General features: G+C 50.4%; 1 protein-coding gene and 1 pseudogene across 1 annotated transcript; one reads left to right on the top strand and one right to left on the bottom strand.

Moving 5' to 3' along the window:
* Positions 1-16,071: 16,071 nt before the first annotated feature.
* On the top strand, positions 16,072-77,259 carry UMODL1 (uromodulin like 1). The gene is made up of 22 exons (XM_065876180.1): positions 16,072-16,147; positions 19,574-19,816; positions 27,014-27,175; positions 27,943-28,064; positions 30,675-30,861; positions 32,529-32,669; positions 38,589-38,843; positions 41,638-41,750; positions 43,170-43,389; positions 48,712-48,849; positions 49,946-50,186; positions 50,328-50,542; positions 51,621-51,878; positions 53,436-53,548; positions 56,125-56,338; positions 58,940-59,077; positions 60,607-60,926; positions 68,575-68,720; positions 69,304-69,540; positions 69,797-69,956; positions 71,753-71,837; positions 77,078-77,259. Exons 1-22 carry the CDS (start codon positions 16,072-16,074, stop codon positions 77,257-77,259), a joined length of 3,966 nt encoding a protein of 1,321 aa, XP_065732252.1.
* Positions 66,957-68,564, bottom strand: LOC136122584 (ubiquitin carboxyl-terminal hydrolase 1 pseudogene; annotated as a pseudogene).
* Positions 77,260-140,151: the final 62,892 nt, after the last annotated feature.

Raw genomic sequence — 140,151 nt, forward strand, 5'->3', positions numbered from 1 at the left:
CCACGTAGGGCAGTCTCCAGGCTTCCCTGGGCCCTCTGAGGTCTTGGCCGTGCCTGTTTCATGGCTTGTGGGTGCACAGGCCCCCCTGGGGGCTGGGTGGGCAGGGGCAGTGGGAGGGGGCTGTGGACGGAGGGAAGGTAATGCCCCGGGGGCAGAAATTCAGCCTTGACCCCTCAGTCCTCTAGGCCCTGGGACTGGCCAATCAGTCACATGCCAACTGCACTTAGACCCTGTAGCTAAATCTCATGAGGGAGATTAACACCTAAATGATGTGTGTCTGCGTGTGTGTGTGAGTGTGTGGCATTGCTATGAGTTTTCCCACCTTAAGACTTTCAAGACCCACAGATCCCAAGTGACCTTGTTTTCACCACCCTTCCCCTCCCCAAACCTCGCCCGGCCCCTACTCCTACCTTGGTAAAGTTCCCGTGGTCCCCGGAGTCCACTGACGAGTGCCGGTGTCTGTCAGGGTGCAGGATGAACCTTGGGCACCTCGTAGGAGCACAGACCCGAACAGGTGGAAGGACGGAAAATTCAAATCTGCTTTGTCGGTGCTGAAGATGGGATTCAAATACACACAATTCCTTCTATTACTGGAATCCCTGGCAGAAATGGTAGCACAAGTACCATAACGATTTGTTTGAACGCAGACTTTCCCCCTGTGGTTCTGCATTTCTGCATGTGATCTGGGCTAAGATAGCCCTATCTCTCCTGGAACACCGCCAAAGGGAGGCACGCATGGGGGAGGTTGTCTGCTCAACGTGTGGCCATGGACACTCAGGGCGGAGTAAGCAGGTGGGCGAGAGTCACCTCTAGCAGCTGTGACTGAATGATTACAGGAGCCACTGGTTTCCATGAGGATCAGAAGTGGCCCTTTCCACAAGTGGCGGAGGGAAGGTAATGGATAAATAAGCCGAAAGACAGCAAGTAGAATTGGAAGTGTTTGCTTTCTATGTAGAACTTGATTGTATTTAGGGAATGCTGCCCATCCCTGCCCTAGCTTCCCAGAGGGTTCAGAGGTGGCTTTGTTATCGCGGTCGCCAGACCTGTCAGGTAACTTCAGTCGGTGAGCGGACTGTTTTATTCCTACACGACCACGACGGTCTCCACGTCCACCTTTGCCTAAACGGCGCAGAGACCGGCCACGCAGCAGGTCTGGGAGCCTTGGGAGTTTCCTGCTGGCTCCGCTGAACCAAGGCTGGCTTCTGCTCAGCATCCGCCCTATCTGCCCTCCAGAGACGGGACGTGTGACTCAGGGAGAAACCTCTGCTTCCTCGATTCAGCCTCATTTTAGGACAAGGGTCATCATCTGTGACTCGTCCTCTCTCTGTGCCCCAAAGTGCAGAAGAAAAAGCCGGGCCATTTCAGCAGACCCTGGTGCAGGACAGGGCCAGGGCATCACGGCTTTTGAAATTTGTGTTTAAAACAATAAGGCAGGATTTAGAAATTGGAAACTGACTATTTCATGTTTCGTTGAAGCAGGATGGAATCTTTGATGGCAGTATTTACTCAAAAACTGTCTCAGTGGAAACAAAGAGTCTGGTTTAACAGAGGCTGTGCTGGGGGGAAGTGGGGGGAGGAATTTTGGGAAACCAAAATTGAGTTTCAGCGTCTCTAGTCCAAACATCTGGGGAGCCGTTGGTTTCCACGTCTCTTGGGGAACCTGATGACCTCACTGTGCTGAATCCAGTGTGACCTTGCAGCAGGATGGGCTGTGCACTGGGGGAGAAATGCTCGCCATTCCTTATGTATAAGGGAAGGTACCCACTGTGCGTGTCAGAAGTTAGGAGGCGTTAAATAAAGCATATAGCGAGCTGTAACTTCTAGACCTTCAGGATTTTATTGTGGCCAAAAGGAATTTAAGATTCTGATGTCATCACCTCGGCACTTTATTTTCTGAGTAGCGTGCCCTGTGTCTTGGAGACGAAGTCGCCTTGCTCCAGAGTTAGGTCATCACCACCATGCCCAGAGGGAAGCCAGGTGTGAGCTCACTGGCTTTAGCTGCTGCAGGTTTAGAACCCAGCTGCGGACCACCGAGTGGAGGACCCTCCATCCCCGATGCTTTACTGCTCTTACTGGTTCCAGCCGATACTTTCTGGCTCATGAGGCGCTGGGCTGGGAGGAGGTGAGGGCCAGGGGACGGAGCTGTACAAGCACACAGGGTGGTGGTGGCTGCTCCCATCCTGCGGGAGCTCAGGAAAACCACCCGATCGTTTTCTTCGCTCCACGGTAACAAGGGGGCTGGGGGCAGGCTGCTCTGGCAACTTGCTTGAGGGCATCCAACTGACCTCGTCTGTAACTGCCCGTTAGCTGCTTGTCCGATGCCAGGGACAGGCCAGTGGGAAGCCGCGGGAGTCTGTGCCCGAACCTCGGTGTTCACGCCTGCAGCTGCGTTCATTGCTCCTGGGCAGACGCCCTTGATTAAAACTCCATCACCTCTTTTTCTTTCCTTTCTTCCCCACAGCAAAGCATCCTCTAAGCCAGTTGCTTCTCAAATATACATGCACACGTGAGTGGCCTGGAGGGCTCCTAAAACTGCAGATTCTGTTCTGGGTCGGCCTGGGTCAGCGTGACTAACAAGCTCCCTGCGATGCCACCGCCACTGGTCGGGGGACCACGCTTTGAGTAGCCCAGCCCGAAATCTCCTGGGACCTCAGGAGACTTCTAGATCTGCTCCTGATACGGTTTCCTCTATAGCATATCGGGTGCTGGGAACCCACGGGTACTTCTCCACGATCCTGACAGGTCTGACAGGTCAGCATATAGACACAACCCCCCTGGCCCGGCTCAAGACGTGAACATGAGTGGACAGAGACTTTCTATTGGCGAGAAGTGAGGGAAAGATGGACTTATCTGTCAGCCAGGAGGGCATGGATGGGAGACCCTGAGGTCGGGAGAAGAGAAAGCCGTGGGGGGCCTGAGACTCGGAAGGCAGAGGAGCCCTTGCACGGAGGGCGGAGGACAGCAGGGTCCATCTCGAAAAGGAAGAGGATGGACTGCGTAGGGGAGCCGAGTGGGGCCTGGACGCCTGCAAAGAGACCTGGGGGGCCCTGTGAGTGTGCGGCCAGGGACTCATCTGTTGGAACACCAAGCGCAGCCTGGTGATGGATTCAGGCCAGACTCAAGGCTGGGCCTCGAGAACCAGGCAGAGACGACCCTGCTTCCTCAGAGCCCTGAGGAGCCTCAGTTCGGACTGTCACCATGGGACTTCAGGGCCTGGGACAGGCTGGTGGCACACGGCAGGTTCTCAGTCAGTGCATCTTGAACGAATGGAGTGGAAATGGGGCAGGACTGTGAAAAGTGCGGGTCCCAGCAGCTCGGGAAGCTGGTTCAGACCACCTGGGGGGCGAGTGTATGGCTCATGACTGCTTCTCCTCCTGCTTTTCCTCCCGCTCTGTCCCCAAGCAGGGTCGCTGTACGACTGGCAGGGAGAAGATGCACACTCAGGGTCTGCATCTCCGGAGGAGAAATCAGGGGCTTGATGCAGCCCTTGGGGGTTATCAGCTGTGGGATCCAGGGGACCTACCACGGCTTTGGGGACTTGGACTGTACTGGGCTCTGACCCAGGCAGTGACCCAGCTGGGCATGCCTCTCCGCATGCTTGGGTCAGAGCTGCCACTTGGATGGTCTAGGACACTGCCCCTTCCGGAGCCTTTGTTGACTTGGGGGCTGGGTGTCCCCATCACAGAGCGGGGGTGGTCTGCTCTGGTGGAAGTGCATGGGGCTGGGAGCAAGGCCAGGCCTGAGGGCCCCAAGAGGGCCCTGGAGGAGGAACTCGCGTTGGGCCCCCGTCCCTTCGACCCTCCCTCCACTCCCTAGGTGCATGGCCTGCACATCTCCGCTCATCACGGTCACCAAGGTCCCTGCAAAGCCCAGCTGACAGCAGTCCATGAAGCCTTATTCTAGGCTTTTGACTCGGTAAGTGCCCTTTGAACCCCCTCACGCCTGCGAAGGCCAGGCAGCTTCCTTGGCTTGGAGGAGTCCTCAGGACAGATGGCCCAGAGAGGTCCCGCCTGACGAGAGACCGCCCTTCTGCTTTCCCAGGTCAACCCTAAGGGATCAAGGCGGTGCGTTGCCATCGTAATGATTTATAAACTTCTCATTTTGATATATAATTTCAGCCTTAAAAAAAAGCTGCAAGAATAGGGCAAGACGTTCCTGTACTTTCAACTGATTCACCAGTTGGTAGAATTCTGCTCCATTCTCTCTAGTTTAATCTCTATGTATAGATCTGTTCTTATATATATAGTATAATCTCTCTATATCTTTTCATATGTATTGTATAATGTCCGTCTATGCCTAGATATCTTTTCTTAGATATTTATAGTATAATCTGTCTCTCTATATTTCCTTTTATATATATTGATACGTACAGAGTAGTCTGTTTATGTATATACTTTTCATATATATATATATACAGTATAACCTGTCAATCTTTTAATATATATATGCATATATGTGTATTGATATATATGTTATAACCTCTGTGCTATAGTCTGAATGCTTTTTGTCCTCCCAAAATTCATCTGTTGAAATTTAATCACTAATGTGATAGTATTAGGAGGTGGGGCCTTTGGGAGGTGATGAAGTCATGAGGATGGAGCCCTCATGGATGGGATCAGTGCCCATTCTTCTAAAAAAGGGTATTTCCAAGAGGATAAATCGGATGATCAAAAGGCCATTTTATTTCTAGTTTATAAAAATTGAGAAAAGGAGAATTCGAAATTATTGGGCATTGCTGGGTTTCAGCTCTGCAGGGCCCAGGGGGGTGTGGCAAGGCCCCTCAGTAGACAGATGGATGTGAGGTCCTGCATGGTTTTCGGTCTGGTTTCAACCCCTTTGCCTGTGCACGGCCAGACCTATCCTGGGGGGTCCTGCACTCCCTACCTGGCCACTCTGCCTTTCTCGGGTACTTAGTGACACAATGCCGTTCTTCTCTTGGCTCGTAGGCCAGGGGAGAGGAGATACCTCAGCCTGGAAGCAGAGTCAGAGCTTGATTTCCAAATCCTTCCCTCGATCCTCTCCTCCCACCACTGCCTGACCAACGGTTTCTTTGTCTAATTTTCTCAGAATAGTTTGTGAAAACTTGAGGGCAAACCACTTAAAAATTCTGCACCAGATCTGTGTCCAGAGGCATCATCTATTGTGAGCAAAGGTATCTCAGCAGGAAAGTCATTCCCTTCCTCGTGGTTTGCCTCTGAGCAAGCATTAAAACAGGCATCTACATGGACATATATACGCTACCAAATGTAAAACCAATAGCTAGTGGGAAGCAGCCGCACAGCACAGGGAGATCAGCTAGGGGCTTTGTGACCACCTAGAGGGGTGGGATAGGGAGGGTGGGAGAGAGACGCAAGAGGGAGGAGATATGGGGCTATATGTATATGTATAGCTGATTCACTTTGTTATACAGCAGAAACTAACACACCAGTAAGCAAAGACGCAGGGTGGGACCTGCCTAAGTCCTGTGGGAGCCTTTAATCCCTTTCATTTGTAATAGTGTCCTGGGCTGCTGCAACAAATTAGCACAAAGTTTGTGGCTTAAAACAACAGAAATATATTGTCTTGCAGCGTGGAGGCCAAAAGTCTGAAATCAAGGTGTCAGCAGGGCTGCACTCCCTCTGCAGGCTCGTGGGGAGAATCCACCTGCCTCTTCCAGTCCCTGCGTTGCTACCGTCCTTGGTGTTCCTGGGCCTGGAGTTGTATCACTCCAATCTCTGTCTCCTTTGGGTGTCCTCTTCTGTCTCTTAGAAGGACAGGCTTGGGCTTCCCTGGTGGCGCAGTGGTTGAGAGTCCGCCTGCCGATGCAGGGGACACGGGTTCGTGTCCCGGTCCAGGAAGATCCCATATGCTGTGGAGCGGCTGGGCCCGTGAGCCATGGCCGCGGAGCCTGCGCGTCCGGAGCCTGTGCTCCGCAATGGGAGAGGCCGCAACGGTGAGAGGCCCGCGTACCGTAAAAAAAAAGGACAGGCTCATTGGATTCAGGGCCCACCCTGATCCAGCATGACCTCGTTCTCTGTCTTTACCTTAATTCCATCTGCAAAGACCCTATTTCCAAAAGAGTCACATTCTGAGGTTCTGAGTGGACACGAAATTTTTGGGGAGGGATACTGTTCTACCCACTACATCTACCACCCTTGGTTGTTATCTTTGCCTTCTCAAGTGCCCCCCACTTGTTCTTTTCCCTTCCAGCACTGTTGAGATCCAAGAGACGGTTGCCCCCAAGACATTGCACGTATCATTTCTCCCTAATTTGTTCAGCAGATTCCCCGGGTGTCGTGCTGGAAACGCTGCGTTGTCTGTTTCCTTCTGGGATGGAAAACTGCTCTCCACGGCCCCACCAGTCAGCGAGACATTCCAGGCCGGTCTTTCCGTTTGGGCTTTCTCATCTGTCTGTCTCTTATTTATACAGGCCCCAAACCACCGAACGCTGTGGGGCAAACACTCATTCATTTACTCTGCAAATGCTGGGCTCGGAATTCCAGGCCCTCCCTCCCCCAGAAAAGCCTCAGCAAAGCACTGGGACACTGGTGGACTTTCTTCACATACTTTGAGGTTTTCAGAAAGGGTATATTTTTCTTAACATCACTTCCAGTGTATCTCTTAAGAACAACAAGAAGCAAACCTCCTAACTTTCGGAAAATAGAAAAGAAGTTACTCATCTGGAAGGAAGTTCCAGAACTTCCATTCCAGTTCCAGTTTTGTAATGGGTTCCAGTTTAAGAACCCATTACCAGACCCTCAGGGTGATCGTGCTGGCCTGGCTGTCCAGTCCTTAGGAGGGCATCATCCAGCCTCAGGGCTGAGCGTCCAGCAGAGATTTCTGCGTTATGCTGTGCGTCTTCCAGGTTCAAATACCGGCCAAGATTTTCCAGAGGGTCTTCTTTGTCCTATGGTGCGATACTCAGAGTCTTTTCTTGGTCAGTGATTTGTGAAGTGGTCTGATTTAAAGGGAGCCTCCCCCCTATGAGAATTTTAAACACGTAATAATATTAAATTTAGATATATTTCTAAGACCACACGCACGATTGGGCATCAGTTTCTTATCTGGGAAGGTCCTCCTCTCACTCTTGGGCTCCTTCTCCAGGAAATGAGTGAAGAAAGCTGCCACAAATGATCGTTCCCCATTTGTAATCTCCGTGGAAAGGGGACCCAACCAGCCGAGCCCGATCGCCAGAATGCAGCATTTTCCTGAAGGTCTGAACACCAGGGTGGTCTGGATTACGCTGGGGGGCAAGGCTGTGGTTCTGTTAGAGTCTGTTGACCCGAAAATAAGGTGCCCTCAAGGCAGAGGGTGGGGGAAGCTGGCCATGGGGACCTCTGTTCCGTGTGCTTGTCTTGGTGATCCGCTAACGTGCATGTGGGCTAACCCAAGGCCATTCACTTAATAAGAACTTATTGAGCACCTACTGCATGCCAGGCACTGGGCTGGGTACCAGGAGGAGGTGGTCTTAGCCATGATCCCTCCCGTTGGTTTGCCCCCCGTCCATCAGGAGAGGAGACCTTTATTCACATGGATATAAGGGACAAAGGAGCCAAAAACTTCAGAAGGAAGAGAGGTGGGAGGGGGGAGGGCAGGAGGTTACAAGGAGGAATTAGTATTTGAGCTGGTGTTGATTGGACCAATATTTGTTTCCTTGTTGGTCCAACCCTGACCTGATGGCCCTGGTGTCCTTCCCGAGCCCCAGGCCGGGCCCCAGTTGTGATGCCTGCCTTGACCTCCAGCCCCAGGCTGGCTTGAACCCTGGACCCAGTTCCTGCTGGCTCAGCCTCTGTTTGTGCCTTGGTCCTGTGGTCTCTTCAGGGTCCCTCCCCATCCCAAGGTGGCCCTGGGCATTGTCCTTTGGGGATCAGGAGTTTGTGGCCCAGGGCCAGCCCTGCCACCACTGGTGGACCTTCCCGAGGCCGGCCAGCTGACCCCTGCCCTGGCTCCCTGTCTGTGACACCCGTGTGCCCATGATCCATGCTGTCCTGGCTGCCACAGTGTCACCTGCCTGCCCTAACCCTGACCGGCTACTGACGTCGCCAGGCTGAGTACCCACACCTGCACCACTAGTGGGGGCAGCTTCCCCAGCACAGCCAGCTCCCATCGGGTCCACCTCCAGGCCAGCCTTTCACTGCCTGCCTGTCTGTCCCCAGACCACCAGTGGCAAGGAGCCTACGTGTCCAGCGGGTCTCACGCGTGGACGTGACTACAGGTGACATTGCACTGCCCTTTCCTGCCCAAGGTCATCTCAAGGTCACCCCTGTTCTCCACCTTCACGAGGGGCTAGCAGGGACAAGAGCCTTGATGAAACCTTGGTCACATACTAGGGTCTCTAGCTCATAGGGCCATCTGTGGGGAGGTGCATTGTCTCTGTGCCTTCCAAGGCTGCTCAGAAAGTAGTGGTGACGGAGAGATGGAGCCAGACCCGTGGGACCCGAAAGCCCAGGGCAAGCTCTTCCTCCCTGGCGGCCGGTGGGTCCCTCTCGCTCTGTATCACGCTCCTCAGAGCTGAGTGCCTGTTCACCCCCAGCTGAAGCCACCCCCTCGTGAAGGGAGCCTTGCCCTGCGGCTGTAATCTCAGACGCAGAGGCTGGAGGCGTGCAGGTGGTGCTCCTGGGTGTGACCCTGGTGGGGTGCACGGGGTGTGGTGCTGGAGCCCCAGCTGCCTCTGCAGGTTCACCAGCACGAGCGTTTCCTTGTCACAGTGCTCTAGATTCGGCATTCCAGGGCTTAACAGCCCTCATTATCTGACCCACATACCTCCTGCTGAAACTGACATCGACCTCCTGTGACTTGGCCCTGAGTGACACGGAGGCCCTGTCACATACTCCGTGGAGGTCAGCACCTTGCTCCCAGGTGGAGGTGACACCGGGATGCTTTCCCTGGCACTCTGCCTCACTACCCACTTCAAGAGAGGCACGGCCCTCGGAGGCCACGCTGTCCTGGGCTGTGGCCTGAAAGATGGCATGATGTGACCGGCTGGGGCCACATCTGGCCTCTCTGAGCCCCGGGGCCCTCCCCTCCACCAGTTCCTTGGAGGAAACTAGCTCCCGGCCCCAGAGCCTCCGCAGGCAGTGCCTCAACCTCCCGGTCTCAGCTTCCTCCACGGGCCCCGCTGTCAGGACATAATTAGTTGTGAAGTCATATTTAATGTCAGACTTCTCCATTGTATTTTGTGTGATATCTAGGGCCACCGTAACAAAGCACCACAAACTGGGGGGCTCAAAGCAACAGAAATTTGTTCTCTCACAGCCCAGGAGCCAGAAGTCCAGAATCGAGGAGTCGGCAGGGCTGTGTCCCCTTCTGCAGTGGCCGGCGGTCCCCAGTGTCCCTTGACCTGCAGCTGCCCCCAACCTCGGTCTCCGTCATCACACGGCCTCTGTGAGTCTGTATCCAAATTTCCCTCCTCGGAAGACAGCGAGCAGATTGGATTTAGGGTCCACCCTAAGCCAGGATAACCTCATCATAACTAAATTACAACTGCAAAGACCTCTTTTCCCACGTACTGGGGGTAGGTCTTGAACATATCTTTTTTGGGGACGCGATTTAACCCACAGCGGACTTGAGGGCTTTCTGGGTCCGGGTCAGCCCTGTCCACTGCTGAGTCCCCAGGTGGCCCTGGAAGGCACCACAGGGACGTATGTGGAATGAATGGACGGACAGGCAGAGAGCTGATTGTAAACAGCTTGCGGATGAAAAGGACAGACATCCCAGAGGAGCCTGATTTGTGCAGGCAAGCTCTCTCTCTTCCTCTCCTTTCTTGTATGTTTGATTCGTCTCAAATGTGAACTCTCAGTATCAAAGCCTCCCCTCCTCCTTTCTCACTTCCTGTTTCCTACCCCTCCTTGGAGCTGTTTCAGAATCAAACCGTCAGGGCTGGACGTGCCCACGGGAGCAAGACCTGCAACGGCGCTTTCTCCTGGGCTCTGGCCCCGCACTTGTCCCCAGCAGCTTCCTGTGTCACCTTGGAAATGGCTGGCTCTTGGTTGTGATGTGGACCCATCTTGCTCCCTCGGACGCCAGGCAACCCCTTCTCTTGTCCTCTTGTTTCCATTTGTCTGCAGGCAAAATCCCACCCAGGGTGCCTCGTGAGGCCCCCCAGACTGTGATCTTGGGGGCTTTCTCTTCCCCCAAGAGGCTCTGAGCTCATCTCTGACCTCATCTCAGAAAACCAGCAAGACCCGTAGTGCTGGGTGGCTACCGTCAACAACACTGTTGCTAGCTTCTCGACGCACTTAGTCAGCTAGGACCACAGACTCCATGACTTAAACAACAGACATTTACTTTCTCATAGTCCTGGAGGCCAGCAGTCCACCAGCAGGGTCCAGCAGGGTAGGTGTCTGGTGAGGGATCTTCTTAGCTTGGAGACTGCTCCCTTCTCGCTGTGTCCTCACGTGGCAGAAAGAGAGAGAGGAAGAGGGCTCTGGGGTCTTCTCTGATAACGGTGCTAACCCTATCAGATCAGGGCCCCATCCTTTCGACCTCATTTAACCTTAATTATATACTTCCTTCCTTCAGATAGACCCACAGTGGGCTTCAACCTGTGAATTTTGAGGAGACAAACATTTAGTCCACAACATGCACGCCAGTTTCTTCAGGACGAATCTCCCTTTTCCTTGTGAAGCACAAAGAGAAATGCTGTCGTGTACTACTGGCTGAGGCCATGACAGGCAGACAGGCAGAGAGGGCTAGGTCTGGGCTGGGGCCCTGGATGCCCTGACGCTGGGTGCTGGGTGTTCTGACGCAGCTCTGCTAAGGCCCCAGTGCTGAATCCTAGGACCATCCAGCAGGATAAAGGCCTCAGGACGAAAACAGCACTCTCTGAAAACCACTCACTGTAGGCAGTACGAGAAACAGGCAATGTGAGAGAATTTCCAAGTGACAGTGAGGGAAGGTTTGCAAAGGAACCAGGCAGGGCCAGTGCCGAGTGTGGACAACAAAGTGTGGGCCGCTAGTCCCTGCAGGGGAATCACCAGATGTGGCTGAAACAATACAGCCCAAGCCCGCGCACAGCTCCCTTGCACCAGAGGATGGAAAAGGTGCTTTCCTAGTGGGATGAAGGCGTTATAGACCCGTTTGATCACGGCTGGCAGAGCGCGACAGCGGGCTGGGCTGTCAGCGGGAAATGCCCAGGGATGAGACTTAACAGTCACCTCTGGAGACATTTCCGGAAGCTGCAGAAAGCCCCCATGCCTGGAAGGCACAGAACCCGGCTGTGTTATTTCAGGTTGATGCCTACGCTTCCTGAAAGAATGAATGTACCTGTCGCTCACAGACCCCACGTGTATCAAATGTCTCTCATTGTTCACCCCAAATAAACTCTGCTGGAAGAGGGGTGGGGCTCGTGGGGGTGAATAAGAGGGGACGTGGGCAGAGGGCAGGGGGCGGAGGGAAGAGTGCCAGCTGGGGGTTCACAGGAAAGGTGGGTGAGGCTACGCCTCTCGTGTGTGAGTGTCCTGGGGGGACTGGGGCGCCCTACAGCAACTGAACATTATTTTCTCACAGTCCTGGAGGCCAGTTGTCTGAAACCAAGGTGTCAGCGGCGTGATTCCTTCTGAAGTCTCAGACGGACACTCCTTCCCCGTCTCTTCCAGTTTCTGGTGTAGCCGCCAACGCTTGGCGTCCCTCAGCTTGTGGACGCATCACTCCGGTCTCTGTCTTGGTTACATCTGCAAAGACTCTATTTCCAAATAAATTCAGATTCACAGGGACCGGGGTTTAGGACTTGGACATGTCTTTTGACATACCATTCAGCCCGTTACATGTGGTCACCTTGTCCAAGGGCATCTCACTTCCGTTTCCTCGTTGGCAAACCATGCTGGATCTGGACCGGACAAGAGGTTGTCCGCCTTGCTGCCCCTTGAACGCCCCCCACCCCACACCAGGTGCCTTAAAGAAAGAGGGTCCTACCCCTCCCCCAGAGGTCCTAAGCTCTTTCCTCAGCTAGGGTGGGGACTGGTATTTCTTAATGAGAGTCCCAGTAGTTGACAAACTTATCATGGTTTTCATGGGACTTTCCTGGAGTTCGCAGTGAAAGTCCCACATCCTGAGAAGTACCTCAACCCCAGCAAACCAGGACGGTGGGTTACTCCATCCCTAGGGCAGGCAGGGGTGAAAGCCACCGGAATTGACCCCTCTGAGGAGGGGCAGTGAGGCAGCCACCGGGGACGTCACCCCACCTGCCACTTGTTTACTCCTTCCCTCCGCCTCAGTGATGGCTTTGCCCAAAGCAGAGGGTGTAGCACACCTGCCTCCAGGTGCTGCAGTTAAAACTGGATGTCCATTTAGAGGCAGCTGGCGGGAGCAGAACGTGCTCAAGCTTTTGTGTGCCCCTGAGGGACCTGAGCCCCTGGAGACCCACCCCGAACAGCCTGAGAAGTTTGGGGCGAGGCTAGCAGGCGCCTGCCCTTCCATTAAGCCCGTCCGCAGTATTCGGATGTGGGTGGTCCTCACCGCGCCCCGGGAAACATGGCTTTAGGTAATCGGTGTGACAGAGGGCAGCCTGGACTGGGTCAGAAGCTGGGCCTGATTGCCTAGGGTGTCTTCCAAATACAATATTTTTACAACTTCATCGTGGCCATCCATCATGGCTAGTGTCCCTGGAAATAACCCCTTAGAGACGGGGGCACCTCCCCACCTCCAGCATGGCCTCACCAGCTGGCAACCATCAGAGCAGTCTCCAGACTCCACGCTGTCCCCGTCCAGAGCCCCCCAGTTCCCCTGTGCCCCACGGCAGTTCTCACCTCCATCCCCACACCTCTGCCACCCAAGCCTCTTCTGTGCATCCTCCCCTGCCCCCCACCCCGGGCCAGGTAAGGCAGGCCCCACACGGCCCCTCCCGCCCGCCCCTCTTGGATGGTGGTCGCCAGGGCTGCGCAGGGAACAGGACTCCAGGCAGCAGGCTGTGAGCAAGGCTGCCCACGCCGTCCCTGGCCAGACAACATCTGGAGCCCCTCAGTGGCCCTGCACGTCTGTCCCTTGGGACACAATGCCACATCCCAGGATGGCGCTGTGTACGTGTACATCTTGGCCTGCAGGGTAACGGCAGATGTGATTTTGTAGTGGCGTCTGTTGAACCACTGTCCATAGGACCACAGAACTCAGAACCAGAGATGAGAACGGCCCTTTGGAGGTCACCTAGTTCAATCTCGTCCTCTTCCAGAGGAGGAAGTGGGCAGAGATTGGCCCAGACTCTGTCACCAACGGCAGGGAGCATAGGTCGGGTCCGCGGAGACACCGGTTCCAGGGTCGGGGAGCTCAACCTCATCCTGCGTGTTTGTGCGTGTGTGTGAGCGTGCAAAGGTGTGTGTCTGTACGTACACATGCACATGTGAGCATCTGATTGTGCAAGCCTGCAAGTGTGAGTCTGTCTACACACACGTGTGAGTTCACGGATACATTCACGTGTGCGTGCGTGATTGTGCATAGGTGAGTGTGTGAGTGCGTGTATGCCTATAAGTGTGAGTGTGAGTGTGTCTGCACACATCCGTGTGAGTGTGAGTGTCAATGAGTGTGTGTGTATCTTTAGGTTTAGCCCGGCACACTGCTGGCTTCCCCCAGTTCCCCAGTTCTTGGACACGGTGTAGGCAAGACGCTGGATTTTCTGCCCCAAAAGAGGGACCTGGGGGCTCTTTGCTGGATGGACCCGTGACCAGACACACCCAGACATGACGTCCTGAAGGGACATCCTTCTCCCCGCTGGTTAGAGTGGACGGTTATTTCTCCTCAAAGCATTTGCATGGAAAAGCCAAATGTGGAAAATCCCTGTGGCCGTCATGCAGAAAAAATACGCTGGAGGGAAACACCTCTCTGTGGATGAACTAGAAACAACCCGCACACTTACCGTTTCTATGCCCGTAGGATATGAACGGGAGGGTGAGAGAGGACAGAGCTAGGAACAGGCTGCCAATTTTGAGGGTTTATTTTTTTAATTCATATGAGTTTCGATATAAAGAGAAAGCGTGATGTGACATTTTATGGACACTTTCCAAACAGCAGGAAGCGCCCAGCTGGTAAAACGTCTGGACTTTGCTCCCCTCTCTTGGAGCTGTGGCCTGACAGGGAGTGGAGTGGACTGTGAAGGATGTGCGCTTCGGGGCTGAACCCCACTCATTGGCTGTGTGGCCCCTCAGACCCTCTGCTTCTTTATCTGTACAAAGGGGATAAGGGACCTACTTCGCAGGGTGTTTCTGAAGATGAGAAAAAATGGTGCATGCACAGGGCCAATTTTGAGCTTTAAAATATAACATTATCTTTGATTCCACCTTCATATTTTATAGAAGTGCTCATATGCTACAGTAGCAAAAGCTCTAAGAGATGACAGCATACTGTAATACAGATTCATTTCACATTTTAAATGTTCATATTTCCCTTAATTATAATACTTCTCTGATTTATTCTGTTAGAGCTAGTTAAATCTTATTTTTTTGAATATTATATTATAGCTTTAACATGTTTTCTTTTCTTATTGACACTTTTTTTTTGAACCTCCTTTACAGCAGCAGAGTTTATGAGTCAATCCTGTAGTACTGGTTTTCTATAAAGGGTACTGTCTCCCAGGAGACTTGCATTAAGCCCCTTAGCTGCGTGATTATTTCCAGCTCCTTTTTTTGTCTTCTTGTCCTGGCATCTGTGATCTAGTCATTAACCAGGCAAATGCAGCAGTTAATCATCTCAGAAATTAATCTCCCGAGAATAAAAGACGTACTGATGTCCTTTGGGAGTTAGGCTAGAAGGGCCCTTCTGGCAGAACTGTTTTGTATTTTGAACACAAGAGAATTATCCTTCTGAAACATGTAGCCAAGATGGATCTTTGTTACCCCACTTGAAAGTTTTCTCAGTAGAACTAATGAGACCTTCATCTAATGTTAATAATTGTGCCTAGTCTAATGTTAAAAATTGTACCAAACAATGAAAGACAGCCCAACGGAGGAATAAGGACGTGTCATCAACTAGGAAGGTTTTTTTGTGTGTTTTTTTTTTTTTTTTTTTTGTGGTATGCGGGCCTCTCACTGTTGTGGCCTCTCCCATTGCAGAGCACAGGCTCCGGACGCGCAGGCTCAGCGGCCATGGCTCACGGGCCCAGCCGCTCCGCGGCATGTGGGATCTTCCCGGACTGGGGCACGAACCCGTGTTCCCTGCACCGGCAGGCGGACTCTCAACCACTGCGCCACCAGGGAAGCCCAACTAGGAAGTATTTGATACGAAATTTTAAAATCCAGTTCACACAACACACGATGGTTATGGAAATAAAACATAAATCAGCTGTAATTCTGTCATCCCTCACCGTGTTGTAGTCCTCTGGTCCTTTCTGGGTTGGGCCCAATTTTACAGAATCATAGAGTTGTTGTCTTTTGGGGACAGAACCGTATGAGGTGCTGTTCTGATTTCACATGATGAGGTGCCGTTTCCACGCCGCTAAACGTCTTCATGGGGAGCACATCTGGGTGATGCTACATCCAGATGCTCTATAACAACTTACTCTCCCCTCCCCCACCAAAGGCTCACTTCCACGCTTTGCCGGTTTAAATTCTAGCAAGTAATAAACATCTGAGACTGCAGCTTCATGGCCCTCAGACCAAGCCTCGGGAAGGGATCACTGGGTCATAGGAACGTTTTTACGGCTTTTGATCTGTTTTGTCCAATTGTGTGAAGGATGCTTTTCTGAATCTGATGCACCACTTTGATTTGCTGGTGTTTTCTGCTGCCAGTTTGGGACGATAAGGTAAGAGAATACTTTGGGCTTGATGGAGGGAGTCAGATTCGGGTCTGAAATGTGTTTTCTGCGTAACAACGAGATGGGACCCAGAGATGCAGCCTGGCAGTTGGGTACTCACCTTTCCTGAAAGATGCCATCTGCCTGGAGGGAGAATGGGCTGTGACATGCAGGTGCCCCGAGGGACACTGCTGCGGCAGTGGTGGGTGTTTACGAGCAGGCATAAGGGAACGCTCCCGGCGAGCACATCCTCTGAAGCCACTGCCACTGTCGGCGGCGCAGGGAAGGGAAGGGCCCTTTCTCTGGGTCCAGGTGGCCCAGGCCCCTTTGTGCTGCCGCTCGGGAGAGGCCAGAGCCACTGCCACTGCCCGACCATGCTCAGGACCCTTGTGCTGGCGCTGCTGGCTCTGGTCACCGCCGTGGGCCCGAGCCAGGCCAGTGGCTTCACAGGTGAGGTGTCCGGGCTCTGTACGGGGATGGCGGAGGGGTGATGGGCTCCCTGGGAGTGGGCCCCTTGAAGACGGCAGCCCTGCCGAGAGCTGGGCAGGCAAAGATGCACCTGCTTTGAGAGGCAGGGTCATACTTTTTCATAACCACAAAAGAGGTGGTGGGAATGCTTCCGAATCAACTGGGGCTTGGTGGGATTCAAGTGTGGATTCTGAGTCAGTGGGTCTGGGAAGGGCCCGGAACTCTGCATTTCTGCCTGGGGTACAGATGTTACAGGCCCGCTGGCCACGCTGAGAGTAACACATTCCTGGAGAGTCAGAATCGAACCCTCTGGAACCACAGCCCGTTAGTCTTCAACTTACAGATAAGGAGAGGGAGACCCAGAGTGGCCAGGGCCACAAAGCCGGCCGAGGGCAAGGTTTCCACCAGGGCTACCCCTGCCTTTGACCCTGGCTCAGACCTCCTTTGCCCGCCAGAGAGCAGGGATCATGAAGTGGGGCTTCCCGCTCACCTTGGGCTCTGCCAGCCCCGTTTCCTCAGCAAGTGGGGATGCAAGTGGCCCACGGGGATGTGAGGGACCAAGCACATGTCCAAAGCCCTCGAGAGACACGTGTCAGCTGCTAAAAACACGTTGGATTTCTGAAGCCCCAGATTTCAGAGAATTGAGATTGCAAACCTTTCACATCATTTTCCTATAGAAATCCATCTCATTCCGTCGGGAATTCAAACAGAGCCATTCTGTTTCTACCATCGACTTCAGTTCTGTACTAATTTAAACATTTTTCACCCATGGGCAGGATTCTGTGACTGTTATTTTTCTAATGAATTGTGATTAAAAAAAAACCAACTTGATATTTCCTTTGGAATGACTGTCATGCAGACCATACAGCTCAGTGGCAGAACGAATGGGAATGTCTGGAAGCCAGAGGAGGCCTTAGGAGGCCTTTCGTGTGCGGGAGGACCCCGGCAGGAGTGCTAGGCGGTCCGTCAGGGCTGCACGTCTGTTTGCTCCGGTACAGGCATGATTTCATTTAATTCTCCTACAGCCTCAGGCACAGCTATGATTCTACAAATGACAAGGCTGGGGCCCCGAGAGGGCATGAAACGTGCTTAGAAGCACACGGCTGGTATTAGTGAAGCTGGTGTGACTGCAGCTCTGACCCCAGAACCCACCAGAGCATTAAGATTTTCTACGTCTGGGATTAGAACCCAGGGCCCCTGCCTCCTGTGCTCCTGAAAGGATTTGTTGAGCAGCAGGATCTGCTAAGTGGTTTCTACTGCGAGCTCTGCCAAGAAGCCAGGCCTGGGGACGCCTCGGTGGCCTCTCACAGAATGTGAAAAACAAAACATGGAGATCCAAGTGCAGTTTCACTTGCAAGGAGGAGTGTGTGCGCGTACACGTGCGTGTTCTCGCGGATACATGCAAGGCGCCATCGCTCAACTAGTGACCACGTTTCACTGTGGCGTCTTCTCCAGCCCCTCATCCCGGTCACCTCTAAGCTCTGGCTTCGGAAGCTGCCTTCTGCTGCCCTACCCCACCCAGCCAAGGGCCTCTTACTCCCTCCCAAAGCTTCCTGGGACCCGCCCTTTGGTGAATACAGGTCGGGTCTACCCCCAGAGGCCCTGCCGCCCCAGGGGAGGCCACCACGTGGCTTGGGAGTGGGCTTGCTCTGGGGCAGCGGGCTTCAGCACCTGATTCTGCCCAGAGTAAGGCTGCAGGCTCTCCCAGCAGCCTGGGCGTGAGGGCTGGCTTGGCCCCATTTCTTCCTGGGGGTCGCCGGCCCCCAAGTCTCGCTTTCTGCATGCTTGTGGGTGACCCTGAGGCCAAAGGTGGAACTCTTCAGGGGTGCTGTCCTGGGGGTGGGGATGAAGATGATTTCTCCTGCCCCCTCTGAGTTTTGCCCCAGAAATCCACCTTCTCACTGAAGGGTTTACACTGCAACATGGAGCCCCTACCCAGCGGTTGTACAGTCTCCTAAAGCTTAGAGCTCAGAGCTTGAGTATCTGAAAACGTGAATTACATTCAAAGCATTCATTCACCCTTTACTGACAACCCAGGAACGCGGCAAGTCCCACGCTGGCCGCAGGCGCGGGAGGCACCCCACGGCCCTCCTGTCAGTTCCCTGGGGCTGTCTCAGCAAAGCCCCACAGACTGGGGGGCTTAGTGGTAGAGATTTATTTCTTCACAGTCTGGAGGCCAGAGGTTCCAGGTCAAGGTGTTGGCAGGGTTGGCTCGTCCTGAGGCTGGGAGGGAGAATCTGTCCCCGACACGCCTCTCCGCAGCTTCTGATGGTTCCTACCAATTTTAGTGACCCCTGGCTTGTAGATGCATCACCCTGATCTATGCCTTCGTCTCCTATTGCATCTCCCTGTGTGCATTCCTGTCTCTGTGTCCAAATTTTCCCTCTCATAAGGATGCCAGTCGTACTGGATCAGGGGCCACCTGACACCAATATCACCTCATCTTAACTAATTATGTCTGCAAAAACCCTTTTTCCGAGTACAGTCACATTCTGTGGTACTGGGGTTTAGAACTTCAACTTATGAATTTGGGATGGGACATATTTCAGCCCTCACACGGTCCCTGCTCTATGAGGCAACAGAGGCTCCCCGGGCAGATGGGACACCCCAGGACCTCAGTGGCAGGTGGTCCACGACACAGGGGTCTGAGGCTGATGAAGGTAGTAGGTGATATGGGGTCTCGAGAACCAAGTGACAATTCTGATAAAGGCCATGGACATCTGTGCCCAGGAACCAGGCTCCAGGTGAGAGACACCTAGGGCCTGAAAAGGCCAGCTGGATGTCCCACCTCGGGCACTGTGTCCTCACGCCCGCTGACCACAGCAACCGTCGGACTGAACTTTACCAGCTATGAACTTCTCACGTGTATTTGACTTGTGTGTTTATCTTTCATCTCATTCCAAAAAAATGGTGTCACTGTCATTGTGCCCAGCACTTAGTGGGCCTTTACTATGTATTCCCTGAGGGAACCGCTGTGTATTCACGTCGCACGTGACAGCCCTTATTGCGGAGATACGAGGTGTGCGCAGGGCTCTCCAGCCCGCAGAGTCAGAGAACACGCAGCAGAGCCCAGGACAAGGGCCCCAGAAGCTTGGTTTCTCTGTGTCCCCTTATGTGTACCGTCAGACCCCTGGGTGCGGGGAGCCGGGGTCGGGCTGGGGTAGCATCTCCTGCTCTGTGGGGGAGGACTGCTCAGCCAGCAGGTGTCATGCTGCATCCCTTGAGTCTATGCTACTGCATCGCCTTCTCGGATACGGGCCGGTGGGCGGATCCCAAGGGGTCCGCTGTGTGCGGGCGTCTTGTTTCACCTGCTCTTGCAGAAGCAGAGGACTTGCAGAGAACCCCTCAGATTGGTTTGATTCTGGAATTTTCTCCTCTTGTTTCTCCACCCTCCTCCCTCCCTCGTAGAAAAAGGCCTCTCCCTGCTGAGCTACCAGCTGTGCAACTACAGTGTGAGCCAGCATGTCCAGAGCGTGGAGGCAGTGCACACATCCCGCCTGACCTACGTTCCCTGCGGCTGGTGGGTCCCCTGGCGGCGCTGCCCCAAGACCATCTACCGGACCCAGTACCTGGTGGTGGAGGTTCCTAAGTGGAGGAACGTGACCGACTGCTGCGAAGGCTATGAGCAGCTGGGCCTCTACTGCGTCCTGCGTGAGTCCTGCCCCGTCTTGGTATAGTCACTGTGCACGCCCCCTGGCCCTGAACTGACTAGAACACTGGTCCTCAGCCTCAGGTGTGCATCGGGGCCATCCACAGGGCCAGTCTAAGTACCGGTCACTGGTCTCACCCCGGATTTCAGGCCCAGGGGGGCAGGGGTGAAGCACAAGTTCCCAGGTGATGGTGATGCTACCGGCCCGAGACCCACTCTGGGAGCCTCTGTTTTGGGTGGTGGCTCCCAGACCTGGCTGCACACCGAAGTCCCCGGGGCAGCTTTAATAACGATGACGACTGGGTCCCCCTTCAGACACTCTGACGGATTCAGTCTGGGGCGTAGCTTGGGGGCCCTGGGATATTTCTTAAAGCTCTCCCAGCCATTCTAACAGGCAGCTGAGTTTGAGAACCAGCATTGCGATCTCTTCTGTAATGGCAACCAGCCTTGTCATTCTAAAGGCTGTGAGACCCTAGTCTGAGCCCCAATCTGTGAAAGAGATGGAAAGGGTCCCCTTACTGTCCAGAGGCTCCCAAGGCCTCTTACTCCCTCTGCGTGGTTCAAAAGACGCTTGGGGCGGCGACCAGCCATGCTGAGGCTGTCCCAGGCTCGTCTGAGGCCGGGCGGACGGGGCTGTGTGGCGTTCAGGGCTCAGCCTCTCGGCACGGAGGGAACTTTCCAGAAGGCCTCTTCCGGGGGCAAGGGTGCAGGCGTGTGCTTGTGTGAATACGTGGGGTGTGTGTGTGTGTGTGTGTGTGTGTGGTGATCGTTTGAATCAGTTTCAGAGCTGAGATGAGTTTCTGAACAGGCAGGAGGCCTGCCTACACCCACCCCCGTGGTGGAGGGGAAGTGGGAAGGGTGGCAATAGGGCACCCTGAGACGTGAGGCTGCCTCCTCCGAAATGCGGAAAGCACCAGCTCGCAGGGTGTGGGAGCGGCTCCCGTGACACGTGACCCGTCCATCCCCGGGGTCCCGGGCAGCAGGACAGCCGCAGGCTAGGGCGTGGACATGGCACACCAGGGGTGCCAGCCCTCCAGCCCTAGGGGCTATCAGATGTAGAGTCTTGGGTCCCTCAGACCCTGCAGACGGGCTGGACCTGCAGTTATCCTGAGTGCATCTCCCTCAGCCTCCAAAGCCCGCAGAGGACGGGGTGGCTGGCATGTGCACTCATGCAGTTCAGAGGGCCAGGCCCCGAGATGACCGGACCGCTCAGGGTTGAGCAGGTCTCAGGAACACACCTCTTCGGCCAGGCCCCGAGATGACCGGACCGCTCAGGGTTGAGCAGGTCACAGGAACACACCTCTTCTGGGAGTGTTAAAACGACACCATGGCCACCAGTGCTGCCACCACCAATAAAAACCAGGAAGGGCCAGCTGGCCTCAGGTCTGCGGCTGGGTGCCTGTTGTGTATCCCGCTGGTTCCCTGAAGGGACACTTGCAGGGGCGGTGCTGGGTCTGAGGAGTCCCTTCCCATGGTGACCACGGCTCTCTGTCTGCCGTCCCTGCCTCCAAGGGCCCCATGCACAGCGGGAGCTGCCCCTGCCCTGGGAGCACGCTCTTCTGGGGTTGGGGGTCCCGGGTCGGGGAGGCCTCAGCCGGGGCACACGGCACTTGGTTTGGAGCATCAGATCCTGGTAGAAGGAGGGGGCCACCCTAGCCCACCCGCCTTCCCCCGCAGAGGCCACACTCTCCCCACCTGCTGTTGGTCTGTCGTGGGGCTGGTGAGGTCACAGGTTCAGAGGGCCAGAGGGGCCCCCAGGAGAGGCTGAGCCCCCCAGCCCCGCCCAGCCTGAGCAGTCACCTTTCTGTGCGGCCTGCTGCCCTCCCCCCAGGAGAGAAGGCGGGAGGCACCAGCTTTCTGGGAAGCAGGGACACAAGCTCATCTTGCTTCCCAGCGAACCAGCCTCCCATGGGACTCAGCCCCACTTTTAAAGTGTTAGCGCCTTTAAATAGGGGCTCGCCAGGCAGGAGAGGCCCAGAACATGCTAGCTAGAGTCCCGTGGGCAGATCTGCTCTGGGGAAGTGCAGGTCATGGGGCGGCCAGTGTTTGGTGGGGGGCCGGGGTGGGAGGCGCTGGGGGCAAGGGGAGGACTCAGCCTGAAGGCCCCCAGGCCTGGCAGAGGGGGCTGAATTGGGGTGGGGTGGGGTCCACAGTCCCCCCCGTGCCTTGGAAGGGTCACTCTGGAAGCAGCGTGGAGAGGACGCAGGCAGGATCCCAGAAGGAAGGAGAAGAGAGAGGAAAAGGGGCCTGTAAAAGCCAGTGGGAGAGTCCTGGTTGCTACGGGACGGGAGCAGATGGGGACTCAGACCTGGGGAGGCGGGTGACTCGAACCCCTGTCGGATTTAGCTGGTGACGTTTGAGGAAGGGGCTGTGGCGCGCATGGGAGGGGCACAGTGAGGAGGAACGTCCAGGCACATGGCCCACCGGACACCTGCTCGGGCAGGTCCCGGCTTGCTGCCTGGGCCCCGCTTGACACTGCAGCTGCTGCAGGGCTGCCCTGTGACCACCGGGGAGGGCATGGGGGGCTGCAGCACTTGTTCCTGCAGCTTGGGAGGCCCCCAGTGAGCCTCGGTCTCCCCCCACCTCCGAGCTCAGGGACACCACGTGGGCAGCTAGAAAGTGCCTGGTGGGAAGTATTTACACCACGGGCACCAGCAGCTCAGCTTTCTCCACACCTGCCTGGCTCCTCGGATCAAAGCTGGTGCAGAGGTGCCTCACGATGGCTTGGCGCTCTGGAACCAGAAGTGAGAGGTCCCCGTAAGTGATGCGCTGAGACCCACTGGTTGATTGGCACAGAGGAGCCTGGGGCCACAGCCCGGATGTGGCAGCCTGGGCACCTGGGGCGGAGAGGCAGGCAGAAGGCACTCGCCTTCGGGCCACCCGGGGCTGGGGTTTCTTATGTCTCAGCAACCTCAGCTCAGCGGTCTCATCCCCGGCAGCAGTGAAACCTCAGCTTTCCTTTCTTCTCTCTCTTCCCACTCAACAGTCAAGAACCCAAAAAAGGGAAGAGCGTTACGTGAGAAGAGAACACGTGGTTTTTTTTTTTTCAGTCTCAATGCCTTTTTCAACTTTTTTAAGTCCCACATTTGGAAGGCCATGATATAAGTCATATACGATCTTAGTTGTGGGAAGGCCATGATATAAGTCATATACGATCTTAGTTAAGTGTATTTTTACAGTACAAAAACGAATACACAAGCAACGTAGAAAATTTGGAAACAAAGAAAAGGGAAATTGCCCGTAAGTCTGCCCTCCGCCTGCCCCCCGAAACAACCCCCCTCCCGCAACAACGACCACTGTTAACATTTTCTTCTAGTTTCCTTCAGGGAAGACCTTTCACAGAAGGGTGGTCACCCTGCTGGAGATGTTTTGCAGCACACTTGTACCCCTTGGCAATTTATCTGGAACCTCTTCCGAGTCCATAAATCGTGTTCTCCAGCGTGATTTAATGCCCACAAGGCACCACTTCACACGGATGGGTCAGCACTAAGCAATCTGCTACCACTTAGCGTCTAGTGGTTTCCAATTTCTGGTTCTTATAAACAACGCTGCGATGAGTGTCATCTGGTGCAAACACTGCTGCACAAAAGTTGGAATATTTAGTCAGGATGGATTCCTCGGAGCAGAAATGAGCATCTCAGTGGGCACTCACCACTTGCAGCGACACCCCAGTTCCCGCACGGCCCGTCTCCTCCGCACGCCCTTCTGCACGGCAAGCCCAGGACCCCGCTGGACCCGGAGCCTACCCCAAACTTCCCTTCTCCCAGGCTGATGGCCAGGGCCCCTTTGAGGAAAGAGAATTCCGAGGAAAGATTATTATCTGATTATTCCAGAGCGGATCCGATTCCCCAGCCCTAGAGAGTCCTGGGCTGTGGCTCAGACAGAAGTCTCCGCCTTATCTCATGAACCGTGACTCACCTGGGGTTGCCAGGCGCTGGGCAGTCCTGGGTCATTGTTTGTGTCGAGTTAGGGAAGGAGAGGAGGATTTTTGACTTTCTACCAAGTTGGAGCCATTTACTGTTCTCTCTGGCTCTCCGTAAGCCGGCCAGCCCTGAGGGATGGCGGGGGTTTCCCAGCAGCCTCCATATTAAGACGAACTTTAACTGGAAAGCACTTCTGTTGTGATCAGGTCACTGTTTTTGGAAGCCCGTTTCTCCTGGTGGCTATTTTCCTTTCATTTAGATAAACCTCTTGGTTTAGAATAGTTTTGAATTTCCAGACAAAGATTTGCAAAGACAGTAGAGAGAGTCCCCCTTCACCCCTCTCCCAGGGTCCCTAATGTTAGCTCTTACATTACCAGGGAGCATTTTCCCCAATAAGGACCGACGTGGGTGCATTACTGCTCAATTCTACTCCACACTTTACTTGGATTTCCCCTTTTTCCCCCCTAATGTCATTTTTCAGTCCCAGGAGCCCATGATACATTTAATCTCATGTTTCTTAACCGCCAGGCAGGAGAGGCCCAGAACATTCTAGCTAGAGTCCCGTGGGCAGAAGGACTGCCAACCGAGGCGGCTCGTTTTCACAATGGGAGAGAAAGCAACGTGCTCCCGATCCTTGGTGGGTGGCCCTCCAGGGGTCTCAACATTTCCATCCCAGCAGAGCCTCTCTCGGACTGCACCAAAGCTGTCCCTGCATGGCCGCTTCTCCAGGACGTCGGACATCGGAATAGCCACCGGGGCAACTAGGAAGTGAGGAGGCGGCCGAGGACAGCGTGGAGAGGAGAACGCTCTTGACAGTGACCGCCAAGCCCAGGCTCAGCTTCCGCGAGGAGAGAGCTGACGGGGACCCTGCGTGCATTTCAGCACCTCTGTCTTCTCTTCTCCTCCTTGGCCAGTGCAGCTGCCTTGGTGATGTGTTCCCAGCAGGAGGGGCCGCCACCTCTTTCTGGCTGTGGAGCATCCCGCAGAGACTCTGGAGAGGACCACCCTTAGGACCCTGGCCCCTCGGCTCTTCCTTTCCACCTGGCGACCCCACGCATCCTCCCGGGGGGCTGGCCCTCCCCAGCTCTGAGGGCGTGTTTCCAGAGCACGGCTGTCACGCCTTCGCTGACTGTCCTGGAGTTTGGGGAGCCCAGAGTGGCACTTCTAAATGTCACATAGGGCACAGAGCTTTACGTGGATCTGGGCAGGAGGCAGATGGGTTTGAGTGACACCCAGTCGGGCCTGGAGCCTTAATCCCTGGGTGGGTGGGCGGAGCTCACACAGGCCCTTCCTCGGACGCCGGTGTTGGGGTCTTGCCTTCCTTGTGCTCCCTCCCTGCTGCCCTCAGCCCCCGGACGCTCACGGCTGCCCAGCTTCCTGCATCCCATGCTTCCCTGAGCTCCATCCACTGCTGGGCCCGCACAGACCCGGCAGGGGGGTCAGCCCTGCCGCCCCTGACGCCCAGCCACCGAGTGAGCATCTGGCAGCATCAGCTGGCGCCCTGGCCACCTCCCTGCAGAGAGCAGCACGCCCGCTTCCCCCGGGTTCCCGTTCTTCTCTCGCTCTCCTGTGCTTTCCTGTCCCCTGAGTGTCAGCACCCTGGCTCCCGGCCAGTCCCCTAGGAGCCCCCGGATTCTCAGAAAGTTCCTGCTTTTATCAGGTCTCTGAAAGCTCTTTGCTTTAGAAGCCCATGCCTCCGCCAGCCCTCACCGCACCTGGCTGCACATCCCCCGTCGTCTTTGCCTCCTGCAGGCTCCCGTCTGCACGTCTGCACGTCTGCCCCGAGCTGCGTCCCTCCGAGCACGTTGTGAGTGCTGGCCCTGGAGGTGTGAAGCCCACAGCCCCACTGATTGACCTCAGCGGACCTCCCGGGCATTGACCAGGGGAGGAGACAGGGCCTCGCTGCCCCCCAGCTCCATGTGTGCCTCCAGAAAGCGCGCCACACTACACATCCGTACGGCCAAATCCTGGCTCCACCCAAGGCCACTCTTCCTGCAGCTTCTCCCGGAAATGGTGCCAAGTGGCTGCCCAGGCCCGAAGGCTTGGATCCATCTTGAAGCTTCTCTTTCTTTTACACCCTGTCCTGTCTGTCAGCACGTCCTGCAGGCACTTCCAGCTGCAGACACTCAGGATCTGAGGCTTCCCGCTTGTTTCCACCCATCACCCTGGTCCAGCCTCCACCAGCTCTCGCCTGGACCATCACAATAGGCTCTCGACAGGCGCGGCTGCCAGAGCACAGCAGGGATTAGCAAGTCAGGCCGCCCTCAGGGAAGCTGTGGACAGGGAAGGGAAGGGGCAGAGGCAGGGGACGATTTCACGGCATTGGCCACGGGGTCGGAAGGTGGTTTGTAAAACCCCAGGTACCTGGGGCTTTGCATACGGGGTGCGGCAGCTCCAGCCCCCGAGGGCCACCTGAGGGTCCTAGGAGGTGGGGACGCAGAGCTTGGCAGAGCGGTGTGACAGTCTGGGCAGGGCACCACAGTGTCCCCTTCACCACGGACCTGCCCCAAACCCCCAGGGCACCCACCTCAACACCGCGGGGGTCTTTCCGTGGCCCAGCCCACCTGCTCACCCACCGCGCCCTCACCAGCCCTGGGGACCTCCTTCTCACCTTTGGGGGGCCCAGCGCATTCCCACTTCCTGGGCCTCAAGCTACAGGCTGTCCCCCCAGTGCCCCGGCCCCTGCAGAGACCCCTGTTCAGGGTGGCCTTCCCTGCCTACCTGCCCCTGGGCCCTGCTTCTTCCCCGCAGCTCTCATTCACCTGAGCTTTTGCAGGCCTATTGGCATATTGGTCTCTGTCCAACATCTAAGTGTCCTGAGGCAGGGACTTTGCCTCGGGCCCACTGCTGGGTCCCGGGTACCTTGCTTTGTGTCTGGCACATAGTAGGTGCTCAATAAATATTCAATGAGTGAGCTGTCAGGACACAGAGCAGCAAGGGGGCCTCTACGGGCGTGGTAGAGAGCCCTGTACACGGACTCCTGAGGCCTAGAGGAACAGGTCACCCGGGCCCCCAGCTTCCTGGGACAAGCTGCCCTCCTCCCAGGAAAGATGGTCAGGCTACGTTAGAGTCAGAGCAAGCGGCCTCGATGGCTGCTCTGCAGGACAGGGCGAGGCCCTGCCCAGGCCTGGCGGTGGTGGCCCTTGAGTGGGCTGCTCTGTGCGCCTCGGAACCGCAGACAGATTCCAGTGCCAGGAGGCATCCAGCCACAGCGCCACGCAGGCCATCCGGGATTCTACAGCCAATAGCACTAATGGCTGCTCGCTTGTCCCCCAGCCCTGAATCGGTCTGAGGAGTTCGCATCCAGACCCGGCATCTGCCCGGTGGTGAGGCCAGAAGCATCTACCTCGCCATGCACCCTGGATGCGGACTGTCCTGGTCTTCAGAAGTGCTGCCCTTCGTCGGGGGGCCCCCGCTGCTCGGCCCCTGCCCCCCAAGGTAGGGCTGAGGCCTGATCTGGGAGGAGGTGGGGGGAGGAGTGAGTTTCTGGTAGCAGCAGCCCGGGTTTTATGGGGAGCCTGCAGCCTGTGCACGGGCCCATCTCACTCATAAAATCCAGCCACTGACCCCTCAGGGGGAGAAGTGTGCTCACAGCTGCCCTGAGGGGGTTAGACGTTCCCGGAAAAGCAGGGACCCCAGTTTCCCAAGATTGCCTGGGGAGGCCCTCAGAGCTCCCGGTGAGCTTGCTGGGAGCTGAGCTGTGTCAGAGCTGGGAGGTTTAGGACTGTCTGCTTGTGCAGCCCCACGGGGACCCGGAATCCTTCCCAGGCCCCCGTCTGGCAAGTCAGTGCAGGCCCCCAGGAGAAGAGGTGGTCAAGGTTCAGAGCCAGGGAAACACATATAAACTGTATATATATATAACGTACAATATACAATATATTATAAAACATGAAGTATTCGTATAATATATATCTTATTAGCATAGTATAAAGTAATCGTATACATAATGTAAATATTATGTTACATATAATATATAATGATACTATTATACTGTATACATTATAGTAGATATGTTATAAGTAATATACATCGTGTTATCTAATATACCTTGTGTACAATAGTGCATTCTACGGTATAAATAGGACCATATATAACATAAGAGAAGCGGGGGCAGGGGGTCGGAAGCGTGCCACCCCATTCCCCAGGGGCCTCCTGTGGCCCCAGCCTGTCCTGGGCCTGAGGCTCATCCCTGTGCCCTCGGGCAGCTCCAGAGAGGAAGCTGGCGAGTTTCTGGTACAACGTGACCGTCCTGGTGAAGATGGACTTCACGGAGCTTCAGCAGGCGGACCCCAGGCTGCTGGATCACATGAGGCTCCTGCACTCCATGGTAGGTGTCGGGGTGTCGGGAGGGGTTCCACAAGAGACCCCAACTGACTGACTCTGAACCAAATGTGGATTCTTACTTAAAAATAGCTTGGGGCTTCCCCGGTGGCGCAGTGGTTGAGAGTCCGCCTGCCGATGCAGGGGACGCGGGTTTGTGCCCCGGTCTGGGAAGATCCCACGTGCCGCGGAGCGGCTGGGCCCGTGAGCCATGGCCGCTGCGCCTGCGCGTCCGGAACCTGTGCTCCGCAACGGGAGAGGCCACAACAGTGAGAGGCCCGTGTACCGCAAAAAAAAAAAAAAAAAACCGCTTGAAAGACATACGATTTTTGTGCATTAACTGCCCTCTCGGAAGGGTGCAGTTTGGTGTGTCTTGAGGTACGTGGCGTGCAAGCCCTACCCTGTCACGACGTGAAGCAGGCAACTCCTCTTTTCAGGGTCTGTTGCTTAAGGCCCGGGTGCAGCCTTCCCAGGCCCCAGAGCTATGCCCTTGAGCACCTCTCTCACGCATCCCCGAGTTCTAGCTCCCGCTTTAGGGAAGTCCCAGGAGTTCTGGAAGGTGCTGAGATGGGGACCTGTAGACTGGGCTCCTCTGTCTTGGCACTGTCGATGTTTGGGGCTGCATGGCTCTGTCATGGGGCTGCCTGTCCCCACAGGGTTTCGCAGCAGGCCTGGCTCTACACAAAAGAGGCCAGAAACGTGCCCGGCTGTGACAACCAAAACTGTCTCTAGATGTGGCCACAGGCCCCCTGAGGGGCAAGGCCCGCACCCCACTCCCGGGAGGGAGCCCCAGCCTAGACACAGCTCACGCTCGCTGACGCCTCGGCAGCGCCTTGCAACCAGCAGGACGTCTTCATGTTCTGGGAGTCGCCCCCCCCACCCCCACCCAGGTCCTGGGAGCCCAGCTGGGGGCAGGCACTGCTCACCAGCACCTGATGGTGCCTGCCCAGGGTGGTGGTCTGACCTCAGGACCCACTTCCCAGGTGAATGCCCTGCAGTCACCCCACGCTGGGAAGGGCCCTGCATTTGTATAATGCTCTGCTGTTGCCTCTCGAAATGCTTAATAATTTTTGAACAAGGGGCTGCACATTTCCTTCCGCACTGGACCCCTCACACTGTATGGCTGGTCCTTCCTGACTGTCAGGTCCCGTAGATGTGGCCCCTAGGTCATGAAATCAGACCAGAGTTGGCTGGGGTGAGCCCAAAACAGATGGCACACACCCTCACCTTGCTCTGGGCTGTCCAGTAAAACCGCTTGAGAGGTACTCCCAATTGTCACCTTGACCCAGAAGCCTCTTTAACTGTCCCAGCTAGAAGAGATTTTTGTCTTTTCTTAGCCGGGGATGCCTAGTTGGCCAGTAAGAACATGGCTCTGGAGCCAGACTGCATGGATTCAAATCCCAATACTGTCACTCATCAGCTGTGTGACCTTGCTCAAGTTACTTAACCTCTCTGTGCCTTAGATACCTACTCCGTTAAACAGGCATAATCATAATCCTACATGAGACAGTGGCTGTGAGGTTTAGACGGTACATTAAAAAGCTTAAAACGATGCTGATCCATGTAGGTTCTGAGCTGCTGTGATTGTTGGTTTTTGAATGTTACTGTTCTCGTCACCCTCTGCCTCTTCATGTGTGAAGGTTTCGTTCCTCCCCTCAGGAGAGCCTGTCCACATGGGCTCCTGACTGCAGCAGGTACTGGGCGCCCTAACTAAGGGGTTTGCACGAGGCCAGTGTTGACTTCCTGATCTGCCTCCCCCTGTGAAGTGTTTCAAGTCTGCTGAGGAGGGCGCGGCTCCAGGGTCCCCAAAACACCTTTCTGGTTTCCAGGGGAGACTTGTGGGTTTGTTGGCAAAGCCTGCTTCGGTGATGCCCTTCTGCCTGGTAGTCACGCTGTTTGCCTGTCTTCCCAAGGCAAATATCAATGCTACCTTGAGATTTTGGGATATTAGACTGGAACAAAAAGAATTCATATGAAATGAGAAAAGGGATCATTCAATTTCAGAAAATATCAGATGTGGTTTGACGTCCAGTTCCCTAATTCCAGACCTGATTCTCTGTTGTCAGCTGCAAGGGCAGGGACCGGTGGGGGGACCCTGGTAGACCGGTGTCTCTTCCACACAGCAGAGGTCCGCTCCAGGCGTCTCCTTAGCTTCTCCCTGTGTCCTCACATTGTTTCCTCTGCCAGTGTCTGTCTGTGTCCAAACGTCTTCTTTGTGGAAGGACACCAGTCATCTTGGACCAAGGCCCACCCTAATGAGCTCATCTTAACTAACTACATCTGCAATGGCCCTATCTCCAAATAAGGTCACATTCTGAGGTTCTGGGGGATTAGGACTCCAACATGGGGATTTTTTTTTTGGGAGGGGGACACAATTCAACCCCAAAGTATTTATAATCTGGTTTGCGGGACTTTATTGGAATGACAACAGAAATAAAAATATTGGAGAGAGTATTTTGCTGCAGAAGAGAACGGTGTGTGTGTGGGGTGTGTGTGTGTGTGTGTTTTGTGTAGGTGTGTGTTTGCAGTTAATTTTAACGTCCCTAGGCCTCCGTCTCCCTGTCTGTCCGATGGGCGCGTCCTTCCACCGCCTGATGCTCTGACTCTGGTTTCACAGGTCACCAGTGCCCTGCAGCCACTGGACACCGCTGTCCACCACTTGCACTCGGCCGGGGGGGACACCTCGATCACGGTGTCCCGGCTGCTGCTGGGTCTGCCGCAGCCGGAGCCTGTGGCCCGCATCTCCGCGGTGCTGGACGGCGTGGTGAAACGCATCTATGAAGTGATTGACATCCGGGTGCAAGGTGCGGCTTCCCTTTGTTGTCCCCTTGGGGGCGGGGGCCGCCGGAGTGGGAGAATCCTCCAGTAGGTGAGGGGCGGTCAGACCCACCATTAGCTCATCCCAGCCCGGAGTTTAAACTCCAAGTTCCGAAGCCGAGATTTTGAGAACTCGTTCTGTGCTAGCATCCCCTTCCCCTTCCCTCCTTCCGGCCTCCTCCTAAGCCTCTCACGTCCAGTTTCTCCTTCCATCCAGGTGGAGGCTGGAGAACAAATCCTAGAACAGCACACAAATAACCCATTTGCTCAGTTCTTGGGTTCCCAAATTTCCTTGTGGGCTCTTTCCCACCCTCGCTAAGGACATCCTTACATCTCGAAGGCTCTTAAAGCAGAGTTGGCACAAATCTGAGTTTGGTGCAACAGATAGATGTGTTTCTGGAAGAAATTACCTGGCTTTTCTTTTCTTTTTTTTTTTTTTTTTCTGTCCATGTCAGGGTTTGGCAAACTTTCTGAAGAAGGCCAGATAGTAAATATTTTTGGCTGTGGGCCACATGGCCTGTTTCAACAGCTCAGCTTTGCAGAGTGGCATGAAAGTAACCTTGGACAGTTCGTGAGCAGACGGCTGGGCTCCAACAGCACTTTTCTTCCCGCTACAGAAGGCAGCTGGAGTTTGTTGCACCCTTAGAAGGAGGCAGCTCTTTCTGTGACGCTGAAGGTCACACAGAAAGATGCCAGGGTCTGGAGCCCAGGGAAAGCTCTAACGATGGCATTTAATTCCCTTCAACTCTACAAATGTTCTTGAAAACCAAACCGAGCAGCGCCCATAAGCCAAGTGCTTGTCTCGTCTGTTCTGACAGGTTTCCGTCTGGAGACCCTAGAAACTCCCCAGCAGGCGAACAAGGAGGGGTTATCTCACGAGGCAGCGAGAGAGAAGGCATGCTGCAGGGCCCGCGGGCGCGTCCGCGGGAGGGTGTCAGAGAGAATCCGTTATGGGGTGCGGCTCTGATTGGGTGGCTGAGGAGAGGGAGGGGTAAGGGAGTGGGGCTTGTTCTAGGTTGGATGCTGTCAGAAAGCAGAGGCAGTTCTGTGATGGGGTATTTCAATCAATCTCATCCAAGGGGAGGGGTAACCAGCATGAAGACGAGCTAGGATTAGTGAAGAATGAACAGCCCCTCATTGCGGCCAAGAGAGCGGTTGGTGCTTGGTGGGTGACGGTGGCCTTTTTTTCCCGTCTGGCTTAGATAAAATGGTGATATGGCCTTGCTCTGTCCTGGCGGCAGAGAAGCCTGGCTTCGTGTTCTGGGCAGGTGCACCCGCTCAACAGGAGAGGGCCAGGCCCCTTCTGCAGGTCAGGGGCTGCTCTGCCCTATTTCTCCATCCATACACTGCCGTCCACAGGATAGATGCTTGGGGAGGATGTCTGGACCTCGTGATTTCAGACTCAACACAGACCCAAAGTGATCTGCTCGGGCCACAGTGCCCACCCAAGCACGTGGAGCTGTGCCTTGAGCCGTGGGCCAGCTGCTCCGGTGAAGAGGGCTGTGACCGATGGGGCCTCTAAGGCAGGGCATCAAGAGGCCCCTGGGGACCGCGGCCCAAACCACTTCCTCAGCTCATGTGATACACATCTGGAGGTTAATGGGAAGGACCGATGGCCCTGATGAGTATTCTCACCTGTTCTCCTTTCCCACAGACGTAGACGAATGTTCCTATGACGAACTCAACGCCTGCGCTGGGAGGGGACGGTGTCTAAACATGGAGGGCTCGTACCAGTGCCTCGGTCACCCGGAGTCGCCCACCTCGTCCCCCCAGAAGCTGGATGGCAGCTGTGAAGGTGAGCGACCGGGCTCTCCAGGTGGGGAAGGAAGGCCTTAAGGAAGCCTCAGTTGAGATGCAGACACACCTTATCCCCTTTGGCCTCTAGAATTCTCTCTTCTTTCTGGAACCTGATCTATGGCTTTAACAACATTGTTACGGGAGTGCAAGGATAAGTCGCTCCCAGTCTCAGCACCGTGGCAAATTGTTTTTATTTTCTCCTGTTTCCTTCCAGTTTTTTTTTTTTTGACCTTATTTAAATCCTGCCACATATTCAATTTTGTATCTTGCTTTCTTCACTTCCCATTATGTCATGTAAAGCTTTCCAAGAAGCAACCTTGTCTTCATAATTACGATTTTCAATGCTTGAGTAACAGTGGTATGCTATAGCAGGGATACAATGCTCTTAGCTATTTCCCTCGTGGGGGACTTGTATGTCACCTCCAACGTTCCTCTCTGAAAACTACAACTTTCGCTAGCATTGTGAAGTGGTGGGGGAGAATCTTGTTATAACTGAGGTTGAATAAATTAGTGATTTAATCCTCATGTTCTTTTCCCTTTAAGGGGAGAGGGGTGATTGAGTGGTGGCTATTCCTAAGGTCTCTGGAGTTTCAAAAATGCACCTAGCAGCCCCCCCTCTGCAACCAGACTCGCCTGTCCTGTGCCTTGGGGGCTTTGTCCGCTTAGAACTACGCTTCTCCTCTATGCATGATGTACCCACAAAGCTTTGCACAGAATCCCAGCAGACCGTCCTAGATCTCCTGCGCTGTGGCCTCAGGGGGGTGCAACCTGACCCGCAATGTGAACAGAAGTTTGGAATATACAGTTATTGACAATACTCTGCTCGGTCATCTGAAAAGACATCAGACTCTGTTCACAGGCAGGAGTGTTGCCAAACTGCCACGCTGACAGCGGAACATAAACAGGGAAAGCGCACCACCCCGACCTTAGTTCCAACAGGGCAGAAAAGACAAAGCCGGTGTCTCCCGATCAGAAAATTAGAGTGAATTCCAGTCGCATATGGCGAAGGGAAACAACACATGTTTTAAATTTAGAAGCTAATATAATAAATGAGCTATCTGCTGGAACGGGTTAGAGGTACAGACGCGTGGAAAATACAGCGCAAATTTCAGATGCTTTTCTTGTGAAATTAGTCACCCAGTTAATGACACACAGGGCAGCTGGATTCCTGCACAAAAAAACCCCTAAGAAATATTGCCCGGTTTGCACTTCGTGTTCCAGGAACACGTTCTGCTTTTAGGATGGAGTGGAATTTGTATTCAAGGGTCATCCTAACTCCCTCCGACATGGTCCCCTACCCAGCTGAAGCCTGATAGCTATTCAGCTCCATAAAGAACCATCTTCTGAGGTGGCTGCTTGGTGAGGGCAGGGCCGCTGCTGGAGAGTCCACTGGGCTGCCAAGGATTACCGCTCGAGTTCACAAACCTGATCTATAATCAGGTTTTCAACGACCGAATGCTCAGCATCTTGGCTCAAATGCCCAGTGTTTCTACCTTTACGAGGTTCAGGTGTCCAGCTGACAGGTCCAGGGCTTAAGGAGGAGCAGAGACTGACACGGGAGATCACGGGAAAGGCCACTGCCCCAGCAGCACCCTTCCTGCCCCACCAGACACAGGTCAGGGCTGCCTGGAAGGAACAAAGGCCCAGACCCGTGGACACAGAGAATCTGACACGCTTCCCTCAGATCAGTGTCGACTCCTGAACTCAGGTTCACAACCGTAGCCCGGGGAGGGCCACAGGGCAGTGGCACCCTGGGATCACACACAGTCAAGAATTGGGTTTATCTTCTGGGGCCACGTCTTCAGAGGGAGGGACGTTGCAAAGCCAAACGGCAATGACAGAAAGCGTCCTGGCCAATGAACTGAAATCCAAGTCAGAGGGAAGAAGGAAGGGTCAGGAAAGAAGGATTATTTCCAGCTTAGAGTATCTCAAGTTCTGTTCTCCAGAAGAGGGCTTAGCCTTAGTATGTCAGAAGTTGGCTGATTTTACAGCAGCACAAATAACTTCCCAACAAGTTGTACCGTCTCACCATTAGCTGCCTTGAAAACTACTTAAAGAAGCGTGGGTAGGTGGATTCATTCCCTGGGCCTGTGTAACAAAACAGCACACACTTGGGGGTTTAAAACAACAGAAGTTTATTCTCTCACAGCTCTGGAGGGCAGAAGCCCACCATCGTTGTCAAGTCCAGGTGTCGGCAGGGCCAGGTTCCCTGCGGAGGCTCTAGGGGAGACCCCTTCTTTGCCTCACCCTTCTTCTGAGGGCTGCACGAATCCCCTGGCTCGTGGCCACATCGCTCCCATCTTCAAGGCCAACATCTTCAATCCTCTCTCTGTTCCCTTTTCATGTGGCCTTCTCTTCTGTGTGTGCACGTGTGTCCTCTCTCCCGACTCTCTCTTGTGATTGCGTTTAGGCCCCACCTGGATAATCCAGGACAATCTCTTCTTGAGAGCCTTAACTTCATGACACTTGCAAAGACCCTTTTTCCAAATAAGGTCACATTTCCAGGTTCCAGGGATTAGGAGCTGCCATCTTTGGAGGTCATTACCCAGTCTATTGCCGGTGGTGGGACTGCTTAGGGGTACAGCATGGGAACTTTGTCATTAGTTATTGGATGGCTTTGCCATTTACTCTCGACTTGACCTTTCTAGGCCTCAGTTTCGTCCTCTGTAAAATGGGATCATAGTACAGTAGAACCTATTACCTGGTATTGTTAGAAAGGCTGTGTGGAATGACATGCCCGCTGCCACAGCACTCAGCCGAGGGCAGCTCTAAGTGTGTCACAGATAGCCTGGCTGGCAGCGTGATGCATGTAGTGGGAGGGGGTGCCCATAGCGCCGTGGGTGTCCTCACAGCCCCGTGTCCCCACCGCCGCTACGACACTGGCCACGCTGGCTTGGACATCCCATGTGTGTGTCTGGCATCGCTGTGGACCTTAATCCATCCTTGTTTCCATCACTGTGCTGGATACATAGTAGGTGCTCAATAAATGTCAAACCGTACGAAATTGCCACTGTGGTTGGTCAAACACGGTTGAATCCGGACAATTGTAAACGTCTCAAGGTAATACATTGGAGAAAGAGCTACACAAATGCTCGGCTGTAGCATTCCCTGCAGGGAGGACTTATTTCTATGGACGAGAGGGCCACACGCCCACAGCGCCTTAGCTGCAGGAACCATGGGCAGACAGCAGCTTCCGCAGATGCTTCTGAGGGTTTCATAGGCATCGAAACGACCCCGTTGGTGGCTCCTTAGCCCAGTGCTCTAGGGACCCTCTGGCGTCTTAATTTAAACAGTGAATATGTCTCCAGCCAGCCTGATACCCTCTCAGACTTCCTAAACTCCAGTCCCGGGGTTCTTTCCAACACCTAGGGGACCCTTCCTATTTTAATTCCCCTCAGCCTGGAGGCACTCGTGCTTGTAAAGGACCACACGCAGGCCCATAATACGGATTCGTTTGCCGTTCCACATCGAGTGATGCCTGAATGGCAACCAGGACCTGGGGTTGCAACCTTGTTGCGAGCTGGATGCGGCTGCCCAGGCCTCAGGCCTCGTTCTCAGCCTCACTGTCCTATTTGCCAGGCGTCGTGTGGCCACCTGCGGGATTGAAAGAATGTTGGGTGTTGTATGGTTTGCGTGAATCAGAACAATGTGTGCTTTTAGCAGATTTTTAGAAAAGTTGTAGCTTTTCCTTACTTTCTCAGTGACACGTTCCTGGGGACACAGACCGAAAAGTTACGTGGTTATTAGACCCCCAGAAGGTGATTGTCTTGATTTCATGGTCCCAGTGGCCGGGAGGTGGGGGTGAGACCCACGGTCTCAGGGCCTGAGCTGCCGTCCAGTCCTCAGCTGAAACAAAGGACAGTGTCGTAAAGAGTGAAAACCACCTGTGAGACAAAGGCACAGAAAAATACTGGACAATTCAGTGAAAAGGACAAACGCGTCTCCTTCAAAGTACACGCTACCTCTGCATGCAAGGAGAGTTTTCAGGAAGCTGTAAGAATTTAGATGGAGGGAGGGTTGGGCTCACCTGTCTCTCCAGCATCCACCAGTTTATATCCGTGCTTTGCGGGGACCTGCAGGGGCTCACGGTAGGGGAGCACATCCACAGGGCACTGCCATTTCTAAAAGGCAGCTCAGGGAGGACCCAGCAGGGCTGAGCTGCAGGATGAGGGTGGGTCACCAGTCTTGATCCTGAGCCTCTTGGCAGCCAAGGCCAAAAGGGAAATGTGTTGAATTGTGCCAATTTTAATTTTTACTGAAAGGAAGCGTACACATTTGTCGGAAAGACAATTTTTTTATAATATTAGAAAGCATATATCCTATGAATCCTTACAGGAAGGGCTCTGGAAACTTCACATATATTTTAATTCTTCTTTCTTTACTGTGGTTTTGCAAAAGATTTAAAAAAAAATCTCCTCATCGCTTGTTTCTTATAGAAATCAAATTCTGCTGTAAAAATGGTGGTGTCTCTAGACTGAGGGCCACCCTAGACTTTGTATAATTCGTATTGGCCCGGTGCCTGCTGTGAAGCCAGAATTTTTCTCCCCAAAAAAGACATTTAATTCCATCTGAGCATTAAAATACATATTGGTTGTTATATTTGAGTATTACTCCCTAAAGCATGAATGTCGATATGAAAACACAGGACACCTCAGCCTGACTCCGGAGTCCTGCTTCCCCATGGGCCATTGTTTTGGTGATGAATTAGCCGAGCAGAAGACCTCAGGCAAATGATCAAGTACTTGTGACTCAGAAGAGCAGGCCCTTTGAATCTGTGTTGAGATAGCATTTATAAACGTAGCCCAGAAACATCACACCATGCGTTAACCTGCCATGCGTTAACCTGCTCGGGCTGCCGTAACACACACCACAGACTGGGGGGCTTAAACAACAGGAAGTTACTCTCTCGCAGTCCAGAGGCTGGAAGTCCAAGAGCAAGGTGTTGGCAGGCTGGTGCCTTCAGAGGCCTCTTGGCAGGCAGACGGCCGTCTCCTCCCCGTGTCCTCACGTGGTCCTCCCTCTACCTGGCTGTGTCCTCATCTCCTGTTCTATAAGGACACGAGTCAGGTTGGATTAGGGCCACCCTGATGACCTCACTTTAACTTAACAAGTTCTCTAATGACTTTGTCTCCAAACACGGCCCCATTTTGAGGCACTGGGGAGTTAGGACCCCACACACGAGTTTTAGGGGAACACAGTTCAGCCCATCACACACCATAATGACCACAGCTACAAAAACAGCTTGTTGTTTTCATGGCTTGGCTATTGTAAATAATGCTGTAATGAACATGGGGTGCAGGTATCTCTTTGAGTTAGTGATTTTGTTTCCTTCATATAAATAACTAGGAGAGGAATTGCTGGATTATATGGTAGTTTTATTTTTCATTTCTTGAGGAACCTCCATACCGTTCTCTATAGTGGCTGTACCAATTTACATTCCCACCAGCCGCGCACAAGGTTCCCTTTTCTCCACACCCTCTCCAGCACTTCTTATCTCCTGTCTTTCTGATAACAGCCATTCTAGCAGGTGTGAGGTGATACCTCACTGTGGTTTTGATTTGCATTTCCCAGATGGTCAGTGATGCTGAGCACATTTTCACGTGCCTCTTGGCCATCTGTGTGTCTTCTCTGGAAAACTGTCTATTCAGATCCATTGCCCATTTTAAAATGGGATTATGATTATTGTTTTTATTTTTGCTAATGAGTTGTATGATTTTCATAGATTTTGGATATTAACCCCTTATCAGATATATGATTTGCAGATTTTTCTCCCGGCATGCAGGCTGCCTTTTCATTTTGTGGATGCTTTCACGCGGGACCGAAGCTTTTCACTTTGATGTCGGCCCACTTGTTGACTTTTGTTTCTGTTGCTTCTCTCTGACGTTTTCTGCGTCTTCCTCCTTCTGCCCTTTTGCAGACTGCCCTCCCATCAGAGACCTCGTGGTCCTCAACGTCACCAGCAGCAGCTTTCAAGTGTCTTGGAGTTTAAATTCCACCCAGAACTGCACTTTCCAGGTGCAGGTTTACCAGGCTGAGGAGCTGCTCAGGAACGCCAGCACCCGGGGGACGAGCCTGGAGGTGGCTGGGCTGGAGGCCGGAGTGCTGTATGCGGTGAGGACCAGCTACCAGGGGTGCTGGGCCAACGTCACCACCACGGTCACTGTCAAGACCGGTAAGGCCACATGTCTGAAATCCACATGACCCGTGAGTCTGTCTCTCCAGCCTAGTCTGCTGGTCCTGGTGATTCCAATCACGCGCTTCCTACGAGCAGGACAGGGGCCGTCACTGACCTGGCCCCAACTCTCCTGGGGGGCAGTGAGCGCGCTCTGTGTCCCGGAGCAGTGCCACGGTGCTCGTGGCCAGCACAGGCTCCCCTCGCTCCCCTGCGTCTCATCCTGACTGGGGGCTCTTCTGACGCCTGGGGTGATGAGGGCTCTGTGAAGATCCCATCTTGCTGTGGTTTGAAGGACACATAATGCAGTCAGATAGAGTGAAGCCCAAAGTATAGTAGAGCAGAAGAGGGTAGCAGTTCGCACGCATCGAAGGAACTTTTGCCACACTTAATTCCACACAGCTGAGTCTGTAGAACTTCCCCAAACCCAAGAGCTGAGCATCTGTAAGATCTTCACGAAGTATGCCTCATTTCCCATGCCGTGCACTTGCAAAGCTAACACGATGCCCACTGCATCGGAGCCCTGAAGAAATTTTTGCCCCAAATAAACACAGCGTAGGCATGAATTGGGGATTCCAGCGTCCAGGAGGCAGCTGGCGTGACCCACGTGACTCTGCCAGGTGGCCAACACTGGCCCTGCCCCGTGATGCCACCTCCCCTCTGCCTGGTCGTGGTGCTACCCCGGTGGTGTAGACCTCTGTCAGGTTCGGCCCGGGGAGTTCCCTCCTAGGCTGGCCTCTGGCAGCGGGACATGGAAGTGTGCGTACGGACAGTGTGACCCTGAGACATCCTGGTCTGGGGACCGGAGTAGCGGGGGAGACCCAGCCTGGGGGTTCAGAGCAGGCAGAGGGCAGAAATCACCGTATGAAAGATGCTATGGCGGGGGGGAGGGTTGGAGGGAGGGATAGATTGGGAGTCTGGGACTGACATAAACACACTACTATATTTAAGATAGATAACCAACAAGGACCTGCTGTATAGCACAGGGAACTCCTCTCAGTAATCTGTAATGACCTAAATGGGAAAAGAATCTGAAAAAGAATAGATACATGTATATGTATAACTGATTCACTTTGCTGTACAGCCGAAACTAACACACATGGTTAGTCAACTATACTCCAATATAAAATAAAATATTTTTTAAAAAAAGGACCCTCTGGGGGTTCTGTCTCACGGATAGGGATAACGCCAGTGACAGTGATGGTGGCAGTGAGTGAGTGAGGGCTGGGGGGATCTGGCCTACACCCTTTATGTACTGACTGGGGGCCGACCCATGCTAAGTGGCAAACACGCAGAACAGGCCCCCAGAGTGCCCCCAGAACCCCAGCCATGCAAAAACTCGAGCCCTTGACTTTGCACAAGCCTCTAATTTCCTAACTGGTGCCATCTCACCTTCTTGTTTTATTTTCAAGTTGCTCCACGGAGCAAATGGGGGGAACACTCTTTTCCCTTTGAGGAAACTGGGACCGTGAGGGGCTCCATCCCTACAGATCACTTCCACCCTCTGTCCCCCCCTAACTCATCTCAGAAGGGATAATTGGTGGGACCAACATCCCAGCGCGAATTCCTCTCAGTTGGGACAGGCAGTAGGAATGTACAGCTCCGCCCCAACCCCATAGACTCTGTGCCCTCAGGAAAAAATACCTACATTCCAACGCAGAGGGGATAATTTGGAAGATTCCTTAAGACTCCTGATAACAAGCTGATTCCTTCCCCAGCTGGATTCTCCTTCCTAGAAATGCCTTATGTTTGCAGAGCCCTATTTATTTTTTTAAGAAGCTCGATTCACTTTAAAGGTCTTAGCTAATTAATTTGACATTATTAAATGCTTGCTATGTTGGAGGCCATAGAGATTATCATAGCAGTGGAGACCCGGGGCCTCACGGTAAGTGTGGATTCCCGAAGCACTGGTGGATACTCGCCTCCCGAGAGGCTCTGTGATGTGGGCAGGACCGGAGCCTGGGAATCCCGGACCCTAAGGGTTACTCGTTCCTCTTGCTAAGGTGGGAAAAGTTTCAGAGGGGCCCCCGTCTAGAAATGTACGCTCTACAACGTTGGTGTCATTTCTGGGGCTGTGTACGTGCAGCGGTGATAAACTCTGCCCCACCGGCCCCAAGCTCACTGGCTGGTGGGGAACCAGGGTGGGACAAACTGTGAGTGCCTTTAGATCATTAGAATTTAGATCATGGCTGCAGGGTCTGCCGTGGATGTGGGTTTCATTCTTGGTAACGAAACAGACACGCTCCCATGTCCCATCTTGAATCTTATCCAGCTTCACTTATGTCCAAAGAAAAGGACACGTCCCTTACCAACCCTATCGTTTTGTCCGGGACAGAGTAGGCTCTTGAGAGGTGGGACTTCTGGTGGGAAAATTGGAAAGTCCCAGAGAAATCGGGATGAACTTGTCACCTGAGTGTCAGGGGCCTGGCTGGGACGTGTGCCAAGGAAAGCAGCGGCCACACAGGGTGAAGAATCGAGGGAGGGCCTTCGGACCCTACATGGCTGGTTGAACCCCAGTTCCCACCGGTGTGAGCCATGTGACGTCTGTAACTTGTCCCCCTGCTTTGGCCCTAAAAGTGTGTGTCTATGTCTGAGTTCCCTTCACTCCAGCGTAGACGCATATATTCCTCACGCTGACTTCCCCCAATGTGGTTACCAAACTTAAGACTCATGCCTCGATCTGTTTTCCAAAAAGTCTCCTCCAAAGAGTAGGGGAGATTGGAAAACATCGACAGAAAAGCGTGTGCCTCGCGCTCACCGGATTTCAGCTAATTTGTGTCATCGTCTGTCTCAGATGCCCGGGTGTTCGAAGTCACAGTCGGGATCCTAAACCGCAACGTGACAGAGGGGCTGCTGGACCGTGGGAGCCCCGAGTTCCAGAACTTCTCCCAGCAGCTGATGCACGAGGTAAAGCCCGGCAGAAGAGCTTTCCGAGTCGGAGCCAGAAACCCGCCCTGTGCCCCCTTTTATGCGTGACTTAAAATAGGTTTGGGGACAAACCAACGTTGATTCAAACGGGCTGGACCACTTGATGGCTCGGCTGGGTTTTTTGTCGAACCTTCGGTTTGGGGGACCTGGGGCCTCTGCCCTCCTTCTTTGGGGCAGCTTCATTGAGTAAGCATTTACCAGATATCAAAGCATCCGTTCCTCCCTGGGGCTGAAGGCGGGCACCAGCATGAGGCCTGGGGGAACCAGGCCAGTAGCAGCTATCATCTATCCTGGGATGCTGAGCTGGAGAAAAAAGCGACTTGCCAACCTGTCAGTAACTGGGAGAGGGCTAGGATTTGGCCCTTCCTGCAAGCTAGTAAGTTAGCCTGTTGCGTGGATGCTGGCAGAGGACACGAGATGCCTGGGTCAGAGACAAAGGACTCCCTCACGCACAGCACAGCGGGCGACACGAGCATCACGTTGGTGCCACGTCCCCTGCTGGCCCCCAAGTCCCACGGGGGTGATGCACAGGGAGCCCGGTGGGTGACCCACATGCAGTGCATCTGGGTGCACACCTGCCTAAACCTTGCTCCGGAGATACACGTTATCTTTACCACATCAGACGGTGAACAGATCTGCTCTGCTCTGGACGGGGCCATCCTCTCTCTCCCAAGGCTGTTCATCATAGAAACGTCTTGGAAAGATATTCTGAAACAAGAGGGCAGTCCAGGCTTCTACTTGCAGGATGTGTGGACATGGGAGGGACGGAAGGAGGGTCGCCTCTCAAAGTTCACTTGCAGAGAGGAGTTGGTTTTTGAACTTTCCTGGAGAATTCTCCCTTGTTTCTAGCAGTAATTCGCCTGTGGGTGCAGGAGTGGTGTAGGAGGAATGTGGGCGAGGCTTGGGTCTCCTTGCTTGGGCACAGGTGGCCCTGATCACCTGGCTGTGCCTGTGTTTCCTGGGGATCCAGCCCAGTGGGAGGGGGGCAGCTCCGAAGAGCCACGGGATTGCTGCTTTCATCCATCAGTCCATCCAGCCATCTCTCTCACACACACATTATCTTCGCACCGGTTTCCAGGGCACCCAGAGTGGGCCGTGCATCTAGGGCTGCAGGATGGAGATCCGACTGTCATGGTCTCTGAGTCCTTACCAAGACGGAGCAGGCCTGGCCCGCTGTCCCAGGGCTGCAGTGAGCTGGGGGGGGGTGGGGGGTGGGGGGGGGAGGTAACTCTGCTGTTCCCAGAGGAGGGTGGCTGGGCGCCTTCTCTTGGCCAGGAGGAGGACACGTGGATTCTGTGCACCATCCACGTGTCACACCCGGGGCCCCGCTGACTGGTTTTGAAGGCTTTGATGGAAAAGTCTGCTGCCTCTCAGCATCTGTTGCCTCTTCTGGGCCAGGTTGCAACCTCCCTTCCACCGGCGCTTTCTGACTTGTACCGAAGAGGGAAGCTGAGGATGAAGGTCGTGTCTCTCTGGGCCGGAAGCGTGGTGGTGAGGCTCAGACTGACGGTGCAGGACCCCGAGTTCCCGGTGGGCGTGTCCACGCTGTCCCCCATGCTCCCGCCTCTGTGGGCGAGCACCGTGTTCCAGGTGGACCAGTCGGAGACGTTTGTGCAAGGTGGGTCCTCCTCTCCGTGCCCAGGGTGTGCCGCCCCGATGCGCTCCAAAGTCCAGGCTGCGTTAGCTCTGATCAACATTCACTTTGTTCCAAAAGATAAAGCAAGTGAACTTTGAGTCCGTATTCTGTGTTCTTCCATGGGGACTGGGGCCTAGGGCTGCCGCCCCATAACAGTGAGTCCACCTGTGTCCCACACCTCCTATTGCTGACGGGAGAAGCTCCCCTCGGAGCTCAGGGACACTTATTCCCTTCGATGGTGTTTCTCAGCTGCCACCAGAACCCAGGGTGGAACCGGGCTGGAGGGTCCACGAAGGGCACAGGGATGGGAGCTTACTGTGTCTGCGTCGGGGCCCAGCCAGGCCTGGCTGCTGTGCGCCTTGTTAACGTGGAGATCTATTTCATTAGCCCAAAGGCTTGTAATTTTACTTGGTGATACAGGAAGTCACAGATTAGGGAAGAGGGGGGGAGAGATGGAGAAACAGAGATGGAGAGAGGCGGGGGGAGGGGGTTGGGGGAAGGGGGGCAGTGAGAGAGAGAGAGAGAGAGAGATGGGGAGAGAGGGAGAGACAGAGTCAGAGATAAGACAGAGTCAGAGATAAGACAGAGACAGAGACGTCAAGAGACAGAGAGAGGGAGAGATGCAGGGGATGCAGAGGGGGCAGTGAGAGACAGAGAGAGACAGACAGAGACAGCGAGCTGTCACGTCAGGAAGCTTTTGCTGTCAAAGCAGGGATGAAGTTCCCTCGTGTGGTGAGGGCACCGCAGTCTCTACATCAAAGAGCCTGTTTGGGGCTCAATCTATGGAATGCACGTCCCAGAGCAGGTCCCAGAGTGAGCGCTGTCAACTCCTTTGAGCCCCGTCGCCTGCCAGCTTGCTGTCCCAAGCTCCCCTAACCCACGAATGCAGAGGATGGGCCGCGGGAGTGTCACACCTGAAGTCACGTCTGGGAAACACCTGTCTGCTGAGCCTGGGGTCTCTCTGTCATTCACCCCCTCGGGGATGGAGATGACAGCGGCCCTCTGCACCTGGTGGGCCTGCCTGCCTGGGTTCAGGGGATAAGTGCTGGGCAGACGCCGGGCAGCCTGTGGGTGGACCCTCGGCCTGCACCCCCAGGGCCCACCTGAGACAGATCTGAGCCATCTTCTGGAGATCCAGCCCTAACCTCGAGATGCTTCCCAGCCTCATCCCCTGGCATCAGGGCTTAGGTTATTCCAGAGCTTTGTCAAGTGATGCAGTGGGTTGAATGGTGGCCCCAAAAGGTAAGTACACACCTAACTTCAGACGTGACCGTATTTGGAAGAAGGGTCTTTGCAGATGAAACTAAGGATCAGAAATCATTCTGGATCAGGGTGGGCCCAAAGTCCAATGACAGGGCCCTTAGAAGAGACAGAAAAGGAGATGACCCAGGGACCGTGGAGGACACCCACGTGAAGATGCAGGCAGAGGCAGGAGTGATGCAGCCACAGGCCGAGGAGCCCAAAGGGCCACCAGAAGATGGAAGAGGCGAGAAGGACCCTCCCCGAAGGCCCTAGAGGGCACCCAGCCCGGCCAACACCTTGATTTTAGACTTTGGCGTCTAGAACTGTGAGAGAATGAATTCTGTTTTAAGCCAGCTTGAAAGCGTGTGACAGTCTGTGATGGCAACCTCAGCAAACTCATACAAAGGAAGAAGAGGTGCCCTGCATTGCTAATATCCCCGGGGTTCATCATTCTGAAGCGCCGCCCCCCACGAAGTTCTGGAAGTATCCTTAGAAGTTGGGAGCCCCGAGCAGGCTCTCACCTTGCAGCATCCCTGAAAAACGGTAGGCTGTTTGCTTAACATTTCGGAGCTGAGGGCCAAGGTGGGAGGGTCTCCCAGGGCCACGAGGAGGCCTCGGCTGTTTACTGGCGTACGAGATGGCTCTGCCCTGCACAGAGTCCCCTGATCCAGAGCCCGAGGGGCAGCCCCCGGGCCTCAACCCTCACCCGGGGAGGCCCAAACCGAAGTCCCCTGCCTTCCCCACGGGCCCAGAGCCCCCAGCCCCGCAGGCACAGCCGGGGAACTGGAGAAGCACATTCGTTGTTATTCCACAAAACTTCAGCAAACCGCAGTACGGAAAGCTCCTTTCCTCAGCGACGCCCACAGAAATGGTGGTGTTGGCGCTGCTGCGTTTTCCCGGGTTATCTGGGAGCTCTCGCTGCTGTGAATCCACATGTCCCAGCAGCGTGGCGGCCATGCTGTCACGACCTCATCTTCTCCCCGAGGCCCATACCAACCCCACCCGGGTCACTGGGTGGCCACGTGCCCTGGTCTCCCTCCAGGGCGGCCGTGCCCCGTGCGGGGAGGCTCAGTGCTGAGTAGCAACCTGGGCCTCCGACCCTGCTTACACTGTCCGGCGGGAGGGGGCCTCACGGGACAGGCTGGAATCCCAGCTCTGACACTCCCTCGCCGTGGGTCCCTGTACAAGGCATGTCGCCTCCTGGGCCTCCGTGTGCTCAGCTGGGAGACAGGAATGTTGACCCATCCCCCTGGAGGGTAAATAAAGGAACCCTGCCGGTGTGGGGTTAGCGGAGTGCCCGGCGCACGTCTGACAGCGCCGCCGACATTTCGGTTGAAGTCTTCTCTAGGATGCCCTTTCGCATCTCGGGTGAGTTCTCAGGCCCGGAAGGTCCTGCAGGGTCCACGAGCCCTCACCAGTCCTTCCGTCCCGCCCCCCCCTCCCTTCGCTCCCCTTGGATCTCCCACCCTCGCCCCTCCCCTTCCTTAAAATCTGCTCAGGAAGGGCCGTCCTACTCATTTGCTCCACGTGCAGACAACCCACTGGGCCTCCGCGTGCGTCTACGGGGCCCCTTCGTGCTTAATGCTCTGTGCAGACGCCAGCCAAACGAGGCCTGATGGCGGTGCCGTTCTGTGTGAGGGGTTCCCCTGGGGTCACCACAGTACTGGGGGGCAGCGCCCTCTCTGTGATCTCAGGACTGGCCTAGCCACGCTCCCCGAATCTTCCAGTCAGCCGCGCACCCCTGACAGCATCCTAGGCACAGTGGACCTTCCTGTGGCCTCTGTGGGTGGTGGGTGACGGAGGACGAGCAGGGGAGCCTGGCCCCGGGCCTGTCACTGTCTACCTGGCCTGCTGGGGTGGGCCTGCTTCCTCCAGACTCAGTGGCACTGCCTTTGGTCCAGCCTCTGTTCCTGCCGCCGTTAGAACCCAGTTCTCTGTGACCACCTTCCTCCTTGAGTGAGAATCTGACTCTGGCCCCCAGGAAGGGCTGAGGGCTCTGGCCAGGCTTCACTTCTCAAGGCCACTTGCACCCCAAAGACAATTTGGGGCCTCCCGAGGAGCCTGCCTTTTCAGGGATGGGACGGCTTTGTCCTTGGGCCTCCCCACCTCACTCCTGGGGGTTTACTTGTGCCAGGAGTCCTGGCTCTGTCACAGCTGCCCCCTCCTCCGGGAGGTGGGCTACGTCCTCATCCCAGCTTCAGGGCCGGCAGGAGCAGAGGACAGGTCCTGCACCAGGAGCTCTGGCCCACATCCTCGTCTGGCGGCCCAGGAAGCGCAAAGGCCGCCTGGCAGCTCTCCTGCCTCCCGCTCTGAACCCAAGAACTGCCAGGCCTCGGGCTTTTATACAAGACAAAACAGAGTTGTCTGCATCTTACTCAGACTTACCCCTGAGCCACGTGCTGGCGGAGCGAAGGGGGTGGGGAATCACCTCCCCAAGATAACTTCCAGGGCTCTGCGGTTTGAGCTCAGGTCTCCGCGGGGGCTTCGGCTCTCCTCGTGGCCCTGCTGCCTGGCGGGCCTGGCTCCAGCCCTGGCCTTAAGCCCCCGGCACTTTCGAGCCGCCCGGAGGCCAGGCTGCGCTCCAGGGGGATCCGGGTCAGGGTGTAAACTGTTGTATCGGCTGATGGGTCTGCTGGGCTCGGGGGAGCTGCTTCTGTAAAGATCACAAGAAGCGAAACTGAAACCCATGAAACCGGCCTCTGAGCGCTCAGTGGCGGGGTTTTCTCTGCACAAAACTGGACTCATGCCTCCTCTTGACTTGAAGCCCAGCCAAGTCCGGGCTTCGCTGGTGCCCTGAGCCTGGCTCGGGGACCCCGCCTGCAGCTCTCGAGAAGCCTGGTAGCCACCCCTCAAGGGTAACCTCACCCCGTCGGGGCACCCAGCCTCCCCAGCTAGCAGATGCAACTCTGTTAAGAGCCACCTGCTGTCCTGGGCGGGGATGGGACGGGCAGCGACCCGTAGAGCCGGACCTGGGCTGAAGGATGGATTTCTAGAGCTGTGGGGAGACTGCTTCCTGAGCCTCGGCTCCTCCCAGCCTGAGATACAGCTCGAGTACTGATTGCTTAAGGGTTTATTTTTATTTGTTTATTTTTTATTGGAGTAGAGTTGATGTACAATGTTGTGTTCGTGTCAGGTGTACAGCAAAGTGAGTCAGTTATACATATACATATACCCACTCTTTTATTAGATTCTTTTCCCATAGAGGTCATTGCAGAGACTCGAGTAGAGTTCCCTGTGCTGTACAGTAGGGCCTCATTGGTTATCTATTTTATATATAGTCGCTTGTATATGTCAATCCCAATCTCCCAACTTATCCCTCCCCTCCTTCCCCCGAGTAACCATAGATTGTTTTCTACATCTGTGACTCTATTTCTGTTTTGTAAATAAGTTCAAGTTCAGAGGCCGAGAAAGGACTGTGGCAGGGGAGGGTTTGGGGGGATTTATAGGGTTGGGGGGCTCACTGAGCCTTCCTTGCCCAGGTCAGAAGGGTCAGGGCTTCCCAGGGGCATGGGGCTTTGGGGTCTCTCACAATCATTTCCCAGACTCGGGGAGGAGGTATTTACAGCCGTCCTATCTGTGTTTTGGAAAGTTCATGTTATACTAACTGGACACCTCCTGGCTCTGTTACTTTTCTGTTTCTTTCTTGAGACACTAAATATAAGGGGAAGTTGGCTCGTCAGAGGGAAGAGAAGGCACCTTATGAACAAAGAATAAGCAAGAGGGGAATATATTCACACCTGTGGGTGCTAATACCGCCACAGGAATCCCAACGTTCCCTAACCTCTGCCCCCAGATCAGCCAGCCAGCGGTGGAGGTGGGCAAGGGCGGGCTTTTGGTTTGTCTCCTTGGCCCAGAGAGGAGCTGCAGGGAGGACTCTGTGCAGGGAACCCCACCGCCAGCCCCGGGTGCTGGATGCCGAGGGCTTCACTGACGCCCTGCTCCACCCCTTGTCGTTCGCTGCAAAGACTCTGGTCAGCAGGAAGTTGCCACCATTGCGCTCTGCTTGAGCAGCCTCTGGCCGTTTTCCCACCCGCTCATGTCCTGTCTCTTCCCCGCCCACAGACTGGGACGAGTGCGCAGACAGCCTGCAGCACGACTGCTCGCCGGCCGCCCAGTGCATCAACCTCGAGGGCTCGTACACCTGCCGGTGCCGTACGGCCAGGGATGCCCACCCCTCCAGACCGGGCCGGGCCTGTGACGGTGCGCCCCGTCCCCAAGCCCCCAGCTCTGGGCTGAGCCCCCTCCCTCAGGACCTGGGGTGGAGCAGGGTTGGCTCTCCTCAAGCAGGGTGGGCACAGTGCCCGGGGCCCACCATACTGTTAGGGGCCCATGAGAATGATTTAATTGCTTTTAAAATCAAAAGAAAAAAAGAATCTAATAACAGTAAATAGCAGTTACGAATCTAGTCTTTATACCAGTGCAGTTTTAAAGTATGATTTTAAATTATTTTTATGAATGAAAGGGTCAGAGAAAGTCATGATGAAACCCCCGGGGGCAGGGGTCCCTCCCTGGGTGGACTGGACCCCAAGATGGTGTAGGAGCCCCGGTGAGCATGGAGAAGGCCCTGATGTAGGGTCTCTGAGCCCCATTCTTGGCATGTCTCTGCCCCAACGTTTCTGGGGGCCAATTCTGATCAGTTTGTTGGGGCCACCTGGCGTGCTGAGTTCAGAAGCCCGAGGAGGTCACATACAGACTTAAAATGCTGTGATCGACTAGCAATGTCTGCTCTGGACAGAGGGTGGGCAGCATAGGTGCTCAGCTACCTGTTTGCAAAGGCTTTCTGGCTGGAAGCAGCGGCAGAGAATGGTTCCCTGGGAGAAAGCCTCTAGTCCCTAACTACTGTGTATATTGTCCCACTTCCTAAGACCCACACAGCTTCTCTTCTCCCATCCTTTTTCTTATGCCTGTGTCGCCCAGCAAGCTGATAAGAGTGACCAGAACCTAGCCCCACACTGAGCACACATTTGGGGGAAATTATCCCAATTTCCCAAAGGCCCGCAGATCCACGGTCCATCTGAGGCCAGCAAGAACCAAGCCTTGCACTTATGTCCTGGTTCTGCAGCCTCCCAGGTGGACCCCCTAATCTCGGGGTCGCAGCATCCTCACTGATCAAGTGGAGAGGCTCCAGGGCCTTCCGAGAGAGCTCTTGGGAGACCACAAACAAGGGCCGTGTCAAACATTCTTAACCATCCATGGGGATAGCCTGTGCCCCCTCTTAAGGTCACCTGGGGTGGGGGGGGGGCTCTTGACCAGAGTAGACCAGACGCCCCGTCTGAGAAAGGATGTGTCTCGGCAGGTGACGTGGTGAGCCCCACCGGTGGTGCGCCATCTCCGGTGACAGGCGAAACAGCCCCAGGTCCCAGCACAGAAACAACAGCCCTCGGCCTGAAGACCCCCGCCTTGTCCCCCAGCCCTGGATACCCACGGCGCACCACTGCAGCAGGCCAGGCCTGGACCCCAGGGCTCCCACCCAGGAGAGGGGTCAGCGGCATGCTTGGTCATGGCAGGAACAGCACTGGGCCAGCCGTGGAGGGGGAGGCCAGCGTGGCCCCAGGCCTGGGCACCAGCCAGTGGGCGGCCAGCAGGGTGGCTGGTACCACCTTCTCCTCCCGGGCTCCGGGGCCCACCCACAGCTCCCCTCTTGGGGCCATGAACAGCCTCCCAGCCTCCCCTGGATGGCTGCCCCCAAACTCCACCACGGAGTCGCTCTTCCGGCCAGCTCCTACCCAGGGCCCCACGGACCACGTTGAGTGGCACGCCAGCCTCCCCACAAGGAACACGCCGCCGGTACCTCGGGACCCCGCGTGGTCACAAAACTCAGACCCTGGACCCTCCGGCTCCCCAGACCTGCCCTCGGCCACCACGCCTGCATCTCTGAAGACCCCAGCCTGCGGTGAGTGGCAGGAAGGGTGCGTCCCAGGGGCCATGTGGATCTGCTGGTGTGTGAGCTCCCTTTGGCGAAGGCTCACGCAGTCGTCCACTCCAGGGCAGTCCGGTAGCACTGGGTGAGGCCAACCCAGTGCCGTGCAGCTCTGTCCTCTGGCGGTCGGCTTCCGGTCTAGTAAGGGTGAGAACTTGGTCTCCCCGCTTTCGCTCCAGCCCGGTCCTCCCCCTTCCTAGGCCTCCCGGTTGCCAACAGCTGGAGCGGGAAGCTGGGCATGTGTTGCATTAAGTGCACTGAGTACGGGGCGCATCCCCCCAGCAGGGTCAACCTTTCTGTACCTCCCCAGAAGCTCTGCACCCCCAAGCCTGCTGCAGCTCCCCCAGCAGCTCTGTACCCTCCCAGCCGTACTGATCCCCGGCAGTTCCACATTACCCATTACTTGTAGAGGCTTGAGCCATCACCAAGACCCCTGGGTGATACTCCAGGAGACAGGCAGCCACTCTGTGCAGGGAACGGGCCTGGCCCTGCGCCTCCCACGGAGGGAGGTGGCCTTGGCATCCCTGTGTGAGCTCACGGAGCTAGCCTGGCCCTGGATTGCATCCAACTGTTAAAAGCAGCTCCGTTGATGCATTTCCTCTGCTGCAAAGGGCTAGATCCAAAACTAAACTCTTAAGCCCACGTAAATCGCACAAGTCCCCTATAGGAATGGTCTGTAGCCAGCAAAGCCCACCATGCTGATTCCTTGGGAAGTCCGCCCAGGGGTTGAGGGGGGCAGCCGCTCTGGGGGAGCCGCCCAGAACCTGCTCAAGAAAACTTTGTTTCCAGAGGTCCCGGGACCTCAGGGGTGGGCACAGAGCAAACCTAAGGGGCAGGGCTGCCGTCCCTGGGAGCCCAGGGCTCGGGGGCTGTCCAGGGACTCCGCGTCCCATGTGCAGCTGGAAGCTGGGGGACTTGACTCCCCTGGGCTGGCCTCCCCTGAGGACTCTCATGTCCTCGTAGGGGCATGGGGGGGGGGTTCGGTTCTCCTTCCTGTCTCCTGGGAACGTCGGACTGATTTTAATCAGGGCACTTATATTCCACTTCTCAGCTCCCACGCCCATCGGAAGGGTCACCGTCTCCAATGTGACCAGCACGGGCTTTCATGTGGCATGGGTGGCGGATCTCACCCTGCGCCCCACTTTCCAGCTCACCCTGATTTCCGCGCGGACCCCCACGGTGCACCTGGAGAGCCGGAACGCAAGCCTGACACTGTCTGGCCTAGAGCCTGGTGTTTTGTACCTGGTGGAGATCGTGGCCAAAGCATGTGGAAAAGAAAGTTCCAGGGCCCACCTGAAAGTGAGGACAGGTAACAGGCTTCAGAGACGCGTTTGCCATTGGTTCTTAAAGGGAGGAGAAAAGGCATGAAAACGATTTTTGGTGGCTTAAGGTTTAAAATAGCTGCTTGAACTTGTGGGTGTTGGGATTCCATTTTCCTCTCAGTGTAGGAATGTCTGGCTCACTTCAGACTCAGCTGGTGTTCAAAGGCCACATAGGAGGGGGCTTATTTCAGGGACAGGTGGTAGACAAAGAGCCTGCTTTGCAAAGCGCTCCAGACTCTGCAGACGCTGCAGACGCTCATTCATCTGGGTCCTCGTGGGTACGTGGCAGGGAAATGGGTGCAGTGCTGGTCTATCCATTTCCTGTGACCATCCTCACTCCTAACAGACCTGGACTTGGCTTTCAGGAAGGATGATGATGGACAGATCTGTGAGTGCCCCCCTCCCCGCCCACTGAGCCTGGGGCTGCAGAGTAAAATGGAGGGGAGTAGAATTGAGCAAGTGAAAAGTAAGGTGGAGCTGATCCTTGTCGATTGTTATATATTCAGATAAAACTCCTCTTTTCTTGGGCTTCCCTGGTGGTGCAGTGGTTGGGAGTCCGCCTGCCGATGCAGGGGATGCGGGTTCGTGCCCCGGTCCGGGAGGATCCCACATGCCGCGGAGCGGCTGGGCCCGTGAGCCATGGCCCCTGAGCCTGCGCGTCTGTGCTCTGCAATGGGAGAGGCCACAGCAGTGAGACGCCCGTGTACCGCAAAAAAAAAAAAATTCTCTTTTCCCCTCATTAGCATTTGTCATCCACATATCTTCTTGAATGCCCAGCTTACCTGAACAGCCAAGGGCAGACCTGATGTTGCAGATTTGCCCTCAAATCTTGGGCAACTGTCTAAGAGTTGATAACAATGGTCTTCGAGATGGGGTGCACGTCCCTTGGGAGAGGCCTAAGATGACCCATTGGGGGATGCTTAAGTCATAAACGTTTAGAACTTCTTTTTATATGCTTGAAAATACGAATTAGCTGTGAACTGGGAAATTAGAGAGCAGATGTGGGTGAGGAAGGCGAGTGCAAGTTCACGGCAGGCTGGAGAAGTGGAGGTCGCTGCTGGCCGGACGGTCAGGCAGGGCGGCCCCGGAGGAGAGCTGGTGCTGGGCTGTCGCGTACATCTGCCATCTGGAGGTCTCACCCGTGCTTGGAGGGAGGAGTGATCCGCGTGTCTGTGTGACCCCGGCCTGAGATGGGTCCACCTCTGCTCTCACCTGTGCACCTTCGTGCTCCTGATGGCTTTTAGGTCAGGCCACACCCTCCAGGTGTCTCCATCCTCTCTGCAGGCAGGCAGGAGAGAGACGCAGGGGCTGAGCTGGCTCCGCGGCCCCCGGAAGGGTCTCCCTCTGCGCCCAGCCTCTGTCCCGTCGTCCTCTGGAGCTGGGGGCTGTGTCTGTGCGCACCAGGCGCTGTTCCTTCTCTACAGAGTGCAAATCAACCTCAGTTCGATGTTCTTCCTGGCCAACGTAAAAATACTATTATTGAGATAGAGACGATACTCTGCTACATGATACCCCTGCAAACGTGTTTATTCTCCATCCTGCAGCGGCCCAGAAGCTCAGTGGAAAAGTCAGAATAGCGAACGTCAAGTATTTAGAATCCTTCCGCAACGCAAGCAGCAAGGAGTACCAGGCCTTCCTAGAGCTGTTCTTTCGGATGGTAAGTTGGTGGAATCGGTCCTTATTTTCTCTTGGGATATGAAGGAGGGAGGTGGTAGCATCCTAGTGGCAGCCAAACAGGACCCAGACCTGCAGGTGCCATAGACTTCTCATTTCTGAAGGAAGCTGGGACTTCCAGCTCTGGTGTGGTGCCTTTGTGTCCTGGATCTGCCATTAAACAGACAGATCAGCAGGTGGGAGACACGCCTTTTCCTCTGCTGCATCCTTACTTCACATTGTTTCCTGTTCAGTGAAACCTCTTTATTGATGCGGGACCCCGCAGAGCAGAAAGCCTCCCCCGGCCTTAAAAAGAAAAAAAATTAAAAATTGAGATCTATTTCATATACCGTAAAACTCACGCTTTTAAAGTGCACGATTCAGTGGTTTAGACTGTATTTGCAGAACTGTGCAACCATCACCACCAGCTAATTCCAGAAAGTTTTCATCCTCTCAGAAAGAAACCCATTAGCTCATCATCTGCCCTTCTCTCTGCCCCTGGAACCAGATATGTGCTTCCTGTCTCTATGGATTTGCCTGTTCTGGGTATTTCATACAAGTGGCATCATACAATATGTGATTTCTGTCTCTGGCTTATTTCACTGAGTATAATGTCTTCAAGGTTCATCCATGTTCTACCAACATCAGAACTTCATTCTTTTTTATGGCTGGATAGTATTCCACTGTATGGACAGATCACATTCTCTTTATCCATGATCCATTGGTGAATATTTGGGTTACTTCCACTTTTGGGCTATTGTGAATAATGTCACTATGATCCGACCTTAAAAAAATTCCTTTTCCTACTCTTCCTTGCAGTGCCCTCCGCCAACCCACTGGCATTCTTTGGGATGGTATATTGTTACAACTTAGTTAGAGGAGCAATCTCAATATTCTTTTTGCTGGTGGTTAGATTACCCTTTGGTGAATGGAGAATGTACCTGTCATGATCTTGTTTGCATAGAGGACGTCTCATACACTTTAGCTTTTCCTTGTTCTGGGGGTTTAAGACACAGACTAGAGAGAGCTCGGCAGCGCCACCTATTGGTGGAGTCATAACACGGTGGCGCCTTAGCAATGCCGGTGGCCGCGCTGTTCGGTGATTCCGTTCAGTCCCGTCAGCGTTCCCGATAAAAGTCATGCCGCCTCCAGGAACTGTCATACTGGGACTCCTCTGGATCTGGGATCCTGCTTGATTTATTCTGGGGATCTGGGGTCCTGCTTTATTTATTCTAAGGTCCCCAGCTTCTGGCCCAGTGTGTGGATTCAAGAGCTGTGGATGGTTTGATTCATATGTACATCAAATCTTCCTTAGGTTAAATGGTAGTTACACATCACATTAAACAACAATCACTGAAATCAGTTCACATAGCTCTGGCGGTCACGTGAGGCAGCTTCACTGCTACCCCAAGTTCCTTGATTAATCTCTCCTTTTTAAAACTTTTCATCTTTTGCCTATTTAGGGGGAAGTTTTTGTCTGTCTAGAGTTTCAGGGTAGCAACTAATTATGCAACTTAACACCTACGTAGGACATTAGGACACATTTTGGGAGGCTGTGGGTTAATGTGTCACTTTGTTGTTTGTCAGTCCCTGGCAAGGGGCCTGGAACTTCTCTTTGAGACTGGCTTGAGACGCAGATAAAAGTGAGTTTAATCCAAGACTCTGGCAGATCCCTCTCTGGAAATCCCAGAGAGAGAGAGAGAGACAGAGAGAGAGAAGACCAACTCTTCCAATGATAAAGGTGGCAGCCAGGTGACTGCAGGCGGCTCTGGGGTCTCCGGGGCAGCTGCACCCTCTGATGGGTGACAACAGACTTGCTCACACTGGCTGTCCCAAGGCTGGGAATCCACGAGCCTGTTCCTTGAACCTCATGCGGTTCGGATGCAGACCAGGTTTTCTCTGTGAGGGCAAACCGCGGAGGTGGGCTCTTCCGTAGCACATTTGCCTTATACGCACAGTTTAAGGCCCATTACGAGATTGGGTACCTTTCTGGGCGTTTTGGCCATGATGGGCTAGAATGGAATAATATGGTGTGTGATGTAGGATTCTGTCCAGATTGATGGAATAATGAACAAGGCTTTTAGAGGCAGGAACTACCTGTCTCACTAGGATGCCCACGGGGAAGCAGTTTTCGGAAAGGCAGCAGGAAGAAAGGAAGGGGAAATGTTCCGCAGTATGTGGGCCATAAGCACTGTCCCGGAAAAAGTGGAGTCGGAGAGGTGGTGTCCCTCCCTAAGACCACTTGCTCAGCCCTGCCCTCCGGGGCTCTGAGCTAAGAGCAGCAGATCCTAAATGACGCTGTGAGCCCCCTACCAAGTTACAAGCCCCATAGGGGGGGGCTTTGGCACTTAGCCCCATGTTGACCGGGTGGCTCTGGCTGGGGGACAGGGCTCCGTGTCTCAGGCCCCATCGGCATTCGTGTTGGGCCTGGGGACTCGGCAGAACTCACCTGTGGCCTTGATATCTTTCCCAAGGCCAGTGCTGCTGCTGGCTGCAATCCCCAGAGGAGCCACCTTAGGACAAGGACCCCATTTCCTCTCTCAGCACGCGGTTCTTCTCACCAGACCTGTTTCTCTAAAGGTGCGGAATTCCTTGCCAGCCTCCATGCTTCAGCACCTGGACACAGGTGGGGTGCAGGTGGAAGTGACCCGCATCTCCAGCGGCAGCGTCGTGGTGGAGTTCAACTTGCTGGTCATCGCAGATGTGGATGTCCGGGAGGTGTCTGCCACGTTCCTGGCCGCCTTTCAGAATGCCTCTCTGCTGGAGGTGGTCGGAGGTGACCCCTTCATAGTGGGTAAGCAGAGGCTGGACCCCGATGGAGGCTTGCTCTGCGAGGGAGAGGCAGTGAAATCCTAGCCACTGGCTTTGTTTCTGAAAGATGCACCTCCTCTTGACGGCTTCCCTGCATTAGATGAAAATGAGAAACAGATAGGACCCTCATCACTCTTATTGCTCCTATTTTTTTTTTTTTTAAAGGTTTAAGGGTTGAAAAATCTTCGGGTGAACCTGCAAAGATTCCCGTGGATGCTGCATCCTTTCTGCAGGCTGCATCCTGCCCCTCCCTCCTTTGCTGCTCTTTCATGGGCTGAGGGCAGACAGGTCCCTCTCTGCTGGCAGATTTCCTCCCAAGCACAGTTTCCAAGGAAACTGTGGAAAATCCTAGGAAAAATAATTGAAAAGAAAAGCAGGGAGAAAAAGAAATTTAGAGTCTCTTCTCATATGGTATTAGTCAGCTGGAGTTGTAACAAAATACCACGGACGGAAACAACAGACATTTATTTTCTCACAGTTCTAGAGGCTGGGAGTCCAAAGATCAAGGTGCCGGCTAATTTTGGTGAAGGCCCGCTCCTGACGTGTAGGCGGCCACCCTCCTGCTGTGTCCTCACATGGCCTTTCCTCCGTGTGTGTAGAGGGGGAGCGCTCTGCTGTCTCTTTTTATAAGGACATCAGTCCTGTCGGATCAGGGCCCCTCCCTAACGACCTCAGTTAACCTTAATTATCTCCTAAAGGGCCCACCTCCAAATGCAGTCACACTTGGGGTCAAGGCCTCAACACACAGATGTTGAGGACACACAGTTCAGACCCTAGCACATAGCATGCCTGAGAATAAACGATAAAAGGCTTATAGTTATATGTATGGATGAAATCAAAGACAATATAAATGAATATTTTTCTGATCTTTGGAATGAGAAGGGTTAAGCCTGCAGAGGAAAAGTCTGGACTATTTGACTCTATAAAAAGTTAAAGCTCTCATGTCAAACAAAACAGTCACCATTGTAAAGCAAGCAGTGAACCAAAAAGTAATTTCAACAATCTGATGAAGAATTATATCCTAAATAAAGAACGATCACACACATTGGTAATAAAATACTAAGAACCCAATAGACACAGGCACAAAAGACCCAAACAGACCATATGTGAAAGATGACTCCCACGCGACTAACAAAGATGGAAGAATCAGAGGCATTCCCATTAAAATGAGTTACTCTTTTTGCCCATCTACAAGGAATTTTTTTTTTTAAGGTAATCCCGATAGTGAAGCAGCCCCTGCGCACAGCGCTGGGAGAATAGGATTTGCTCACACTTCCTGGTATTTGTCAAGAGCTGTAAAAATGTTTCATCCACTTTGTTTTTCTTGGGTGTTTTTTACTTTGTGTTTTTGTTTCTTTAATTTTTAGTGGAGTATAGTTGATTTACAATGTTGTGTTGGTTTCTGCTGTACAGCAAAGTGAATCAGTTCTACACATACATATATCCACTCGTTTTTAGATTATTTTCTCATATAGGTCATTACAGAGTATTGAATAGAGTTCCCTGTTCTATACAGCAGGTCTTTATTAGTTACCTATTTTATATATCGTAGTGTGTATATGTCAATCCCAACTCCCAACTTATCCCTTCCTCACACCCTGGGAAACCATAAGTTTGTTTTTTATATCTGTGACTCTATTTCTGTTTTGTAAATAAGTTCACGTGTACCTATTTCTTAGATTCCACCGATAAGCTATATCATATGATATTTGTCTTTCTTCCTTAATGTTTTATCCTGCTCATTGCATGTAGCCCATGTATCACAGCACTTATAGGACTCCATCCTAAGGAAACAGAACTCAGTGTGGACTATAGTTTACATGTAAAGACATTCATCTCAGTGCTACTTTAAAAGCAGAAGATTGGAAATAACCCACAGTCCCGTAATAGGGAAGATAGTAAGTCAATTTTGGTAATCCATGCCATGGACTGTCAGGCAATTATTAAAAATGAGGTTTGCTGAGATAGAAAATATTTCTGACCCAAGGAAATGGGATGGAAGCTGGACTCACATTTGTGTATAAAACGTGATCTTAGCTGCATTGCAGTCTGCCTTTCAAAAGGCTGGAAAGGAATACACCAACATGCAAACACATCTGGGAGGTGGCCTCATGGGAGCATTTTATTTTCTTTGCTAAGCTGTCCTGGTTTTTATCCATTTTCTGCAGTAAAGCCGCATTATGGTTCATAAGGTAAGTAACTGAGCTTAGAGATGAAAGCAAGTGTGTGCCAGGGTCCCTCTGCCTGATACCAGGGTCCAGGTGGGGCCCATTGGTCTCCTGGTCTCCAGACAGCTGAGGGGATGCTGAGCTGCCTTCACCCTCCCCCCCTCCCATCCGCCCCCGTCATTCTCCTTCCAGAACAGCCCCTGCAGACTTCCTGCCACCTGCCTCTCACCCCCATACCCGGCAGAAAATCAGGGTACCACCCTGTCTCCCGAACCCTGCAGAACTGGCCATCTTTGCTATCATTTGATAATTTTAACCTTGGTTCCTGAGATGCAGGCTGCCTGTAAACAGTGGGCAGAGCCGCGATGCTCAAGCCTCCTGTGAGGGTTTCCCGTCTTGTTTCCTAAACGCTGCAGATTACGACGAGTGCGACAGCGGGGAGGATGACTGCGCCCCGGGCTCCTCCTGCCGCAACAGCCTGGGGTCCTTCACCTGCAGCTGCGAGGGAGGCACCCCGGACCTCCCCGTGGAATATTCTGGAAGACCCTGCGAAGGTAAGAGTCTCAGGATCCCTTGTCTGGAATACGCTCAGATAGTCTGTTCTTTGAAGGACGTTCGTCCCCAAAGTGCGTCTTTTCTAAACGAGTTTGGCATATTTCTATGTCTTGGGCAAGTTTCCGTGTGTATGAACACGTGCAAGCATGCATATGTGCCCGCGTGCATGTGTGTGCATGTGTGCACCGTGCATGTGTGTGCACATGTGTGTACACGTGGGCAATGCCTGTGCCGCCCCATCCTTCCACATCCCTCCAGCCTTCTGGGTGGTGCCTCATCTCCAAGTGCTTCTCCTGATGCCCTTGATGAGAAAATATACACATCAACTCAGGTGCGTCCTCTCAGATGCTAAAAGATGATCTTGCAAGACATACAGCCTGTGTGACAAATGACACATGACATGGAAGCGTTTCTACTCAGACCCACTGTCCACGCAGCACTTTTCCCATTAAATGGGGCCTTCGTGGATTCACTGTTGACTCTGAGATGGCCCCTGCCATCCAGGGATCTGCGGTCAAGTAGAGGAGACATGTTTATAGGAGTGAACACAGTGTCTGAAGGAATACGGAATATGCTCTACTTGAGGCAGAAGCAGGAGGTCCCGAGGAGACTAAGTTGTTTCAGTCCCTTGAGTGTGGTCAGGGAAGGCTTCCTGGAAGAGGTGTCTTCGAGCTAGTCTTAAAGGATGGCTCCGATGGCACCAGCAGAGGGGGCTGCGGTGGGGCAGGGTGTGGTGGGTGGGTGCAACAGTAAGAACAGAGCTGTTGAAGGCGGGCATGGTCCAGGCACGCAGCGTGGACTGGCTGCAGCGTGGTGCCTACAGGAGGTGGGTGGGAGAGAGGGGGGTTACCCCGCCCAGCGAGGCCGGGTGAGGCCAGTCGAGAAGGCTGTGAAGGCCATGAGCAGGGGTTTGGACTGCATCCTGGGGCCGGGGAGCCAGGTGAGCAGCACCTTGAGATGAGAGGGCAGGTGCCGGGGCGGCAAGCAGCAGAGCCGGGCCATAGAGGAGGCTCAGGGAGGGCTGAGGTGTGTCCTGGGTCTGCCCTCCGAGGATGGTGGATGCTCTTACAGAGGCTCGTGTTCTTCTAGAGGTCGAAACCCAGCATGCTTTAGTGAAGCAGGAAGTTGGAGTAGGAACAAGGGACGCAAGGATCCAGAGAGTGAACTTCATTAACCCACTTTAGAGATAAGACTCAGGGGCCCCCAGGGGTGATGGCTGATCCCAAGCCCATGGGTGTCAGCCTGGGAGAGTCTGGGAGGGCAGGGGACCCCTCAGTTCCCCAGCCACGGGGGCCACGGTGAACCAAGGCAGGCCCAGCTGCCTGGGCTGGCAGGAACATGCAACACGCATGTGTGTGGCTCTGCCGTCATGTGCGACCCCGGGGTGCGCTGCTGCAGGGTGCAGAGTGGTCCGTCTGCTGTCTGCCCCCTGCCCCGCCCCCACCCTGTACCACGTCGCCGGCCAGGCTCACGTGGCTGTCCCGAAGCACAGACCCACCCTATGCCTTTGTCTCCTCGTGTCTTGCAGGCGACTCTCCTGGCAACACACCCCAGGCCACCGGCCCAGAGCAGCCCCCTACCCCAGAAGGACCTGGGGCTGCCTCTGTGCAGGGTGCCCGCCCAGCCCCCCAGGGCGTGTCCCCGCGGCTGAACCTGACCGGGGCCGTCAGGGTGCTCTGTGAGATCGAGAAGGTGGCCATTGCCATCCAGAAGCGCTTCCTGCAGCAGGAGTCCATCCCTGAATCCTCCCTGTACCTGGGACACCCGTCCTGCAATGTCAGCGACCACAACAGCACACACGTGATCCTGGTGGCCGCGTGGGGCGAGTGCGGAACCGTCATGCAGAGTGTGAGGCCGGGCTCAGACCCACCATGGGGCGCGGGGAGGGGGCTCCGGGAGTCTGGATCTCGATCCAGGGAGGGTCCGTGTGTGGCCTGGGGGGCCAAGAAGACCCTGCACCCCGAGGCCTCCGACTCTAAGCGCAGGAGGACCCAGCCAGGGGTTAGAATAGGACCGAGCTCTCACCGGGGACCAGGCTGCACCCTGGTGCAGGGATTCTGGTGGAAAGTCAGGGTTTACAAAAGCCTCCCAGTGATTCTGATGCACAGGCGGGATGGAGAGCCAGTGGGGGAGAAGAAAGGGCAGGAAAGCCGGGAGCCTGTGCGTGAACGTGTGTGCCTGTGTACACGTGTGCACGCATATGAAAACATGTTCGTGTGCGTGTGTGTAGGTGAGTGAGCGTGTGTGTGTGTGTGCGTGTGGGAGTGTGTTTGTGCAAAATGTGTGAATGGTTGTGTGTGCCCGTGCATTGGTGGGGATGCCTCCCACACGTGCTGGGGTGACTCTGGGCTGGGGGTCCTGGGCCCATGTCAGCATCTCTAGTTTGCAGCGTTCATCACGTGGTGGGCTGATAGCTCCAGGTCCTGTGTCTTCAAATGCTGCCTCTAGGCCACAGTGACACTCCTGCACCCCTCACCCCCCATCCTTCCCGCTCCCCACGCTTGGCCCCTGCTTTCAAGGCCATGCCAGGCAGACGCAGCACCTTCCATGGGTTCAGCCAGTGCTGGGCACGGGGGAAGCGGAAGCAGCATCGGGCGGTGTTGTCCCTGGAGAGACGTGAGGTCCTGCCACAGGAGGTGCCATAACCCAGTAGAGCAGGGTGGGGCTGGGCTTCCTGGGCCCGGGGGTGGGGGGAGGGGCCTTCTGGAAGGAGGCTGAAGTGGTCCCAAGGGGTGTACGAGGGGTGCACCACGACCCCAGGGGGCAAGTGCAGATAGCTGGATGAGGGAGGCCAGAAATGGGGGAGGATTTACAAGGTGGAGGGTGTCTGAGTGGCTCTGGCCAGTGGGACGGCTGGGCCCTGGGTGGGACGGTGGCCCAAAGGGGAAGGGTCTCCTGTGGGAGGTGGGCTGGGGGAGGGTCTCAGCAGGGGCCCGGCCGTGGCACTGTGGGGAAGGTGGTCCTCAGGGATGCTGTGCTGCTGGGCTGGGCGGGGGTGGGGCTGAGGGGCTTCGGCTTTGCTCCCTAGCACAGCGGTGGAGAGGGAACCGGGCCTTGAGAACCCCAAGGACCTGCTGGCTGGGTATCTAGCCCCCTCATCACCCCCAGGTCAGGTATTGCCATCCACGTTTAACCAGTGGGACCTAGAGGCTCACCAAGGTCTATGGGGCCGGTGGTCAAGGTCAAGGTCTCCTGGCCTCCGAGGACCAGCCCTGAGGCCTCTGCAACTCTGCCTCTCCAGGGGCCTTGACGGCACGGGGTGGGCAAGGGACCATCACTCTCAGAGGCGCTGGCTGGAGCCCTGGGTGAGCTCCCTCGTGGGGCAGGTGAGCCCAGGCACTGGATGGGCTAGGCTTGCTGATGACCCCAGGTCAAGGGCCCAGGGAGGTGACATCGTGGGCTGAAAGGCTCAGAGCTGGTGTGGGCTTCAGTAGGAAGAGCCCTGGGGAGGGGAGGCAGGGGAGACACAGTGGGAGACTTCTCGCAGAAGAGACCCGGGAAGGGCAGGCAGGGGACACGGGGCACGGGGGCAAAGGCAGCTCCAAGGTATCAGCCTGCCTGGAGGCCAGACCCAGGGCGAGGGCTGGCTAGGCAGCTGGAAGACCACGCGCACCTGTGGGCCCGGCTGGCTGCCCTCAGGCGTGATTCCACCTTCCCCTTGACGGGAGTGGGGTGGCCATGAGACCCACACACAGGGCCGCTGGGTTGACGGACCAACCGGGACGTTTCCAGTGACCACAGCCTTCGTCAGTCCCCCTCCAACCCCTTCAGCCAGCACAGCTGAAAAATAACCAGGGTTTGGCTTCTCTTTCTTAAAGATTCCTAAGACTCTCACCTGGAGGTGGGCGCACGGAGAGGGGGTGAGCAGCCATGGTGGGGGGTGCAGAGTGTGGGGGACCGCAGCTTCTGGGCGACTTCAGTTCTGAGCCAGAGTCTACACACAAGCTGGCGGGGGGCGGGCACAGGTGTTGGCGGAGCTGCTGCTGTGGTTCTCAGGTCCACGTTGGTGCAGGACCCACAGACCTCAAGTGAGAGATGCTAGAAAATAAGACACTCTTGCTGGCAGTGCTCAGGTGCGATGGGCTGGCCAGGCTGCACTCGGGGGAGTCAGCACCTCCTACACGGAGGCACAGACACAAGGCTGCAGGGGTCGGCTCTCCCACCTGCTTGTTTTTCCGAGCTAGACAAACACCTGGTTTAGCAATTAAATTCAGTAAAATTCAGGGTCCTTTCAGAGCAGAGGGAAATTCATCTCTTATGAGTCATCCAGGCCCTGGAAACCACAGGAGCTCTTCTGTGTTTTGAAATTTGTCAAAAACTAAGATTCCCCCTGGAGACTTACTTATACAAATACAACAGATTACGTACAGTTAGCAGGTTCTTCCTCCTTTTTGGGGAGAAGGGGGTTAAATTTTATCGCCTCCTTGTTTTTAAAAAAAGTTAAATTTAGGTCTCATCTCTCAGTTTAATGTACTATATACATCAAACTATGTTTCATACTATCTATGTTTACGATAAATTTAAGGTCTCACCTCTCAGTTTGATATACCGTATTCAGATGGTTTAGAGTATGTCTAGGAAGAGAGAAATTAGCCTGTGCCCCAAAGAGTCACAAAGTACAGAATCGTCTTCATAAATACGTGTAAAATTCTTGTGAAGATAGCAGGGGACTGTCCAGGTTTTCTGAGGCATTTTTCAAAGTGAGTCAAGGCACATAATGTCCACCACTGTGAGGACACATGTTCTAAACTTGGTGCCTCTAATACAGCCCATCCGAGATGTGGCTTCATGGCTATTGTAAAACTAAATGTGTCGAATGAGGGTCTGCTTCTGAGCTGAAGAAACCACAGGACCTGTAAACATCATACAGATAATTAAAAATATGAGCTATGAACACAAGCACTTTATTTTAAAAAGCACACAAAGAAGATAGCGTCAATTCAAAAGTGTTTCAATGTTCCCATTTTGGATCGTTCAGTCAAGAACCTGTACACCTTTGTGCCCAGAAGCTAATGCATCAAGAGTCTCTACCAAGGAAACTGAATTCTAAAAATTATTATGACTGTCAATCATTCTAATTTCAGCATTTGTATAAAAACTTAGAGAGACTAATAATAACCAAGAGCTAAAGATTCTTTTTAAAAAAGTTTTTATTCCAGTTTTATTGAGATGTAATTGACATACAGACTGTATGTTTCAGGTGTACAGCGTGATGATTCGACTTAGTACATCATGAAATGATTATTACAGCTTAAATGAACATCTGTCATCTCATATAGATACAAAATTAAAGAAATAGAAAAAAATTTTTTCCTTGGGGTAAGAGCTCTGAGGATTTACCCTCTTCACCACTTTCATGTATAAAGTACAGCAGTGCTAATTGTATTTATCATGTTGTACATGACATCCCTAGTACTTCTTTATCTTATAACTGGAAGTTTGTACCTTTTGACCACCTTCATCCAATTCCCCCTCCCTCACTGCCTCCTCTGGTGACCACAAATCTGACCTCTTTTTCTGTGGGTTTGTTTGTTTGTTTCTGAAGTATAAATGACCTGCAACACTGTGTTAGTTCCTGTTATACAACATAGTGATTCATGTTTCTATGCATTTCAAAATGATCACCATGGTAAGTCTAGCTCTGATATATCACCAAACAAAGATATTACATGATTATTGACTATATTCCCCACACTGTACATTTCATACCCGTGACTCATTTATTTTGTAACTAGAAGTTTTTACCTCTTAATCTCCGTCACCTATTCCTCTCATCCTCCCCCCCCCCTTCCCTCTGGCAACCACCTGTTCTCTGTATCTATAACTGTTTCAGTTTTGTTATGTTTGTTCATTTGTTTTGTTTTTTTTAGCTTCCACATATAAGGGGTAACATACAGTATTTGTCTTTTTCTGTCTGACTTATTTCACTTAGCATAATACCCTCTAGGTCCATCCATGTTGCTACAAATGGCAAGATTTAATTCTTTTATATGGCTGAGTAGTATTCCATTATATATATATATATATATATATATGTATGTATAAATATGTATATATTTCAGATCATCTGCCCAGTTTTTTAATTGGGTTGTTTGTTTTTTGATGTTGAGTTATATGTGTTCTTTGTATGTTTTGGATATTAATCCCTTATCAGATATATTATTTGCAAATATCTTCTCCCATTCAGTAGGTGGCCTTTTTTGTTTTGTTGATAGTTTCCTTCATTGTGCAAGTTTTAGTTTATGTAGTACCATTTGTTTATTTTTGCTTTTGTTTCCCTTGCCTGAGGAGACATATCAAAAAAAGTATTACTAAGACTGAGGTCAAACAGCATACTGCCTATGTTTTCTTCTAGAAGTTTTATGGTTTCAGGTCTTACATTTAAGTCTTTAATCCATTTTGAATTTATTTTTGTGCATGGTGTGAGTGAGAAGTCCAGTTTGATTCTTTTGCATGTAGCTGTCCAGTTTTCCCAACACCGTTAATTGGAGAAGCTGACTTTTCCTTATTGTATATTTTTGCCTCCTTTCTTGTAGATTAATTGTCCATATAAGTGTAGGTTGATTCCTGGGCTCTCTGTTCTGTACCATTGATCTATGTGTCTGTTTTGTGCCAGTACTATGCTATTTTGATTACTGTAGCTTTGTAGTATAGTCTAAAGCCAGGAATTGTGATACTTCCAGCTTTGTTCTTCTTTCTAAAGATTGTTTTGTCTATTTGGGGTCTTTTGTGTTTCCATACCAATTTTAGAATTTTTTTGTTCTAGTTCTGTGGAAAATGCCATTGGTATTTTGATAAGGATTGCACTGAATCTGTAGATTGCCCTGGGTAGCATGGTCATTTTAACAATATTAATTCTTCCAATCCATTAATACGTATATCTGTCCATCTATTTGTGTCGTCTTCAGTTTCTTTCATCAGTGTCTTACAGTTTTCTGAGTACAAGTCTTTTTACCTCCTTAGTTAGATTTATTCCTAGGTATTTTATTTTTTTGATGTGATTGTAAATGAGGTTCTTTTCTCTTTCTGATAGTTTGTTGTTAGTGTACAGAAATGCAACAGATTTCTATATATTAATTTTGTTTCTGCAACTTTACCAAATTCAGAGATGAGGTTTTTTGGTGGTGTCTTTAGGATTTTCTATGTATGGTATCATGTCATCTTCAAACAGTGGCAGTTTTTTTGTTTGTTTTAATGAGAGCCCTGGGTCACACAGCTGTCTTCTTGCTGTAACCTCACATGGCAGAAGGGACAAGGGAGTTCTCTGGGGTCTCTTTTGTAACGGCACTAATCACCCCCAAAGGCCCTACCTCCGAATACTATCACACTGGGCATTAGGTTTCAACAGACAGGTTTTATGGGGACACAAGCATTGGGTCAACCCAGCAGGACGCTCGCAGGACAAAACAGCCATTCCTTTATATGTCCTCATCCTTTTAGCCCTGAAGCAGCCTGCCCTGGGAAGGGCATGATCTCAGGTGAGGCTGACCCTGAAGAAGCTGACAGTTGGAGACCATCTGCTGACTGCACAGCTCACAGCTGGGCAGCAAGTCTTTCCTTGAAGAGGGATCTGAATGGGACATCTCTGTGTCTACCAGAGTCTACCTCTTGAATAGTGACAGTTTTACTTCTTCCTTTCCAATTTGGCTTCCTTTTATTTCTTTTTCTTTTCTGATTGCTGTGGCTGGGACCTCCAATACTATGTTGAATAAAAGTGGTGACAGTGAGCATCCTTGTCTTATCCCTGACCTTAGAGGAAATGCTTTTAGCTTTTCTCCATTGAGTATGATGTTCAAGAGGCATAGACTCTTTGATGTAAACAACTTTATCAGTTTGTCCAGGTCTGTTTAATATGCACACAAGGAAAACGCACTTGTTCTATAATTTCTTAAAAAACAGCAAGTAAGGAGTAGATGCAGTAGCTGTAGAAGGAAAGAGAATCAAAAAGTCTTTCTATTCAGGGACTTTCAGATCATTGGAGAGTAGACAATTCCCTTCCTGCTCCTCCAAGCTTTGCCCTACAGGTGATGTTTTGTTCTCAGACCCACTCATGTCAAGGCTTATTTGGCCATTAGATTTCTCGTCTGTCAGATGCACAGGTTCCACTAGCATTGTTAGTGTCAACATTTCTATTTTCAGCAAATGCTCTACTGGCAACCTTATCAGGATTAGACCCTTTGTCATATAGCTCGTACTCTGCTTTGCTCTTCCATCCTCCAAGAAGTCCAATAACTTCTACTTTACTTGGCTGTGTATTTCTACAGACTCTAATCCACACTTCTTTACTGGCATGATTTTCAACCACGCCTCTTGTTTCCTCTTCAATCGATGGCGCTGATTTACCTATTTCACACAAAATTCCCCTTGTCTAGTTCTAAACTGTTAAGGCCAGCGACTTTAACAGAAGCAGGGCAATGCCCACCACCAGTCATTATGCACAGTAAGCATTACAACCGCAGGTCATCTAGGCTGTCCTTGACTGGCCCTGTGCTCTGTTCTTCTAGTGACACTTTTGGAGATGTCAGTAAGGGGTGTTGATCTTGCAGAGGCCACCACCAGGACAATCAAACTCCAAGCCACTAGCAAGTAAAGCACTTCAAATAGGTGGTTACAACTTCAGGCATTTTGTCAAACAAAATATTTAGCTTCAGTATAATGGTGGCAATTTTCACGGACATTTTAACCTCTTCCTACAATGCTCTCCACTGAATCAAATGAGGAAATTGACCATCTCAGGGTCTTCATCACTATTTTTGGCTCTGGAGAAATTTTGGAGCTCTCTTTGATGTTGGCAAGCCCATCTTCTTGTACTGGTATACAGCTGCCTGAAAATCTTCTCTTTTTCCTGATAAACGTTCACATTCTGAGTATCCAGTCCTTAATACCAGCTGACCTTGGCAGCATTTCTCTAGCATGAAACTGATTAGCTCTGCACTTTTTTTTTAATGGCCTTGACCTCATTAGCACTAACGGGCATCACAATTCTCCCTGGAGAATTGTGTCCACAGGCAAGAGCTGTGTTATCATTTCACACCCCTGAGTCCTCTTCCAGACCACATTCATTGTCTTTAGGTTGCCCTCCGGACCCTTGGTTCTGTGTTAGTGTCCCTAGAATTAGAAAGAATGCAGTTTGATGAGTCGCAGACTTTAACCGATTTATTTTAACTCGATTTCTTTGGTGAGGGCTTGCTCTCTAATTTTCAGAAGTGTACTTGGGGATTATTTGGGGAAGAATCTAATCTATTGTTTGGGGTATCGTCTGATCTAGTTTGTCTCTGGTTCTCTTTTAATGAAGAAAGCGGGTACAGGAAGTAGGCTAAACCAGACGTCACGACGTTATGTTCTCTTTTGCAATTTATACTGGGAAAAAGTTGTCAAGGTTTTCATATTTGGGGGGATAAGCTTTAAACAACCCCTGCACCCAGAACTGTGGTCCGTAGACATGTTGGGGGCCTGCTGGGGCCCGGGAGCTCACTCACTTCCCATCTGCGTTCAGAACATGACGAATACGGTGGTGAGGACCACGCTGAGGAATGACCTGTCCCCAGAGGGCATCATCCATCACCTGAAGATCCTGAGCCCTATCCACTGCGCCTTCCAGAATGACCTCCTGACGTCATCGGGCTACACCCCGGAGTGGGGGTAAGTGCAGAGGCGTCTCCCCAATTCCCTGCAGCTCACGTTCCTCCCAGCACCATCACTTGGGGGTTTCTTTAGGGTTTTAATCACTTGAGGACCATTCTGAGAGACTGAACATACAAAAGGCAGTGGCCAAGACTTGATTAATAACTTCCTATTTTTCTCAAACAGTAGGTCTACTGGAACAACAGCAGGAAAGGAATACAGACTCCTGGTGCCTGCCCGCTGAGGGGCTCCGAGCCAGCTTCCCTAGATTTGTCCCCATCTCCAGTTTAGAACCAACCAGGGAAAGCCACATCTGTTCCCCTAGCCAGTCACGTAGGACGCTCCCATCAGGGCACGCCTTTCTCCCCCTTTCCCCTGTGAAGCTCACCCCTCCTCTGCCTGCCTTTGAGTCTCCACCAAACTCTAGTGACCGGGGCTGACCCCAGCTCTAGCCAGCTCAGAAAAAAAATAGCCTTTCTTTTCTTGTTCTCATTTGGGTGGTCTTCTTTTAATTCCATCTTTCTTTGGAGCATTTTGGGGAGAAATGGGAACAGGAGGGTCAGAGAAGCAGACCCCCGCCCGCAAATGCTCCCTCTTGCAGGGTTTACACCATCATCGAGGACCTCCATGGAGCTGGGAGTTTTGTCACTGAAATGCAGTTATTTATTGGAGACTCTCCTATTCCTCAAAATTATACCGTGTCTGCCAGTGATGATGTCAAGATTGAAGTAGGGCTCTATAAACAGAAAAGCAACCTCAAGGTGGTCCTGACCGAGTGCTGGGCAACGCCATCCAGCAATGCCAGGGACCCGGTCATGTTTGGCTTCATTAACAACAGGTAGGGGTACCCACACCCTCTGTGTAGCCTTCTTTGGACCCTCTGAATTTCCAGACACGCAGGGATGCAGACCCGGGTTTTAGGTGGCACCCTCAGGAGACCCTCCTCTTGGGAACCAGAGATCTAGCCATCCTTGCCTTCTTGTAGCCTAGTGGGGATGCTCCGTGTGCACTCAGGTGCACGGTAAGGAAACTCACCTGGGAACAAGGACAGGAGGGCCAGTTTAGAACTAATGAGTCACTTTGTCTCTTCCCAGCTGCCCTATCCCCAATACACACACGAATGTGATTGAGAACGGGAACTCCAACAAGGCCCAGTTTAAGCTGAAAATCTTTTCCTTCATCAACAACTCCATAGTCTATCTGCACTGCAAACTCCGCATCTGCATGGAATCCCCTGGAACCACGTGCAAAATAGTAGGTGTTTTGCTGTTCTAAAACTCTGGACTCACCTTCTTTGTTATGAGGAGGGTTGCTCTGTGATCAGAAGCCCAGGGCCTGGGCATTTCTGGGGCCAGACTTCAGGGAGGAGGTGCCGGGCCTTGCAGACTTGGCCCTTAAAAGACATGAAATGAGGTTTTAATGGTGGGCAGTCCTGGGTGAGGACCAGTGTCGCTGGGGGGCTAACTTGAGTCCTTCCTTAGACCTTACCATTCCACTGGCCATCACATCAGACCTTCCTTGTCATGGTGCTGTAATGCTTCTCCTTCGAGGTGATCGAATGCATACTTAGGTGTAAAAATGTTATTTTAATTTGAAATTATTTTTAGCAAGTCGGTGGCACACTGCTGAATCCTAGCCACTAGGTTGTTTAATCAGGTTTTTGTTCTTTCCCGTTGAGCATTTATGCTGGGATTATGAACAACTTTACATTCTCATTTCCTCAGAACTTTGAGTTTGAAATGTGCTTTGCACTTCTGGGTTGGAGAGTTATTCTTCATCCACAGACAAGTATGTGAAGTGACTCATGTGTCACCTGTGGTTGGGGAAGCATGGAGGGCTCTGTTGGCCTTTGGTTCAGCAACCGCATATTTCCCTCTCATTTGGGGACACGTTTGTTCCTGTGCTCCTTACAAAAGTTGGGCAGTTTTCCTGGGTGATCAGGGCCAACCATCAGTCAGGATGCACAGCAGAAGAAATCCAGTGAGCCCTGATTTTGCTGTCACTTTTTCTCAAACAGCAGGTCTACTGGAACAACAGCATTAGAGGAACACAGACTCCTGGTGCCTGCCCGCTGAGGGGCTCTGAGCCTGCATCAGCCTCTTAGAAACCCTAGGGTGTTAATGACCACGACAGCTTTGACAGGGAGCGGCCGGTTCTCAAATTCTCTGCACCATGAGCTTCACGTATTTCTTTCCAAGCTCCTCTAGGATGGGTGTTGTATTGGTTTCCTGGGGCTGCTGTAACGAAGTACCGCAGGCTGGGCAGCTTAAATAACATAAATCTACCCTTGCACAGTCTAGAGTCTGGAAGTCCGACCGAGATCAAGGTGTCGTCGGCTGGGCCGTTCCTTGTGAGGCTGTGGGAGAATCTGTTCCAGGTCCTGCTCCCTGACTGATCGATGTCACCTTCTCCCTGTGTCTTCACATGTCTTCCCTCTGTGCATATCTGTGTCTGTGTTCAAATGTCTTCTTTTTGCAAGAACACAGTCCTGTTGGATTAGGGCCACCCTACTGACCTCATCTTAACGCAATCATCTGCAAAGACCCTATTTCCAAATAAGGTCACGTCCACAGGTACTGAGGTTAGGACTGCAACGTCTTTTGGGGGACACGATGCACCCTATAGCAGGTGTATGGTAGACAGATTCTATCATGTCATTGAAACTTTTCATCAGGCCCAGGTGTTAAAAGGAGCAGGTGTCTGCCGCGGGCTGTGGAGAACAAAGGGTGACTCTGAGACGATGACCCCAGGGGCCAAGGGGCCAGAGCTGGAAACTGGAGACAGCACAGGGGGCTACATCTTGCTTCCTCCAACCCTCCTGCTGCCCAGCCCTCCCCCATCCAGTTGGGCACCCTGCCTGCACAGCCCCGAGGCCCAGGTGGTCCAACCTCCCCCTTCCTCCTTCTCCCCTGACCAAGCTCATCCATCGTGACTTGACGTTTCCGGCAGGAAAGAACATGTACGAATCAGAGTATCAACCCTGATAGTGGACACATTTCTCATAAACATTGTTCAGCTAATTTGTACTTCTTCTCCTTTTAAAATTACAGAACTGCGACGACTTTAGGTCGCTGAGAAATGGTGAGCCCTCTGCAACGCACCAGATGTCCTGGGGACCCCTGATTCGGTCCGAAGGTGAGCTGGTGACTTGGTTTAGACAACTAAACTTGGGTATTGATTCAGAAACCGCTAGCTGTCCCCAAATATCTGTTTTCTTCTCCTTCCATGGTAATAGAACCCCCAGTTTTTAGGGGACAGGTGGCTGCCAGGAATAAACACTATAATTCCCAACTGACCTTACAGCAAGAGTGGCCATATGAGTGAGCTCTGGCTAATGAGATGCAAAAGAGAGTGTCAAGTGACAACTTTTTTTTTTAACATCTTTATTGGAGTATAATTGCTTTACAATGGTGTGTTCGTTTCTGCTGTATAACAAAGTGAATCAGTTATACATATACATATATCCCCGTATCTCCTCCCTCTTGCGTCTCCCTCCCACCCTCCCAGCCCTCTCTAGGTGGTCACAAAGCACTGTGTGCCTGCCTTATAAACATCCTGTACCCACCCGGCTGCCTGACATTCAGGGGAGGCAGCTGCAGGCAGCCTCCATCTGGGGGCATGAGCATCATGGAGGCGGGAGCCGGGAGCCCCAGGACACCGTGGAGCGAAGCTGCAGGGCCAGGCCTGGGCTCTGACCTCCGATGTTTATGCCAGAAAGAAATAAGCTTCCATTTTCTTTGTTGCTGCTATTTTGGGTTTTTCTCTTCCTTTCGGCTAAACCTAATCCCAGTTGACTTTCCTTTTTTATTGTTTTTCTTCCTAACTTGGATGGCCCCCCTTGCCCCTCTATTTTCCCATACAGGAACTTCCGGGTTTTGGATGCAGGGTGTAAACCGGGATGGGTGTGCTAACCAGGGCTTGGGAAGGGAGGTCTTCTTTTTTTTTTTTTATGGTACGCAGGGGTCTCACTGTTGTGGCCTCTCCCATTGCGGAGCACAGGCTCCAGACGCACAGGCTCAGCGGCCATGGCTCACGGGCCCAGCCGCTCCACGGCATGTGGGATTTTCCCAGACCGGGACACGAACCCGCGGCCCCTGCATCGGCAGGCGGACTCTCAACCACTGCGCCACCAGGGAAGCCCCAAGGGAGGTCTTCTTAGCCAGTGATATTCAACTGCTGGTTCTCATCCAGAGGATTTTGGAAATGAAAACAGAAGTCCCAGGTCCCCGGCCATGCCCCAGGCCAACCAACTCAATGTCTCTGGAGCTGGATTCCAGGCCCTGGTGTTTGCACCGGTCCTCGGAGGATCGCTGGCCTGGGTCCTGGGACAATGTGCTTTTCCTATCCTCTTCATTGTCTTAAATGGCTGAGAACTGATGGATCTACTATGAAAGAGAATGTATGTGAATTGCATTCTTATTTATAGAAACAGAACTTCTATCTATTCGTAGATATTACAGATAATGTCAAAACCAGAGTGGAAAAAACACTGGGTTTGGAGTCAGGAGGGCTGTGTTTAAATATAGGCTCTCATACTTCTGAGCTGTGTCGTCTTAGGAATATTCCTGAGTCTTCTGAGTCCCATCCAGCCATCCATCATTCCTCCATCCATCCACTCACCTACCCACTTATTCATTATCTCCTCTAACTACTGTATACCAGGCACTGTGCTTTTTCTCTATATCATAGGAGTTATTCCAACAGTCCTACATACCTGGCCAATAAGATTACAGTAAAAAAATCCTCTGTGAGGCTAAAATTTGTGATGCTGGAGCTAGGTTGCCTGGAGACAAAACTTGCATCTGACTTTGGGCATGCTGCAGTTACCTCATTTGCCTCATCTGTAAAATGGGGACAACAATGATGATGATGGTAATTCCTAGTTCATACAGTGTGTTGTCCATAGCAATTACTGGTAAGTGTTATTTATTATCCTTCCTAAGCGGTAGTGCACTTCACTAACACAACCATTGCAGAGAACCCCAAACACAATAAGGGTATAGACGGTCAAGCTCAATGACAAGGATTGTAATTATTCATTTTGTTCTTCACTCTTTCTCATTGTATTATTAGCTTTTTTGCTTCATAACTGTGTCATACAAATGTACAGAAACATCATTTAGAAACTTGGAATCTCTCAGCTGGTAGGCAGGTGATTACATTTTAATAGTGTGTAGTAACAGAAATACCGCTGGAGACACAGAGTGAAAAGAGGCTGGCAGACAAGTACCTCCGGGATTTTATCTCTGCCCCTCCCACTGGGCACCCATGACCTGTCCCCTGCTATCACATCACTTCTACTCTGGGGAAGAATGAGAACTCTGGGAGATCTCAGGGAACATGTCCAAGCTCACACAGCTATCACCTGGACAAGCTGGGCCTCTCCCAGCAGTTCCAGCCTTTTCCTAACCCACCCACCCTTGGTCTCCAGGGGCTGCCCTGGCTTCCTTTCCAGGCGTCAGTCCACCCCAGCCTTCACACCACGGGTGTTAGTTTTCTGGGGCTAGTGACACAGGAAACTAAGAATCACAAACCGGGTGGCTTAAAGGAACAGAAACTACTCTCTCACAGTCTGGAGACCCAAGTCCAAGGTCATGGCGTGGGCAGGGCTGGTTCCTTCCGAAGTCCCTGAGGGAGAGTCCGTTCTAGGCCTCTCCCAGCTCCTGGTGAATCTGGTCTGGCAGCCTTGGCTTGTGGTTGCATCCCTCCAGCCTCTGCCTCTGTATCACATGGCTTTTCCTGAAGGTCTCTGTCGTCTTACAAGGACACCAGTCGTTGAATTAGGGGCCTCTTCTGCTTCAATATAACTTAAGATGTCTGCAATGACCCTATTTCCAAATAAGGTCGCATTCTCAGGCACTGGGGGTTAGGACTCAACATACGTGTTTTGGAGGGATACACGTCAACACATAACACTGTGTGTTGGCAATTTTAAGGCAGCATCCAACTGGTAATCGTTCCTGAATCTGTGCTACCAACAAATCATGTACCAGCGCTGTAATTTTTGCACTTCAGTTTTGGAAATCATCCATGGCCATTTGCGTTATAGAGAACATTCTTTCTCACTCACTAGAGCTGCTGTTGTTGTTGTTGTTGTTTGCGGTACGCGGGCCTCTCACTGTTGTGGCCTCTCCCGTTGCGGAGCACAGGCTCCGGACGCGCGGGCCCAGCGGCCATGGCTCACGGGCCCAGCCGCTCCACGGCATGTGGCATCCTCCCGGACCGGGGCTCGAACCCGTGTCGCCTGCATCGGCAGGCGGACTCTCAACCACTGTGCCACCAGGGAAGCCCCACTAGAGTTTTTGTGTGAAGAGGTAGAGAGTGTTTGAGATTAATGTCTGTGGGATCCTGAAATGTCCCAGTGGGAAGGGTCTGGAACAATTATTGAGGCAGCTCAGAAGTGAGGGGCCTGGGTGTCCCCAGAGAACAGCTGAGCTGGACCTCAGACCTCTGGAAGGACCTGGACCCTCTGGAAGGGGCCGGGGTTATATGTACCCTGCTCCTGGGTTATTTGCGTGGCGGGAGGTCCTTCATCACTTTCCCTCACCAAGGTGTGTCCCTTTCACAAAAGCAGCGACAGGTTCGTGTCTTTGCGAGAAGACTGATCATGTGCGTCACCACTGTGATATCACAGCAGCCCTGTGCGTGGTGCCGTCTGCTCTTGCTATCCTGGGGGAGGACCAGTGTCTTTTATTTAAGCATCTCGTCCATCATGGACTGCCAGGTGGTTACTATGTTTAAGGAAATACCCCCACTGATGGTGCGGGTCGCGTTGCGACACAGGCTCCCTCTCTATTTGTAAGCATCTCTCCTGGACCAGTAACCGTTCCTGGACCATGGTAACCAGTGGACGGCACCGGCCTGTGGACCCCACTCGGAGCAGCTCTGAGTCAGTGGCCAGTTAAGAGTGCTCGGCTGCAGGGAACAGAAACCCCACTGGAGAGGCAGCGACCAAACATGTTCGGTCATCTCTGTAGCTGCCAGTCTGGGGCTGGGGCTGGGCTCCACGGGGCCAACAAGGGGGCCTCTTCTGCCTTTCTGCTCCAGCATCCTCAGGGCAGACAGCCCCCCTTGTGCTCACAAGTTGGTCCCCTACTTGAGGCACAGGAGGAGGGGGAAGGGTCCACTGTAGCACTGGAGGATGGATTTAAGATCCAGCCATGAAGGGGTTGTCAGGAAGCTGGTGCCCCAGAGTCTGGAGGCCTCAGGTTCCTTGGAAGGTTGCAGCCACTCCAGCAACCGTCCCCAGTATCCCTATCCCAGTGTGGTCCTCCCTCTGGAGGAGGGGGGTGCCCGGTTCCAGCTGGCCCACCATCCAGGCAGTCGGGTGGGAGCCTCTTCTAGGCCATTGTTGAATCACTTTGGTGTCTGCACTCGTCTGAGCTATGACTGTGAGACCTGAAGCAGCGGCCACTTCCGGAAACAGCCCCAGAAATGGAAAACGGGATCTCCAGTGTTCCTTATTGCCCAGGAATGCTTTCCTACCCAGACCTTTCTGATAAGCTCCTGTGGTAAAATTGAGATAAAATTCACCTAATATAAAGTTAACTGTTTTAAAATAAGTAATTGGGCGGAATTCAGCACCTTCACCACCCTTCTCTAGTTTCAAAACATTTTCATCATCCAAAGTAGCTCCATGACCACAGGAGGGAGTGACTCCCCAGCCCTTCCCCTGCCCCTGAAACTACCTGGGTTGGCTTCCTGTCTCTGGTTTCCCTAGAAACAGGGTCACACGACGATGTGAGACTGCTGCCTGTCCCTCAGCACAATGGATGTCTTCAAGGCTCGTCCATGTCGTAACCTGTGGCCGAATCTCATTCCTTTTATGGCCGAATATTATTCCACTGGGTGGATGGACCACACGTTGTTTATTCTTTCATCCTTTGATGGATTTGGGGGCTGTTTCCCCCTTTCGGCTGTGCTGGATATGCTGCTATGTGGCCGCGTGTATGAGTATTTATTGAGTCCCTGTTTTCAGCAGTTTGGGGTCCAGGCTCTCCTGTGCTTTCCTGCCCCCGAGTGCGGGGAAGGCCGGCTTCCCAGTGCTGTACAGTGTGTGGGCACAGTGTGTCTCTGTGTGGGGCACGCTGAGGGCTCTGCCCCGACCCGGAGAGCCTGTGGCTCCCGTGCGGCCTCCTTCCTCTTGGTCAGTGATTATCCAGAACGTGGGCAGGCAGACCTGTCCTGGCTGCTGTGCTCTCCTGGGCTTGGGGCGGGGACACGGGCACGCTGCATGTCTGATGCGTGAGAGCTTGCTCCATCGCGGGTTCGTCCCGTCCCGAGCCCTCCATCCAGGGGCGATGCTGGGGCCCCGCTGGGACCAGGCCAAGCTGCTTTGGGCAGACCACCCACCTGCGCCTGTTTCATCCCTGCAGGAGAACCTCCAGCTGCAAAGCCGGGCCTGCGAGCCAGTTACCTGGTCCTCATGCTGGTGGCTGCCTTTGCCTTGGTGGCGGGGCCAGCTGCCCTTCTCCTCATGCGCTACCAGAGAACGACCGGAAAATACAACCTCAAAACCCAGTCCGACAACTTCAGCTACCAGGTGTTCCACGAATAAGGAGCCCGGCTGCCCGCAGGTGGGTGAGGAGGGAGGCCCGTCTCGTCTGATGCACCAGTCCTGCCTTTGCCGCCGAGGGTGCCGGCACAGTGCGTCCCGCGGGGTTTGGCAGAGGGTAGATTTGTGGGTTTCGGCGGCTCATGCCTGTGATACTGTGATTTATAATCAGAAATATATACTTGGTCTTCGCCCACTGCTCCTGGCACAGAGCTCCTGAAACCCTTGGAATTTCCTAAGTGCTGAGGGTGGTAAAGGCGTTTTTGTTATATTAGTGAGGTGACCTTTGGCCTGTGCCTTAGAATGGGGGCCGGTTGCTGGGAGAGACTGCCGTGTGATTAGAGGGCTAGATGTGCTCTGCTGAAGCTCCAGATAGGGGACGAACAGCGGTAACTTCAGTTCAACTTTCCTCCAATAATAAAGATGACAGCTGTCTTGGCGGGGTGCCTTCCAGTCTGGTAGGGGGCCCGCAAGGTTTGGTCACGAAGACCCTCCCACTTCCCCATCCTATTCCATCCTGCCCCCGTCGGGGGTCCTGTCATGTGGACACGCCCCGAAGTGGCCGGCCCGGGTCCCTGTTTCCTGCCTGGGTCAGCGGCGTCCCCCGCTGGGCCACCTTCCCCATGTTCAGCTCTTCATTCTCTCGAGATAATGGACCTTTGATACAACTCCTCAAAGTGTGGCAGTTCCCGGCCTCATCCCTTAAATGAGGAAAAGGGGCTCAGAGAGCTCAAGTGAATCACCCCCATCACACAGCAGAGGCGGGGTTACAGCGCACTTCCCCACAAGGCAACATCCCTTTCTGGGTGACTTCAGCGTCGTCAGAGAAAATGTCACCTCCTTCAGGGGCTGGTCCTGCAGACACTGGAAATGTGATGTCTTCACCCTGTCTCAGTCCCCTTTGCTCTGAGGACCCAAGAGCTCACGTGATTCCAGGGCCTCGGAGCCCTTACAGCCTGGATGGGGAGGGTTGGACCAGGGCCACTCACCTGCCCGCATAGAATCGCAAGAGAATTTCAGCAACTTTTACTTAATATTTAGAAAATGAATTCCAACAAGGAGGCCAACACTTGTCCTGGAGAATTTCTAAGGAAATCTTGTGTGTTGGTGCCTAGCCGTGCTGGATGGCCCCCTCCTCGAAATTAAAACACTACAGGGAAAATTGGTCCCTTTTCTTTCCTTATTCTCCTGAGACTTCTGTCTTCCAAAGTAAAAAATAGCTATATCTGGTTCTCAAGTTCCTGAAAAAATCTGCTTTTTGAAAATCTCAAACAAATAAACATCCCCAAGGTTGGCAGTTGGTACAACCCCACTCGGTGATGAGCCCCGTGTCCGGGTGGGTGGTCCACAGATAGTGCAAAGGCACAGAGCCCCGAGGGTGTGGCCGTCTGGCTCAGGTGTGTGTACCTGTGTCACCTGACTGTGGACCTGCGGGAGCTGCACTCACCGGAGACCGGGGTTCCTGTGCCTCCTGGGATTCGCTGCCCTTTTATTTGGGCTCAGTCTCTCACCGTTCGGCAAGCACAGATGTCATGTCCTGGAGGTTGGCGGTAACCTCCACGACACACTCTGGGCTTTCCAGCATCAACCCCACCTTTCCTGCTGCAGACTGACGCGGGCAGTCTCCTTCCCCACACAGGTAGCCGTGAATCAAGCTCCAGTCTTCACTCAAGCGTCAATGGCAGCCTGCTCTGTCCCTCATCCAGAGCCTGGATGAGCTCCAGAAGTGGTGGAAACACAGCCTCTGCCTGCCCCCAGGAGGTCCGTCCTCTGCCTGGGTCCCAGACAAGGCAGCACCAGGTGGGCGAGCGGAGCTGGTGGAGAAGCAGGCCAGGAGCTGGATGCCCAGAGCCTCAGACACAGGGATCTTCGAACCAAGCTCGAACGCAGCTCTGCCGTCACACCATTGCCTCCACCATACAGAGCTCCCAGGCCCCTTACCACCCTAAGCGGTCCAGGCGGCCCCTCCTGGCTTTGCTCACCGTTGACATCTATCACCTACCACCCACCCATCCATCCATCCATTTGACCCTCTGTCAAATACATAACATTTCATTTTTGAAACTATTGGACAGTGCAGTTGAAGTTCTTTTAAAAATAGGTGAGTCATTGAAATTGGGTCATTTGTAAAGACGTGGATGGACCTAGAGACTGTCATACAGAGTAAGTCAGAAAGAGAAAAACAAATATTGCAAATTAACGCACATATGTGGAATCTAGAAAAATGGTACAGATGAACCGGTTTGCAAGGCAGAAATAGAGACACAGATGTAGAGAATAAACATATGGACACCAAGGGGGGAAAGCGGGGGTGGGCCGGTGGTGGTGGGATGAACTGGGAGATTGGGATTGAACATGTATACACTAATATGTATAAAATAGATAACTAATAAGAACCTGCTGTATAAAAAATACAATTAGATAAAAAAATAAAAATAGGTGAGTCATAAAAATACTGCCAATGTGATTTTTAGTAGACATATATACTCTTTAACTTTTTTTTTTTTTTTTTTTTGCGGTTCGTGGTCCTCTCACTGTTGTGGCCTCTCCCGCTGCGGAGCACAGGCTCCGGACGCGCAGGCTCAGCGGCCATGGCTCACGGGCCCAGCCGCTCCGCGGCACGTGGGATCTTCCCGGACCGGGGCACGAACCCACGTCCCCTGCATCGGCAGGCGGACTCTCAACCACTGCGCCACCAGGGAAGCCCTGTACTCTTTAACTTTTGTCCTGCATTACAAGGATATTGTTTTTATTTACACAGCAGTGACTCAAAAGGCACTCTATTAATATGAAAATTTTTATAGCAAGTAGAAATAACATTATATATATCTTTATTTTATATTGTTCCAAGCACTTTCACAGATAATAAAATAAATAATTTTACCAGGCGTGAGGCACTATTTACCCACTGCATAATGGGAAACCGGAGAAGGAATGGGTGAGTTATTTACATAAGTTTACAAAATGAGTTCATGAGGAAATAGGTCTAGAATCTAAGTATTTTAGTCTGGAAATTTCTTCATTACACCATGCTAACTGGTAATGCTTTTCACTTTATTTAAAGCAAATGGAATTGTATTTGAGACCTAACACCTGAGAGGATAGTGTTTTTCCGTGATGAACTTAGACAGAATTATATCTAGCAGGGTTTTAGTATTTTTTTTTCATTTCTCAAGCTTTTATTTTATTAAAAAGAATTTTTTAATAGATCTTTGTTGGAGTATAATTGCTTCACAATACTGTGTTAGTTTCTGCTGTATAACAAAGTGAATCAGCTATACATATACGTATATCCCCATATCCCCTCCCTCTTGCGTCTCCCTCCCACCCTCCCTATCCCACCCCTCTAGGTGGTCGCAAAGCACCGAGCTGATCTCCCTGTGCTATGCGGCTGCTTCCCACTAGATATCTATTTTAAATTTGGTAGTGTATATATGTCGATGCTACTCTCACTTCGCCCCAGCTTCCCCTTCCAATCCAATGTCCTCAAGTCCATTCTCTATGTCTATCTCTTTATGCCTGCCCTGCAACTAGGTTCAACAGAACTTTTTTTTTTTTTTTAGATTCCATATATATGTGTTAGCATACGGTATTTGTTTTTCTCTTTCTGACTTACTTCACTCTGTATGACAGACTCTAGGTCCATCCACCTCACTACAAATAACTCAGTTTCGTTTCTTTTTATGGCTGAGTAATATTCCATTGTATATATGTGCCACATCTTCTTTATCCATTCATCTGTCGACGGACACTTAGGCTGCTTCCATGTCCTGGTTATTGTAAATAGAGCTGTAATGAACATTGTGGTACATGTCTCTTTTTGAATTATGGTTTTCTCAGGGTATATGCCCAGTAGTGGGATTGCTGGGTCATATGGTAATTATATTTTTAGTTTTTTAAGGACCTCCATACTGTTCTCCATAGTGGTTGTATCAATTTACATTCCCACCAACAGTGCAGGAGGGTTCCCTTTTCACCACACTCTTTCCAGCATTTACTGTTTCTAGATTTTTTGTTAATGGCCATTCTGACCAATGTCAGGTGATACCTCATTGTAGTTTTGATTTGCATTTCTCTAATAATTTGTGATGTTGAGCATCTTTTCATAGGCTTCTTCGCCATCTGTATGTCTTCCTTGATGAAATGTCTATTTAGGTCTTCTGCCCATTTTTTAACTGGATTGGTTGTTTTATTGATATTGAGCTGCATAAGCTGTTTGCATGTTTTGGAGATTAATCCTTTGTCTGTTGTTTCATTTGCAAATATTTTCTCCCATTCTGAGGGTTGTCTTTTTGTCTTGTTTATGGTTTCCTTTGCTGTGCAAAAGTTTTTAAGCTTAATTAAGTCCCACTTGTTTATTTTTGTTTTTATTTCTGTTACTCTAGGAGGTGGGTCAAAAAAGATCTTGCTGTGGTTTATGTCAAAGAGTGTTTTTCCTATGTTTTCCTCTAAGAGTTTTATAGTGTCTGGTCTTACATATAAGTCTTTAATCTATTTGGAGTTTATTTTTGTGTATGGTGTTAGGTAGTGTTCTAATTTCATTCTTTTACATGTAGCTGTCCAGTTTTCCTAGCACCACTTATTGAAGAGGTGTCTTTTCTCCATTGTATGTTCTTGCCTCCTTTGTCATAAATTAGGTACCCGTAGGTGTGTGGGTTTATCTCTGGGCTTTCTATCCTGTGCCATTGATCTATATTTCTGTTTTTGTGCCAGTACCATACTGTCTTGATTACTGTAGCTTTATGGTATAGTTTGAAGTTGGGGAGCCTGCTTCCTCCAACTCTGTTTTCCTTTCTCAAGATTGCTTTGGCTATTTGGGGTCTTTTGTGTTTCCATACAAATTGTGAAGTTTTTTGTTCTAGTTCTGTGAAAAATGCCATTGGTAGTTTGATAGAGATTGCATTGAATCAGTAGATTGCTTTGGGCAGTAGACTGATTTTCACAATATTGATTTTTTCAATCCAAGAACATGTATATTTCTCCATCTGCTTATGTCATCTTTGATTTCTTTCATCAGTGTTTCATAGTTTTCTGAGTACAAGTCTTTCACCTCCTTAGGCAGGTTTATACCTAGGTATAGTATTCTTTTCGTTGCAATGGTAAATGGGAGTGTTTCCTTAATTTCTCTTTCTGATTTTTCATTGTTGGGGTATAGGAATGCCAGAGATTTCTGTGCATTAATTTTGTATCCTGCAACCTTACCAAATTCATCAATTAGTTCTAGTAGTTTTCTGGTGGCATCTTTAGGATTCTCTATGTATAGTATCATGTCATCTGCAAATAGTGACAGTTTTAATTCTTCTTTTCCAATTTGTATTCCTTTTATTTCTTTTTCTTCTCTGATTGCCGTGGCTAGGACTTCCAAAACTATGTTGAATAGGAGTGGCGAGAGTGGGCATCCTTGTCTTTTTCCTGATCTTAGTGGAAATGTTTTCAGTTTTTCACCATTGAGTATGATGTTTGCTGTGGGTTTGTCGTATATGGCCTTTATTATGTTGAGGTAGGTTCCCTCTATGCCCACTTTCTGGAGAGTTTTTATCATAAACGGGTGTTGAATTTTGTCAAAAGCTTTTTCTGCATCTATTGAGATGATCATATGGATTTTATTCCTTAATTTGCTAATGTGGTGTATCACGTTGATTGATTTGCGTATATTGAAGATCCCTTGAATCCCTGGGATAAACCCCACTTGACCATGGTGTATGATCCTTCTAATGTGCTGCTGGATTCTGTTTGCTAGTATTTTGTTCAGGACTTTTGCGTCTATGTTCATCAGTGATATTGGTCTATAATTTTCTTTTTTTGTAGTATCTTTGTCTGACTTTGGTATCATGGTGATTTTGGCTTCATAGAATGAATTTGGGAGTGTATCTCCCTCTGCAATTTTTTGGAAGAGTTTGAGAAGGATAGGTGTTAGCTCTTCTCTAAATGTTTGATAGAATTCGCCTGTGAAGCCATCTGGTCCTGGACTTTTGTTTGTTGGAAGATTTTTAATTACAGTTTCAGTTTCATTACTTGTAATAGGTCTGTTTATATTTTCTAATTCTTCCTGGTGCAGTCTTGGAAAATTGTACCTTTCCAAGAATTTGTCCATTTCTTTGTGGCTGTCCATTTTATTGGCATATAGTTGTAGTAGTATAGATTTTTTTCTTGATGAGTCTGGCTAATGGTTTATCAATTTTGTTTATCTTCTCAAAGAAACAGCTTTTAGTTTTATTGATCCTTGCTACTGTTTCCTTCATTTCTATTTCATTTATTTCTGATCTGATCTTTATGATTTCTTTCCTTCTACTGACTTTGGGTTTTCTTTATTCTTATTTCTCTAGTTGTTTTAAGTGTAGGGTTAGATTGTTTATTTGAGATTTTTCTTGTTTCTTGAGGTGAGATTGAATTGCTATAAACTTCCCTCTTAGAACTGCTTTTGCTGCGTCCCATAGATTTTGGGTCATCATGTTTTTGTTGTCATTTGTTTCTATGTATTTTTTAAATTTCTTCTTTGATTTCTTCAGTGATCTCTTGGTTATTTAGTAGCACACTGTTTAGCCTCCATGTATTTGTGTTTTACAGTTTTGTTCCTGTAACTGATTTCCAATCTCATAACGTTGTGGTCAGAAAAGATGCTTCATCTGATTTCAATTTTCTTAAATTTTCCAAGGCTTGATTTGTGACCCAAGATGTGATCTATCCTGGAGAATGTTTCATGTGCACTTGAGAAGAAAGTGTAGTCTGCCACTTTTGAGTGGAATGCTCTATAAATATCAATTAAATCTTTCTGTTCTACTGTGTCATTTAAAGCTTGTGTTTCCTCATTTATTTTCTGTTTGGATGATCTGTCCATTGGTGTAAGTGGGGTGTTAAAGTCCCCTACTATTATTGTGTTACTGTCGATTTCTCCTTTCATGGTTGTTAGCATTTACCTTATGTATTGAGGTGCTCCTATGTTGGGTGCATAAACATTTATAATTTTTACATCTTCTTCTTGCATTGATCCTTTGATCATTATGTAGTGTCCCTCCTTATCTCTTGTAACAGTCTTTATTTTAAAGTCTCTTTTACCTGATATGAGAATTGCTACTCCAGCTTTTTTTTGATTTCCATCTTCATGGAATATCTTTTACCTCCCCTCACTTTCACTCTGTATGTGTCCCTGGGTCTGAAGTGGGTCTCTTGTAGACAGCACATATATGGGTCTTGTTTTTGTATCCATTCAGCCTGTCTGTGTCTTTTGGTTGGGGCACTTAATCCATTTATATTCAAGGTTATTATTGATAGGTATGTTCCTATTACCATTTTCTTAATTGTTTTGGGTTTGTTTTTGTGGGTCTTTTTCTTCTCTTGTGTTTCCTGCCAAGAGAAGTTTCTTTAGCATTTGTTGTAAAGCTGGTTTGGTGGTGCTGAATTCTCTTAGCTTTTGCTTGTCTGAAAATCTTTTGACTTCTCCATCAAATCTGAATGAGATCCTTGTTGGGTAGAGTAATCTTGGTTGTAGGTTTTTCTCCTTCATCACTTTAAGTGTATCCTGCCACTCCCTTCTGGCCTGCAGAGTTTCTGTGGAAAAATCAGCTGATAACCTTATGGGGATTCCTTTGTATGTTATTTTTTGTTTTTCCCTTGCTGCTTTTAATATTTTCTCTTTGAATTTAATTTTTGTTAGTTTGATTAATATGTGTCTTGGTGTGTTTTTCCTAGGGTTTATCCTGTATGGGACTCTCTGTGCTTCCTGGACTTGGGTGACTATTTGCTTTTCCATGTTAGGGAAGTTTTCCACTATAAACTCTTCAAATATTTTCTCAGACCCTTTCTTTTTCCCTTCCTCTTCTGGGACCCCTATAATTTGAATGTTGTTGCATTTAGTGTTGTCCCAGAGGTCTCTGAGATTGTCTTCAATTCTTTTCATTCTCTTTTCTTTATTCTGCTCCTCAGCAGTTATTTCCACCATTTTGTCTTCCAGCTCACGTATTCATTCTTCTGCCTCTGTTATTCTGTTATTGATTCCTTCTAGTGTATTTCTCATTTCAGTTATTGTGTTATTCCTCTCTGTTTGTTTGTTCTTTAGTTCTTCTAGGTCTTTGTTAAACATTTCTTGTATTTTCTCAATCCGTGCCTCCATTCTATTTCCGAGATTCTGGGTCATCTTTACTATCATTCCTCTGAATTCTTTTTCAGGTAGATTGCCTATTTCCTCTTCAGTTATTTGGTCTTGGAGGTTTTTACGTTGCTGCTTCATCTGTGACATAATTTTTTGCCATCTCATTTTATTTTTTTATTTTATGAGTGGGATCGTGTTCCTTTCTTACTGGTTGTTTGGCCTGAGGCTTTCAACACTGGAGTTTGTAGGCTGTTGGGTAGAGCTGGGTCTTGGTGCTGAGATGAGGACCTCCGTGAGACCTCACTCTGGTGAATATTCCCTGGGGTCTGAGTTTCCCTGTTAGTCCAGTGGTTCAGACTTGGAGCTCCCACCACAGGAGCTTTGGCCCAACCCCGGGCTCATGAACCAAGATCCCACAAGCCATGTGGGGTGGCCAAAAAAAAAAAAAGAACAATAACAAAGTAAAACATAAAATTAGACTAGGAAACTAACAGATATGTTAGAAAGAATATGAAAATAAAAATATAGATGAATCAACAACTAGAAGGTACATCAGTACCACAATAATAAAAAAGGGAAGGAGCGGGCTTCCCTGGTGGTGCGGTGGTTGAGAGTCCACCTGCCGATGCAGGGGACACAGGTTCGTGCCCCGGTCTGGGAGGATCCCACATGGCACGGAGCAACTAGGCCCGTGAGCCATGGCCGCTGAGCCTGCGCATCCGGAGCCTGTGCTCTGCAACGGGGGAGGCCACAACAGTGAGAGGCCCGCATACTGAAAAAAAAAAAAAAAAAAAGGGAAGGAAGGAAAAGGGGGGGGAAGGCCTTGGCTGTGGAGGGCGGGGCCTAAGCGAAGGCGAGGTTTGGGTGGTGGGCAGGGCCAATGCTCAGGACCCACAGGGGTGGAAAAGGCTCTGGGGGCTGTGGGGGGCGGGGCTTAGGCTCAAGGAACAGATGGGGCCCAGGCGTGCCCCCCAGCCCTGGTCTCAGAGGGCAGGGACCTCACCTGGGAGCCCAGCAGGCTCCCTGGGCCGAGTGGGCGGGGCAAACGCCCTCCTCTCCTCTCCTGCTCCTCCCGTCTGGGAGGGCTCCTCCCACCTGCTTCTCCTGATCTCCCCGGCCTCAGGGGCGCCGATCCGGTCTGGCCTCCACTTCTCCTCCCCTCTCTGTCCCCCCACATCCTACCGGTTCACTTGGGGGTTCCTCCCGTCTCCTTGGGCATCAGAGTCCCCCACCAGCAGCTGGCAGGCGCCCTAGTTGTGGGGAGACGCCAACTCCCCATCTTTCCTCACTGCCTTCTTGACTCGGCCTCCTCCTGGTCTTAGTTTTTAGTTGATGAGATTAATTTTGTCAAATGTAATTAACTGCCATTAATACGGAACGTTTGGGAAACGTGACTTTTGATTTATTGGATAGTCTCACAGTCAGTACAGAATGACAATATGTAATACCGTGGATACCAATTCTGAGCAAGAGGAATAAATTGCTTTGATACTGAAAAGGGACCGTGCTGACTGCTCTGTCTGGCTCCATCCACGTCACGTGCTCACCCAGCATCCAAGAGGGCGGACGTTGTGCTGTGCGTTTCAGGGAGACCAAGAGCCCGTCTCTGGCTCTTCCTGAGCTGTGTCCACTTGTTCTGACATCAGCTTGATACCTCTCACTTACCTTTCTTGAGGAAGAGACAGTAAGTATTCAGTAAACCCAGGCTTGAGCCCCATTACCGTGTGGCTCTTTGGATCTCAGGTAAAGTAGTTGATGGGCATTTAAAAACTCCATCTACAGTGTTCATGTAATCTCAGTAACTATTGTGTCCATTCATTTGTGTTTTCTGTAATTATGAAAATTTGGTCTCCCCCCCCACCCCCTTTTCCCTCCACTGCCCCAGTCTCTTTTTCAACAAATATTTCCTGAGCACACACCATGCACCAGGCCCTGGGCTCAGTGCTACAGATGACTGTGAGAGAGGCAGGCTTGGTTCTGCCCTCACAGAGCACATGGTCTTGTGGGGGAGAGAGAGCTACTCAGATCAACAGGTGTTGGGGGTCATGTGCTGAGAGGGACAAGTGCACGTGTGCTGTGAGGTACTCTGACCTGGTCCACTCCTCCACTCATCTAAGCATCCACCACTCTCGTCTCTACCCATCTACCCATCTGCCCACCTATCCGTCTACTCATCTGTCCATCCATCCATCCAGTCATCCATCCACCTGTCCTTCCTTCCATTCATCCATCCAACCAAGGAGTGTTGTTGAGTTCCAGTTCTTAGGCTGACATTAGGAAGACAAAAAGAATGAGGTAGCGTGCTTGCCCTGGGGAATTCAAAATCCAGCTAAAGAAAAGCCCCTGTGGATACTACATGCAGTAAAGTCAGGGAGGCCAAGAAGGGAGGGAGGGAGACAGACTTCTACAGGAGGGCTCTGGGATACTGCTGTGTCAAGCCTGCTGTGTAGGGATAGGCTCAGCCTGCATATTGCTTGTAGTTTAATGCCTCTGATCTCAGACTCTTTCTGCTGCCATGGCTCCGGAGTTAGACTGAAAGCATACTGAAACAGAAGAAGGAAGGGAGGGATCCAGGGTGGCCCCGGACGTCTGTAGAGGTTGTTCACTGCTCTCCAATGCAGAGGTCACCTCCAGGGCTGTGCAAGGCACAACCTGTGAGGCCAGACTTGGGAGCCGTGGAGACCCTCCAGAAGACCCCTTCACGGACTTAGTGGGCTCTCCCGCCAGTGAGGGGCGGGGATTGTGTGCGCGCTGTGCCCTTGCCTTGCAGATATTAATTACTCGCCTTCTCACTTTAAAATGGAGTAAATGGGGACGGTATGCAACTTTCCCAAAGTCAAAGAGCTTATAAGTGGAGGAGGTGGGATTGAAACCAGGCCTGCCTGCTTGAACCTGCTCTGTGGCGGAGGGTCTGATGGAAACGGAAGGTCGATGGAGACCCACCGGCGCCTGCCTCGCACTCTCCGGCCCAGGCTGCACTACCCCTGGGCCACCACGAGATGGCGCCGCAGACCAGGGCGGGAGTCCTGCTGTTTCCACAGCAACCAGAGCCCTGCTTCTCCGGTTTGTTCTTTTTCGCCCAATTTGAGCCTCTTGCCTGCAAACGAAGGGAATCCGAAATCATTCCACAGAGCTTCCCAGCGCACGTGTATGCTGGCGTAAGACTCAGATAACCACGCTGGTGGTAACAAGAAAAAGTAATCAACAGTCATTCTACGAAGTAAATGAAAGAAATGAAAACTTTTATTCCAGCCAACCTGAGGATTATAACCCAGGAGACAGCCTTTCAGGAGCTCTGGGGACTGTTCCGGGGAGGTGGCAGGGTGGTCAGCATATGTGTGATTTGGGGGAAGGGGTACGTGCAACCAAGCACGCATGTCGGTAGAAGGCTGCCGCTGGTCACCAGGAACAGACATCTCAGTTAATGGTTTGGGTGCTTTTCTAAGTACGGGAAGAGGCAAGAATCCAGGATCAGACAAAATTTCTCCTGAAATATCTATCCGAAGGCCGGTTTTGCCAGTTTTCCCAGAGCCCAGAGGGCCTCATTCCTGATCTCCACCCCGAATTCCTTGTAGGTCAGCGACTGCAGTGGCTGAGGGCTTGATTCTTGTAGAACTGGAGGGTGGGCAACGTTCTTTATTTTATAATTCCCTCCCTTTCGGTCTTAATTTCAACCGAAGTGTGGGAGGCATTTCCGGACCAATTTATCCCACGGCGCTAGGAACGCTCGTTCCCAGGTCAGGCGAGGACTTTGTCGATCGGCCCCTCAACGTGCTCTCCCTGAACTAGGCCCTGTTAACAGGGGCTGAAAGCCTCTGGACCACCTGTCTTACTGGTCTGTTATGGTCCAGGAAATGGTCCCTCTTGTTGCTTTTTCCCACATCTAGAGCTACACTATTACAATCATTGATCTTATAGGACTATATATTTGGTCAACCATTTTAGGTCACCTGGTCATCATTAGTTTTACCTGAGGCTCAGTCACACATTTGGTGATGGAAGAAACGATACTCTTATAAAACAGACAGAACACAAGTAATACAGCTAGTAACATTAATAAGGTCGTGAGTAAGTATTTAAGCTAAGAACTTCCATGAAGTGCGGCCCAGTATCTCCCCGGGTCGTCTGAGCAGTCTATTCTAATCGCTGTCTTTAAGGGAAATGATACATTGGCATTTTACATAAAGGTCACCGAAGATGTCTGCGTGTACAAGGTGACTGGTGGGTCATCGTGACCCCTTACAGGATTAAGAAAGGAGCGCTGTCTTCTAAGGAGTTACGTGGCTGGTGTCAGGAGAAGGAAAATTGGTCTTTATGGTTGAGCAGGGATTTCTGCTCTGCGGAGGTCTGGTTAACACACCATGCACGTTGGAGGGAAGGGAGGGAACAGGCCAAACAGCAGAGAAAAAGGTTTATATTTAAAGTTTACTTGTCTTGCCTCAAAAGGGGAATTTTTTATTTCATCACTGGTCTTTCAGGGTGGACAGACCCGGTGCCTTCAGAGGAGGGGCACCAGAGGTGCCGGTCTGGGCAATTGTAGGGGCCGAGCCCCCGTGGACTCTGCTTTCCTGCCTGGACTTCCCGAGGGAGGGGACGCCTTCTCTCTCATCCGTCTTTGTCTCTGGGAGGAAAAGGGCAGCCACAGCAGGAAACGGTGTCTCTGTGCCGTGGAACCGGGGGTGGGTGAGTGAGCTTCCCTGGACCAGGACCGGGGTGTGGTGGGGAAAGCAGGTTCTCGGGCCGCCAGCAAAGCTGGGGATCCAGCCGGCGTGAGGAGGATAGCGTTTGTGTCACAAGTGGAAGTGCTACTGGCCTGGACATTGCGCCCTTGTGGGCAGGGAAAGGTCATTCCATCATCAGGGACTGTGGGTTCTTGCTTGTCGAGATCCCGGACACCAAAGCAATTCTGGTGGAAAGAAATGGACAGGAAGGGCTTGGATTGGGGTTCCTCAACCCAGGCAATAGAGTCTGCACCTCACAAGGTAGCAGGGACTGTGGGAGTCGGGGTGCTGTTGAGGCTGAAGGCACCTGCTCTGCCTTGCAGGGCCTGTCACCTGATCTCTCTGAGCCTCAGTTTTCTCACCTGTGAAATAGGGATGGTACTAGCATTAATCAGGGGGTTTGAGGCTACAAGTAATAGAAGCATCACCTCGAACGGGCTTTAACGATAACGATAATTTACGACCTCTTGCAAGTGAAAAGTCCAGGGCAGTGTGGACTTCAGGTGCTTCCAGTGACCCGCTCAGAGAGAGACCTGGTATTGCCATCGAGGGCTCTGCCCCGTAGTCCCCACCCCTGGAGCGTCCTCCCAGGTGGCAACCCCTCCCCCTGGGGACGAGGGTCCCGGAGCCGGGCAGGCGTGGGCTAAGCTTCACCCAGCCCCACAAAGACCAGGTGAGTAGTGGGCGTGTTCCTGGTTTCCTAGGTGAGGAACTTGATGCTAAGACACTTGACTTGTGCCCCCTAGAACTCGGATAATGACAGCCGGCTTTTATTGGAGATGCACCTCGTCTCAGGTGTGTGTCGGGGTTCACGGCCCCCAACAGCAGTGCTGTGCAGGAGCTGTTACCGTCCCCGTCTCGCAGGTGGCACAGAAGCCGGTGGAAGCTGAGTAACCTGGGAGGGTGTGACAGCTTCCAGCCCTGCTGATTGGGGCTCAGGGCTGAGACTGTACCCCTGACACCATTTCCAATGCTAACACGGACATGTTGGGCACTGAACCGTGTGCTTCGCAAAGGTCGTACGGTTTCATCTACCCTTTGAGGCAGGAACCCTGCAGCTCATTCTTCAGGTGGAGAAACTGAGCCCAGAGAGAGGAAGGACCTCGCACGAGGCCCATGGGTGGTGGGGACGTCAGGCTTCCGAGCGGCCGACCACCACGGGCGGCTTCAGTGTAGGAACCCAGCTTGAGAGCAACACCGAGGCTGTTAACAGGACGGGCACCACGCTGCTCTGACTGTCCTAGAACCCGCGACGAGAGGCCCAACGCCCTCCCTTGGGATTCACGCTGGGGACTAGGGCTGGGCTGGATCTGCTGGACCTCAAGTCTCAGTGGCAGCAAAAGGAGGTGACGTCATTTTCCTCCCCTTCACATCTATCCATCCATCCTCCTGTTATGAGAATTTTAGAAGGTCCCTTTCTCCCATAAAGGGCAGGAATCATCTAAACCCTGCTCTGATGGAGGCTCCAGTGGGGGGCGTTTCTGGGGAGAAGGAAGTGCCGGGGTCCCCAAGACCACCTGTAAGTTTCATGACCCTCTAGAAAGACTCACAGGACACAGAGGTTACAGTTTATTCTAGTGAAAGGATGCAGATGAGAATCTACAAGCGCGAGGAGTGCGGAGAGGAGGCCAGGAGGCAGCAGGCTGAACTCGCCCTGTCTCTCCCAGTGGAGTCTTGCGGACGCTGCTAATTCTCTGGCAATGGCTTGTGACAACCCGTGTGGGGCATTGCCAACCAGGGAGGCTCACGCGCCTTGGCGTCCAGGGTTTTACTGGAGGTCAGTTGCATAGGTGTGAGGCACCCACGTGGGCGACCTGAACTACTCAGACCGCAGCCTCCTCCCGCCGCCAGGTCAAACCTATGTGCTCAGGGGCTTCCCTGGTGGTGCAGTGGTTGAGAATCCGCCTGCCAACGCAGGGGACACGGGTTCGAGCCCTGGTCCGGGAAGATCCCACGTGCCGCGGAGCAACTGAGCCCGTGTGCCACAACTACCGAGCCTGCGCTCTAGAGCCCGCGAGCCACAACTACTGAGCCTGCGTGCCACAACTACTGAAACCTGCACGCCTAGAGCCCGTGCTCCGCAACGAGAGAAGCCACTGCAGTGAGAGGCCCGCGCACCACAATGAAGAGTAGCCCCCGCTCGCCGCAACTAGAGAAAGCCCGCTCGCAGCAACAAAGACCCGACGCAGCCAAAAATAAATAAATAAATAAACTTACGAAAAAAAAGAAAAAACGGATGCGCTCAGCACCGCCCCCCCCCCCCCAATCAATCGCACCGTTAGCACAAATACCAGGCAGGGTCCCAGGCCCCAGGTGCACAGACACCCTCTTAGCAAGCTGGACATTCCCAGGACCCAGCAGAAACGGGCCCTTTTTGGCAGGGTGCAGGGTTTAACACCCACCTCCGCTGAGCCCACCCTCTACTGCACAGGGACCAGGGGTGCCAAAGGGCGTAGATGCCTGAGGGCACCCGTGGTCCCCTCTGAGGGCTGAGTCCTCCTAAAGAGGTGCCCAGGCTACTGGGAGGCCGGCCCCTCCCTGCTTCCAGCTCTGATTTCCTTACAGAGCAGGGAAGTCACCGCAGGACCCGGGCAGCCCTGGGCTAAGGGGGTCAGGGGCCTCAGGTCAGAGACCCCCGACCCCAGCCATGTGTAACAACCAGCACCGACCAGTGAAGGCAACAAGAGCGTGCAGGGGAAGACGTTCTCTCCGGCGTTCGGGGCTGCATCGTATTTTACACATCTCACAAAGTGTTTACAAATACGCGTTTGAGCGTAGCAGAGATTGCCATCAGCTCAGCAAAATAAACACGTCAGTAACCACAGGGACTTGGGTGTTTCAGCGAAGGGGTAGAAACCCCCTCAGGCGGGCCGAGGACTTAATATGTTCATCCTGGGGTTTGATTCCGGGTGGAATCGATCGGATTGAAACTTTCACATATTTCTCATCTTCCTGCAGGGTGTCTGTCCCGTTTCACAACTTTGAAGCCCCACGCTGGTCCCGCGAGGCCACACCCGGCTCTCTGGGCACCAGCTTTGCCTACCTGGGCCCAGAGTCCTGCACGCAGCACAGCCAGGCTTCCTTCCCTGTGGCCCAAACCGATGATCTGTTTGCGTTTCTTTTTCACAAAGTTGTTGCCGGGAAGCCCAAGTATTGCAAAGTTGACCAGCTCACTCCAGTACTCTCTCTGTGGATTTTGTGATTACAGAAAAAAGAGAGAATGAGAAAAAGAACAACGACAACAAAACCCCAAGGAACCAAGAGGGAGAGAAAAATATAATTAGCATATGCAGAATTTTCAATGGTAAATGACCCCCAAATCCTCGACGACATGCATCTCCACAAATGGTGCAGCTCTAGTTACAACCGTCTGTAAAGGTTCTAACTAGCTGTCAGCTCATCAGATTTACGCCAGCTGAGGTAAGAGAGAGGATACCCCTGCGGGGTGACTCTGAGTTTGGACACCGTGTCTGTATTAAGATGCAGTGGTGTGTCCTCTGCACCCTGTCATGAGAGACAGATGCAGGAGAGCTTTAAAGAGCGGTGGGGCAGAGAAGCCAGGGGACAGGGAACACGACAGAGGCCGGGGAGGGAGGACAGAGGGGCCGGGGCGCAGCCAGCGGCTGGTCCGAGGGTTCAGGACCAGGCACGCACGCACTGTTGGCGTCAGCTTACCTGGAGCTGGCAACCTTAGAAGAAATGTTTTGTGCAAACTATCTCAGGATACTTAGAAAATGCAGACAGCAAGGCCCACAGTCTCCTTCCTATGGCTTTGCCCTCTCCTTCCAATGCAGTCTAGAAAATTCTGTGGCCTCAAATGAGCCAAAAGCTGGGCGTCGGGAGAGCACAGCCACGGAGGCCAAGCCGCGGGAGGGCCAGCTGATGGGTCCTCAGCATCAGCGACCCTTGGTGGTCCCTGGGGCCCGAGGGGGCACTGGCAGCCCCTCCCACCGCGAAGACCTCTCACAGGCACGGGGGAGAGCGTGAACTTGAACCAGAGCGCAGGGCAGGGAGCCTGGCTGCACTGGAGGTGAGGGCGGGCGGCCCTCGGTGGAGGGAGCCTTTCCTGGGGGTGGGTCTGGGGGTCTCCCCTCTTCCTGGCAGTCAGCACGTCGCCCTCGGCAGGGCTGAAGAAATGGGAGGCCGAGGGGGTCCCTGTGGTTGTGGGTGACGCGGACACTGGGCCTGGGGTCCCTGAGCACACCTCAGACCCTGTCCAAGTGTCAGACGGTCCCGAAGCCCTGGCGGCGCAGCCAGGATCTGACCTCAGCACAGGCACCGTCCCGATGCCTTGCCAAGCGGAGCCACGTCTTCTCCCGAGGCGCACGCGTCCCCCGAGGAAAGCAGTTGTGGGGGCTGAGGGGGCAGAGGCAGCCCAGGCCCCAGCCTCCCACGCTCAGGGGCGAGGGTCTTGCCTCCCTTCCCCCATCCATCGCGAAGATCCTCAGCCTGGAGAGGGAGGGGCAGCAGATGGAGACCCCCAAGCAGGTGGGAGGGGGTCCTCGCACCCCAGAACTCTGTCCCCCACCTCCCTACTTTGCCCTAAGTTGACCCTGCAGCCGCAGGTCCATTCTGTGGATTTTTCCAGACTCGGAGGCCTGTATCTTTTGTTTTTAATTGAAGTGCGGTCGACTTACGATGGTGTGCCAGTCTCTGCCATAAAGCCAAGTGGCTCCGTTATACACATATATCCATTCTTTTGTCAACGTTCTTTTCCATTAGGGTTTATCCCAGGAGACTGGATAGAGTTCCCTGTGCTCTACAGCAGGACCTCGTTGTTTATCCATCCTGTATCTAATAGTTTGCATCTACCAACCCCAAACTCCCAATCCATCCCTCCCTCTCCCCGCCTTACCCCTTGGCCTGTATCTTTGAACCCGGAGGGCCTCTGACTTGGCCGGGACTAGAGTCTGTTGAGGCCTGGTGTAGGTGCTCTGGTGACCATGTGACGCACTCATTCACGTCCCAGCCTTACACCTGCCCTGCCTCCCCCACCTGCTCTCAGGTGAGGCCACACAGGGCTGGAGGTGGGCACCTCCACATGAGCACTGGGCACCCAGGATGTGGGCTCGGAGGCTGGGGGGAAGGCCTGGTACCCGCCACCCCACTCCTGCGTCACCCAGCTGTGGCCGAGAAAAGGAGCATTTTCTGCTCTGTTGATCTGTTTGAAGGACGTGTTGCCCAGAGATGGCTTTCTCCCAAGTCATTAAAGGACTAAAGGCAAACAAACATCTCACTGGCCTTGCTGGCCTGGGGCCAAGCCGCCGTCAGAATTAGGCAGATCTGGCCGTCACGTCTGTTGGGAAACAATGAACAGCCGAGGACTGGCTTTCAACTGCTGCTGTTTCTGGGCAAAGAGGAACAGTTTGCCCAGAGGGGCTGAATTAATAAAGACCGGCCCCTTCCTGCCTCCGGTTTCTGCAGCCCTGACGATAATGGACCACAGGCCCCCGGAACTTCACCCGCCATGAACTTCCTTAATCCTCATAACAGCCCAACCAGATCAAGACTGCTCTCCTTGGTCCTCTTTCGGAAGCTAAGTCCCACCCAAGGCCCTGGTGGGTCAGCTCAGACCCCCACCTGTTGCCCCCCCAGGCCGTTCGCAGAGGTCACAGAACAGGAGCTAGAAATACGGAAGGCTGTGCGCTAGTTTCCTGTCGCTATAACCCATCAGAACGAACTCAGCGGTTTAAAACTACACAAATCGATCGTCTTACATGTCTGGGCATTAAAAGTCTGACACGAGTCTCACTGGGCTCAGATCAGGGTGTCGGCAGGGCTGGTCCCTCCTGCAGGCTCCAGGGGGGGACCCCGTCTCCTGCCTATTCCAGCTGGAGGGGCGCCGTCGGTGCGTGGCTCTGGGTGGCTCTTACTGTGTCTGCGAGGGCAGAAGGGCAGCTCATGTCTTCCTCCCATCACATCGCTCTGAGCCCCTCTGCTACCTTCGTCTGCCACGTTTAAGGATGCTGGTGATTACTCTGGGCCCACCCCGATAATCAGAATAATCTCCTTATCGTAAGGCCAGCTGATTACCGACTTCATTTCCATCTGCTGCCTTTAATCCCCTTTGCCATGTAAGATGATACATTTACGGGTTCCAGGATCAAGACCCAGAGAGGCGTCAGCGGGAGGGCGGCACATTCAGATCTGCGCCCTCCGCGGTCACCTTCCACTCCGTCTTGGACTGGCCATCCCTCCAAGGTCCCGTCTCTACCTGCAGGGGGCGCTGGCCTGGCTTATTATACTGACTTTTGAGAACTGAGTGTTAAACAGTTGTTATTAATGATGTAGATAAACGTGCAATGAAATATATTAAAACAGAGGTAACAAATGCTCAAAACTCACCACTTCCTAATCCTATTACTGTATGTTACTATCATTTCTGCTTTTTCAGTTATTCGCCTCTATTGCATCTGAGGGGCAGAAATCCTCGCCAACACCTCCACTACACAATTCTTCCCAACTTTGCGCGGCAGCGGCTTGAAATCAGCCGTTTACAGCACGGGATTCAGCAAATGCTACAAATCAGAGCTTGAGATACTTCTGTTGATGGTTTAGTCTTTAGAAAGCGGTGGAGAAAATATAAGTAATGCAGACTGACCTAAAAGGCTGCGGTGTTTGTAACTGTTACATCACGAATAGCACAAAAAATTGTCCCATCAGGATTGAAATGCAACTATAGGTTGGCTACAAAAGCAAGAGTTTGGCAAAAATCAACCGAAGCATTCCGTGTGAATCAATAAAATGGAGAATGAACTGATATACGTATGTGTGCTCACTCTTCTCTTGGCAGGCACCTGGTTATTCATCACGTACCAGCACATCAGCACCTACCCCTCCCTCCCCGAGCCCCACCTGCCAGCCCCTGTGCTCTGTGCCCTTGCCCTGTGAACCTCTTACATTTCCCAGAATCCTCCCTGCTGTACACATGCCGTTTGCACAGTGTGGCGTGACCCCTGCCCGCTTCACCTGCTCCATTGCCCGGCAGCACCATGCAGGAGCCACCTTGCCCAGGAGGCTGTCCTGGCCCTGGGCTGGGTGGAGTGCCCGTCCTGTGGGCTCCTATCACCACCCCATCCCCCCACCCAGAACTGGGCTCGCTTCTCTGTCTCTGCCACTGTCCCTGGCTGTGCAGAGCCCAGCACCCTCCCTATGTAGTAGGTGCTCCACAGACATCCACGTAAGGAGTTGGGGTTGCTCTTGACATGGTAAGGCCTTTGGGTTTCTCCCGGGACACAGGAGGAAGCCCTGATGTAGACACAGTTGTGGAGGGAGCCGGTCCCTAGGGGATGGGGTCTCCTGGGTGCACTGGGGGAAATGAGAGAATGGAGCCCCACCTCATCCGTCCCCTTGTGTCTGGAGGGAGCCCCGCCTTCTGCTTTTATGCCTGCCAACCCCCACTGTGCTCCCCGCCCCCCACAAAGGACTTCTTTATGCGAATCCACAGGGGCTGGGGATCCCGGGTCTTAGGGCAGATTAGTGGCCTCCCCAGGGGATCCTGGGAGCTGAGATTCTGAGCCAGGTGCGTTCAGGAGCAAAGGGAGGCAGTTAATGGGGAGACAGCTCCTGGGAGACCCCAGCGCAAACGGGGAGGCCAGCTGTCCAGGTGGCCCCTTCCTCTCCCCTTCCCCTCCCCAACTGGGGCAGCTGATGGGAAGCACTGATGAAAGCAGCAGGGCCTCACCTGCTTCACGAGGTTGTGTAGTTCCTGGTGGGCGGGGTGATGGGTGGAGGTGAAGGAGGGGCCAGATGGGATCCCAGGAGAGATGCCAAGTCAGGTGGCGGTGACTCGGCTGCCCTGGCTGGCACCCTGCCATGCCAGGCGCTGGGCCGGGCCCTTTCCTTGTACGCAAGCCTGCGTGGGCGACCCTATCATTTTACAGATAGGAGCCTGAGGCTTGTCTCTGGTGAACGTCAGCGCCGGGACAATCTGGTAGACCCAGCCTCTGAGACCACCGCCAAATACTTCCTGACCATGGTGCCGTTTGCAAGTTACTGGCCTGGCTTGAGGCTGCAGAGCTCCCAAGGGACGCCCTGTAACCTCCTCTGTCCTTGTCATTCACTGAGGCTCCTCTACTGTCCCTGCCCGACACCCAGGCGGAGGCACCCACCTGGAAAGGGTGGGGCGGCCAGCAGGACCACTGGGTCCCTGAGGACCCGCTTCCCAGCTGTGGGCCTCCCTGCCAACTGTCCATCCTCCCATCAGGACGGACCCATGAAATGCCAGCCCAGCAGCGAGGCAGGTGGTAATTTAGGTAACTGACAAGGAGCAGGTCTCTCGGCTTCTTCCTGGACTTGGGAAGTGGCGGGAAAGCAGTTCTCCTTAGGCCAGGAAAACTTGCTGACCCGGGGTAGTCAGGAAGGAGAGATGGGGAGAAACACAGATGGGGAGACAGCGGGGGGACAGGCCTGCCAGTCGTAGGCACAGCAGCCTCGGCACCAGCGCTCTGCGTGGCTGCAGGTTTCTCCCAGACGCCCTCACGCGTCTCCAGGCTGTGACCAGATTCCAGTGGCCACAAGAGCTACATTCTCTTACAATCCAAAGAAATTCAGGGTAGTAAGTAGGGGCAAGAAGCATTCTTGGAGCAGCTCTGGCTGGGAACAGCGCCAGATTTTTCCACGACTGCAAATGTAATTCGAATTGCTTCCAATCAGAGACGTGATGGGCTTGAGGTAGCACCAACTCATGGGCAGAGGTTACCCGGGTTGTTTGTTTATTCAGCAGGGTACCTCTCACACACACAGACACACACAGGCACGCACACCACCCCCAGAGGCCATGACAGTTGAACTGCCACCCTGCTCACAAGGCTGCTCTCATTTGTATAAACACTACCAAACATAACCCCTCTGAGTTTTCAAAACACTTGCGGTTATAATCGCCTCACTCCAACGGTCTCTGCAGGAAGCCTCTATTATTCCCACTTGTTTTTCATATGAAAAAATAAAGACTCAGGACAGCCCTGTGAGGAGGGGACAGGGCAGGAAGAAGAGATGGAGGGAGGGGCAGGGAAGGGTTCAGAGAGGAGAGGGGGAGGGGAGGAGGGGAGGGGAAGGGGGAGGCGAGGGAGAGAGGGGGGAGGCTGCCTTGCAGGTGGAACAGAGGGGCAGCTGGGACTCTGCAAAGGGGCCTTGAGCTGAGGGGGTGGGTTCAGGTGGCTGTGTTAGATCGAGGGTTGAGGGTCGAGGCAGGGGGATTGCTTCTTAGGGAGTCTGGCCTTGAAAGACAAAGGAAAAACCAGCTGCTAGAGACGTTCTTAGTTTAAAGGAAGGTTTTGTTTCAGCCTGGAAGGAGCAGGCTTGCCTGGAGGGAAGGGGGGAGAGGGGAGGGGCGCTGAGGGGGTAGTGGAGGCAACTCCTGGGCAGTGGCAAGAACAAGGAGGCACTGCCAGCTTCTGAACTGAGAAGGGGGCGGGGGGTGGGGAGGGAGGAAGAGGCTTCAGGGGAGTGTGGCTGGAAGCTGGGCTTGCAGCCCGAGCCCCCGGCCCGCTGCACAGAGCAGTAGAGGTGAGGCCACAGCTCAGAGCGGGGCTGGGCAGCCTGGTGGGCAGTTAGTGGCGGAGGGCGATGACCTTCTGTCATTTCAAAGAATTTTCGTTTGAGATAACTGTAGATACACTTGCAGTTATGAGAAGTAACTCAGAAAGATCTCACACGTACCCACCCGTTTCCCCTAAATCTAGCGTCTAGTACTCTCCGCCAGCCCCCTTCCCGCCCCACCCTCCTGTCCTTGACGTCTAAGCCGTCTCTGACCCAGTAGGAAACCCAGCCACCATCTGCAGACTCGCCCAGGAGGACACCTAACGGCCGGCCCTGGTGTTTGTTGTGGGTCTCTGGGAACAAGGACGGAGCTAGCGATCAGCCAGCCTGGTCAGGATACAGGGACTCACAGAACCGGTGGGACAGCCAAAGAATAAAGTTTAGAAGGGGCAGTTTCCAGGCGGCCCCAGGGGTCCAGGCCACTGCCCCTGGGAGGAATTGTGCCCACCCCTCCATCACCCAGGGTCCCAGGCTTGCGAGTTCCACTGGCCAGCTTGTGTCCAAGCCCCACCCTGGCCAGGGGCCAGAGCTCTTTGATGGATGGCCCCTTATTCCTGCCCACAGTGGTCAGTGGTCAAGGGCCTCCCTCCAAAGTCAAGGAGCTGTGACCAGAGGAAGGGGAAAGAAACTGACTAGTTTGACTCCCCAGACCTTGGTTTAGTGTGGGCAGAATTACAGGCGAAACCAGAGGCCACAGGTCGCAACACTGATGAGAACCTTGGGAGAAGAGGTGGTGGACATATGTGTTTTCGAGAATGTCCTGGATGGACACTGTCTGGTGTTGGGTAGACAAGCAGGAAACATGTACAAATTGTGAACAAAAAGAACTATAGCTCTCTGCGGTCGTGCTTAAAACTAAATCTGCTTTTAGTCTGTGTCTTGCTGTCATAAAACAGAGTCTCTACGAGCAAGAAGCTTCCTTGTGCAATGCTATTTAAACTACGATGGTTTATTTTAGCTCACTCTTAACTCGGAGACTCTGATGTTTGTTTTACTTATTCGTGCTGAGAGATTATATTTAGTCATGTTTTGTTCATTATCAAAAATTGGACTGACCCACAAACCTTATCATGTTTAACCTACAGACCATCCTGTTTTAATAACCCAAGCGGCAATACGAAAAAGTGCTTTTAGATTTTCTCAGAATAAGGAAGCACTGTCTTTCTCCTTAGCTAAAAAAATTTTTAAATGCAGTGAAAATGTAAATGGCGATTAGAGCTCACATACTTTCGAAATGCACCGCCAGACTTCCGGTTTAAAAAAGGTGGCCCGAGGACTTCCCTGGTGGCGCAGTGGTTAAGAATCCGCCTGCCAATGCAGGGGACACGGGTTCTAGCCCTGGTCCGGGAAGATCCCACATGCCGTGGAGCAACTGAGCCCGTGCACTGCAACTACTGAGCCTGCGCTCTACAGCCTGTGAGCCACAACTACTGAGCCTGAGCCTGCGTGCTGCAACGACTGAAGCCTGTGCGCCTAGAGTCCGTGCTCTGCGACAAGAGAAGCCACCACGAGGAGAAGGCTGCGCACGGCAACCAAGAGTAGCCCCGCTCACCGCAGCTAGAGACCGCGCACAGCGATGAAGACCCAAAGCAGCCAAAAATAAATAAATAAATAAATTACCAAAAAAAAAAAAAAATGGTGGCCCAAGTCAGCAACCCCCCACGCCCTGCCCTGCTGTCCAGGGAGAGCCACAAAGGACAAGAGAAAAGAGAGCAAAAGAGCAAACTCCATCTCTAAGGAGACGAGGCCGCACATGAGGCCTCAGGCCATGACAGGTGGAAGCGATGTTGAAAGCAATGGTGCAGGAGAAACAAGAGAGGCTCCAGTAGCTGCAAGTCTTCGAAAAGGCTGGGAAAGCACACGTGGCAGAGGCAAGGCCTCTCGCAGGGGCAGGGAAAGGAGGTCCACGCACTGGCAGGGGAGCTTCCCCAAACCCACCTATGGTTCCGAGAAGCAGAGCGAGTGGGGCTGTGTGAGGAATTACCTGGCAGCCCACGCTATGAGGAACCTCTGCGTGGGTGCCGCTGTGTGTAGGTTAATATGTAGAAAGCATAACCTACACACATACGAGAGAACTAGGAGAAAACGCATGTCGGGTCATTAAATATAAATGGAATAAACTTAACCATTAAGAACCCAATTCTGGGGGCTTCCCTGGTGGCGCAGTGGTTGAGAGCCCGCCTGCCGATGCAGGGGACGCGGGTTCGTGCCCCGGTCCGGGAGGATCCCACATGCCGCGGAGCGGCTGGGCCCGTGAGCCATGGCCGCTGAGCCTGTGCGTCCGGAGCCTGTGCTCCGCAACGGGAGAGGCCACAACAGTGAGAGGCCCGTGTACCACAGAAAAAAAAAAAAAAAAAAAAGCCTGAAAATCAATCAAAAGAAGAAAAGTATCAATTATCTTGTGATACATGAAAATTATGTGAAATTCAAATTTCAGCATCTCAATAAAATTGTATGGAAACACAAGCTCATGCATTCATTTATGTATAGTCTATGGCGGGTTTCTTGCACCAATGAACGAGTTGAGTGGATGGATCAGATACTGTATGGCCCATAAAGTCTAAAATATTTACTATCTGGCCCTTTACAGAAAAAGTTTACCAACCCTTGCCCTAGATTCTAAAATTAACATTTTTCTATAATTGCTTTATCACACATCTGTCCATCTATTAATCCAGACTGTTTGGGGATCTTTTTTTTTTTTTTTCTTGCGGTACGCGGGCCTCTCACTGTTGTGGCCTCTCCCGTTGCGGAGCACAGGCTCCGGACGCGCAGGCCCAGCGGCCATGGCTCACGGGCCCAGCCGCTCCACGGCATGTGGGATCCTCCCAGACCGGGGCACGAACCCGTGTCCCCTGCATCGGCAGGCAGACTCTCAACCACTGCGCCACCAGGGAAGCCCTGGGGATCATTTTAAAGTGGTAGATATCAGTACATTAAGTGCTTCAGCATGTATAACATTCATTAGAGTTCATTATTAGTTTATGGGTTTTTTAAGATAAAATTTATAAACAGCCAAATGTATCAAATTTAAGCCTAACCCAAACCTCTATCAAAATAAAGTTCCAGTCTTGTGGTTGCCAATGGGGAGGGCGGTGGGGAAGGGATGGATTGGGAGTTTGGGGTTAATAGATGTAAACTATTATGTATAGGATGGATAAACAGCCAGGTCCTACTGTAGAGCACAGGGAACTCTGTTCAATATCCTGTGATAAACCATAATGGAAAAGAATATGAAAAAGAACGTATATAGATGTATAACTGAATCACTTTGCTCTACAGTAGAAATTAACACAACATTGTAAATCAACTTGAATAATATACTTGGATAAAATAAAATTTTTAAAAATCCCTACATCTAAAAAAATAAATAGAGAACGTTTCCACATGGTCTTTCCCAGGCCCATCCCCCCAACTGAGGCAACCCAGTTCTGATTTTTTCCACTATAGATAGCTCTGCCAGTTCTAGACCGTCATGTAAACAGAACCGCACGGTGTGTGCTCTTGTGTGTAAGGGTTCTTTCCTCCTACATCATATTCTGAGAGCCACTCTGTTGTATGTACTAGTGATGCAGACCTATGTCCGGAAGAGCATTATTCCATTGTATGAAGGTACCACTATTTGTTTGTGCATGGGCCTGATGATGGGCTCCCAAGCTGATTCCAGCATTAGGACAAACCCACTGTTTCCTATATAATCCTTTTGATGCCTTTGCTTCTTATGGGTAAATATCTAAGAGTGGGAGTCTGGCTCACGGGGTGGATGTACATTTAATTTTATGACACTGTTGGGTATCTTCCCATAGCGGTTATACTGTTTCACCTCCCAACGTATGAGAGCTCCAGTGGTCCCACATCTTTACTGACAACTGGTGTCACCATCCTTTTAAATTTTAGCCATTCTGGTGGGCGTGCAGTGATCCCTTGTGATTTATTTGGAGTTTCCCAATGACTCATGCTAATGACTAATGACATTTTTTCATGTGCATTTCAGACCTTCATATATCTTCCTATATCAACTGAAAAAATAAGATGGATTTTTTTTGCCAGGTAAAAATTTGTGTATCAATATTTGTTTGTTTAGTCCGTAAGACTAAGGATTCAGTAGGATGGATAATTTTTTTTGTTTGTTTGTTTTTTTGCAGTACGCGGGCCTCTCACCGTTGTGGCCTCTCCCGCTGCGGAGCACAGGCTCCAGACGTGCAGGCTCAGCGGCCATGGCTCACGGGCCCAGCCGCTCCGCGGCATGCGGGATCCTCCCGGACCGGGCCACGAACCCGCGTCCCCTGCATCGGCAGGCGGACTCTCAACCACTGCGCCACCAGGGAAGCCCAGGATGGATAATTTTTAATCCTGATACAGTTACAAATAAACAGCTCTTTAAACACTTAACTTTACTGAGGTATAATTTACATAGCCAACAGTACACCTGATAAACATGGTTCAAGGTAGGGTTTGAGGTTCATTTTTTTCCCTCATATGGACATCCTGTTGTCCCATCATCCCTTGCTGGAAAGACTATCCCATCCCCCATTGCATTTCCTTGGCATCTTTGTTGAAAATTAATCGACTGAATATGTGAGGGTACATTATAGGCTCTGCGTTCTGCTCCGTGAGTCTATGCCTGTCCTCATATCAACACAACTACAGTGTCCTGGTCACAGTGGCTTTTTAGTGAGGTTTACAATCAAGTAGTCTAAGTCCTCTGCTTTCATTCATTTAAAAAAGTATTTTTGGCTGTTCTAGGTGCTTTGCATTTCCTTATGACATTTTATAATCAGCTTGCCAATTTCTTCAAAAAAGACTGCTAGTAATTTTTTAAAGAGTTTATACATAGTTAATATTATTTCTTCCTAAAATGTTTAGTAGATTTTACTAATGAAGCCATCTGGAATTAGAGTTTTCTTTAAGGAAAGTTTTTTCACTACAAATTCAAGTTCTTTAATAGATATGAGAATATTCAGGCTATTTATTTACTTTGATAATTTGTGTTTTTCAAGAAATCTGTTAAAGTAACTTATCAGTTGTGTTGGCATAAGTTGTTCATAACATTCCTGTATTATCGTTTTAGTGTTTGTACTATTTATACTGATGTTCTCTTTATAATTCCTCATATTGGTGATTTACGTCTTTTCTCCTTTCTTATTTCTGATTTTTCTGGCTAGAGATTTATCAATTACACTGATGTCTTCAAAAAACTTACTTTTGCTCTCATTGAATTTTCTATTGTTTTTCTATTTGTGTTTCATTGATTTCCACCTATTATTTCCTTTCCTCTTAATTTGGGTTTAATTCACTGTTGTCTTTCTAGTGTCTTGACTTGCAAACTTAGATCAATTATTTGAGGCCTTTATTCTTTTCTTATAAAAGCCTTGAAAACTATAAATTTCCTTTTAGGCACTAATTAGGCTGCATCCTACAAATTTTGATATGCTGTAATTTTATTTTCCTTCTACTTAAAATATTTTCTAATTTTCTCTGTGAGGTCTTCTTTGGCCCATGGGCTGTTTAGGAATGCATTATTCATTTCCAAGTATCTAGGAGAGTTTCTTTTTCTATTAAGAGAGTTTCTACATAGTTTTCTGTTATCGATTTCTAGGTTAATTCCTTTATGGTCAAAGAATGGACATTACCTAATTTGAACCACTCCATTTATTATGACTTATGGCCTGGCACATGGTCTCTCTGGGTGAATGTTCCATGCATACTTGAAACGAATGCATATTGCAGTTGTTGGGTGGAGTGTCTGAAACTGCAAATTAGGGAAGTGCATTGTTACTGTGTTCTAGAGCAAAGGTGATATTGTTGCTAATTTTCTCTCTACTTGTTCTATCAATTATTGAGAGAGAAACATTTAAATGTCCAGCTATAATTGTTGGTTTGTCTGTGTTTCCTTTTAGGTCTGTCAGCTTTTCCTTTATGTATTTTTGAAGCTCTGTAATGAGGTATGTACACATTTAGAATTGTTATATACTCACGATGAACTTATTCCATTATCGTTCTGAAATTTACCCTTCGTGTCTGGTGGCAGTTCTTGTTCTGAAGTCTAGTTTGTTTATATGAATATGGCTAGTTCAGCTAATCTCATGTATAGCATATACACGGTATATCTTTTTCTATTCCTTTACATTTAATCTATCTATGTCGCTATATTTAAAACGGGTTTCTTGTAGAAACGTATATTCAGGTTCTGCTTTTTGATTCACTTTGACAATATCTGCCTTTTTAAGTGGGAATGTTTTGCCCACTTATAGCTGAGATAATTTAGGATATGGTTGGGTTTAAATCTATCATCTTTTTCCTTTTTCTTTTTTTTTTTTCCTACCTTATTTGATCAGCTGAGCATTGGGTATTTTTTAAAAACTGTTGTAAATTATACATAACATTTTAAACTGAGTACTATTTAGAATTCCATTTGCGCTCCACTATTGGCTTTTTAGTTGTGCTCCCCTGTTTGTCCACGCTACTGTTTTTAGTGTTACACGCTCTTGTATCTCTAATCTGTCACTGTCTAACCCTCAGATAACATTACACCACTTTGCCCAGAGTGTGAGAACCTACAACTGTGTGCTTTCCTTTCCACGTCCCTTCCTCTGTAATAATACTGTTTTCATACCTTTAACTTGTATACATATTAGGAATCCCACAATAAGTGGTCATCATTTTCTAAAGCAGATCTTTTAAAATCACAATTTAAAGAAAAAAATACATTTCAAATAAAAATATCATTCATGCAAAATGTCAAAATAACACAAGTGCATTGCTTCTTTTCTTGCTTCCAGAATGTACAGTTTGTGCTGTGATTGCAGGGTTTTTACACTGCTATTATTTATTTGTCCTTCTCCCACCTTAGGCAATAAAGTCCTTGAGAGCCGAAACAGTATCTATTCATCTGGTAACCTTAGCGCAGTGCCTGCGGTGGCTCCGGAGGAGTTCAACAAATGTTCTACCACTAGCTAATTTCCCAACTGACCTGCTGGATGAAGGAACGACGAGATGGCTGACATACAGACACTGAACAGAGGTGGAGCACACTTTAGCAGGCAGACAGGTGTGCACACCACCTTCTAACTACTTATACAGATACTTTCCCCCCGCTACCCTCACTCTCACCATCAGCCTCCCATTCAAAATTTGACAGGCGGGAAAAGGAAAACATGGGTTTCTGAAGCTCGCTTCAAAAAGACATGACCTTCCAAACTTCCAATCTAGGAGTTTGGGATTGACACGCACACACTGCTATATTTTAAATAGATAACCAGCAAGGACCTACTGTATAGCACAGGGAACGATGCTCAATATTCTGTAATAACCTAAATGGGAAAAGCATTTGCAAAAGAATAGATACATGTATATGTAAACTGGAAAAAAAAATAAAACAACAAAGGAAGTCTTCCCTCCACTTTTATTGTTTGGAAGAGATTATGGAGAGTCAGCATTCTTTCTTCCTTAAACATTTTGTAGAATTCACCAATAAAACCATTTGGGCTTGGTTAAAAAATACAAAAAACAAAAACGACCAAAAACAAAGAGACATGACCTTAACAGGTCTCAGGTCAGGACTCAGGGTGGAATCAGGCTTTGGCTACCTTCCAGGACCCCCTTGGATACATCATTGTGTCTGGAGGCCTCAGATGTGTTTGTGTTGTGAGCAAAGGTGCCCGTGGGTGGGTATGGGAAGCGAGAGCGGGTCACTTTGAGATGAGCTCTAGTCGGCCTGGGAAGTGGCCTGGAGGCCATGCCTGCTGCTCAAGGCTCTGTGGCCCTGAACGCTCCCAACTTCATTGGGAAAACTGAGGCCCAGAGCAGCTTCATCAATGCAGAGAGTTCTCTGCAGCTGAGCTAGAGCAGAGGCTGCTTAACAGTGCGGATTGTATAGTGGTCTGGGAAGCGGAATCACGCCTGCAGATTTGAAGTTGTATCCTGAGCACTTGCCGAAGCGGCTGGGTGACGCGGGAACAGACAAAGCTGGCTTACAGGAAGTTCTTCCAGAAATGAGGGTGTGGAAAGATTTCTCTGCTCACGTTTTGAATTTAGAACAATCAGAGCATTATGGATTTTACCCTGTTTGCTGACCTTTCTGTAATTTTCTAATTCTTAAAATGTTGGGAGAATTAAACAAATATTAACACTGTGCTTAAAAAAATTTCCACATAAATAAATAAAACCCCTGAAATGATATTTCCCCCTTCCAGCTAGTTTTAACCTTCTATTATAGCAAAAACACTTATCCCCAAGAGGGATTTTTAATGCATACCTAAATTTTTTTATAAAGTTAAAGAATTCTCTTTCAAATGTGAAATTAAGTTCAACAAGCTTCCTAAAACAAAACAAACAGAAAACACAGGCTTCCTGTTTCGTATTTTATTTAGCACATATGTACGAAGCACTCATGGATGGGGTGATGACGTTACTGTGGAATCAGGTGGTTGTGTTTTAGGCCGAAGACAGGCAGGGGCCAACGCCCCCCAGCTGATCACCGACTCCCTCTGGATTGATTCTGTCTTCCGGTGCACTGACGGTTAAGCCGTCAGTTTCCCCACTCACTGCATCACAGCCTGGAAAGGCCTTTGAGAATAATGTACTGTGAGGGATTTCAAACTGCTTTCAGCCCAGGAGCCCACTGCCCAGCGATTCTGGTGGAAGAGTAGCCGCCTGGCTGCAGAGCGGGGAGGAGACTTGCGGCTCTGCCCCCTGCCCTCCAACCCTGCCACCTGGCCCCAGACTTGGGCAGTGACTGTTGGAAAAGCACTGACCTAGTCCAATTCCTTCACTTCTCCATGGGGAAGTTGTGGTCCAGGGAGGCTCAGTGACTTGTCCAAGGCTGCACAGCCCCCTGTGGCAGAGCTGGTCTGGATGTGGGGTCTGGTGACTCCTGGGCCGCTCTTGCCTTTTCTCAGGGCTCTCCCTCTGCTCCGAGAAAGTGAGCCAGGTGTTGTTCTAGAAGTTCCATCAACTCTTCCAAAGCGAGACGGTACCATTTAGTAAATTACTACTCTCTAGTACTTAATGACATCCTAGCACCTGGGAAAATTGATTTCATCTCATAACACTCTCTAAGCATGTGAGAGAGAGAGAGGGAGAGAAAGAGAGAGAGAAGGAGAGAGTGTTTGGGGAAATAATGTATAACGCAAAGGTTTATTCGTACGTCTAAAATGTAGAACATTCCTCTCTCGGTGGCCTGAATTAACAGCCAGTTATTATTCTATTTTGGGCAATTATTAGCTGTAATTTCCTTAAAATGCCATTTTAAAAGCCATTATCATAAAAGGCTGTGTTACTCAGGGCTCTCTCTGAGCTGCAGCCACCTCACACTAGCCTAAGCAAAACAGGGCGCTTCCTGGCTCCCGTTAAGTGGCAAGTCCAGGTGCATGCAGGGCCCGGGAGTGCTCTGATGATATCCTCTCTCAAGGCCGGGCTGGGGCGAAGGCTGGCAGAGCCCGGGCTCATTATCAGGGCACACACAGACAGCTTTCCCACTGGCTCCAGCGGCAGAGGCCCAGGAGGGACTCTGATTGGCTGGGCTGAGTCATATGAGCACGTTCCAACCAATCGCCGTGGCCGAGAGGTAGGCGCTCTGATTGCTCAGAGCTGGACCACACGCTTGCAAGAAGGCAGACGGGGCTTCCCTGGTGGCGCAGTGGTTGAGAGTCCGCCTGCCGGTTCAGGGCACGGGTTCGTGCCCCGGTCCAGGAAGATCCCACGTGCCGCGGAGCGGCTGGGCCCGTGAGCCATGGCCGCTGAGCCTGTGCGTCCGGAGCCTGTGCTCCGCAACGGGAGAGGCCACAACAGTGAGAGGCCCGTGTACCAAAAAGAAAAAAAAAGAGAAGTCAGACGGAGGGACTCCTTTCAGGACAGGAGGACAGGGGCTGGTAACCTGAAGGGAGGCAGGAAGAGTGCTGGACACACAACGTCTGCCAGAGTTAGAGCTTGGTTTTCAGCCCCTGGTTTGTCCAGGCCCACAAATAGCACGGTTCACTTTCTGGAGCGAGTCTGGGAACCCATCCACATGTGTGTAAATACACATTGTGTTTCCGGTAGGAACCTTGTTGCCTGCTGTCTCTGCTGCCGGTGCTTTAATCCTATTTCACTTTCAGTCTGGCTGCAAGTAGAGCCCACTTGTTCTGGCCACATACTCTCAACCTTGATTTCAATTCAGAGAGATTGAGCAACACGTCCAAGGAGGGAGCTTTAGCTCTGGAACGTCTTTGCAACTTATACTTTTCCCCCTGCTACCCTTGGCTACCTGAATTCCCTGACACACCACCTGCATCCTGCCGGGAGGGGTATTCCTGTTCTTCCCGGTGAAATTTCAATTAACCAACAAGTTAAGAAGAAGAAAAAAGGGAATTTTATTCGAGCCAGATTATAAGTATAATCTCTGAGGACCGTCCTGTCTGTTAGAAGTCAAGGCACAGTCATAAACATTTTCGAGTCAAAGGATCGTCCATCAAAATGACACATTGGGGCTTCCCTGGTGGCGCAGTGGTTGAGAGTCCGCCTGCCGATGCAGGGGACGCGGGTTCGTGCCCCGGTCCGGGAGGATCCCACATGCCGCGGAGCGGCTGGGCCCGTGAGCCATGGCCGCTGAGCCTGCACGTCCGGAGCCTGTGCTCTGCAACGGGAGAGGCCACAGCAGTGAGAGGCCCGCGTACCGCAAAAAAACAAAAAATGGCATATTGATATTTTACATCAAGTTTACTAAGGATACATAGCCCAGCTAAACTCGTACCAAGAAAAAAAGCAGGTCACCAGGACCCCCTATGGAGTTGAGAAGGAACTAAATTCTTTCAAGAAGTTACATTGCTGGTGTCAGAAGAAAGGACAAAAGTGGACCTTTACAGTTGAGCAGACCTTCCCACCTTTGAGGAGGTCGGTCAATGTGTAATGCAGAGGAATCCTACACATTAGAGAGGGAGGGAGGGAGGCCCAAACAAACACAGAGAGAGAATTTGATGTTTACTTTTTCTCGTCCTGCTTTAAAATATAAATGTTATTTCATCACTGGCAATGTTCTTAAAAAGTCTATGTTTTTCTCAAAGCTGTCAAGCCCTTGCATGCACCCCTTCATCCTGGGCCGTCTGCACGCTGCAGAGACCTCGTGGTGACCTCCCCATCACAACTTCTCAGAGCTTCTTAGCTCCTTGTGCCTTCTCCTAGCTGCCATTTAGATATTTTAATCTGATGTTTTTTTATAAGCAATGACTTCAGTGGCAGGTTTTTGTTTTTGTTTTTGTTTTTAACGTCTTTATTGGAGTATAATTGCTTTACAATGGTGTGTTCGTTTCTGCTGTATAACAAAGTGAATCAGTTATACATATACATATGTCCCCATATCTCGTCCCTCTTGCATCTCCCTCCCTCCCACCCTCCCTATCCCACCCCTCTAGGTGGTCACAGAGCACCGAGCTGATCTCCCTGTGCTGTGCGTAAAATAGATAGCTAGTGGGAAGCAGCCGCCTAGCTCAGCGGCAGTTTTGAAGTTGGCTGTGTAAAGCAGGGCTGAGCTGCTCTGGATCATCAAAGCCAGGGACCCTACCCTGTATCGTTTGGTGATTCCGCCCAGAGCCTGCTTCCCTGCACACGACGGCTGTCTAACTCCTGTGAATTTAACTCCGATACACAGCTGCCACACTCCCACTTCTTTCTGGAAGCCATCCTGCTACTCCACCTCGCAGCAAGTACTTTCTTCTTTGGGCCTCTACAAAACACTGATGCGTGAGCAAAGGCGGGTTAAAGATTTGTTACGTTTTGGATGCACGTGGGCACCTGTGCGTGTGTTTTCCTATCTGTCACGTGTTTGGAGAACGTAACTGTCAGTGAGCTTGTAAAACTCCAGGCTGGGGGCCAAGTATCCCCCAGCTCGGCATCCTCACAGTGCCTGCCTTGGAAGACAGCTTACGTCAGAGCCGGTGCTTGAGAAGTGCTTTTAAATGAACTCAAGACCTATTTCAGCATTTACTAATGTGTCTCTTCCTTCCCGTGTCCTGTTTCCCCGCTCTGCATGTCACCGTGACAGATCAGAGCCCACAGTCCCCATCCATCAGGTTGCTCTCACGCCCTCTCAGCCCCCAGAGCCGCACAGACACAGAGGGACAACGACGGAACTGCTTTCGTGATTCTTTCTGGAACCTCGATGTGGCGCCGACTTTAAGGTCCAACATCTGAACGTACAAAACCCAAGGACAGTGAGGTATCCATGCGTCTCTGGAAGAGCTCAGGGTTACTGGTGCCTTTCCTCCCAGGGACACTATGCTCCCCAAAAGTAGGGAAAGATGACCAGGTAGCTGGGGAGACTCTCCAAAGTCTCCCCAAGAACTCACAGTGAAGCCGGAGAAATGCCTCAGTGATGTTCCTTATCTGTAAGATAAAGAGCCCGGGCCAGAGGCTCCCCACGTTCCTTCCAGCTAAAAAGTCTGACTCTCAAGAGCACAGTCTATGGGTGCAGGATCTGGGAAGATAATTCCTAAAAGCGGTCCCTTATGTGATGCCCTTCACCCAAAATCCAATTCGGCTTCTTAGAAACATGGATCTCCTCCAGCAAAACAGCCTTGGTTTCCGTTTAGAAAACAGGCCAATTTTTTAAGGGGTTAAAATGTTCTTGGAAACATTTTCACATGATTGCACTGGATGCTTCCTGTCAGCATTAAAGCTAAAACCACACCCACTGTTTTTTTTTCCTCCAGTTGCAATTTTGACATCCTTTATATTGACACACTATGGCATTTGATGGTTAGATCTTCTATTTGGATTAAACACTTTGGAAGTGGGTTTTTTTGTTTGTTTTTTTCTTTTTAAGTTATGAGACATGGTTAGAGTGAGCAAAAACCTTACCTTATTAAAATGCCCAAGTGCCATTAGACACTGATCACCACACAGGATGAACCCCCTGATTTGAGAGGCAGATGGGCTGATGGACAGAGCCTGGACCTGCCCTGAGCTGACGATGTACCTGGACCTTTAGCTTTAAAAGAGCCATGTTGTAGAGGACAGGAGTCTTCAAATTCACCAAATGCTGCCAATTCGCCCTGCAGAGTGGTTGTACCATTTTATACCGCCGTGAAAACGTGCTAGAAATCCTGTTTCTCCACATGCTTAGGGACACTTGTTATCTAAAGACTTAAAACATTTGCCAGGCTGACGAGTGTGAAATGGTATTTCATTGTTTTACTTTCTAGCTCCATGTCGGCTGAGAAATTTGAGCATCTTTTCGTATGTTTATCTGATGCTTGAGTTTCTTCTGTGAATTTTTGTTCATCTACTTTGCACATTTTAAATGTTAAGATTGTTTGGATTTTTTTTTGCTATTAGTGTGTGGGATTTCTTTATCTAGTCCACGTACTCTTTGTGGTTGAGTTGCACATATGTATTTTCCTGGTCTGATTTTATCAAACTTGTATCAGCATCTTAAAATGAACTGTATAGCACTCCCTCTTTTTCTATTGTTTGAAACAATTTGTATAAGGTGAAGATGATCTAGTTCTTGAATATTTGATAAAATTCACCTGAAAATCTGTCTGGGACACCTGGGAAGGTGGGAAGATTTAACTACTGCCTCAATCTATGTAAAAGGGTTTATAGGTTTATTCAGGCTTTCGTTTTCTTCTTAATTCAACTTTGATGATTTTTGCTTTTCTAAAGATTATCCATTTTATTGCTGTTTTCAGATTCATTGGATAAAGTTCTTCATAGTATCTCTTAAATGTGTTTGTAATTTGCACTGCAATTCAATCCCACTTTTAATTCTTATGAGCCATAACTGGTTCTCCTCCCCCTTCTCTCCCTCCTCCCCCCTCCCTCCCTCGCCTCTTCTATAGCCTTCTGGCTGTAGGTTTCTCTGTTTTCTTAGTTTTTACAAAGAACTCACTTTTAAGTTTGTTGATTTGCTGTTGTTGCTTCCAGGGTTATTTGACTGTTATTGTAATAGGCAAGAACAAATCTGACTCCATACTGGATCTGTTTCTTTTACTCTAACCTTTGTATTCTATCGCTTTTGCTACAAGTTAAGAATGTTGCCTAGAGCCTGAAATATACAGGGTAGACCATTCTAAAGGATCTGACCTTTAAGATTATAGGATCTGGGCTTCCCTGGTGGCCCAGTGGTTGAGAGTCCGCCTGCTGATGCAGGGGATACGGGTTCATGCCCCGGTCCGGGAAGATCCCACATGCTGCGGGGCGGCTGGGCCCGTGAGCCATGGCCGCTGAGACTGTGCATATGGGAGAGGCCACAACGGTGAGAGGCCCGCACACAGAAAAAAAAAAAAAAAAAAAGAGTATATAGGATCTGATCTTTAAGAGTATAACACTCTTCTATTCACATAGAGATAAAAAGTTGCAGAACAGAGAATAACATTTGTCTCGTTGGAGGTTTATAGAAACATCACAACCAGACCTACTTGAACAGCTCCAAGAACAGAGGATTCCGTCTCCAATAAGTCTGCAACAGTTAACCACACTCCCTCCTATTTTAGTATAAAAGAGGCCTGAGTTCTAACTCCACTCTGGTAAGGTGGCTCTTTGGGACACAAGTCCACCGTTTTCTCGGTCTTCTGGCTTTCCAAATAAAGTCACTATTCCTGCCCCAACACCTCGTCTCTAGACTTATTGTTTAGCAGTATGAGCTTGGACTGGATAACATGATGAAGTCATGTGTCCTTGCTTGCCATACATTCCGGTGGAGCCAGCGTCTTACAATTTCTATTATAATTTCCTAACTCGAGTCATTTAGGAGAACACTGAAATTTTCTAAACATTTTTGAAGTGTTTGTACTGTTGATTTGTAATTTAATTGCATTGAGGTCTAAGAATGTGCTCTGCATCATGGCAATTTTAAAAACATGTTGAAACTTAAAAAACAACAACAACACTTCACTTATTGTTAACTAGTTCCAGGTGCACTTGAAGGAATGAACATCTTCTGCTGGCCACTGCTATGCGCAACTGGAGCTTGGCCCATCTGGGACCTATTGAGATGGGTGTAGAATTCTCCCAGACTTTGTGAGACAGGCTGGGACCCGGGACTCTTTGCTGCAATGTTTGTACCTGGACAAACGTCTCCTCCAGCAACAAAATACAAAGAAACATTATGGGACTAACGATAACCGCGTAATCTGCAGTTGGGGGCAAATTCTGGATAAAAGATACAAAAAGACCAAAGAACCCCAAAAGATACAAAAAGACCAAAAAACCCCAACTGCCACTTCCAAAGAGCTGGGAGCAAAAACAGGGTACTGGGCATGGCCCCTGCACTCAACACCACCAAAGGGGTGGGCAAATCACCTAAGCCACCCCTCCGGCTGACCCCTGGACACACCCCTACCCTCAGACCAGCTCACCTCCCCTTAGGGTTGGAGTGGGCAAGGGAACCTGTTACTTGTGTTCAGTCCCATCATTTTCTGCCCAAGAAATGAAGGACTAGGACTCCTGCTTCCCACAGGGGAAATTACTCCATGGGGCGGTAGCCTCCTGTACTTCCAAGATGAGTGCTGAGTGGGATCCTGATGGCATCAGAGAAGACACAAGAGGTGTAGGTCTGGGAAGGGATGAGATGAGGGCCGTCAACCGGAAGCTGAGGCCACAGCTGGCGTCAGACAGAGTCCAGGCTGAACTGAGCTGTGCGTAAGGCATCTGGTGCAATTTGTCTTCTGATTTATTAATGTCTGTTCTGCATTTATTAGTTCCTTCCTTCTGTGTTCCTTGGGTCTATTTGCTTGTTCTTTTTCTAATCTCTTATGCTGGAAAATTTTATTATTAATTTAGCCTCTCCTTTTTTTCTAGCATAAGCTTTGAGGAGATATCTATATATTGCCATGGAATACTTTCATGTGAGGAAAAAAGTAATGTGTCTAGTATAGTTCTGTATCTATTTAAAAGCAAACAAATACTTTACATAAATCATATACAGAGGTGCACACAGACAATTGCTTATTTTATGACTAAAGAGAAAGTTATAGAAGGATATTGTCTTGGTCTGCTCAGGCTGCTGTAACAAAATGCCATAGACTGAGTGGCTTATAAAGAATAGAAATGTATTTCTCACAGTTCTAGAGGCTGGAAGCCCAGGACCAGGGTGCTGGCACGGTCGGGTTCTGATGAGAGCCCTCTTCTGGTTTGTGGATGGCGTCTTCTCACTGTGTCCGCCCAAGGGAGAGGGAGAGAGACAGAGAGACTGAGAGGCAGAGAGAAAGGAGAAAGCTCTCTGGAGTATTTTCTTACAAGGGCACTAATGTCACTGTGCACTGTGAGCACCCCGCCCCCATGACCTAATTCTCTCCCAAAGCCCTTACCTCCAAAATCATCAGATGGGGGTTAGGGCTTCAACATACGAATGTTGATGGGACACAATTCAGCCCATAGCAGATATACACCAACCTTTTTACACTGGTGTCTCGTGTGTGTGATGCAGGTAAGGAGAGGATAAGTATTTGTTCATCTATCTCTATTTTGTTATAAGAAGTATGTATACTTTGTCTTGGTTTTAAAAGCAGGTCTTCGTCTTCCTTTCCCCTTCGGAAAAATTCTGTCTGAAAGTCCTCCGGTGGGCTGAGCAGGGCAGGCCCCCTGGAGTGGGGACAGTGCCAGGGCTCAGAAGCAGGGACTGGGGCTTGAGCAGGACAAGGGTCATTCCCCGGGATGGGAGGCATGGTGTGGGGCGCGGGGGCCAGAGCAAGGTGTGGGGGTGTCCTCGGGGCGGGAGGCTGCACGTGCAGCTTCGCTCCACGCAAGTCCATCCCACTTTCTGCTCCTGTGTCTTCAGGATTAATTTAAGGCTTGGAAACAGACATTCTCAGCCCACTCTGAGTCTAAATCGTTAGGAAAGATGTTCTGATGGTTCTGTATAAATAAGAACATGCCTCTGGTGGGTGGCCAGGAGCACAGGCCGTGGCCTTGGGACCAAGAGGATGAGGATCCAGCTGCCCCACACGCTGTGTGCCCTGGACAAGCCATGGACTCCTCTGAGCCTCAGTTGCCCCATCCATAAAATGGGGCTAATATAGGGTGATCAATTCATGCTGGTTTTAGCACTGTAAGTCCCACGTCCCAGGAACTCCTCTGCCGTCCTCCCCCAGTCCTGGAAAAACCCGACAGCTGCTCACCCTAAATAATACCACACCTCTAGCTTGTCCTAAAGAGTGAAGTGCAGGAAACATGGAAGCAGCCCAAGAAGTGCCAGGCATGTGTAAGACACTTGGTAAAAAGAAATTATTATTTTCATGATCACGGAAACTGCAAACATCTTCTACTTGAGAGAAAGTGTGAAATATGAAAATCTAGTGTAGCAAACAGATCAGGGATTATAAACGAGCCAGCCGACCAGAAGTGCATGTTTATATGTTTACATTCTACTTTACTCTGCAGGCTACTGTCGAGCTGGCGACCGGGGCACACTCCTCCCCCGCCTTCGGGGTGAGCACCGCCGCCAAGTCTATTTTACACGCAGCAGCTGTAGTGGGGATCAATGCAGCGGTGACAATACTCCAGGAGGGCAACCCGCCCAGTCGTCTGCAGTCTGACACCACCGGGCTGCTGGAGGGCTTGGGGGCCTGACTGCCCGCATCCTCCTCCCATAGGTAGAGAGGCGTTGCAGGAGGCTTAGCAACAAGGCCAAAAAGAGAAACCAGGGTATTTACTGTGATCAACCGTCTCAGCTGAGGCCCTAACAACCAGGCAGCAAGAAGGAGCAGGGCAGCCAGTCCTTCATCAGCTGGCTGCAGAACAGGCAGAACAAATCTGTGACCAGGAAGAACTTTGTCTTCAGCCCAGAATTCAGACCTCAGAGCAGAAGTCAAGTAAGGATTGGCAAAAGGGACTGAGCTGTGTGTTTACTCACTTAAAAATGTGTCTTACCTTCCAACTATCATATTTACCTCTGTGCAACTAAGTATCTGTCTATCTGTATCTATCATCTCTGCCTTAATCATCCATCCATATCTATATCTATCATCTATCTATCTATCTTTCATTCATTCATTCAGAAAGATGTCCTGAATGTGATTGCTTCACATGGGTTGCACTCACTTACATTAATAAAAAGGTATCTTTTTAATTTAAAAAGCATGAAAGATTTGCAGTGGATTTCAGTGGAGAGCTGACCTCTGCAAGGGTCAGGGAACTAGCCAGCGCTTCCCATCGGAAGCCCTGGGCCCAGCATGCGCTACTCTGCTGGAGGGCCTGGTCATGGACCAAATGATTGCCCGTAGGTCAACAGTCCCTGGGCTGTGCTGGAGCAAACTCTCTCAGTGGAGTGTCATGAACATTGAACTCTCCCAAGGAGCCTCTGCTGTCCCAGGATTGATGCCACGCTCCCCTTGAGGCCTGTAATCACTTACATAGTGTAAGCGCTACATCGAGAGAAGGTCCTGAGCCTACAAGGAAACCGACCGTATGAGGGGTGATTGCAGGTGAAAAACATTTTAAAGCCACAGTAATAGAATTTTAGCATTTTAGAGATAAAGCATCATTTACATTATGTTGCAGAGCAATCAATAACACAGTATTTTACTTCCCCCAATATATTAATATACACATTTGAAGGAGCATAAAGTATGTAAAATAAAATTACAGTAAAAATTCAGGTCCAATACACAGTGGCCACAAATGCACTACATAACTAAGTTTTTCTGGATACTGAAGAAAGAAACATATAATTTTCAACAGTACTGATATCATTTATCCAGGTTACACTTAATTTTGTGGACCCCAAAGCAACACCTTTCCCCCAGAACATGACCACTTTCTTTACATTGGACAGACATCATTTGGTGTAGAACATTTTTAGATTTCTGTGCCCAATTGTATAATCTCTGACAAGTAATGCTTTTATTATGGACTTCTGCAAAAGATCTAAGTGTCCACTTGTATGTAAGAGCAAATCTTTCCAGAGGGAATTCTAGAAATATGGCAGGTACTGACTTTCCCGGGGTGGGGGTAGCCCTCGCGGCAGACTGTCCCTGCCCCTTGCCTTGGCAGACATCACTAATCGATCAGGGCACCAGGCTTGCTGAGCCTAGACATGGTATGATAACTTTACTGATTGTTCCAACTCAGCCTGTGGGATGAGCCCTAACTGCCCTTCTCCAGGTTAAACCCTTTGTCCTGATGGGGAGGTCTGGCTGGGTTCACTTCATCTGCCCTTGCTTGTGCGGGGTATCAGAAAATTTAGTAAGGCTCCCCCTGCAGAAACTGCTGGACCAGCTGATATCCTTAACGGAGGAAAGGTTGCCTCAGTCTGGAGCTCAGCTCTTCCCATCTTTTCCTTCCCCAGTTCTCCTCCCTGGTCCTGGGGTTGACGCCATAACCTTAAACCACCTTCTGGGTAATGCTGGCCACAGTGCCCATGCACTGACCCCCACCTGGACTAGGTGGGTGCCCCAGGACCTGCATCACTGAACCACACCTCCTGGAGGCCGAGGCTGAATTGGGGACATTTTCTGACGAACGCAGTGTCGTAGAGCTCTCTATACTGAGAGTTCCACATTTCAGTACCGTGAAGAATTGCAGTAATGAAAATTATATACAAATGAAACAAAAACGGGCTTTTATGAACGGGCTTTTATGGACGGGCCTGGGAACCTAACCCCTTCGTCTATGGGAAAATGCATTTGCAATGCTCAACAATAAGCCGGAGAAATCCCTGGCATGCCCTGCCTGGGGCTGCCAACACTCCGGATGCAGCGTGTCCCCCGTGGACTGGAGCTCAGCGCTGAGGACCTGAAGGAGGGAGCTGGGCTTAGAAATCCTTTCTCCAGGGCTGCAGCAGGACTTTGCAAAGAGAGTCTAAGATTCAAAACCCTTAAGTGGGGATTTCTATGATTCCAAAAGGCAAAAAAGCCTTTGGAAGTTGATGTCCTGATAACGAGGGCACATTTTCATTCTGGGTCCAGGGTGACGTAAAGAGCACGCCCGGGGCACAGGGAGGCTGACATTGAATCACACTGTTACCCCTCGGCTGCCCTTTCAGCTCTGTTGGAAGAAGGCTGCTTACTGCCTGATAGAATTTTCTCATCTGTTCGGTGGTCAAGGCTGGTTCTTATGGGTTGCAGACATTGCATGATGCTTCTGTGGCCCAGTCCACACGTTGTCCCATGCTCTAGGTCACCTTGCACACCCTGCTCCACCCGGCCCAGTTTTCCATACCCAGACCCCATTGACATCGCCCAGAGACCTGACTGTGGCAAACCCCACCCACATTTGACGGTGACCGCGTGGGGCTTTGCAGCACATTAGGTGAAGAGCACCTGTGCAGACCCCAGCCACCGGGACATTCCTGCCCTTAAAGTCCTCTGGCCCGGAGGAGGTACTTGCTAGCTTTGCTTTTGTCTTTCCTCTTGGCTCCAGGGTCACAGACAGCCTTCCCCATGGCCACTGGCATTGTCCCAGCCAAGTGGGCAGGACCCAGGCTGTCCTGGTGAGCGGATTTGAGGTTTGACCAACATGCTTGTGATTTATATCAACTCACAGCCCTCAACCTGTGCATGCATGTGTGTATGTATGTACGTTTATATGTATCTAGCTATCTATCATCTATCTATTTTTCAATCCCAACTGTGTGAGATATTCTTATGTGGTTTTCCGGTTTCCACATTCAGAGTGATGCCATGGATAGAGGTGCTCACCCCTGGGAGCATCTTAGGATCCCTCCTTCCAGGCTGGGAGTAAATGTTCCTGCCCCCAGCTTCCTTTGTCTTCTTGTTCTGGTGCCAGGAGCTCTAAGCCATTTAACCTTTGGCACATAGAGAACATACTCCGGACATTTTTTTTGGAACTGCAAATAAGGCAGTTGACTGGGGCGCATGCTTTACTTCTCATTTCTTATCCTGTGGTTCATCAGGAAAAAAACCACCCTCATCCTCATGTCCTCATGGGCCTGAGCCCGTACACCAAAATCCTGCCCTGGAGTGAGTGACCTCAGACCACACGGCCACGTGGGAGAGGCAGCTGGACAGACTTAGGCCAACAGACCAGGTTAGGGAAGGAGCACAGCCACCTCCAGCAGGGGTGCAAAGCTACCAGGGGTGTGAGTGGGGAACTGGTGAAGGGCTGTGAGAAAGATGGGGTGTCAGGGGTCCTCAAGCCCTCCGTCTGCCTGGGTTGCTCCCATGGCTCAGGACGGGCTCTGAGGTGTGGCCATCAGATTTCCCTTACTTGAATCCCAGCCAGAGGTCCTGATTCATGAGTCTGGGGTGACCTGGAGGCATTAGTGTTTTTTAACAGCCCCTCCTCCAGGAGATTCTTCTGGGCAGCCTGTTTTGGGCACGACTCACTACATTGTGAGTGGTCACCAGGGCAAGGGACAGGAGGCCTGGTCATCCTGGGTATGAGTAGTGGGGAGGCTGGAGGTTTACGTACCAATGACACAACAGGGAAAGGAGTCCGCAAGCTCACGTCCAGGGCAGAATTCACGACGACACTGTTCGCAGGGAGCACGATGTGGGCGCAGCTTCTTACAAGAGGCCTCGGAACCCAAGCACATCTGGAGCCCATAGCGGGTGAGGGACAGATGAAGGATGTTCAGGCTGGAGACGTGAAGGGCAGCGTGAGGATGATGGGATGCTGGTGCCTGGCCAGGAGGGGGCCAGCGTGGTGGGGATGAGGTTGACTGAGTAAGATGGGGCCAGAAAGGCCCCAGGGACAGTGGATATCACAGAGCAAACCTCAGGCAGTCCCCGGGCCCACGGGGCCCTCGGCACAGCGCTCGTGGCCTCGGTTCCAGGTTTGAGTCCTTGCCTGGCATGGTTTCCCCCTTTACTCCCTCCCAAGCACTGCTGGCTGACAGCCCAAATAGCGCTTCTAATCTCTCGTGTGGTTAAGAGTTGAAAGCTTGGTACAACTGAAATAATAAAGTATCTGCATTGTGTCAAACTCTAAACTGCAGCAACTGAGACATAAAAACCGAAACACCCTCAAGTTTTCCACGTGAGATATTTATCACACAAATCTCAGTGCCCACGTGGGTGCTTGTCTCTAACTAATCACAGAATCCCTCAAAGTCCTCCATCAACAGAAGCAGACCAAACCCCAGTGAACCAGTTATGGGAACGAGGAAGTAACTTTGTTTTTAAGAGAACAGGGTTTGTAATGTGCACAGCATGCTATTTTAACTAAATTGCCATGAGCGTCAATTTTAGGACTTTCTGAAAAATGAAGAACATTTTACTCAAATAGTGGGTTGTAACTGGGTGCATCGACAATCCCCAATGGGGATGGGCCAGTTCAAGGAAAATGGTGAAAACGGTTTTAATCTCTAGACCCTGTGTTGCCCAAGACAGCTTCCCCAACAGTTTTGGGGAGGGAAAAATGCCTCCTGATGTCTGGTGACTCAACACGATTTGGGTTATTGCGTTGATGTTGTTACCGCAATGTGCACCTCCTGGCCTGGTTCCTGGGGTTGCGGTCATAGACTCTCTAAGGCAAACCAACCCAGACATCCAAACTGGTAGGTGAAAGGTGACGAACGCAACAGCCAGAGCATAGAAGTCAGGAGGCGTGTTTCATTTCTTGTCTGTGGAAACGGTTGGTATGTTTAGAGGCCAAACTCCAGAGAATGACCAGAGAAGAGGGTTAGCAGTCAAGGACTTCAAAATAACTCTGACATATGTGTTAAAAAATAGAATAAAACATAGACAAGGTTGGACGCAAAGAGCGAGCGTTTCATTGGAGAATTAGAATCTACAAAAATCTTCAAATGGAGTTTTTGGAAGTGCAAATAAATGTCTGAAATGAAGGTATTTCGGATGGCTTTGACAGCAGACTGAATACAGCTGGACACAAGATTAGTATGTTTGAAGACAGATCAAGAGAAAATATACAGAATGAATCACAGAGAGGAAAAACACACCCATGAGAATAGCCACATTTTAAAAAAACCCTGAAAATGCGAAGTGATGGCAAAGATGTAGACCAGCTGGGGCCTCACATGGCTGGTGGGAATAGAAATTGGTATAAATTTGGAAAACTGGTAATATCTACCCAAGTTAACCGTGTTCTTGTCCCCTAACCTATCAATTTCACTGCTACGTATATTCTCCAGAGAAATGAATATTTATGTCCACCAAGATACATTTACAAAAATGTTGATAGCAGCTTTATTTATAATAGCCCCAAACTGGAAACAACACAAGTGTCCATCAATAGGAATATGGAAAAGTAAACTGTGGCATAAAGGAATGAACTATGTGTACGTACAACATAGGTGAGTTTCAAAAACATAATGTTGAGTGAAACAAGGAGTACACCTAGTAGTACGTACTATATTCCAATTATACGAAGAACAAAAGTAAACAAAACTAATCTATGGTGATCGAAGTCAGAATACTGTTTACCTCCAAAGACAGGAACTGATTGGGAAAGGGCACAAGAAACATTTTCATAGGTTGGAAATGTTCTATTTCGTGGTTGGTGAGTATACAGGTGTATAGATATGTGAATACAAGTGAATAGATATGTAAAATTCACCAAGGTTTACATTGAAATTTGTGTGCTTTACTTAAAAAAGGAAAAGAAAAAAATCCTTCTTATAGGAAAAAAAAAATTTGCAATTTCTGGAACCAGGCCTGACTATTTTGGATCTGAGATTGGTACTTTTTTGCTGTGTGACTCCAGGCAAGTTACTTAAGCTCTCTGTGCCTTATTTCCCCATTGTGAATAATAATAGTGTCTGGCTCATGAAGTTGTGATGAGGATTAAATGAATTGATGGCTCTAAATTTTCAACACACGGTGCTAGGCACCTAGTATGGCCTCCAAGGCTGGTAGTCCTTGTTACCAGGTGACGGCTAAGCTCTTTTCAAGCTCATAGGTCTCAGATACTTCCCCAGCTCACTTTTTCTCCACTTTGCAGTGATAATCATTGGCTAGAACTATCATGATATGATACTATATAAGTTATTCTAGACCTTCTACTAGGAAATACTCCGTTTACTTTTTTTTTTTTAACATCTTTACTGGAGTATAATTGCTTTACAATGGTGTGTTAGTTTCTGCTTTATAACAAAGTGAATCAGCTATACATATACATATAGCCCCATATCTCCTCCCTCTTGTGTCTCCCTCCCACCCTCCCTATCCCATCCCTCTAGGTGGTCACAGAGCACCGAGCTGATCTCCCTGTGCTATGTGGCTGCTTCCCACTAGCTATCTATCTCTTTGGTAGTGTATATATGCCCATGCCACTCTCTCACTTCATCCCAGCTTACCCTTCGCCCTCCCCGTGTCCTCAAGTCTGTTCTCTACGTCTGCGTCTTTATTCCTGTCCTGCCCCTAGGTTCATCAGAATTTTTTTTTTTTAGATTCCATATATATATGTTAGCATACGGTATTTGCTTTTCTCTTTCTGACTTACTTCACTCTGTATGACAGACTCTAGGTCCATCCACCTCACTACAAATAACTCAATTTCATTTCTTTTTATGGCTGAGTAATAGTCCATTGTATTCATGTGCCACGTCTTTATCCATTCATCTGTTGATGGACAGTTTGTATTTTTTACAGATTTTTTTTTCCCCTGTAATTGATATGTAGTCTCATAGCATTGTGGTCAGAAAAGATACTTGATATGATTTCAATTTTCTTAAATTTACCAAGGCTTGATTTGTGACCCCAGATATGATCTATCCTGGAGAATGTTCCATGAGCACTTGAGAAGAAAGTGTATTCTGTTGGTTTTGGATGGAATGTCCTATAAATATCAATTAAGTCCATCTTGTCTAATGTATCATTTAAAGCTTGTGTTTCCTTATTTATTTTCATTTTGGATGATCTGTCCATTGGTGAAAGTGGGGTGTTAAAGTCCCCTACTATGATTGTGTTACTGTCAATTTCCCCTTTTATGGCTGTTAGCATTTGCCTTATGTATTGAGGTGCTCCTATGTTGGGTACATAAATATTTACAATTGTTATATCTTCTTCTTGGATCGTACCTTGATCATTATGTAGTGTCCTTCTTTGTCTCTTGTAATAGTCTTTAGTTTAAAGTCTATTCTGTCTAGTATGAGAATTGCTCCTCCAGGTGTCTTTACTCTGTTTACTTTTATTATAGACCTTGATGAATTACAGTTTTTGCTGTAATTGTGTTCAATGTGTGTTATAAAAAATTCCACCATGTTCACAAATGCAAAATCTATCATCTGACTAAACGTGGGAAATACCTAGATTTTACACTTGGTCAATCTCTAGACAGACAGGTAGTGGGTGCTTTTTTATGCAAGTAACCTGGGAGGGAGCAAAACTGTCCTTTAGTAACCTCACTCGCTTCCTGTTTTCTACAGTAGCAGTTACACTGGGCAATATTATTACACATATAATTGCATCATGCCTATTTTATAATAATTCTCCTTGTAGTATGAATCATGGTTTGGGGTTTGGGGTTTTTCACATGTCTACAGTGGTGACAGCTGAAACCTGCCCTACATAAGGCAGGGGCTTCTTCCCTTTATTAGTTGCAAAATAAATATACTTCACCTCAGAGGGGTCTGTTTTGCAGCAGAAGGGCTCCTTGGGAAGTGTTTATATCTAAGCTGTGGGTAAGTCACTGACAAAATGCATTTTACGAAAAAAATTTTAATATAAATTCATGGAGTCAATGTAACTAACTAGATGTGTATCAGGGAAAATATGTCATGTCTCTTAGTACACGCAGCCAACAGGAATTTGGAATTTAAACTTTGATGTAAAGTGACTGTGACTTAAGTCAGCCAGTCAACAAATATTGGAGAGCCTGCTAGGAGGCAGGTAACTGCTAGATGTTGGGGACCAGTGAGAACCAGTCAGAGTAACTCCATCCTCTGGATTCAGAGACTAGTGGGCGACAGAACAAATGTGTAAATTCAGATGAGTTAAGAGTCAGCAAAAATATTTTTTTCCAGTTGTATTGAGAAATCATTGATATATAATATTATATTAGTTTAAGGTGAACAAGATAATGATTTGATATAGGTATAGATTGCCATATGACCACCACAATGTTTACTTAACATCAGTCACCTCACACAGTTACAGATGTTTTTTCTTGTGATGAGACCTTTTAAGATTTATTCTCCTATCAACTTTCAAATATACAATACAGTATTATTAACTCTAGTCACCACGCTGTACATTAGATCCCCAGGACTTATTTATCTTACAACTGGAAGTTTTTACCTTTGCCCACCCTATTGATGTCTTCATATTTAATACTGAAATGCGTCATTCTGAGGTTGGTGACAATGTTCCTTTGTACATTTATCCACATATTTTTTCTTTGCAGGATATCCCACACAGCAGTTCATCATAGGAGGCAAAGAAGAATAAAACCACTTGGCCAGATGGTGAGCAGTGAAAGCAATGGAGGAGGGAGGGGCGGGGGGAGATGGAGGGTCAGGGTCTCAAGATGTGGAAAGTGTTAGACGCAGATGAAACACCCGCTCTTCTCGGTTCCCAGGCACCTTAACTACCCTATCTCATTCAGCCACCACGGTGGTACTCTTTTTTTTTTTTTTTTTTTTTTTTTTGTGGTATGCGGGCCTCTCACTGCTGTGGCCTCTCACGTTGCGGAGCACAGGCTCCGGACGCGCAGGCTCAGCGGCCATGGCTCACGGGCCCAGCCGCTCCGCGGCATGTGGGATCTTCCCGGACCGGGGCATGAACCCGTATCCCCTGCATCGGCAGGCAGACTCTCAACCACTGCGCCACCAGGGAAGCCCGGTGGTACTCTTTTTATTCCCATTTTACCGATGAAGATGAAGGCTTTGAGAGGTTAGGGACCAGCTCAGCACCACGGACGGCCAGTGATGGGGCTGCCATCCCACCCACTGCTGTCTGCCTGCAGATGCCTGGGCGTGGGTGTGCACGCACACACACACACACACACACACACACACACTCAGAGTTCTAGTGAGGGGAAGAGCATCATCCCTGGTCTTCACCTTCTCAAGTTGACAGTTGACAAAGAATTGCCCCAAACAGGCCCTTGCCCTGCAGCCCAGTTGTCTGGTTCCGGGTGAGCTGAAGCCCTCTCAGTCTGGGTCCTCTCCCTATCCATCTCCAAAGCTCCTCTGTGCACTTTCTTGCTCCTGATGCTACATGTAACTCCCCCCGCTGCCACAGTGGCCTCACTCAGGACTGCCCTGTGACTTGAAAAAATTAATGTTTGTACTCTGAGGCAGTTGTAGTTGTAAGAAAGAACACAGAGAGGTCCCATGTAGCCTTTACCTTGTTTCCCCCAGTGGTAACACTTGTAATACTGTAGCACAGTTTTATCACGACTGGGATGCTGACCTTGATACAGCCCAGATACAGAACATTCCATGCCCACAAAGATGCTGCCTATGGCCCCCTGATAGTCACATCATCTGTCCTTCCACTCCATCCCCTCCTTAACCTCTGACAGTCACTAACCTCTTCCCCACTTGTATAATTTTGTCATTTCAAGAATCTTACCTCAGTGGAACCACACAATATGTAACCTCTCGGGATTGGCTTTTCCATGAGAGTCCTCTGCTGATTCGCCCAGGCTGTTGCATGTATCAATAGTTGATTCCTTTTTATGGCTGAGTAATGTTCCATGGTGTGGATGGACCACACTTGGTTTAACTATTCACCTGTTGAAGGACATCTGGGTCGTTGGCAGGTTTTGGTTATTACACATAAAACTGCTGTAAACATCTGTGTACAGATTTTTGTGTGAATGTAAGTTTTTGTGTCTCTGGGATAAATGTCCAGTAGTGCAATGGCTGGGTCGAATGGTAGTTGCAGGCTCAGTTTTTGAAGAAACTACCAGACTGCTTTCCAGAGTGGCTGTATATTTTATGTTCCCACCAGCGTAAGGTACTAGTGATCCAGCTTATCTACATACTCCAATTTGGTGGTGTTGCACCATTTTTTATCTTAGCCATCCCTATAGGCGTGTAGTGTCCCCTAATTGTGATTTTAACTTGCATTTCTTTAATGGTTAATGATGCTGAACTTCTGTTCATGTACTTATTTGCTATGTATATCTTTTTGGGTGAAAAGTCTATTCATGTCTTTTGCCCATATTCTAATTGGATTGTTTGGGGTTTTTCACTGTTGAGTTTTGAGAGTGCTTTATACATTCTAGATACTAGTTCTTTGTTGGAAATGAGGTTTAGACCTTTTTTCTCCCAGGCTGTAGCTTGTCTTTTCATCTTTCTAACAGGGTCTTTGTCCAAATCAAGGTTTTTCATAGTGATGTAGTTCAATTTACGAATGTTTTATTCCATGGACCATGCTTTTGATATTTAAAACCTCCTTGCCTGGCCCTAGATCCCAGATTTTCTTCTACTTTTTTTCTGAAAAGGTTTATTGTTTTACATTTAAATCTGTGATCCATTTTGAGTTAATTTTTACATAAGGCATGAGACTTAGACCCAGTTTCTTTTTCTTTCCGCCTATGGATGTCCAGTTGCTTCAGCACTATTTATTGAAAAAGCTGTCCTTCCTCCACTGAAGTGCTTTGAACCTATGTCAAAATCCGCTGGGCGTGCTTGTGTGGGTACAGTTCCAGATTTCCTATTCTGCTCCATTGATCTTTGTGTCTCTCCCTTTGCCAATACCAAACAGTCTTGATTCCTGTAGCTATAGCTCGTCTTGAAATCAGGTAGAACAATTTCCCCTACGTTATTCTTCTTCCATAAAAAATGTTTTAACTATTCTAACTCTAAGGAAAAGTCTTTTGCCAAAAATTTTAGACTACTCTTGTTTATGTCTACAAAAAAATGTTGGGATTTTGATAGGAATGGTATCAAACCTATATATCAATCTGGGAATAATTGACATCTTTACTATGTTAAGTCTTCCAACCTCTGAATGTGATCTGTCTCTCCATTTTAAAAGATTTTCTTTGATTTCTTCCATTACCATTTTGTAGTTTTTAGTACACAAGCCCTCTACATGTTTTCATTCAGTTTATTCCTAAGTATTAACTTTTGTTTGAACAACTGTAAATGACACACTATTGTTAATATGAGTGTCCATATGTTCATTGCTAAGATATAGAAATAAAATTTATTTTTGTACATTTATCTTATATCCTGCAACCTTGCTGGTCTCACTTATTGTTCTAGGAGTGTTTTTGTTGATTCCTTGGAATTTCCCACAAAGACAAGGATGTCATTTGCAGATGGAGACAGTTTTATATTCTCTTTTCCAATCTGTATGCCTTTTACTTCATTTTTCCTTACCACAGTGGCTAGAACTTCCAGTGCTATGTTGAATAAGAGTGGTGATTGCATTATCCTTGATCTTAAGGGGGAAGCATTCAGTCTTTCACCATCCATTATAATGTTAGCTGTAGGTTTCTTATAGATGTCCTTTATCAAGTTAAGGAAGTTGCCCTCTATTCCTCTTTTCCTTATAGACTTTTTAAAAAAATAATAAATGGGTGTTGAATTCTGCCAAGTGGTTTTTCTGCATCAAATGGCAAGATCATGTGATTTTTCTTCTTTACTCAGTTAATACAACGTACTACATTAAGTGACTTTCAAAAATTGAAGCAACCTGGTATGCCTAGAATAAACCCCACTTGAGCATATACTTAAGTTTTAAAATATACTGTTGAATTCTACTTTCTAATATTTTGTTAAGTATTTTTGCATCTATATTTATAAGGGATATTGGTCTGTAGTTTTCTTTTTTTGTCAGTCTTGATAGAGTTTTGTCAATTAGATTGATCACTTCTAAGAACCAGCTTTATGTTTCATTGACTTTCTTTAATGTTCTTCTATTTTTAATTTGATTGATTTCTGCTCTTATCTTTATGATTTTCTTTTGGCTTATTTAGCTCTTTTGTTTTCTACATTCCTGAGGTGGGAGTTTAGATTATTGATTTGAAACTTTTAGATTATTGATTTGAAACTTTTAGATTATTGATTTGAAAAAGTTTCATTTGGATCAGAGAACACACTCTGTATAATTTCAGTTCTTTTATGTTTGTTGAGGTTTGTCTTATGGCCCAGGATAGAGTCTGTCTTGCTATATGTTCTAGGAACATTTGAAAAGAATGTGTATTCTCGTGTTGTTGGGTGGAGTGTTCTATAAATGTTATTGGATCCTCTTGTCCAGTGGTGTTGTTAAGTACTTCTATATACTTGCTGATTTTCTGTCTAGTTGTTCTAGCAGTTATTGAGAGAAACGTGTTGAAACGTCCAACTGTAATTGTCGGTTTATCTATTCCTCTTTTCAGTTCTATCAGTTTTTGCTTCACATATTTCATAGTTGTTTGGTTCATGTCTATTTAGAATTGCTATATTTTCATGGTGGATCGGTCATTTCATTATTATATAATGTCCCTTTCTATCTCTGGTAATTTTCTTTGCCTGAAGTCTACTTTATCTGGTATTAACATAGCCATCCCTGATTTCTTTTGACTAACATTTGCACGATACACCATTTCCATCTTTTTACTTTCAAGCTGCTTATAACATTATATTTGAAGCAAATTTCGTATAGATAGTATGTAGTTGGGACATGTTTTTAACCCACTCTGCCAATCATTCTGTTGTTTTGATTGGTGTAGTCTATTTACATTTAATGTAAGTACTAACACGGTATGCTTAGGTATGTATTTAAATTTTTGTTTCCCCTGTGTTCTCTCTTTTTCAATGCCCTGCTTGCTTTTTTCTGCTCTCATGTTTATTGTTATCTATATAACTCCTTCTTGGGACTTGAACATTTAAAAAAATTCCATGTTGACTTATCTATAGTGTTTTTGAGTGTACCTCTTTGTATAGCTCTTTTACTGGTTTCTTGGTATCTTATTACATATACATGACATCAGTCTACTGATGTTATAGTTTTATAAGTTTGAGTGCTGTGTAGAAATCTTACCTCCCTTTATATGTATTTACTCTCCTTTGTTTATAATATAATTGTCTTAACTATTTACACACATTTAGAAGCACATCGGAGAGTATTACAATTTTTGCTTTAACCAGCAAACAAAATTTGGAAAATTCAATAGCAGAAGGAAAATCCATCTTACTTACTCATTTTCATTTACAGTGTTCTCTCTTCCTCCTTGATGTGTAAAGTTTCCTTATTTTACCATTTTATTTATGTTTAAAGAACTTCCTTTAACTTTGCTTTTATGGTATGTCTACTGGTGACAAATTCTCTTAGTTTTCCTTCATCTGAGAATGTCTTGATTTCCCCTTCATTCCTGGATATTTTTCCTGGATATAGGAATCTGAGTTGGCAGGTTTTTTTCTTTCAACAAGTGAAAAGTGTTGCACTAATTCCTTCTGACCTCTATAATTTTTAATGAGAAATCTGCTGTCATTGGAGTGGCTTTTCCTCTCCAGGTAAGATACCATGTCTCTCTCACTGCCTTCAAGACTTCTTCTTTGTCTTTAGTTCTCAGAAGTTTGACTATAGTGTGTCTTGTTGTAGATCACTTTACATTATCATGTTTGGCGTTCAACTTCTTGAATCTGTAGGTTTCTGTCTTCTGCCAAATTTAGGAAGTTTTTTTGCCATTATTTCTTTGAGTACATTATCAGCCTCCCAACCCCGTTCTTGGACTGTCAGATCTTCTGTTATCGTCCCACAGGTCCCTCAGACTCTGCTCAATTTTTGTACAGCCTATTTTCCCTATGTTGTTCAGACTGGGTAATTTATATTGTTCTACTTTCCAATTCATCTATTCTTTCCTTTCTCCCCTCCATTCTGCTGTTGAGCCCATCCACTGAGTTTTTCATTTTGGTTATTGTATTTTTCAGTTCTAAAATTTCCATTTTATTCTTCTTTTCTTCTTCTATTTCTCTGCCGAGACTTTCTAATTTTTTATTTGTTTCAAGTGTGTTCCCAATTGCTCACTAAAGCATTTTTATGATGGCTGCTTTTAAATCTTTGTTGGGTAATTGTGACATTTTTTCATCTTGGTGTTTGTGTCAATTGATTGGCTTTTTTTTTTCATTTAAATTGTGATTCTCTCTCTCTCTCTTTTTTTTTTTTATGTTTCTGAAAAGACCTTTATTCCAACAGGGCTCTTTATAGCAGTTAATTTCTTTTTAACATCTTTATTGGAGTATAATTGCTTTACAATGGTGTGTTAGTTTCTGCTTTATAACAAAGTGAATCAGCTATACATATACATATAGCCCCATATCTCCTCCCTCTTGCATCTCCCTCCCATCCTCCAAATCCCACCCCTCTAGGTGGTCACAAAGCACCGAGCTGATCTCCCTGTGCTATGCGGCTGCTTCCCACTAGCTATCTATTTTACATTTGGTAGTGTATGTATGCCCATGCCACTCTCTCACTTCGTCCCAGCTTACCCTTGCCCCTCCCCGTGTCCTCAAGTCCATTTTCTACATCTGTCTTTATTCCTGTCCTATTCCTAGGTTCTTCAGAACCATTTTATTTTAGACTCCATATATATGTGTCAGCATACGGTATTTATTTTTCTCTTTATGATTTACTTCACTTGGTGTGACAGACTCTAGGTCCATCCACCTCACTACAAATAACTCAATTTCATTTCTTTTTATGGCTGAGTAATATTCCAGTGTATATATGTGCCACATCTTCTTTATCCATTCATCTGTCAATGGACACTTAGGTTGCTTCCATGTCCTGGCTATTGTAAATAGAGCTGCAATGAACATTGTGGTACATGACTCTTTTTGAATTATGGTTTTCTAAGGGTATATGTCCAGTAGTGGGATTGCTGGGTCGTATGGCAGTCCTATTTTTAGTTTTTTAAGGAACCTCCATACTGTTCTCCATAGTGGCTGTATCAATTTACATTCCCACCAACAGTGCAAGAGGGTTCCCTCTTCTCCACACCCTTCCAGCATTTATTGTTTGTAGATTTTTTGACGATGGCCATTCTGACTGGTGTGAGGTGACACCTCATTGTAGTTCTGATTTGCATTTCTCTAATGATTAGTGATGTTGAGCATTCTTTCATGTGTTTGTTGGCAATCTGTATATCTTCTTTGGAGAAATGTCTATTTAGGTCTTCTGCTCATTTTTGGATTGGGTTGTTTGTTTTTTTGATATTGATATAGCAGTTAATTTTAGAATCAAAATGAGCAAAAATTCAAAGAGTCATGCTCCAATTATAAATCTCTGCTATCTAAATTGTGATTCCCTTGGGTTTTAGATGATGAATGATTTTTGATGGAAACCTAGATATTTTGGGTACTATGTTACAAGACGCTAGATCTTATTTAAGCCTTCTGTTTTAGCCTTCTGTTTGTTCAGCCTTTTTTGACATCCAAGGGAGGGACTCCTCGTTACTGCTGGGAAGGGCTGGAGTCCTGGCTCTCCACCTGGTCACCACCCACACCTCCCTGGCTGGGAGAGGTGAACCTCATTACTGCTCCCCACATGCTATCCACTGACATCATGGCTTGGGGGGTAGTATTGTGTTCTTGTTACCACTGAATGGTGGTGAGAGTACTGATTCTGCTGGGTCTCCTCAGCCACCACCCCCGTGAGAAGGGGAGGGGCTCCTCATTCCTGCCAGTAGGGGTGTGGTCCAGACTCCCTGTTTGGCCTGCTCTGACACCATTTTAACTGGGGATGGGGCAGGTTTTGGTGCCTCATTACAGCTTGAGGAGGGTGGACATCTAGACTCCCCCTTCATCTTTGCTGTTGTGGGTGGTGCGGGGAGTTTATTGCATGGTATTTGGCTGGAATAGAGCAGTAATTGTCTACAAATTTTCTATAGTGCTAGGCTGCTCCTTTTCTATTCCCATGGTGAGAGAGGACAGTCTTTTGTGGGGGCTTTTGTTGTTCGTGTCCATTGGCACTTCCAGGTTATTGCTTTCTTCAGCAGAACGTCTGAAGACTGTCAGTGTGGCAAAAAGAAAACCCAGCATCTCACCAGTGTACTTCCTTAGGTCCCAGGGTCCTGACCACCCTGCCTTCTACTCTCCACCTTTCAGAGTCTCCTTGTGTTTGTTTGGCATAATGTCCAGAGTTTTTAGTTGTGTTGGGGGGAAGAAGAGAGAAAAGCATGTCTACTCCATCTCCCTACTAGCTTGCCTGTGACCTTTAAAAGATTGAACTTGGACTTCTTGTAGCTGTCTCCGTATTTGAAGTAGGTTTGGGTTATTCTCAACAAACATTTGGCAGTTGTAAAAAAGTGGAAAAGGGGCTCAGCAGGAGTCGGGAGAGCTGGGTCCTTGCCTGGGCATCATGGCCTTGGGCAGGTTTCAATCCTCATCCTCCATCTCCTTATTTTCTGTGGCAGGAAATAATTTGCTGAAATAATCTCTGACACTGATTTCCCTGCTCAAGCTACTTTCCCTTACTCTTTCTTAAAAAGTAGCCAAGACTTTTTCTTTTTTTTAATTAAATTGATTCTCTCTCACCCTGGGGACTTGCTCTGTCCAGAAGTTTCCAAGCATGCAGAGGATAATTTCCCTAACCAGACTTTTGCTTTCAAAAGCCAGGGCTCAGCAAAGTAACCACCAGATCTTCCTGGAGCGGAGGGGATGGGACGGAGCTGGGGTTCTGGAGGGGAGAGGCAGGAGGTAGAGGAAGCATTTTCCAGGCCTGGACAGGGGAGAGGTGGGTGGGCAGACGCCAGGAGAGCTCAGTTGTCTTGTGGAGGCAAGAGGACTTCTGCCCGTGGCCAGGATGCTGAGCACACTGGACTTGAGCTGTGGTCTTTGGAGGCATGGAGAGTCTCTTTGTGTCCCAGGGGGCGTGGCCTGTCCTGCATCTGTGGTTTGGGAATCAAATTCACACGTGTTTCGGTGATGGCATCTGCCCTCCGACCCCGCAGGGGTGTTCTGAGCATCACAGAGGGTAATGCATTTTAAAGCATTTTTCAAACCATTAGATGGCATCATCGAATGGACCTGGGTAGGGGTTGCTTTGTAGGATTGAGCACATGGAGTCTGGGAGGGCAGCTCCCCAGAGGACAAGTGGGTGCCCAGTGGCCTGGGAGTTCCAGCTATGTCCCAGCTGGGACCTTTTGTGGGGGAAGGAGGCCTCTGGTAATTTTCCAGTGTCCGCCTCTGAGACTTCTCTCCTAACCTTCAGCTTTGAAGGTCATCTCATTGCCAGGTGCTATTCCCTCTTCATTTGTCTCCTGCACCTTTCCCACCACTCTGTGTTCCAGGTTAACAGAAGAAGGCAGAAATAATCTGTTTGCAATGGTGGCTTGCCTCTTGCTAACCTAGCTTATGAAATACTTACTTGCCTTGTCCTCTCCCTCCTTCATCTCAGCCTTGCCTCTCTCTCCTTCCAATCTGCACTGCTCTCTCAGCAGATGGCCCCTCCTCTGCTCCCACCTCTGGGCAGGTTGGGGAGGGAGGGGCCCCTCTCTGGAGCTGGGCTGGCGCCCACACGTGATGGAAGCAACTGGGTGGAGACAGAAGCTGGAGGAGTCAGGAGGGCCAGCAAACTAGGGATCAAGCAAACCACAGAGAGGGAAATAACGTTGCTTAAAAATACGCCAATTTACAGAGTCCCCATTTAGTGTGTGACTTTACCTCAGGCTGTCACCCTCCCTGACGGACTGTCTCTGTGTCTGTCTGCTCCTCTGCTCCCCTTTTTATTATTTCCCTGTCAAGGGCTAAGGCACCTATTCTTACCACTTAAGGGTCTTTTTTCTCTCCCTCCCCCCTCTTCCTTCTTTCCTGTGTCCCTCCCTTCCTCCCTCCCTCCCACCTCCTCTCTCTGTCTTTCTCATTCTCTCTCTCTCTCTTCCTTTTTAAAAGTGGAGGCAATGGCTTCTTTGTGAACAGAGCTAGAAAGGGCCTGATGGCCACTAATTCTCTGCTAACACAAGTGGAAGTATCAGAGAAGCTGGGAAGGCAGGGGCCATGACCCGAAGGCAGGTCTCCAGCCCAGACAAGGGCAAGTGTCCCCCAGCGACGCCTCCGGTACCTGTTGTATTGTCGTGAGCCTGGGGATATAATAGGGCAGGGCTCCTCCCCACCCCCACCCCCACCTCCCAGGAGTCCCCACCGTGTCTCCCACCACTGCCAGCCTGGGGAAGGGACTAGCCCCTCTTCATTACTGGCTGTGGCCGCACCAGATTTTGCTTTCATTTGACTGAAAACATTTACTTTCAGAGTCAGAGCTTTGGGTTGTAGAAAGCAAGCCATCAAGCAAACACTCCCCTACACCACTCCTCCAGAATCAAGTTTGGTGAGGCTTTGGGGAAAGAAATCCCATAAACCCTCATATTGCCGCAGTGCAGGGGTCGACGTGGTGAGAGGAGCTGGGGACGGGGCAGGGGGATCAGGCTTCTGTGGGTTTTTATTTTCCTCTGGGAAATGGTGGGGTACCAGAGATGTTCCCCTGGTGGAACACTGCAGGGCAGGCACTTTCCACACTGGGGGCTTCATGCACACTGGGAACGGCCGGGCTGGGGGACCCAGAGGGATGGGGGTGGGAGGTATCGACCAAATAGCTGATGAGCCGGGACAAAATCCCTTACCAGGCACCGTTCTTGGGGCTGGAGATCCATCAGTGGATAGACATTCCTTCCGGCGTGGAGCTTACATTCTCAAGGGGTGTGGTGGGCAGTAAGCACAACCAATAGTAAGTTAATTATGTGATGCCCAGATTACAAGGGGGCAAAGCATTGGGGATGAGGCAGTTGGGCGGGATGCAACTGCAGATATCAAGTCTCTAGGGTGGGACACCTGAAAGGCTGACTCCAAAAGGGCTGGACCGCGATAGACCAAGAGGCCCCTGTGGTACCAGTTTACCTCTGGCAGGGTCTCCCTTAAACTACACGGTGAGAGTTCCTCTAACTATTTACAAAATACATTGAGCTCGTGGAACAAGTTAAAAGCATACCCAGTTTAGACAAGAGTGTCAGCTTTCCAATCTCTCCCCGTTACTCTCTGACCACACCCGAGGCCTGGTTTCCCTCCTCTCGTCCACACTGGGTTCCCAGCATTGAGGCCGGATCCCAGTGAAGCAGATGTTTCTGTCTGCTGAAGGGCATGGCTGAAATCGTAGGTCTTGGAAAGAAAACAGAGCTCAGGTTGGTGGAGCTCTGCAGTCAAACAGAAGAAAGTCGGCCGAGCAGAGTCCACTTAGGTTGATCACTTAGGTTAATTCAGAGCTCAAGGTCAAATTATCGAAAGGCAGATCACCCAGATGTGAAGAAGACTGTGTTCATTTGATTTCTTCCTAGCCAGCTGAGAGCGGGGAGGCTGGGAAGCCATGGGATGTGCCCAAAAGTTCCTCGGGAAGGATCAGAGACCTTTTGTTCTGGACCTCCAGCGCTGGGGCCATCCAAGATGCCAAGCCACGCTCACCCGCTGTGGCCAGCTCCCTGCAGAAGTACACCTGGGTCAATCCGCAGGCCTGCCGCAAGGCCACCTGGATATCTGATTTACCTGTATCCGCCCCTCCTCCCCAGGCACCAAGAGCGGAATCCTTGCACCAGAGGCGAAGTCCTCAGGGTGTCCCCTCCATTTCCCAGCCTCGGGGGCTGTATGTCTGGCATAAATAGATCGGACACTCCTTAACATGGGGTTTGGGGGATAAAGTGCAAACCAGGCAACTGAAACTACATAGTTACAAGGAAAGTAAATTGACTCGGCTGCTGATTGAGTCCACTGACCTGCTTGCTCCCAGGACATCAGGCAGTTGGCTCTGCAGCATGGTAGCGGGTCCTTACCAACAATTTGAGGGAGCAAATGCTCATTAGAGAGCGGAGGAGTTACCTGGAGTAGGTGTTCGGTTGTGGACCCCAAGTTTCAGAGGGGACACTGAGAAAATGGAACTCACAGAGAGAAAGGTGAGCAGGAAGAAGGGGCATCTTCTACAGAACAATGTCGGAGGGACCAGGCATGATTTGTCCAGGGAAGCTAAGGCCTGGAGAGAAATATGGCGCCATGATTGAAGAGCTCAAGTCCTGTTGTGTGGGGGCGGGGCTCACTGACGCGGTGGAACACAGAGCCCTCGGGGCGACAGGGAGTCCCATTAGGCACAGGGACCGTTCCCTGCAATGACAACTACTTCAACTGGTACGGGCTGCCCTTTGAGGCAGAAAGTGTTTTCCCACTGGACATTCTCAAGCCCAGCCTGGTCCACCTGCCTGTGATGTCCTGTGGAAATTCCTATTGGGGTTGGGGTGTGGACTGGGCAGTCCTGTGATGAGCTCCTTTTATGTTGGCCTCCCTGGCACCCACACTGGGCTCTGAGTTCCCCAAAATGGCCTTGAGGAAGCACCCATGTCCCAATCTTTCTGCACGTTTCCATTAGGGCCGGCATTCCCTTTGGCCTGTTTGGTTCCCTGGGATTCAAACCAGGCCAGTCAGAGTTTGGTCCCCCCTCACTGGGCATCGTGGCTGGTTGCCAGCTGATGAAACCCAGTCCCCTAAAACCAAGTTCCTTTACCAAGTTTAGGATTCATCTCTCATCCAAAACTTCATCCCGTTTCTGTCCCCTCTGGCCTCAAGCCTGTGCTAACAACACTAATTACCAGAGTCGGATGCTTAAGGTTGCTGTCGTCCATCGTTAACGTACTAAACTTGCTATTACAGATTCATCATTAACGTACCAACTCAGGTCGTTTCTCCAGGGCAAGGTGAGCTCACAGACCCCTGAGCCGGGGACCACCTGGGACACCCTGACTCCTGAAACCAGGATTCAGAAATGTCACAAGACAAAGATTCACCCCAGCTACTTTGTTCTTCCCCTTAAACACATCCCCCAACCCAAAGACCAGGTGGGAGTGGCTCTGAGGCTTGTCTCCCCTTCCCTCACTTGATGCCCTGCAATTAATGCTGTACTTTCCTTCACCACAACCCAGTGTCAGTAAATTGGCTTTGCTGTGTGGCAGGCGAGTGGACCCGAATTTGGTGTGGTAACACTGATGGGATGCAGGCTTGGAGCTGCCAGGAGGGCCGTGGTGACAGCCTCACGGAGCAGAAAGCCAGCAGATAGAAGGTAGAGCCATGGAGAGAGCTAGAGATCAAGGGCTGAAAACCCAGAATGGGTGCTTGGTCCTGGCAGGCCTGAAACAAGTGCACCCTGAGCCTTCCCGTTAGCCATTTGGAGCAGAGTTTTGGTCACTTACAACCAAAAGTCCCAATAGCAATGTCACAGATCCGACCTACTTTACCATTTGTTTATTCTCAGATTTGGGGCAAGGGGGATGACATTAGTAAGGATTAGAACTGGAGTGCTAGCTATGTGCCATGCACAGTGGACAGCACTTGACAGGCACTCTTTCCCATGCGGCTGAGATGATTATTACCCCAATGTATAGATGTGTACACGTGGGACTCTTTCCATGCCTGTAAGTGCAAAGCCAGCAGCTCAAGCCATGGCAATAAGGACCCACTTTATCACTGTCTGCCCTCTCTGGCTTCATCCTAGGCTCTACGTATTGTCCCCCTGGCCATTCCGAGGAGCCCGGCGAGCATCGCCTTACACTTCTGGTTCCTGACCAACCACTGACCAGATCACATGGTGTAGAACTGGGGGCAAGGGGAGTTCCAGAAGGAAATTCTGAACACATTCCTAGCGGCATGGAGAATGGATATTGGGCAGAGAATAGACGCCAGTGCAACAGGACCACACTGTCACTTGTCCCAGCCACACAGCTGGGCAGTGACCAGCCAGGTTCTCACAGAGAATCTCTCCCCGGCCGCGTTCTGTGTCTTTCTCCCCTGCTTTATGTCCCATCTGCCCCTGGAGCAAGTGGTGGGCTTCAGTGCCGGCCATCAATCCTGGGTCCCAGAGATGAGGCACCTCTGTCTCTGTCTTTTGGCCTGAACTCTCCCAGGGAGGTTTGTGGATTTGAATCCTCTTTCCAGAACATTCAGTTTGTTGGCCTCCTTGTTCAGCACGTTTAAGGCACCACACAGCCCCGTGGGCCCGGCATGTAGAGGGTGGCACCTGGAAATGCAGCAGTCAGATTTCCTAACAATAGAATAGAGGTAATGCGTGGACTGTTCAAGTGAACTATGCAGACAAAAGCGGGGCCCTCTCCCCTTGAAATCATACAATTTCCTGCCTTGCCCTCCTTTGATTTGAGGGGAGAATCTGCCTGTGGTCATCAGGCTGTGGTGTGAAGCCCTCCTGCCTGGCATGAAAAGCCATGCTCTCTTTCTAGGTGAGAAGGACAGGGGCTTAGCTCATCTGAGGGGTAGTGGGAAGAGGCGATCCAGGTGTGCTGGATAGGAGAAGAGATGCATTCCGACCTGTGGTCCCCACATGCAAACCACTGAATAAAAGCATTAGCCTCTGAGACTGGGAGTAAGGAATGTCTTATCACCATGGTTACCGGGAAATGGTCCCACTTATATATAATAAGGGCTTTAGCAGAGGCCAGGCCATCTGATGCTCCCATCTGGGGCCAAAAGACAGGGTGCCTGAAGTGTTACTCCTTATGAAGTTACCTGAACACAGCTCTGGGCCAGGTGCTGGGCCACGTACTGGGAACAGCGGGTCTTTTATTTGTTGGGATCGGGGGGTGGGAGCCAGGGGAGGACAGAGGCCTGGGCATCTTCACCTAGTCACCCCTTTGTTACCCAGCACTTGGCTCTGCGTCTGGCACACAGCAATGCTGCATTAATGAGTGAGCGTGCTGCCTCAGTATGGGGGTACCACCCCAGATACGGAG

Source organism: Phocoena phocoena, chromosome 4, assembly GCF_963924675.1.
Source record: "Phocoena phocoena chromosome 4, mPhoPho1.1, whole genome shotgun sequence".
NCBI classification, from domain to species: domain Eukaryota; kingdom Metazoa; phylum Chordata; class Mammalia; order Artiodactyla; family Phocoenidae; genus Phocoena; species Phocoena phocoena.

What these genes read in the sequence shown, in the direction of transcription:
- UMODL1 (XM_065876180.1), top strand. Translation starts at nt 16,072, where the DNA reads ATGCTCAGGACCCTTGTGCTGGCGCTGCTGGCTCTGGTCACCGCCGTG. An exon ending in CCAGGCCAGTGGCTTCACAG is followed by an intron (nt 16,148 to 19,573) that starts GTGAGGTGTCCG and finishes CCTCCCTCGTAG; the next exon opens with AAAAAGGCCTCTCCCTGCTG. An exon ending in GGGCCTCTACTGCGTCCTGC is followed by an intron (nt 19,817 to 27,013) that starts GTGAGTCCTGCC and finishes CTTGTCCCCCAG; the next exon opens with CCCTGAATCGGTCTGAGGAG.